Source organism: Rhinoderma darwinii, chromosome 5, assembly GCF_050947455.1.
Source record: "Rhinoderma darwinii isolate aRhiDar2 chromosome 5, aRhiDar2.hap1, whole genome shotgun sequence".
Taxonomy (NCBI): Eukaryota; Metazoa; Chordata; class Amphibia; order Anura; family Rhinodermatidae; genus Rhinoderma; species Rhinoderma darwinii.
Window position 1 is genome coordinate 330,772,654 of NC_134691.1, and position 144,179 is coordinate 330,916,832.

The window sequence follows — 144,179 nt, forward strand, 5'->3', positions numbered from 1 at the left end:
TTTTTTTATTTTATTTTTTAAATCCTGTGCAACCTTAGGCCCTGTTCACACTGAGCTTTTTTGCAGGCTGGAATTTTGAGGCAGATTTTGACTTGCTTGCACTCTCTTGCAGCGTTTTCAGCGTTTTCCGGCTGTGGCCATTGAGCTCCGCGGGCAAAAAACGCAGAGAAATACGCTTTCCCTGCCACTAACGGGATAAAAAACGCCTCCGCCTCCCATTGAAATCAATGGGAAGTGATTTTGTCCGCTTTTTGGTGCGGGTTCCGCGTCAAAAACAGCGCCAAAAAACTTTGTGTGAACTAGCTGTTAGTGTTAAAGTGCACACGTCAAGCCTATTCATTAATTCTCCGAGCCAACAAAATACAATCGACTTTTATTCTCTTTACGTTGCCGAATCACCAAATGTATCTCAGTGGGGGGTGAATTGGTAATTTATTTAGTGGATCGATGGCTGCAAATGACAAAGCTCCAGCATCATCCCAACTCTATAGATGGAGATTGGACTTCAAAATCTCTCAGTAGTGCAGCCTCAGGCTTTGGGCCTGTAACTTCCAGCGCTCATATCTCAGCCTAGAAGTAAGATATTAAAAAATGGTTTTCACACTTTTGTTTTGCACTTAAAAGTCTTTTATAAATCTCACCTGGTAGGTTTCCTTTAAGAGGAAGAAATATAAAGCTATTAGAGGGGAAATGTAGATTTAATGGTTCTTGTACCTGTTGAGAAGTTCGTGTTTAACTGATTTCAGATGGATAAGAGCGTTTTCTTCCTCTACAAATCGAAATATCTCAATAATGGATTGTAACTGAGGATGATTCACCACAAAGAGATAAACCGAGTCATCTGAAAATGAAGGGGGAGACACAGAGAATTTACAAACATAAGAATAACAGCTTAAAGGGGCACATGGGGTTTGTGTTGATATATACGCAGTATGCTGAAGTGAAAAACATCCAATAAATAAATCCATAAAATAGCCAAGATCGGGACGTTTTAAGCCCTCCCACCATTCTGCCATTAATGCCCAGAAACGCCCCTTTTTCGTATGAATTTGCATAAACTCCGCCCTTTATTGTCCAGCTTGCAGAATTGATCAACCAAAATCGGGACTGTTGGCAAGTGGGCCATGGTGACATGTATCTTGTGATCATGGCGTCTAATGACAATGATGTCGCCCCACAGCGGGTTGTGATTGGCTGTTCCAATCACTTGAAGTGATGTCATCATACGCATCACTCCTACATACTAACACAATAGGACTGACCACCGAGGAAAAGAGCTGTAGAGGGTGCAGAGGTATAGGCAAACCCGGCTCTGGTGCCGAGGGGACCCATAGGCCCCTCAGTGACATAGGGAGACACCAGTATTATAAATAACATGTAGGTGGGGGACAAGTTACTGATTTTGCAGTGGGCGCAGGAGCTTCATCTCTGCCGAGGAAAACCTCTTTAATTTAGACTTTCCAGAAGGAATTTATGCAAAAAAACATTAAAATAATGAAAAGCCATTTCCTTTAAACGTTACACTAGGATAAGATAAGATCACATGAAATTCCAGGCCTAAAGCCTGAGGCTGCACTACTGAGAGAATCTGATGACAACATGTTCCCTTCTGATTTCTGTCAGGTGAAGTGTTGCCATGGACACCTTGGACCTCATTTTTAAAAACGGTCTAGAGGAAAAACTGGCCCATAGCAACCAATCACAGTGTAGCTTTCATTTTTCTTGAGCAGTTTCAGAACCTAAAACTGAGCTCTGATTGGATCATGCTTTGATAAACGTGTGGCCACATATCACTGAATGCAACAATATCTATGTATATATGTATTTATATACTGTATGTGCAAATAGATGTGGAGGATGATTTGCGTTCAAGGATCCCCATGACAACACCTGATGGAGATCAGAAGGGGGCACTAAAGGGACTTTATACATTTCTTCTGGTAGGACGCAGACCTGGGAGCAAATAAAATTAGCAACCGACCATGTCTAATATATAAAATTAAGCAATTTTGCAAATAGTTTTGATTAAAAATATGGTTGTTTTATTTTATTCAGTTCCTATGCAGATCTATGTGTCTCCATGGTTACAGACTACAAATAGACTCTGTGTAGTCTGATCCTGCAGTCATCTATTCTCTTTCATCTGCTTCCTCTTCAACTGTCTGTAGGTTCGCAACAAAAAGAACATATTTCTAATGAAGACTATTTTCAAAATTGTTTTCGTTTTTGTTATTTTAAATGCACTGGAGCAATGGAAAAATGGTTGCAAAAGTATACACACCCTTTAATTTTTTTTTCCCCCCAGCGCTGGATAGAACATTTAAGCTGTAAAACTGGTTGCTGTTGGCAGCTGCTCCACTTTTTGTCTGCACTAGTTTTTTTACATGAGGCCCTCAGTTTTTCCCCTCAGCTTAACTTTACCCTGGCTAGTTTCCAGTATTTGATTGGCCGCCTTAAGATATGGGACATCAATATGTGGCCTATGGTATAATGATTAAAATTCTTGTACTCGCCTTTATATGCGTGACCTTTAAAATGTGTTTAACAGCTGGAGCAGACAGTGTGATATCTTTCTATAGGGGCTCCGGCCTGCAGAATATCTCTTCTCTACACATATGTACGTGATTACATTTGCAATTTTGAACATATTAAAGTAGATCTATGAGTTTTCCTGGCATGTCTATTGTAGTAAGTACAGTACTTGTACGCCCCATGAACTAACAAGTTTGAAGCATCCTTTCTTAGAAATCTTTGTTGTGTCGATCCTCAGTTGTTCCTCCTGGAAATGTATGAATAAATTAACAATAGCGTTACCATTTTCCTTGTCCAATCAGTGCTGACCCTGTCACACTGTAGAGACACACCCTATTGACCAGAGGAATGGTAATACTCAATTCATATATTTCCAGGAGAGATAACAGAGGAATGACACAACGCAACATTGCTCCAGAATTGTTATTTTATGGGAAATGCAAGTATTTACTAAAACGGACATGTCAGGAGAGCTGATTGATCCTCTAAATCATGAAGGTAAAGTGATTGATTGTCCAGTTTGGACAACCATGTCACTGAAGGATGTTAAAGGGGTTCTCCGCTTTGGACAATTCATTTTTGTAAGAAAAGTCCCTCATAATAAGCTGATTACAGGGTGTCCTGCTGGTAAGACCCTCGGTATTCAGCTGTAATCTGTGGAGGAACCTAACAGCAAGCGTTCAATTTCCCTGCAGTGCCCCCACAGGAGAAATAAAGCATTACACAGTTCTAATTGAAATCTATAGCTTGTCCATGCAATGCACATAGGTGTTGGGTCCTCCAGACTGAGAAACGCTCTTTGTAGCCGCTCTCTGTTCTGGGTCAGGATCCTGACACGGAAAAAGCCCTTAAATCCCATTATATTATAATACATTTATTCATAGCGGACTACTGGGTCTAACAGAGAGAGGCTGCAAAGAGTGGCTCATTTTTCTGGAGGAACGCAGCCAGTTGTATATTACATACATTAATTCAGTGGGCGCTGTGTAACGCGTTTCGCTTGATGAAGCTAAGCCCCCCCCCCCCTGGCAATGGCAGTGTATCTCAGCAATGCAGGAAGGAAGCGGTTCTTAACGCCTTACCCTTCTCATCAATGTACGTGCTTATTCCATGAGGGTTGAAGGAAGACGAATCAAACCCTTTGCTGATGCGGAGGGGAGATGGACTGAGGCTGTCGTCTTTCAGGTCTAAAATGAGTATTTGTCCCGGTTCATCAGGTGCAAAGTTCACAAGCATTGGATACTTCAGACCCTTAAAAAAAATGTGCAAGTAATCAGTAAAATATATATTTCATAAAGTGCCCCTCCCCCGCCACCCACAACGGTGACTTTAAGGGGATGTTCACATGCGGCAGATTTTTAGCAAACTTTTCTGCAACTGAGAATATGTCCCGTACATGTGAATGCGGTTGTTTCTGCAGCATGTGCATGGATTTATGCAAACCTCACCCAGATGAATGCGACAGTCACAGACATTTCTGCAAGACGTCTGCAGCGTGTGAATATACCCTTAAGGGGTTGTCTCATTTCGCCAATACTTTTTTTAATTGAGGTCGGTCTGGTGGTCAGCAGGTTGCCACAGGTCCGGCTCGAGTATCTCCCAGCACTTTACCGCCAAGGAACGTTGCCATCAGTTTTATATTGTTCCTCACAGCGGCCACTACAGGGTAAATGTGGAATTACATGCCGGCCATTCAAATGAATAGGTGACCATGTAATTTGCGGGTTATTTTTGTGTAAATAAAGTTTATTCATAATACATTAAAAGTTCAGCAACTTTCACATACTTTGTGTTTCAAATTCACTATTTTGAAAGATTGCTGCTTGCTGTCAGTGAATAGAAACATTCTTGCTTACATCTGGAGGCTGAAAACCTATATAGTCCTATTATTTTTTATAACCAAGTTTCTAGACAATGCTTTGTGGGCTAAATACATCAGCAGCACAAACGTCTGTCCTGTCCTGAGTTGTTACACAATATCAGTGCAGGTAAAATGAGTCCAGGCTATTTAATTCACAGAGGATTTTATTGACTAGATAGAATTGTAACAAACCCTCAGCTGTGAGTAGTATTATGTCTGTGCAGGTTTACAGCTTCTAGATGTAAAAAACAAATGTTTCCAATTACATGGAGCAAGCAGAGATCTTGAAAATAATGAATATTTTAATATTTTAAAATCCCATATTCTCTAAATTGGTTTGGATTTGCAAATCAGGGACAATTACGCCACGTCTGAACATACCCTAAGTACAGGTGGGAGGGGGTTACTTTTGCAAAGTGTAACATAAAAATATTTTAAAGTTCATCTGGGATACGTCTAAATTACAAGGCAATAATTTTTTTCATTGTTTTTTTTTTCATTGTTACATTGCATCTAATAAAAAATAAAGTAACTTTGCAAACAGGCTTGATTAAAAAATCTCTGACCGTTTCGTGTCTACAGCTACTATACACACCTATGTGTCTCCATGGTAACAGACTGCAAACAAAGCCTGTGTAGTCTGATCCTGCAGTCACACTAACTTTCATCTACCCCCTACTTCTCGCTAACATACATTTTGTTGATTAACTAGAAGTACGGGACAGATGGAAGGGAGTATGACTGCAGGATCACACTACACAGGATTTGTTTGTAGTCTGTTACCATGAAGACACATAGGTCTGCATTGGAGCTGTATACACAAAACGGTAGGACATTTTTAATCCAGACTTTTTGCAAAGTTGCTTCATTTTTTATTTTAAAGGCATTGAAGCAATCTTAAAAAAATGCATTGCCAAGGTGGACATAGGTTTTAAGATGATTAGGGCATTTTCGTGCACTTTTCACTATATTCTAAATATTCAAAGGTTATAGATAAGACATATATAAATAATCTGACATAGCTGAGCTCTTATCAGTATGAGCCTCATCCGGGTGTGACTGCAGTTAGCACCCATGAGGGGGGGATGGGGCTAGTGAGGGATCGTATGATCAGAAAATGACATACAGAATTTTTTAAAGTCAATGGGAGATAGGGAAACTGTCAATTCGGCAGGCGCCCATCCTATTGTCGGGATCATACTTTTCTGTTTGATATGCGTACCTCCTAAACTGTGAATAATGGGACAAGGGACATTTTGAGCCCGATCCACCCAGGAACTCCCACAAAACCTCCCAGAAATGCCCACTTGGAGACATATTTTAATTAGATTCGACCCCTTTTGAGGTCCGTTGTCTGTGACAATCTCGTGAAAAATGAGAAAACGTTTCGGCAGTTGCAGTTGACTTCACTGGAACTCCATGCCCCCCACCACCACTGCACTGCGCTCTTATCTGTACTGGTATTTCCCCAGTCCTGAGGGCAGAAGTAACCAGGAGGTCTGTGTACCACAGGGTAAGATGCGCGCTAGTCTCCATCACTCGAGCGTGGATTATTAGGTGGGTTTTCTCAACTATAGAATTTTATATATATATGGATTAATAATTTCACGCTGACATCATTCCTTTACTTGCTGACATCATTCCTTTACTTGCTGACATCATTTCCTGTGACGTCGATCAAAAAAATGTAAATAATGGTAAATACCCACAGTACTTATAAAGGCCAAACCATTTGGAAGAATCTCGATATCTTCAGAACCGGCCTCTGCGAAGGAAAAGAATAGAACATGGGGTTAGCGTGAATTCCATAATTTACAACATATAGATCCCTATTATACTCCAGAGCTGAATTTACAATACTGCAGGCTTCAGAGCTGAAATCTCCCAGTTGTCCCTGCTGGATATCTGCATTTTGGGAAGTGTGCCATTTATACTAAGCACTTTACTGTCATCTAATGTAGGAAAACGAGCCCCCCCATCCACCCCGCATTATAGGAGCTCAGCCAATACGTTAGGAGGTATGTCAAACAACAAGCTTGCTTACCGATCCCTTTCAAGAGTTGACAATTCGGGAGGTCTACAGGCTTTACCTCGTTGAAGATTTTGGATCTATGACTGCAAAAATTAAAGCAAAAAATCAAATTTCTAATTTTAGTATCTACACAAAAATTGGCAAATTCAGTCCATCTATTCTGTTCCACTTCTTTATGTTTCATCAAAAATGTTGCAGCAGGGTGACCCAAAAATATCTGATACCATCACAACAATGCTGCCCAACTGACAAAATCACCCACCATGTTTTGGGGGTCAACCCATCCGAAGGCCACTGTGTAGTAAATGATTACTTGTTTTAGGGGTCAAATAGTATAACATATATCATGTTGTTGTATTGTGACATAGTATAATAAGAGAAGAAAATAATGAAGAAGGCAACTAAGTATATAAATAATAGTAATAATAATAGTAATAAAAATAATAATAACATTATAATTATTATTACTATTATTATCCACCTATTATGGGCTGGTTACTGCTGAGTTGTGTTGCCCCCAGTATTTACAATGCCGAGCAGCTGTATGTGGGTGGGACTTAAGTCTGATTTACAGCTCTGCATTCATTTCCTGTGTTGTCACAGATCTTTGATATATATGTATATATGTTATTTCATTCTGGCTTCATATTCTACTGCGGACAGTTACCGGCATTGACAAAAATGATATATATATATATATATATATATATATATATATATATATGTATTTATTAGTTCCATGTGGGTCTGATCACTGGGACCCCATTCATTGACCCTCATGTTGGAAGGGGGCCAAGTGGTAGAAGCCCCACCGATGTGACCAATATTACATTTATCACCAGTTAATTTACAGGGTTTATTCGGCAATGGATTGGATCGGTCACAGATGGGATATTGGGCACAGGTCAGGGCTGGTGGAGGTCAATAGCAAGGTCTGAAATAGACTGTGTCGGCACCGGTTCACAACCCGATTACGCTACTGCATCCCGCCTAAACACACAGGGACTCAAATTGTTTATGAGCAGTAATGTCCCGATCCAGGCTACACACGGGTGGTCCCTGAATATCATTGGCCCATGCATCAGGAATTCCAGTATGATGGCCCTCTAAATGTAATGACCCTGTGCGTCTATGACCATCCACCATTGATTTTCTTCTCACAACTATCTTATGCAATATTAGAGAAACCTTTACACCAGGCCCGGACGTCCTTGACCAGAGTTCTGTGTAGACATTTGTACACATTTCACAATGTCATCTCTCAATATTGTATGAAGCCTCAGGACTGAGATGTCCTGAAGTTGAGTTCAACAACTATGTGGAAAGAGGAGGATTTAGTATTTCTCATATATTGCGCCCCTGGGCCGGGTATTATCCATCCCTACATAAATCTTCTTTTAGTCTGTACACAGAAGGCCCATTGGTTCCAATGGGCTCACCGACGACTTCAACCACTGATCATCTCATTGTTGAGGGTGTCATTGCCAAACTCTGTGCTAGCTAAAATGTCCCAGGTGTAAACAAGAGTATCCCCAGTGCCAGGTGCAGTGCCCACAGGGCCTGCTACTGTGACCTGTGCTGTTCAGGATCCTCATCTCTTGACCAGAGTGGAGAACGGTTACAAAGAGCGTCTCTCGCTCTGGAGGACCAGTCCTGTCTCGTATTACACACACAACACATTGATATGAATGGACACAGTGTAATGCTTAATTTCCCCTGTGGTGGCGCTGCAGGGAAATTGAACACTTACTGCTAGGTTTTACCCACAGATTGCAGCTGATCGCTGCGGTCCCAGCAGGGGTACAATATGAGATCAGCTTATCGTCAAGGGATCCTTTTAATAAGTAGGTATTGTCCAACAAAATCACAGACATTCCCTTAAAGTGAACTTCCAGTTGAATTTCTTTTTTTTTTAAAAACTTGATATATGTCACAAGTTTACATAGGTAAGATCCGTGAGCTGGGACCTTCTGAGTGTTATGTCCCTTACTTTGAGCTGTTGGCTGTTGTTGGCAACGTGGCTCTGGCTGTTACTAGGTGGGCACAGTAGCTAAAACCGGGGGTATTGTGGATGACTTTGTTAGTGGGAGAAAACTCCGCACAATTCTTACCTGTGGTACATGTGCTCCAACAAGACGTGCCAACATTAAATTACATGGACCCTGTGCATGAGGTGTGTGTGGGCCCCTCTACTGCACCATTCACATACTGACCACATTGTACACATGATGCACATGTGGCACTCACACATAGAATACATGCCACATGCCTACACTGATACACTGTAACAAACTGCAGTTGTATAACTAGATCTGTGATTGTTTTCTGATTCTGAATGTAAAGAAAACATTTTTCATTCACTGACAACAAGCAAAAATATTTCAAATAGTGCAGAATTGAAACAAACGTATTACTTATTGTTATTAGAAAGTTGCAGAATTTTATATTTACAATGAATAATACTGGACAATCTCTTTAACTGATTGCCAAATATAGTGCCCACCATCTGGCCCTCCAAGGTATCACAGTGATAAATCAAAGTCCAGAGGGAAATCTTTTATGTTCGGCCAATTTATCACAACCCGAGCTCAGTCAAACTAACATTCAATTAATTCAAACATTCATTGATTTAAAGTAAAGCTCCATTTTTTTTTACACTATATTATTTTAGGTCTAAGATTCTGTGCTAAATAATTTCATAATATTACTTTATAACAGTTGGAATTTTGTTTCTCTAATACTGAGCTACAAATCCTGTGTATAAGAATACGGGTAAGGGTATGTTCACACGGCCAAATTTCAGACGTATACGAGGCGTATTATGCCTCGTTTTACGTCTGAAAATACGGCTCCAATATGTCGGCAAACATCTGCCCATTCATTTGAATGGGTTTGCCGACGTACTGTGCAGACGACCTGTTATTTACGCGTCGTCGTTTGACAGCTGTCAAACGACGACGCGTAAAAATACAGCCTCGTCAAAAGAAGTGCAGGACACTTCTTTGGACGTTTTTGGAGCTGTTTTCTCATAGACTCCAATGAAAACAGCTCCAAAAACGAGTTGGTAAAAAAACGAGTTGGTAAAAATGCGAGTTGGTAAAAAAACGTCTGAAAAGCAGGGTCTGTTTTCCCTTGAAAACAGCTCTGGATTTTCAGACGTTTTGGTTGACTACGTGTGAACATACCCTAAAAGATAAAATTTGAGCTACCTGTACCCACCACTAGAGGGAGCTTAAGAGTTTACTGCATACGACTTATGTATTGAACTCAGTAATAACACAGTATGCAGTAAGCTCCTCCCCTTACGGAAACAGACGATCTCGCTGTAATATGTTGTTTCCGTAAGCCCGGCCACCCCTCCACTTAGTCTCTGTCTTTATGCGACAGTCAGCATCAGCCTCACCAGACGGGGTTGGGAGACACGCATGCTCGAGAAAGGTACTGGTCCTAGCGCTGGGATCTCCATCTATCAGACATGAATGACATATCTGTGAATATGTTTTAGATGGGGATACTTCTTTAAAGAGGCTACCCAGAGAGATAAAATTGATGGCGTATCCTTAGGTTAGGCTATTAATATCTGATCGGTGGGGGTCCGATTCTCGGCACCCCCACGATCAGCTATTTTTAAGGGGCCGCGACTTTCCCTTTATCGCTCACGCTGCTCCATAATGTAAAGTGCTGACATATTTGTTGAGGCGGTTCGCAGTATTACAGCCTTCTCGCGCTACAAGTGTGTCGGCGTTTGACAGTATGGAGCAGTGTTAGGCTTCGTTCACATCTGCGTCGGAGCTTTCCGTCGGGGGAACCCATGAACGGAATCCAAACGGAAACCATAGGTTTCCATTTGCATCACCATTTATTGCAATGGTGACGGATCCGGTGCAAATGGTTTACGTTTGTCACCGTTGTTTAAGGGTTCCGTCGTTTTGATGGAATTAATACCATAGTCGACTGCGCTATTCATTCCGACAAAATAACTGAACCCTTGCACAATGGTGACAAATGGAAACCATTTGCATCGGATCCGTCACCATTGGTATCAATGTTGATGCAAACGGAAACCTATGGTTTCCGTTTGTTGCAGTTTGGATTCCGTTGAGGGGTTCCCCTGACGGAAAGCTCCGACGGAACCCATGAACGAAGCCCCGACGCAGATGTGAACGAAGCCTAAAGAGTGAAGTCACACCCCCACTGATCAAATATTGATGGCCTATTCTGAGGATGGACATCAAATTTTTGTCTCCGTAAAACCCCTTTCATATGAGACCCCAGACCAGTCCTCTAAATATATTTCAGACCCTATAACTTAATTCATTCCCGAGATTAGACAAAAGCAAAAAAATATTCACACCCCTGACCAGATTATATACTCATCCTCCTCCCTCCCAGATCTTGTTCAGCTGCAGCACCGCTACACTTGGTCCTGACACTGAACGGGGAACAGGAGCCGGGAGCAAAGAGGGCAAGTATACAGGCCAAATTTTTTTAAGCCTCCCCGGGTGCGTGTGTTTGGTGCGACTTTCTAATTACTTTTTATTAAAAATTATTTTCAGTTTTTGAGATACAGTTGCTTTGTATTCTGTATCTAGCACTAAGACCTGAATCCGTCAGCGGGACTGACGGTTTCAGTGTCAGCGGGTCCTGCTTGTCTCTGACACGCAAGATCCACCTGTTATGAACTTAGATGTGATAAATTACAGGTGGATCCTGCGTGTCAGAGACAAGCAGGACCCGCTGACACTGAACCCGTCAGTGCTGCTGACATGACGGATTCAGGTCTCAGCGCTAGATTCAGCTGCTCTATATACAGGATACAAAGCAGCTGTATCTCAAAAAGTCAAAATAATGTTTAATAAAACGTAATTAGAAAGTTGCACCAAACACACAGATACATTTTTATTTTAAAAAAAACCACAACATTTTCAAAGGTTTACATAGCCGTTAAAAAAGTGGGACTCCCAGTAGAATCGGGAGAGTTGACATGCCTGGGAAAGTAAAGTTCTTCTGGATTTCGCCAGTCTTGACATAAACAATAGTGCCCGGGGCAGGTGACGACCGTGGAGGCTGCGAGAGGGGAGGTAATAGCTGCAGGTCAGGGTGGCACTTGACTTGTGTAGATCATTGCTGCTTAGAAACCTGTTTATGTTCCTTCCCCAGGTGGATTCTTCTGATCTAAGATATGAACCTATCACCTGCTCAGAGGCATTGGACATCCCGGGAAGCCTGCCAATGTCAGCATGAGAATTTTAGCTGCGGTTATAATTGCCTTCAGCTTCGCCGCTTTCCTCATTTGACTCCCGGGCTGGCAGCTGATTGTCCGTCAAGGAGAGAAAACCTCCACCAGGTCTAAAAGAGACCATGATCGTCCATCACCAGAAAGCAGCAAAGGTATTGAACAAATACCACTGCTACCTGTGCACTGCTACCTCTGCACCTGCTGCGATGAGACTACATGACGTCCCAGCCAAGATCCTGCAGTACAATGGGTGACGGATGCCACTGCAATGTATACGTTATGGGCTTCTCAAAAGCTTTTCATGACTAGAAGTTGAATGGATGTTATGTTAGGGTTTGTCCACACGTAACGGATTTGCTGCAGAAAATGGTGCGGATTTTGCTGCGTTTTTCTCTATGTTGGGGGATGGTGACGTCTCCTCTGAAATACTCAGCAAGGCAGTTCACATTCTGCAACAAGAATTGACCTAAAAATACGCAACGCAGGTGAATTTCTGCTCGGAAATTTTACGCAGCGTCTGGATGAGATTTGTTAAATCTCACCAACTTGGCTGCTACTGTATTCTGCTGCGCAATTCCGGATGGAAAATACACAGCAATACCGTTACCTGTGGACAAGCCCTTAGTCTATGGCTGACGGATGCTTATGTTCACACATGGCGTATACTCTGCATAAAAGTACATAGCGTATCCGCCCTGGACCCCGCAGGGAATTCCAGCTGGAAAAAACAAACCAAATTGTGATGCAGTTTTTTGGGCAAAATGTCCACTGCGGAAAAAAACATCAGATAAAAAAAAAATAAAAAAATTTGCTTATACTTACCCGTCATCGCGACGCGTCCCTCTGATGACTGTGCAGCCCGGGCTCCTGGGATCATGCGGTCACATGGGATAAAAAGATTTGCTCAAATCTCATCCACTTTGCTGCTACCCTATTACGCTGCAGATTTTCCGCAATTAAATCCGCAGTGTTTACGCTACGTGTGAACTTACTCTGACAGCGGCATCTTTCACTATAGACTATAATGGTGTACGTTTAACGGATACGTCAAGAAAAGTACAGAAAAGGATTTGTTCGGACGGAATCCTTGATACCGAACCAAGTGATTATTTTCTACTATAAAGGAACTATCAGAAGTGAAGGACTATAACCCCCAGCAGGAGTTTTTCTGCTGACCGTGGTGCAGCTTTGATGACCGTCGCTCATCCGGGATTGGAGCCAAGTTCAGTCATTTGCTGTTTCACCGATGCTTTCTTTATACTTTATCTTGTTTATCTTTTTACCTTGTCTTTTTTTCTTTTCCTGCAATAAACTATTCATTTATCTAGTGACTAACTGGGCTGCGAGTTTTATTAAAGGGGTTCTCCACTTTGGACTGTCCCTACTTGTTAGAAGGATCCCTTAACGATAACCTGATCACAAAGTCTTCCCCGGCTGGGACACCCGGCGATCAGCTGTAATCTGTGGGGAAACCTGGCAGTAAGTGTTTAATTTCTCTGCAGCGCCACCACAGGGGAAATGAAGAAATTACAGTGTCCATTCATATCAATGTGTTGTCTGTGTAATACAGGACAGGATAGGTCCTCCAGAGACGCTCTATGTAACCGCTCTCCACTCCACTCAGTCCTTGATACATTCTTACATATTTGCCAAGTGTCTCTAATGCCTATACACAGTCCTATATACTGTCCGGTCATGTATATAACTCATATAATATTGATGTAGGGAACACCACGCTCAAAATCAGGACACCGAACACTATATACTGCAAAGAAATCACACAAAGTTACACAACTGCTAGTGAAGAACTGCAAAGCCAATAACTTACCAGAAATTCATTATCCGTTCCCCCAGCAGGGCCAGGAGCGCCCCAACAAGGGCTAATTTGAGCAGCGTCCCCATGTCTGCAGTGCTGTCCCTGGTTTCCCGACTGAACTTTATAACACGAGAACTAGAGGAGACGATGAGGGAGGATCTCTGATCACAGCAGCACAAGAACCGGGAGCTACAACTTGTGTAAACAGGTTTCTGTCAATCACTAAAGATAATTGCCTGTCCCGACTGGTGCAGCACCCAACGAGAGGGGCAACTCTTTTGTACTTAACCCCTTAATGACCAGCCTATTTTAGACCTTAATGATCAAGCCATTTTTTACGTTCTTCCATCGTCGCATTCCAAGAGCTATAACTTTTTTATTTTTGCGTCGACATAGCTGTATAAGGTCTTGTTTTTTGCGGGACAAGTTGTACTTTTTAATAGCACCATTTTGAGGTACATATTATTTATTGATTAACTTTTATTAACTTTTTTTTTGGGGGGGGGGGGGGAATAGAAAAAAACCTGAAATTTCGCCACTCTTTTTCGCATCTTAAATTTTCGCTGTTTACCGTGTTGTATAAATAACACAATAACTTTATTCAACGGGTTGTTACGATTGCAACGATACCAAATTTGTATAGTTTTTGTATGTTTTACTACTTTTACACAGGAAAAACGCTTTTTTTTCAAAATGATTTGTTTTTGTGTCTCCATATTTGAAGAGCCGTAACTTTTTTATTGCTCCGCCGATGCAGTTGTATGAGGGCTTTTTTTTGTGGGAAGACTTGTAGTTTTTATTGGTACCATTTTGGAGTAGATGCGACTTTTTGATCACTTTTTATCACATTTTTTCTAAGTCAGGATTCACATAAACAGCAATTTTTCCATAGGTTTTTATTACATTTTTTACAGCGTTCACCTTGCGGGTTAAATAATGTAATAGATTTATAGTCGGGGTCGTTACGGACGCGGCGATACCAAATATGTGTAACTTTTTTACTTTGTTTTGGTTTTTTAATAGTAAAGCAGTTTGTAAGGGGAAAAGCTGGGTTTTTCATTTTTTTTCAAATTTTTTTTTTATTAACTTTATGAAACTTTTTTTTTACTAGTCCCACTAGGGGACTTTAATATGCGATTCTCCGATCGCTATTATAATACACTGTAATACTTCTGTATTGCAGTGTATTACTGCCTGTCCGTTTAACACGGACAGGCACCTGCTAGGTCATGCCTCTGGCAGCTGAGAGCAGGGAGATTTGACAGCTCCCTGCTCTGTTTATTTTATAAAAAGGCATATGCATCAGAATAAAGGCCATTAGTGGCCGCCGTTAAAAGGCGTATTGGCGGTCACTAACGGGGTTGTCCGGGTTTTCAAAATATTGGGGTTATGGCTGCAAATGAGAAAAAAAAAAGGAAAAAAAAAGCAATACTTACCTTTCCTTTCCCCCAGCGATAACGCTCCGGCGATACTCCCGGTCATTGTTTATATGCACGTAGCATGTGACTGCTACAGCCAATCAGAGGGCTCAGTGTTTATGTGTTGTATTTCTGCCATTATGCTAGAAATATGATTCGTCACGGCTGAGCTCCTTCCTCTGGATCAACAATGCAGAATAATAGGATGAACTGGATGGACGTATCTCTTATGTCGGCCTTGCAAACTATGTGACTATGCAACCTGCTGTGCCTTCATCTACACTTTTCTGTATCCGCTGTTATTTTATTGCAGGTTTCATAAGGTCGTAATATAGCCGCAATATTCTGAACTTGTTATATTATTTGTTTATTATATTAGTAGTTATTAATGTTATTAGCAGAATCCTCGCCTTTGCATTACTAATAATAACAGAGTTCTAATTTTCTCACTTGATAAATGATAAAATTCTGGCTCCATGCAGCCACCACTAGGGGGAGCTCTCTGCATATTAATCTTACAACATGTAATGAACTCATTGGGAGCTGTATCAATCTGTTTGCAGTGAGCTCCCCCTAGTGGTGGCTGAAAATAACAATGTGTCAAGGCAAGCAGGGAAAGCAGTCCATTCCCACCAAATTCCCACCCCACCATGGACCCCATAGGAATCACAGTCTGCTTCTATAGTAGGCAGGTACGACACTAATAATGTTATATTAGGCAATTGTAATCATGTAATTACCTTATATAATAAATTGACTACAATATGTACAATATGTCAATGTTTCCGATATTTAGTATAAAGTTGCATGCTGAAACGTTGTTTACAGTTGGTACTGAATAGACAAGGTTTGTGCGTACACCCTAAAAAGTGTCCTCCTATATACTTACTGTATGTCCCATAAGTTTATATTACAGATATATAAATTTGCCCAGGGGCTGCAGGATGGCGATGTTATTATTAATGATGGGCCCTCTGGTGACCACATTATGAAAGGTATCAGTGACAATCGATCCTGAAACCCTTTTTACTTCTTTGAATAAGTATTCACACCTTCTACGTGACAATTCATGGAATGTGGGAGAATCCCTGGTTTACGGATTCTCATAATCCCACATGTATTTCCTCTTTGTGAAACTTGTTTTGCAGAACAGAAGTGACGACCAGTCAGACAGATCCGGTCACTCTGCTCAGTGTTGAAGTGCGGCTTCTGTTTCAGGATCAGATGTCAGAGTCTGGTTTAACCCCTTCCCGACACGGCCAGTTTTTGTTTTTTCATCCATCATCTTCTAAGAGCCATAGGTTTTAAATTTTTCCGTCGACATGGCTTACTTTTTGCGGGACGGATTGTAGTTTTAAATGCCATCATTTAGTGAACCATATAATGTATTGAAAAAGTTTTTTTTAAATTGTGGGAGGGAATATAAAAAAAAAAATAGCAATTACATCCTCTTGCATGCCACACCCCTATTTGCATGCTACGCAATTGAATTAATATTTATCCCCCCTGAGCCTGCTGTATATAATATACCCCCTGACACCACACAGTAGAATGCCCTCCACAAAGTATAATGCCCCCCATATCAGCCCTCCACACATTATAATGCCCCCATAGCTGCATCTACATATTATAATGCCCCTATAACCGACTTCCATGCAGTATAATGCCACCATAACTGCACCCACATACGCAACTTACACTGTATGAAGTCCCCGAGTTGCCCCCACGCTGTATAATGCCCCCTCAGCTGCCCTCAATAGTGCCTGATAGAAATAATAAACATACTCACCTAACCCCATTCCAAGTGGAGGAGATCCTTTGGTCTATGCGGCGCGGCGCAGACAGACGCGATGACGTCACTGCCTCGTGTCCAGCTATACATAGTGAACGGTAGAGCAGGGACCTTACAGTCCCTGCTCTACCATTGGATTCAACTGTATCTGCGTCCTGAAGATGCAGATACAGTTTAAACAGGGAGAAATTCATTGATAAAACCAAAATTTGCAAGATGACGTCGATTAATTTAGCTGAATTTCGATTTCAATAAATTTCCCAGCCCTAGTTGACACCCACTTCATACATCCCTCTGTCGTGTGCGCGTGTGTGTGTATATATATATATATATATATATATATGGCAGATGCTTATAAGGAGTAAAGGCATAATCCAAAAAATGAATCCCATCATTTCCTCCTTTAATAGCCTTCTTTCCTTACCGTCATATACTGCAATCAACACTACGGGAAACACGTAAAAAATTCTTTCACATGGACCCCTGGAGATCAGCCATTTCCTTCCCTCCTTCTCCCAAGCCCATCCCCATCTGTAAGGCAACTGGCTGCAGTAGGAGCCCTCCCCCACTGCTGTGTTTATAATAGGACAGTTATGTTTAGTGTCAGAGTAATAAATCTAATACCTGTAGATTTATATATTGTATTATTATCAAAATGACTGCATTATATTGTTTGAGATATGTTTTTAATCTCCTCTTAAATGAATGTATTGCCTATCATCTAAGATAGGGTAAAGATGACATCATCGGGCATTCCAAACTGATGGATACTAGAAAGAAAGTCATTACCTTATATGGAAGTATTTTTGGGTGTAGGCCTATATGTACTTGGCATCATCTGATTGGTTAATGTGTGTTAAGTGAAAGCATGAACCTATAAATAAAGGCTCCGTCCACAGCCATTTTAGATTTCTGTACATCAAACCATTGTATGTGCAATCTCTCCCGATCGGTCATTATTTGTGAATATGAATGAATCCTGGACAAATTCTGTTATGGAGAAAAAGAACTCAAGAGTGATGGGGATTAATCTCACATTAGCCACACCCAGCCAGTGGACTTTATCTGCCATTCTGTAGTGTCGTGTGTGCGGCGCGAAACCAAGATGTTGCTAGTCTAATAGTCTTGTTTGTTAACGGGCGTGATATAACTATTCTTTCAGAAGGCAGCGGCCCGTGGAGCGGTCAGGGGGCAGGGAACAAATATTGGATTTGTCAGTAATTACATTTTAAGGTCAGTGAGCTGCAGCTTATGTGCATGTTACATTATGTCTATTAGGCCTTATTCACACGAGCGCTGTGCATCTCGGACTTGAAAAACTACAGTTTTTCACGTCCGAGGTGCATCCGTGCTCAGCACTGCAGGACGCGATGTCACGCATCCCCCATAGTTGAGAGTCTATGGAGGGATGCGTGAAAAAAACGGACATGTCCTATTTTCACACGGTCCGTTGAAACAACCGCTGTGTGAACAGCCACATTGAATTATATAGGTCCGTGGGACGGCCGTTTAACATGTTCTTGTAAATAAGGCCTTAGAGACAGACAGACATATGAGAGAGCAACATGAGAATGAGAGAGACGTGACACAGAGACATGAGACCGACAGACAGGATGATTACAATCACAGTTTATTTCAAAATCCATTCATCCAAAATATTACTAGTCACTTAATTTGGTTCAGTTAACAGAAAAATAAGTCATTTTTTAGAAAGATACAAAATACCAGATACAAAAAGCCCAAAATTATCAAAAACACCAATGATTTAAACGTCCCATCTGAAAGCGATCAATAATAAACTAAACAATGTGGGGCAGAGAATTCAAAGTGTCAGAACAGCAAAACCGGAGTCAAGGGGTTGTCATATTTTTAATGGAAACATTGAAGATGCGGCACGATCGTATTTACCCCATGATGTTAGACTCGTGAGCGACACCGTAGCCTGAGAGACACTTTAATACCAAATATCATTCAAAATGGCCCTGCAACAGGATTATTAAATCTGCCCCACAAGTGGCCCGCCAATGGAAAACACATTGTAGCCATCAATATATAAAATCATAAGGTTTGCTGGATGCAGTCTAAGGCTTCGTTCACATCTGCGCCAGGGTCCATTTCCGTCGGAGCTTTTAGTGTAGTCGACGACGCAATTGATGCCGTCAAAACGACGGGTCTGGTGCACAACTGAGACAAACGGAAACCATTGGCACCGGATCCGTGTGAAATCAATGGTAATGGAAACCTTTGGTTTCCGTTTGTGTCAGTCAGGGTCCCGTTCCGACGGAAAGCTCAGACAGAAAGTCTGAACAGGACCCTGTAGCAGATATGAATGAAGCCTAAGAAAGACAGTTTGTTGTTGCTAGACACAATGAAATAATAAATTGCAGATCTTGAACTATTACAAATTGTTAAAGTGTATTTGTCATCCAGACATTGCGATTGGAAAGCGATATGGTAATAAAAGGAAGGCGAAAAAGTAATAATGTTACACATTAAAACGCATGATAATTGTGCTTGCAGTACCACATCGGACCACGGGGAGTGCTGTTACAAAGAAATGTCTTTATGAGCAGCATGCATCACATTCATACAGGCACATGTAGTACAATATTCTGCCACCTAGTGGCAGAATTATGTAATGCAAGACACAAAATACATAAAGTTTTTCTTTTGAAGGATTTCTCCAATTTTTGACAGACATTATACTACAAAGTATCAGCATGACATGTGTCCACCCTATTTATTATCATCATATCAGAACCCCTTTAATTTGCCTGAAAGTAAACAATGATGCCCTGTGTTAGATCATGGCAATTTGGGTGGACACCAATCTAGCAGAAGCATTAGCAGCTGGCAGCAATGCTCTGTCTTCACACCACTGGTGACATCAGTATGGAGAGGAAGTGCTGGTAGTGGGTAAGTGCTCCATGTACATCACAGGGAAAGATGGCTGCCAATCTCCAGTGCATTTGAGAAGACTGTTGGCAAGCGTGGCCGACCCCTTTTAATATTAATGCCAATTAGGTGCTACCAGACCAAACGTGGTCCTTCATCCTGTGGGGCAGCATTCGAGTGTCCAAGTCCTTTGTTACAACTGACAGTACAAGGCTTTGTGAAATACTGTACCCACGAGAAGTTTGTTGTCATACACGACCGCGCAGGTTGACGCTTGTATGACTGAGCCGTTGTTGGCATATACGGTGGTCACTATGGGGTTATCCGAGTGAATGTTCTGTATGCGGATAATCTGCAATAGATTAAAAAAAAAAAAAAATTGTTAAAAAAGGCACAGAACATGGAAAACCAGGAAAATAGTAATACATTCTGCAGCCAAGCCTCTCCGGGTCAAGAAGTGGATTCTCACATAATCATAGGAGCAGGTGTCATTTCATTTAGGATTTAAACCGGTGGTCTCCAACCTGTGGGTCCTCAGCTGTTGAGACTACAACTCTCAGCATGCAATAACGCTTCTATGAATTTGTACGCAGGAGACTTCCCTTTCTTATGGGAACCAAAAAAATGCAAAGGCACGAACTACTTGTGGGGTGGGCACTGAAGGAGCAGCCATGTGCCAGCGTCTCGTCTGAAAGTCTTACGGGCACTCCCTCATGTTGGAGCCAACGGGCAGTTAGTTTTCAACATGCCACGATAAGGAGCCGGAGAAGCTCTGCACTCCCAGCATGGACTCAGCTTGAGGGTCTGTATTAATTTTTGGAGTTTGACGTCCTGAAGTGGTACGGAGGCCGCGTCACTATTATAATGTAAAGTAGAGAGGGGTTATTTTCCTTCAAGCCGCTTGCCATTGGCTGACGAGTTGACCAGTAGTTGATTAGTTTTGTGTCGGGTTTGGACTGTAGCTTGTGAGAAAATGGTCCAGCCTCATGGGACTACGATTCTCGGGAAATGCGAATTCCAAGAATGCATCTGTGCGTGAGGAAGGAGGCAAAGTGAAAAAGGTCTATGTGATGCAGAGACTGCTCTGGGTGGCAGCAATATCTATACACCTCTGATTGTAAGGTGGAGAAAATGCCATCAGCCATATTACAGCATAACTACCACTTCCAAAAGAATACCTTCTCAGGAATCTGTAGATGTATATTAGATGTAGTGGAGCCAGAAATGTTGTGTGTAATCCAAAGATTTTGGGTCTTTTTCCTTCCGTCATGGTTTCTGTAACTGCACATTTTTTTCTCTCCACGCTTGTTGAGTGGATGGGTTCTTCCTGCTGTGCTGAATTCACTGAGCCAATTAAGTGTCTCCCCATGTTGCTCCTTCTCCCCTCTCACAGCATTAGTCTCACAGACACAGCGAGGGAGGGATACTGCAGCCGCATCCCCTTCTTCCTAGTTTTCTATGTACAGTTTTATACTAGATGGATTTTATGGTGACTAAGGAGGCTTCTGAACATTTGTTTTTACTTATCCACCTTGTTGTTTTGTCAATATATAAAATAACAATAATATTTAATAATAAATAATATTCTCAATTAATAATAATAATAATAATAATTCTTATATACACTGACCTCTGACCAAGGAACATCTTTAGTGTTGTAATTTACCAATTTAAAGCCATTTGGATGTGCTCCTGTCCAGACGTCTCCTGTAACTGGGTCCACGGAGAGGTTATCTAGAAGGGTCTCTAACTGCACCACCTGGTAGAGAAATCACATAGAAAACAACAATAATGACTCCATTCATACATAAGGACATCCTTCTATAGGTGGTCATAGCCCCTACTAGGGCACAAGAGTATAAGACGAGGTGTAGGGTGATAACGGCATCAGACTAGAATTTCTAATATTCCTACCTAGTGTATGGAGGGTGTATGGTAGAACTCAGGAATTCCCATTCAACATTTTACTAACATTCCTAACTGTGAGGACCCCAATAAGCAGCTCCTCATACCTCAGCTTTCTGGACCCATTGAGTGTAATATAGAGGGAAATTTGATAAGGTTAAATGTAATCACACCTGAATTTTCTGACTTCAGTTCTGCCCATCTTTGATGACCGTCCAAAATACTGTGCTGATTAAGGAAATAATATATCTTGATAACGGTCAGAGCTCCTTTTTCCGATACAAAGCTCCAAATCTCCTGAACAGACATTGACGTGATAAAACTCTAGCTGTCTGCAGCCACCACTAGAGGGAGCTAAGGAGGTAACTGCATACAGATTATGGAGTTCAAGGGAAGCTGTATGAATACACAGAGCTCCCCCTAGAGGTGGCTGAAGCAGAAATAGAGAGAAGACCCCACCTCATACTCTGTATTACCTTTACTGGAGACAGAGACCAGTTTGCGTGCTTTTCAAAAACGTTAACCGTGTGACCAGTGACGTCGGCGACATAGATGTACCTACAAGGTGAAAAACATGACGGTTAACTGGTGTTTGAGAGAACAACATTTCTGCATATATATATTTAAAAAAAAGCCTCAATTTGTACATCATAGATGAAGCCCTTTAAAAAAGGTAACGGGCACAACCTCCCGGCTTCTTAAAAAGGCAGGAAAAAAAAAAAATTAACAAAATGGTTTGGGCATCTTTGGTTTCTAAATCTAAAAATGTTGGAGCCAAATTATATTTTCTGGTTGCCAAATTAAAGATCAACGTTACATATAAAATAAAAGAAAGCATTTACACTAGACTGTGGACGGACTAGCGTTTGCAGAAAACACTGGCTTCCTGCAGCCACCACTAGGGGGAGCTTATTGCACATTGTTATACATTAAACTCAATAATAAAGCAGTTTGCATTTATTCCCTAAACTCCCCCTAGTGGCGGCTGCAGAAAGCCAGAGTGTTATGGTCTACACACCATCTTGTCAATCCTTTCTTTACATAAGGTCCAGCAGCTGCTGCCAGCCTCTGCTGGAGAAATGTGGCATTACACGGTCCCTATTTAAATGAATGGGTGGCATGAGTCCCATAGAATGGAGAATAGCAGAATTTCTCCACTTTGACTGAGCTGGGATCCTCTCTATGACCTTTAAGAGTGTATTCAGTTGCGGTTGTGGTACGATTGAAACTGCCTAAAAAATGTGCACGCAGATTTACTGTATTTTACAGAGTTATTGCGTTTTTTTTTTTACAGGTGAAACGCGTTTAAAAAACAGAATGTTGTTATAGGGGGCATCCAGACTACACAGCCAGACTGCTGCTATTATAGGGGGAGGTCCAGACTACAACACCGCCAGACTGCAGTTATTGGGGGCGCTCAAGACTACACAACCAAACTGCTGGTATAGGGGGCGCTCTAGATTACATTGTCTTGTTTTATCCAAGCAGAGAAAGGAAGACATAAAACCGATGACAGATCAGTAATAAAGGGATACTTTTGATCACTTGACATGGCGATCCCATTGGCGCTGTAGAATCCAGTTGCGACTTGTCTGACCTCTCCTGGACTGTAATACACCACGTTTGTCCATGTTAATCCGATGAATAATTCTACATATCTCATGATGAAGTCCGTGAAGTAATAGTCATTAGTGGCATAAAAGCTCTCAGGTCCAACAGCAACAACGTCATTGACACTGGAAGACACAAAAGTCAATGTTACTCTCAATCTCAAGCTTCTTTTTTCCTCCACATTTTCCTTAACCCTTTAGTAAATCGCCAATGCGCCATTTCACGGGGGTCACTAAGGGGCCTTATACTGATGCGTCTGCCTTTTCACGGTGCATCAGACTAAGCCCGGCTTCGGTGTCCCGTACCGGGAGGAGCGAATGCTCAACTGGCTGAGGACAGGCGGGTACAATTACAGACGTTTAACCCTTAGATGCCGCGATCTATAGCGATCGGGGGCCGCCGATCGGTTGCTATGGCAGCCTAGTAAACGCCCCCCAGGCCTGCCACGGCTATATGCCTATAGGCCGTGCCAAAGGCATGGCCTAATGGATTGCCTGACAGTTTTACTAATTTTTACAAAGTATACCAAAGCATTAAGAAGTCCCATTTACCAATGAAAACTACATCTCATCCCACAATAAACAAGCCCCCATACAGCGATCTGGACAAAATGAAAAAAAAAAATTGCTTGCTCATTATGAGCCAAAATAGGCCGGTCATGAAACGGTTAAGGTTTTTGTACACCTCGCAATATTTACCCGCAGTCCTGGGTAAAACCACAGATAACCTTCAATATTGTGAAACGTAAAACACGGTTCTGCTGTGTCTGAAACTCCGATCACACACACTATATAAAGGGTAACTAAACTTTCAGAAAACTTCTGACGTGTCATAGTGACATGTCAGAAGTTTTGATTGGTGGGGGTCCGAGCACTGAGACCCCCACCAATCATTAAAACAAAGCAGCAGAACCACTTGGGCGAGTGCTGAGCCGCTTACTTTCTGATTGGCTTTTCTCGGAAAGCCGTTGGAACGCTGTAAGGACTCAATAGAAAGTCTATGGGCCCGCACACCAAGTGCTCGGCTTTCAGAGAAAAGTCGATCAGAAACCAAGAGGCTCAGCGATCACCCAAGCGCTTCTGCCGCTTCGTTTTAACGATCGGTGGGGGTCTCAGTGCTCGGACCCCCACCGATCAAAACTTCTGACATGTCACTATGACACGTCAGAAGTGTTCTGAAAGTTTAGTTACCCTTTAAGGAATTATGGTGCCAGATTCGAAAGAACATTTCGAATAGTGATGCAAATTATTTTTTTTTAAAAATGATGAACTTTGTAGATAAACTTCAAATCCCCTGCTTCCCTTTAGCCTTGGAGTTACATGATAATGTATACGTACATTAGTCACCACTAGGGGGAGTCTACCGTAAACGTTTGTTATTGGGTTTAGTGTATAAAGAGTAAACGGATAAGCTCCCCCTGGTGGTGGCTGGATGCAGACAGAGTTTTATAATTTTACGCTTATGTCTATGCAGGGGATTTGGAGTACGGCATTAAAAAAAAAATTAAAAAAAAAAAAATGTATAAATATTTTCCTGTTATTTTTAAAGTATTTTGCACTTAATAAATTAGGGGAAATTCTTTTAAAAATTCTGGTGTATTTGGAATTGTCTGAATGATAAGCAGCTTTTATAATTTAGGCTAAAAGTACATGTACAGAGTAGACAAATCTTGCAAATTCTGGCGCAATTTTAACCTGTGCAGTTTCCCTCAAAATAAACAGTAATAAATGTGGGCCATATTATGAAACTAATAAGCACAGAATTTTAGAACGATTTAAAAATGAATATTTCTGTTCCCTATAAAGGGTAGACATTCAATTTAAGAATGGGTGTAATCTGGCAGTAAGTGTTGAATTCCCCTGCAGCGCCACCACAGGAGAAATAAAGCATTACACGGTTATCAATGACATCAATGGCCTGTACATGTAATGCACAGACGTTCCGGGTCCTCCAGGGAGAGAGAGACGCCCTTTGTAACTGTTCTTCACTCTGGATAATAGATGAGGGTCTTGAATGGGGGACCCCCTCTATTTATGAAAAAATGTCTTAGTACAGCAAGAACATGGGTTTTCTAAACCAGACAATTCATAATTTTAATATCTGGAGCGCCGGAGTGATTCTCGTACCTGTGCAGTGCTGGGTGTTTGATGGTTTTCAGGTACACAAGAACATTTTCCTCCTCCGCAAATCTAAATATCTCAACCGTAGACTTGTGATGAGGATGATTCACCACGAAGAGATAGACCGAGTCATCTGAAAACAGAGGGGGAGACAAATCTCATAGACCAACATAATCATTGGGTAAGTTCACACAGAGTCTTTTCGCGCCGATTTTGATGCGGCTACCACGAATCAGAACCAAAAAACGGCCGAAATAATCTCCCATTGATTTCAAGCGTTGTTTTTTTTCCTATGCGGCTTTTAGTCACTCGCAGGAAAATGAAAAAGGAGGCCGAAAAAAAACAGCGGTGCTCGTCTTTTGAGCATTTTTGACTGTTTTTTTTGCCTGCAGTCCTTGCATTAGCTTCAATGGCCACGGGCGAAAGATGCCACACAAAAAGAGTCAGATTTGTTCTGTCTGCAAAAAACTCAGTGTGAACAGGGCCTTAAAGTGCACCTCCTACCAAAGTGAAAATGGTTGGAGTTCAGCTGGTTTCAATCACAGACGCCCAGGAAGCAGAGATATGGGCTGCTGTATGCAAGGTTCTCACACTGCAATTTGCAGTGGTTCAAGATTAGAGAAAAAAAAAACAACTATTTTTTTCTAAGAACAGCGACACCATTGTCCAATGGCTGTGCATGGTATTGCAGTTTCTCTCCATTTTAATGAATTCTGCAATACCAGATACATCCTATAGACTATAGTGGCGCAGTTCCTAGAAAACAAATCAGACCTCCTTTTAATCTCACATAACCAATCTCTTTTAATCTCTACTTGCCAACAGTTTTCTTTTCCACGAGACTATCCTACAAACCAGGTGGCAAAAGCAGCAAAGCTATTCATGTATTTGCACAATAAGGGGCGATTCCGGATAATTTTGGATGGGCTTATAATGTCCCATAATTTGGGATTCAAATATTGGTAAACATGGTGCAAGTCAGCTCTCTGCCTGCAGAAGGGATTCTAATCTTACAAGCCTCTAGACTATCAGAATTTCAGGACAGAGATTAAAATACATTTCCTCTATATAGTCCTGATTTAAAGCGGTTGTCTGAGATTAGAAAATACAGTTTGCCAGTAACAGCGCCACTCTTGTCCACAGGCAGTCTCTGGTATTGCATTCATTTGACTGGGGCTGAGCTGCAACACCAGGAACAGCCTTAGGATGGACGTGGCGCTGTTTGTGGAAATAAAAACTTGGACAACCCCATTAAGAACTGGGCTTAGCTTAGGGCGGAGATGGCAACGCATGTATGTATGGTGTCAAGAGGAACCAACAAGAAACTCTGCCTTGGTTAGGACATTTAGATACAAGGCCATAGCAGAACACTGATTATTTGCCTCAGATGACGGAGTGCTGGTCTTACAGCTAATAAAACTTCCTCACAGTTTATTTTCCTTTATCTGCCGGATCTAAAAATCGATTTGGTTATTTGTGTGAAGGAACAGGATCTACAGGTTCCACAACAAAAGCCAACGGCATGAGCTGGAGACGGAGGCCTGAGATACGCCGCCCCAGGGCAATTCACCTTTAATGCCAATTTACATTATATATATATATATACATACACACACACACGAGTCCCATTATTATGACCACCAGCCAATATCCAGAGTAACCGGCGTGTGCGGCACGGACAGCAGTAGACGGGTTGGCAGTGATCAATAAGGTGCTGGTCGGTTGTCTCCGGTATCTGGGCCATGTTGACTGCAGAACATCCCACATTTGCTGGAGGGTGCGCGGGGGAGGGTCCAGAGCGAACAAGACGATCGAGGTCCCACAGATGCTCAATTGGGTTCAAGTCTGGGTAATTAGGGGGCCAGGGAAGTACTTGGAGGTCTTGGTCGAGCTCTTCCAACCACTGCCGGACATTTCTAGCCGTGTGACGCGTCGCATTGTCTTGCTGGAAGATTCCATCTGCCCCAGGGAAGACAAACAGCGTGTAGGGAGGGACGTGATCTGCAACCATGGATTCATACCCACATTGGTTCAGAGCCTTCCACATGGATGAGTGGCCCAGAGAATGGCAGGAAAACATCCCCCATAATGCCGCCACCGGCTTGTGTTCGTCCAGCAATGGTTGCCGGGTGTTTGTTCTCTGATGTTTCTCGCCTCACACGCCAACGTCCATCCGTTCCATGAAGTAGAAAACGTGACTCATCGGAGAAGACAACCCTTTGCCAATCATCGGTGGTCCAATTCCGATACTGCCGGGCAAAATGAAGCCTTTTTTTCCGATGCCCCTTTGTTACATAGGAGCAGTGAGTATCCGTCTGCTCGGAGCCCCATACACAGTAGGCTTCGCTGAACTGTTGTATTAGACACACGTCTGGTCGCCCCCTGGATGATATTCACGGTTAGCTGCTCCACTGTAGAGAGTGTTGTTCGGCCCTTGTGCACCTTCGTAGCCGACGTTCACCTCTCACATCAATGGCACGTGGTGCTCCGCAGTTTCCCTGTCGGTGATTCCCAATGGTACCATTTGGCCACTCACGATACACCGTCACCACAGCAGCACGAGAACAGTTCACAAACTGCGCTGTGTGAGAAATACCGCCACCCTGGGCCCGGAAGCCAATAATCATCCCTTATTACAACTCTGATAAATCGCCCCTTTTACCCATGACAATGAGTGATATGTGATCAGACAGCCGACCGCACACCTCATATACCCACCGAACCGGCCCACCACACATCACTTCCTTCATGGGCTATGCGCTGCCGACTTCGAAAGTAGGAAGTGGTCATAATAATGGGACTTGACTGTGTAGAATTAATCCACATAAAAAAACGTGCTGTGTTCACAATTATTCTGCGCTCATGAAAGTCCACATTGAACACAAGTGACGAATTATCAGACTTTCTGAATTATCAGATGCTGTAGATATCATCTGTATTATGGTTCTGAAAAGTGGACATACCCTTTCCTAATGTTCTGCCAATGTAAGTGTCAGTCTGCACTGCAGTACTAGCATTCTATTCATGAACCAGAAGGGTTAGAACCAACAGTACTCTAAGTCCCTACTAGAAGTGCTGCAGTGTATGGAATATAAATGGTGAATGCATTTTGCTTTAATAAAACCTGCGATTGTTGCCAGTAATCTGCGTCTATAGGGGTCTCCTGGAATAAATTTACCCTTCTCATCAATGTACGTGCTGATTCCATGAGGGTTAAACGTTGACAAGTCAAATCCTTTACTGATCCGCAGAGAGGATGGACGAAGCTTCTCATCGTTCAGATCGAGGAGGAATATTTCTCCAGGCTTTTCCGGCGCAAAGGCCACGAGTCCAGGATATTTCAGACCCTGAAAGAACATATAACGGATTAGTATGTTCGGCTACGTTCATACGCTTAACAAAAAACTGAGCTGTTTTCAAAGGACAACAGCCTCTGATTTTCAGCCGTTTTTTTAAGCAACTCGCGTTTTTTACGGCCGTTTTTGGAGCGGTTTTTCTATAGAGTCAATGAAAAACAGCTCAAGAACTGACATGCACTTCTTCTTACGGGGCATCTTTTTATGCGCCGTTATTTGAAAATGAGGCGTAAAATAACGCCCCGTCGGAACAGAATGCCGTATTTCCCATTGAAATCAATGGGCAGATGTTTGTAGACTTTCTTCTTACGATTATGTAGAAATTCGACACACTCACCATTGGTGGCAATAAAGAGGTCTATTGAAAGTGATCTCTGTCTGTCTGATGTGGAAAAGCCTACAACCGTTTCGCACTGCAAGCACTTTTTCAAGGCCTGCAGCGCGAATCGGTCGTAGGCTTTTCCACATCAGACAGACAGAGATCACTTTCAATAAACCTCTTTATTGCCACCAACGGTGAGCGCCTCGAATTTCTACATCAAGTTTTCTACGTGCGGCTTGCAATCGATGAGCATCCCGTGGGCAACAACTTGACAGCTGACTCCACGTGTTTAAGCCAGTAAGGATCTTTATGCAGAGATTGTATTGTGCCTGAATCAGGGCAGTGCCAGCCTTCTTTCTCTTCATTCATTTATCCTTCTTACGATTATTCAGCCATTTTTCGTGAAGTTTACAGCCCGAAAAACAGCTGAAAAAATTAGCCTGTGTGAACATACCCTAAGAGGCAATATTTAAATTAATTAAAGAGGTATTCCCATGGGTCAGATCAGTGGAGTCCAGCTATTTGGGTCATGCATTCATCTCTGTTAAACATCAGTGCCAGGACCTGTTCATTCTCAACATTGGTGGAGGTCCCAATTACTGGACTGACCTCACTGATGGGACCCGAATGACATTTCTAATGAATATACTATTTTTATATAAATCAGAAGTTCATTTAAGAAATCTTAGTAGGGAGAAGTGGCATCTTTCTCACCTCCCATCAACCTATAATTCCCTTACCCTGCCTGCAGGGTCGCTTAAAATGCTCAAAAACCTTCTCAGTCACCCAAAAATACATCTAGTGTAAAACTGTAAATGCTAGAGGGGGAGGAGGGGGATGCAGCTGCAGGTTCAGATTCAGGGTTTTAGTGAAATAGCAAGTTGGTAGAGCAGCATGATGGGGAGACATCTGATTGGCTCAGAGTATGGCTCTGTCATCAAACCAGGAAGACTCCGCCCACACAAACATGTTTTACAGAAACCAGCAAAGAGAAGGAGGAGGAGGAGGAGAACGTCCCAAAATCTGCTGTCACACACAACATTGCTGGCTGCACCACATCTTCTATATATAAAGGAGGGATTGTTATAGGAGTATTCCCATCTTTGAGATTTATGGTATATCCACATGATGCAGGTCCCCTAAACGGGCTGCATCATCCAACCGGGGAAACGGATGGAGTGGTGGCCGGGATTACGGAAACAGCTGAGCTCGCTGTGCTACGATGTTTGCGTAGCTCCTATAGAAATACATTGGAGTTACAGAAACAGCCGAGCTTGCTCCATTCCTAAACAACCACCTCTTCATTTGTTCTCCATCTGGATGTGGCAGCCAGCGGCCACAGCAGGTAGGACGCAGTCAGGGGACCTCCGTTCTTGAGATAGGTGGGACTTACATCTATCAAACGTTTTTTTTATCCTGCTGTAAATTACAGCAAAAAATTGTCTTTTTTGCTGAATTTTGAAAGTATCCCAAATCCAATCATTATATTAATCTGCCCTCATGTCAGGTGCCAGCCAATGATGTGTGGCACCTCTGTTCTCTAAAGAAAGCTCATCGAACGCCATGTATTCAAGACTTGATCCTCTTGGTACTGAAAACAGGAACATTTCAACATTCTTTGTCTTTGGCCATTGCGGTCGGCATATTACAAATTCCTGACTGCACGTTGTTGGAATTCTCCATTCACAGAGTTATCCGTGAAGAACCAACAACAAACTCAACAGCTGCTTAGTGTTATATCATAGCTCTCTTGTAAAAATTTTGCTTTACTTGTGCTGATCTTGAGCTACGTCCTGTAAAATACTCCTGTCACATCCAGAGCTTCATATGTAAAAAAGAAAAATTAACAGTACTCAATGCCAAGCAGCAGCTGCAAAAGCAAATAAGATTTTAGGGTATATAAAAAAAAAAAAAAAAAAAAAAAAAAAAAAAAAAAAAAAAAGAGATAAAAACCTGTGATCCCAGTGTAATATTACCCCTTTATAAATCCCTTATAAGACCACATCTCGAATATGTGATTACGTTTTGGGCTCCAAGGATAAAGGAGAGCTGGAGAGGGTGACTAGATTATTAAATGGGAGGCTAAAAGTATCAGGTTTGTTCAGCTTGGAAAAAAGACGCCTCTAGCAATGAATGACGCATAATTGATGAGAAAGGTTGATCTTAATGGACCTGGGTCTGTTTTCAACCTATGTAACTACCTCTCCGATAATGCTTGGGTCCCCGCTTCCTGGGGGACCCCCAAGAGCAACCAGAGAGTAGAGCTTGATGAAGCATATGGCAGCATTATTTGGATACTATATTGAGGTATTATTTAGCATTGTATGGCCATATTATTTGGACACTAAATAGCAGTACTGTGCGGGAACTGTACGAAAGTATTATTTGGCATCGTCTGGCAGTATTTGGAAATAAACGGACATATGTATGTGTGATATATATATATATATATATATATATATATATATATATATTTTATTTATTTTTTACACACACTAGTACTTCTCAATGAATTAGAATATCATCAAAAAAAAATTATTTCAGTAATTCAAAAAGTTAAACTCCTATATTCTATTGTTCACTGTTCAATGGTAGATAAATCCCAGTGGTTTTCCCTTGGCTGATGTATTGTGCTAGTTTGACAGGAGGGTTTACCTGTCCCAACTTGGAAATCAAAATACGACAGAAAATATATATAAAACTCAAAATAAAAATGTTTTGACTAAAATAAAAATATTAGAGTGTGATGGTATTAACCATTAAAACTTTATAACACATCCTTGCACTATGCGAACCTATTATTTTCTTTTACGTGTCAATGTAAAGTGCGCAAGTACTAGTGAATTATTTGTATAGAGACAACTGTATCATTATTATAAATTGCTGAAGAGTGAAACCAATCTTATATTGAAGGTTACGTTGTAACAAAAATAAATTCCCATTGGTATCCACCCAGTGAATCTCATAATATAGATTCATTACACACAGAGCGATCTATTTCCAGCATTTTTTTTCTTTTAGGCCTCATTCACACGGCAGGGTTTCCCGGCCGGGTGCCGGCCGTTCATAAATCGGCTGGCACCCGGCTGCATTAGGAATAATAGACCCCTAACGGGGCTATTCACACGACCGATTTTTTGACGGCCGGCAAAACCGGCCGTCAAAAAATAGGACATGCTCTATCTTCGCCCGGGTACCCGGCCGCCCGGCTCCCATAGAAGTCTATGGGGACGGGTAATACACGGCCATCACCGGGATGTGTCCCGAGTGATGGCCGGGTTTTCCGGAGCCTGCGCTCTATCTCCTCCTCCTCATAGCGCAGAGTGCATGTGAGGAGGAGGAGTTGATGCCATTCTGACGAATGGCATCTCTGTACACTGTGTGGCAGGGCCGGGGTGTACAGCAGGTGGAGGGAGCGCTGCGCTGGCTCCCTTCCCCTGCTTGAAAAGCACCCTGGCCCGGCGACACCTTTGATGGCGCCGCTAGTAGCAGCAGCTGCTGCGGCTGCTACTACTGCAGCGACGCCACTATAGCAGAGCACGGAGGTATCTCCCCGCTCTGCTATGTGCTAGCCGCACTTTAGCTCCTTGAAGGAGCGAAATTCACGTGTTTTCGGGGATTCCGCTCCTGGACAGAGCGCTTGATGTCTCTGTCCATATCTGGGCAGTGACATCAGGGGAAACTCCTGAAGCGGAATCCCCGAACACATGTGGATTCCCCTTCAGAAGTTGCCGCTGATGTCACTGTCCGAATCTGCCCGGCCCGGCACGGATGCATAACTGAATGCAAACCGGCCGGGCAAAATGGCCGATTTTACCGGCCGACACTCGGGCTCGGGAACGACCCGGTCGTGTGAATCCCACCTTAATGTGGATGATTATGGCTAACAGGCTAGGGAGGTTCTTTGCGCACATTTTGATCAAATTGTGTGAGCCCACCTGCCATGCCAAGGCGTCCGCTATTGCTTCATTTTGTTGGAATCTGCTGTACAAACGTGTGTTGTTTATGTGATCCATATATGTGGGGTTAGTGATTGCCTCCATTTTTGATCTTGCACTCCTCCCATTCTGCCCTGGGTGATTTTAATTAATTTAATGCTGGTTCCTACCATCTCCAGATATATATGTAGGCTTAGTCCCAGTTCTGGGTTTATGAGCAGCGTAGGTTCCCACCTCATAGAGGTCGCCTTGTCCTGGCAGGTGGGCTCAGACAATTTGATCAATTAAGCAGTAATGCATATTTATTTATATTTAGTGGCTTAGGTGGTGCTGTCGCCATTTTCTTGTGTGCTATATTTTTGTTTTTTTAAATGACAAAAGCAGTTGTCTAAAAATTTTGAAAGCAGAGAGGGGGGGGGGGGGGTCCGTCTTTACTTGTTGCCCAGGGCCTCATTTTCTCTGACTCTGGCATTGCACCAGAGTGAGATGTGATCTCAGTAAAGACACCAAGGGTTTGTCTCAATGCAGAACTCAGAGATTCCAGGGAGCAGCCGGCAGAATTCTGACTGCAGCTCTGGATGTGACTGGAGTATAAGGCCCTGTTCACACAGAGTTTGACGTGGAAACTGTGCCAAAAAACCTCCTCAAAAACTGCCTGAAAATGCCTCCCATTGATTTCAATGGGAGTTGGACGAGTTTTTTTACCGCGAGTGAAAAAACTGCGTCGCGGTAAAAAGAAGCGTCATGACCCATCTTCAGGCGGTTTCCGCCTCCAAAACCCCATTTCAAATCAGTCAGAAAGAGGAAAAAAAAAACCTTGACGAGTGTTTTGACGAGTTTTTGTCAAACCACTGTGCAAAAACCTACTGGAGCAGTTTTTGCAGGAGGAATTTTCCTCCTGCAAAAAACTCAGTGTGAACACAGCCAAAGGCCTCATGCACACGACCGTATTTTTTCCCACCCGTAAATACTGGCGTAAATACGGGTCCGGTGTCACACGTATTCCACCCGTATTTACGAGCACGTTTTTGGCGGCAAAATAGCACTGCACTAATCGGCAGCCCCTTCTCTCTATCAGTGCAGGATAGAGAGAAGGGACAGCCTTTTCTGTAATAAAAGTTAAAGAAATTCATACTTACCCGGCCGTTGTCTTGGTGACGCGTCCCTCTCTTCACATCCAGCCCGACATCCCTGGATGACGCGGCAGTCCATGTGACCGCTGCAGCCTGTGATTGACCTGTGATTGGCTGCAGCGGTCACATGGCCTGAAACGTCATCCAGGACGTCGGCCCGGATGTCGAGAGGGACGCGTCACCAAGGCAACGGGCGGGAGACCGGACTGGAGGAAGCAGGAAGTTCTCGGTAAGTATGAACGTCTTTTATTTTTTACAGGTTTATACTGATCGGTAGTCACTGTCCAGGGTGCTGAAAGAGTTACTGCCGATCAGTTAACTCTTTCAGCTCCCTGGACAGTGACTATTTACTGACGTCGCTTAGCAACGCTGCCGTAATGACGGGTGCACACATGTAGCCACCCGTCATTACGAGAGCTCCATAGACTTCTATGGACTGTCCGTGCCGTTATTACGGTCTGAAATAGGACATGTTCTATCTTTTTCAACGGCACGGGCACCTTCCCGTAAGAAAACGGGAAGGCACCCGTCGCCAATAGAAGTCTATGAGCCCGTTATTAGGGGTCGTAATTACGACCCGTAATAACGGGAGTTTTTACGGTCGTGTGCATGAGGCCTAAGATGATGTAACTACAGATCCCATTGTACCTGATGTCAATATTTATTAGGGATTCCTTTAGTATTTAATATGCAGGAAATTAGGGGGCAGTCATTAGGTCATTTTTTTAAATGAAAGCACGATGTATGATTTTTCTTTCATTGGCTGCAACGAAAGAAAAACACATAATAAAAATCTGCATGTGAAACCCAGATGATGGTACTTTGATTTCTGTTTACCGTATGGGCAGTTCTAGAAACATTTCTTGGAACGGTTTCTTTAAGAAAAATACCAAACCTCCATGATCCTTACGGCCCGGTGATGCAAACTGAAGATCAGTCACCAGCAACCGCATTCAATGTCATAAGTTCATGTCAATACAGGAATACAAACATTCTTGAATATTGGATATTTACAGGGATTAACTGTTCTCCCGTCTGATGAGAGTCGGAATAAAATCCCATTGAAATACAACATAGAGGAGGTTTTATTACTGGAACTAAAACCGACCAAACCTTAAAGGAACAGTGTCGCCCAAAAAAAAATTTTTCTATCAGTTTCAGGTTAGTGTTTTATAAAAACGTTTGTATTTGTGTGTTACTTTTTTTTTTTTTACTTTTTCTTCCCTATGGGGGCTGCCATTTTTTTTTCCATTTCTGTATGTGTCGATTAACGACACATACAGACATGGAATACAGCAGCTCCAGTCCCATAGTGAATGCGAACGGGGCCCATTCCATCCACTATGGTGTACGCCGTCTGTGTGGGAACGGCGCATGCGCCGCTCCCACACAGTCCAAGTTGAACTGAGCGCCGTCCGGCGCCATTTTCCTGTAGACCGGAAGTCGCGGCCGGACAGTAAGATTACTACTTCCGGTCGCGGCTTCCGGACTTGTGCACTTGGAGCAGCGGCAGCAGACGGAGCGGACGGACCGGAGGGAGCGGCGGCGACTGGAGCAGGTAAGTGATTTCTATGTATGTTCGTGTTTTAGTGTGTGTTTACTACTGTATGTTAACCTACTACACTGTGTGTTAGCTCAAAAAATGGCGACACACAGTGTAGGAGGTTAGACCGTTCAATCCCCTCCTTTCTCCCGGCACTAGCCAGGATAAAGGAGGGGGGGGATTCTGAGAGCTCACTAGAGCGAGGGATTTTTTTCCAATTTTGCAGCATAAAGCAATGAGGTTGCTTTACCACATGCAATGCTGCAATTTTGGGAATTGCTCCATCTAGTGACCAGTGCTGGGAAATATTATAAATTAGAATCTAATTTATAATATTTCCTGACTCGTGAAAAAAAAATAAAAAAAATTAGAACAATGTTTAATCACCTACACACTAATTGTTTAACTAAAAAAAAAAAAAATGCATTTTTTGCTAGCAACACATGCCCTTTAAAGGATCCGCTGTCGAAAAGCTGATGACAGGATGTTCTGTGGCTAGGACCTCCAGCAATCAGCTGTAATCTGTGAAGAATCTGGCAGCAACTGCTCAATTCCCCTGCAGCGCCACCACAGGTGAAATGAAGCATTACACAGTATCCATTGAAATCAATGGGCTGTGTATGTGAAACACGGACCTGCCAGGTCCTCCAGAGTGAGAGACAATCTTTGTAGCCCCTCTGTTCTCTGGATAATACATGAGGATCCTGATCGTGGAAACACCCTCTATTACCTCCCTAATAGTGTATTTTGAAATGGGGTTTTCTAAACCAGACATCCTCTTTAAGGAATTTAATATGTCGGAAAATATATTGGTTGCGTGTACTTACAGAGCTGATAAAGGCCAGACCGTTCGGAAGAATTTCGATATCTTCAGAGCCATATTCTGCAACGGTATTAATGAAATAAAGAGGCATCAGTTACATTTTAATTTAATGATGGTTAAAACACTATAGATCGTAGTACAAGGGGTTGTCTATTTTGTTTAAGGTAACACTCCACCTTTGATTAACATTGGTTAATCATCACCAAGAATAAAGGCCAGCTTTTATTAATATATCTCCATTAGGTTTTATTTTAGGATGGAAACCATCAACAAGTAGGTACGCCAACATTTCTTATTATGGCTAAATGCTTAGGAGTTAAGCTTCAGGGTGTTATAAAAAAGCTATAACTAAAATAAAATGCATAAGGGAAATAAAATATAGTCCTAGTATCCAATATTTGCACCTCCAATCCAAACTTTGTATTCCCGTGTGCTCCGGCCTGCAGCAGGTAGTTAGGAATTAATCAGATCCACAGCAGGACACCATTAGGACTTCAAATACTAAATAGTATTTCATAAACTCAAAACTTATAGGGACACATAATAAGAATGTCAAATCTGTCAACGACAGGCAGCAGCTTGTTGACAGTTTCCAGGTGGCAACAGAGAGAAAACGGAAGAATAAGTAAAAACAGCAAAAAAGGTAATTACGATATACGACAAAGATGCTGGAATGTACATTTGCTGATTATAGAGCATAGATGCGGCTATCCAACTGTTTATGCATTATATCAGTCCTGAATGTCAAATTTATCAAGTTGTACAAGTTATGGGTGGCCATTCATTTGAATGGGTGCCTTGTAATACCACATTTGCCCTGCAGTGGCCGCCGCAGAAGAAATGTGCGACCACCCGCAGCTTTATCAGATCGCCAATCGCCAGGGAAGCTGCTGGAGCCGAAGCAATCAGTTTCTTGCAAATGGGTCCTCCTTTAAGGGGTTATCAAGGTGCACATACAATGCAAACCCATATAGTTAAAAGAGGTAAATTCAGCTCTGCTACATCTGTATATTGAGCTTTATATATTTGTAACCATTCATTTCATAAATGCCATAAAACAATAGTTCCTGTAGGAGGTCAACATGAATTTTAATGCTACATACCGATCCCTTTCAAGAGCTGGCAATTAGGAAGGTCGACGGGCTCGATCTCCCTGAAGAGGTTGGCCCGATGACTAAAATAAGAGAATATAATGAGAAAAATTTATTCCATTTTCACAATATTTACAAATTCTCCGTCAGGTTGTTACTTTGCATTGGCCCTTTAAGTAAATTGCAGCAGTCATATGTTGAAGTGCCCATAGATAGATTTCAGTGGAAGCGGACAACATTCTGATGTTTATGGGGGTAACCCAACTTTCAGACAATGGCAGGTGTCGTGGGATTTCAACATACCCGATCCTTTGTTCCCACAAGAGATAAGCCGACCCTACGGACCCTTAGAGTGACGAGGACCTACATATTATTTTCCCTGTATAGCGAAGCTCCTGGTCACCCACTGTGCAGAGAACTACAGCACAGCCCCATTCACTTAAATGGGGCTGTGTTGCAGTTCCCTGCATAGTGGGTGCCTTAAAGCGTCACTATGCCGGAGAAATGATTGAAGGGACATCGGTCTCTTCATTTACAGGATCGGTGGGGGTCCTAAAGGTCAGATCCGCACCAATCATTATGTTATGGTTCATCCTAGAGATATTCTATAACATTACAAGATGCTACTACCCCTTTAAGTATTGTAAGTTCCAGGAAGGGCTACCCATTAGTTTGCACTAGTAGTACATCTTAGGCTTCGTTCACATCTGCGTCAGGGTTCCGTTCTGGCGTTCCGTCTGAGTATTCCGTCAAAACGGAACCTTGACTGAAACAAATTGATTTTAATGGTGACGGATCTTGTGCAAATGGTTTCCGTTTGTCAACGTTGCGCGAGGGTGTAGTAGTTTTGACGGAATGAATGGCGCAGTCAACTGTGGTATTGATTCAGTCAGGGTCCCGTTCTAACGGAAAGCTCCGACGGAACGCCCAGACGAAGAAGTGAACGAAGCCTTATAGATGCCCTATTATAAAGAGTTGCAAAAATGTTGCAAATTTATTTCAATTAATGTTAAATCATGTATCGCTACTGACACTTTTCCGTAGTCGCGCTCTCTCTCCCTCTCTCAAGCAGAGAGATGTAGCAACCTTTAACTTGGGCCTTAGCGCGTTAAATACACTGGGGCAATAATCTTTAACCCCTTCCAGTCACAGCCATTTTCTGGATTTTCTTTTTCTCCTCCCCACCTTCCAAAAGCCATAAATTCTTTATTTTTCCGTCGATAGAGCCGTATGAAGGCTTGTTTTTTTTGTGGGATGAGCTGTAGTTTTTCACAGCTCCATTTATTGTACCATATAATGTATTGGGGAACTGGAAAAATAATGATTTGTAGTGGAATAGGGAAAAAACGGATTCCTAAATTTGTGGGGTTTCGTTTTTATGGCTTTCACCGTAAGGTAAAAAAGGCATATTAACGTCATTCTACTGGTCAATAAGATTATGGCAATACCGAACTTATATACTTTTTTTTTTATGTTTTACAGGGAAGAAACTAAGTGTTCAAAATAAAATGTGCGTTTTGTCGCCAAATTCTGAGAGCCAGAACTTTTTTATTTTTCTGGCGATTGAGCGGTATGAGGAATTATATTTTTCGGGGCGAGCTGTAGTTTCCATTGAACCATTTTGGGCTACATGAGACTTTTTGAACACTTTTTCTTTCATTTTTTGTGGGGTATGAAGTGACCAAAAATCAGCGATTCTGGTCTTTTAATTTTTAGTTTTTTTTACACTACTAACAACTTTATTAAACCTATTTTTACACATTTTATTAGTCCCCCTAGGGGACCTGATCTAGCATTGGGTCACTGGTACAATACTAATGTATTGCAGTATATTGTCAGTTTTACAGGCTCTAGTTAAGCCGTGCCAGAAACAGGGCTTAACAGGGGATTAATAAAAACAGTCATTTATCAGGCCCCTGGCCTGCCTTGACAACCATCAAGGCACCCCTGATCGCATAGAGGAGGTCTCCCCCCTCTAGACAACTTAGATGCTGCGGTTGTGATTGATCACAGAATCTAAGGGGTTAGATGGTCAGGAACAGCGCAATCGCTGTTCCTAGATAAAAGTCCCGGGTGTCAGCTGTAAAAGTGATTAAAATAATGTTTAAACGAATCCATTTTGCGCAGCGGCCATCTTGCCTGGAGTCTCCATCTGGTTTCTTTTGTAGTGAATAAGAAAGTCATTGCTCCTTTAAGATAAGTTTGTATCTTTGACCTTGGTTCCCATGTGAAGCTTGGAAAGAAGGAAAGGGGAGAGTGCGAGATGGAAGAGGGAGACACATTCACATATGCATGTGACTAGGACCCACGCCCTCCCATCTTAAAAGAACGATCTATTATATTCTTGCTAAGAGAGATACGGCTCCTGCAAACCTGATGTGTGAAGAATTATAATGATGTATCTGAAATGTATCTTATGCCTGTAATTGGCGGAATTTGAAATATTGTCACATTGCCTCTGATTGGTCAGCCTCAAGGCCGCACCCCTTTGGAATGATATTATTGTAATTGAGTTTGGCAATAAACCTCAGGAGTATTTTGAGCATATTAGCAGCGTCTGTGTGTTATTCCTCTCCGATATATCGATAAAGCATGATTTGGACATGGATAAAAATCACTGGAGAGCGGGTATCGGTTGACAATATATTTTGGCTCAGTTGTTGCGTCAACACCCACTTCGTACGCGAGTGAGCCCGCTCCACACATCACCCCACCACCACCACACAATAGTACGTCGTGGTGCAGATAGGGGTTAAAAGTGTAACTAAGCTTTCAAAAAACGTCTGATATGTCATAGTGACATGTCAGAAGTTTTGATCAGTGGCGGTCCGAGCACTGAGACCCCCCACCAATCTCTAAAATGAAGTGGTAGAAGCGCTCAGGTGAGCGCTGAGACGCTTCGTTTCTGATCGGCTCTTCTCGGAACGGTGTACGTGCTCAGTAGAAAGTTTATGAGACTGTTCACCGCCCCGATGAAAGTCGAGAAGTAACAAAGCGGCTCAAAACCCTGGCGATCAAAATTCTGACATGTCACGATGAGATGTCAGAAGTTTTTTGAAAGTTTAGTAACTTAAACTTTTTAAATAACCTATCACTTCACTCAACAAAAGTTATAAGGCTACAAGTTATTAGAGTAAAGTTAAAGTTTGCAGGTTGTCAAGAAGCAGGGAACAGATGCAAGAGAGAGTCAAGGTCCTATCAAACAGCCCGTTATGGGCCGTGAAAACTCGCGCCGATCAACGAGGCGGCTTCGATCAGCGCTTGTTTGCTCCTTTCACAAGGAGCAATGATCGGTACATTTCCATCATGTCAGCAGCTCATCCGCCAGTTTTACACAGGGAGATGTACTGCCGACAACGATAATATTTACCGCTGCATAAAGAGCAGATCAGCTGATGAACAAGCGTTTGATCATTCATTGGCTGATCGTTGCCATTTGCTTTATCGTTCATATGAACGCTCATTTGCCAGATCATTGGCCCATGGAAAAGGGCCTTAAAGGCTATGTACACCTTCAGCATTTTTTTTTTATTAAAACAGTATCCGTGTGATTGGTGCAACTTCCTAAATACATTTTATTAAAAAATATTTTTGCTTTGAGATACAGCCGCTTTGAATACTCTATAAATAGCAGCTGCATCTTGCACGGAATCCTGTATCCGTCAGGTCAGCGGGACTGACGGTTTCAGAGTCAGTGGGTCCCGCGTGTCTCTGAGAGCTCATAACTTAGATGTGATCGATAGCCAGTGGATCATGTCAGAGACACGCAGGACCCGCTGACACTGAACCCATCAGTGCCGCTAGCCTGACGGATTCAGGTCTAAGCGCACGATACAGCTACTCGATATACAGGATACAAAGCAGCTGTATCTCTAAAAGTAAAAATAATTTTTAATAAAATGTAGTTAGGAAGTTGCACCAAACACACTAATACATATATAAAAAATGGATTTCAAAAGGTGTACATAGCCTTTAAAACATTTCCGCAGAATCAGACTACAAAGGGTTTATTTGGTTGAAATCAGTTACCATGGAGGCAAATTGGTTTGCATAGGAGCTGTAAACACATAACGGTAGAAGATTTTTTAAGGATGACGAGATTTACAAAGTTGATTTTTTTTTTAGGAAAAAAAAAAAATATTAAAAAAAATGCAAAAGTCTACAGACCCATTAAGTTTTATGCACATATGACCGGAATACCTATTTACACAACCCGCTCACTAAATATTCTAACTGTGTTTTTTAGGTTAGGGGGCTGTTTTAGAGGAAGAACAGAAACTGACTGCAAGCTCCTGGTGCAGGTGTGTATGATCTTTGTTTTGCAAACACTCTGCTTCCTGTTGACGTGCTGCCAGTACAGAGATTTCACAATTGGTAACAAACTGGCAGAGGAGCCTTGATCGTCCTGCATCAGGCTGAGACTTGCGCCAAAAGTGTGTATTCATTCCACAACTCGGTCTGCGATTTCACACTTGTCTCAATTCTCCTCATGCAAGTGGACAGGTCATTGCCTCCCACAAAATCAGCACACCCATCTGCTGAAATACTCTGTGCTGCTATGAGACTGCATCTTCCATTTTCAGTCTGTGACCACTGACTTGCCTATCCCCTTGCTCGCATCATAGGAGTGGACAGATTACTTTATTTTGCCTCGTTAGAAGACTCCATCTGAAATACTCTGTACTGCTGTCCACAGCGTAGCTTCTACATTGTCCCATTAACCTGCTGCAAATGACTAACAATATCAAACACAGTAACATACTGTGCAGCCCTTGGGGGCCACACGAGGGCCCCAGAAATTTTCATTGCCCCTCTGTGCGTTTTCTATACACTGCAGGAGATTAGAGAGGAAACTATTTCCTGATCTGCAAAAGAAATTAGTGACCTCAGTGCGGATTTCCAGGGGGGAATTTTCCCTCCTCTGAACTTTAGACAAAGGGAACTAAAATAATAACTCCCACTAGATTCTCCCTCCACTATGTAGTATTTAATGGGGAGCTGCGGGGGAAAAGATGGGGGACAATAAGACCCAGCATACCGTGCAAGACCTGCAGACACAGTTGCCTTTGCTACATAATCAGGAAAATAAATACTAATAAACTGCAACACAACAGATACAATGTATCATAATAGCAGTCACCCCTCCCCTCCCCCTCCCCTCCAGCATTTCTAGGACTTGGGAATATTAATTACTTCATCAGCCACAAGTGAAGTCCTGAACCAGGAGAAGAAACAACTACTTACCTGAACTGCAGAAGTCTCTCCCCCAGAGCTGCCAGGAGCACCCCAATAATGGTCAGTTTGAGCAGAGCCCCCATGTCTGCAGAGCTCTCAGTGCCAGGTCCCTGTGCTGGACTGGTGGAGCAATGATCGGCGATCTCTGAGCACACAGACACGAAGTGGGAGCTGGCCGAGGGCGTCCGGGCTGTGTTATCTGCGCATGTCTCGCATGCTGCTGCTTTACCACAAGCCTGCGACTCAACAGGCTCATGTGCTGGAAGTGTTATTATACAGATGTAGCCAAGTTTATCTTGACTCTGATATCACACAACAAAAGCCATTGAAAAGTCATTTAATAAGTCAAGTTAAAGACATAAGGAGATCGGCGCTGTAATGTAGGTAACAGAAGTGCTTTTTATTTAATAAAATAATCTGTTTTCACCACTTTATTAGTGATTTTAGATTTATGCTAATGAGTTGCTTAATGCCCAACTGGGCGTGTTTTTACTTTAGACCAAGTGGGCGTTGTACAGAGGAGTGTATGACGCTGACCAATCAGCATCATGCACTCCTCTCCATTCATTACCACAGCACATAGGGATCCTTTTAGATCACTATGTGCTGTTTTATACTTAGGCTGGGTTCACACGACCTATTTATGGACGTAAATCGGGCGTTTTAACCTAGAATTACGTCCGAAAATACGGCTCCAAAGCGTCGGTCATTTGTTTTACACACCGCTGTCAAAAGACGGCGCGTAAAAAAGACGCCCGCGTCACAGAAGTGCATGTCACTTCTTGGGACGTAATTGGAGCCGTTTTCCATAGACTCCATAGAAAAACAGCTGCAATTACGTCCGTAATGGACGCTGCGAATAACGCGAGTATGAGCAGTTACGTCTGAAATTCAGGAGCTGTTTTCGCCTGAAAACAGCTCCGTAATTTCAGCCGTAACGGACGTGCATGTATGAACCCAGCCTAACACATTAACGATACTGAAGTGTTTAGGCAGTGAATAGACATTCCACGGGATGTCTATTCACAATCCCTGCACTTCGTTACTCTGTCTGTGGTAGTTACTGCTGAGGAAGCGTAATCTTGCGAGATTACGCTGTAGATGACAGGTTACAACGAGATTACGCTTCCTCTGCTGTAACTACCACAGAGTAACGAAGTGCAGAGATTGTGAATAGACATCCCGTGGAATGTCTATTCACTGTCTAAACACTTCAGTATCGTTAATGTGTTAGTATAAGGGGAGATTCACACGAACGTTGCGTTTTTGCGCACGCAAACAACGCGGCGTTTTGCGAGCGCAAAAACCATTTGACAGCTGCGTGTGTCATGCGTGTCTGATGCGCGGCTGCGTGATTTTCGCGCAGCCGGCATCATAGAGATGAGGCTTGTCGATGCCCGTCACTGTCCAAGGTGCTGAAAGAGCTAAATCTTTCAGCACCCTCGACAGTGAATGCCGAACACAACAGCGAAAAACATGTAAAAAAAAATATAAAGTTCCTACTTACCGAGAACTTCCCGGCCGTTGCCTTGGTGACGCGTCCTTGGTGACGCGTCCATGGTGACGCGCCTCTCTTGACATCGGGCCCCACCTCCCTGGATGACGCGGCAGTCCAAGTGACCGCTGCAGCCTGTGATTGGCTGCAGCCTGTGCTTGGCCTGTGATTGGCTGGAGCTGTCACTTGAACTGAAGTGTCATCCCGGGAGGTCGGACTGCAGGAAGGAGACAGGAGTAATCGGTAAGTTAGAACTTCGTTTTTTTTTTACAGGTTCATGTATTTTGGGATCACAAGTCACTGTCCATGGTGCTGAAACAGTTTAACTCTTTCAGCACCATGCACAGTGAATGTCTCCCGACGTCGCGGACCGGAAATTTTTTGGCCGGGTTCGGCCAAAACGAGTTTGGCCGAACCCGGTGAAGTTAGCTTCGGTTGTCGGGGTTCGCTCCTCGCAAAGACACTCCGTTTGGATGCTTGGAAACAGAAAAGCACGTGGTGCTTTTCGGTTTTCATTCATCCTTTTCACTGCTGTTGCGCGAATCACGCTCGTCCCACGGAAGTGCTTCCGTGTGGTGCGCGTGATTTTCACGCACCCATTGACTTCAATGGGTGCGTGATGCGCGAAATACGCAGAGTTATTGAACCTGTCGCGCTTTTTGCGCAGCAGACAAACGCTGCGCAAAAAGCACGGACTGTGTGTACTGCCCCATAGACTTGTATTGGTCCATGCGTGCCGCGTGAAAACCACGCGGCCCGCACGGACCGAATACACGCTCGTGTGAATCCCCCCTAAGACAGCACATAAGGATCTAGCAGGATCCCTATGCGCTGAGTAAATGAATGGGGAGGAGTGCATGAGGCTGATTGGTCACTGATTGGTCAGCGTCATGCACTCCTCTGTACAACGCCCACTTGCTCATATAGTAAAAACACGCCCACTTGGGCATTAAGCAACTCATTAGCATAAATCTAAAATCGCTAATAAAGTGGTGAAAACAGATAGTTTTTTTTAAATAAAAAGCATTACTGTCATCTACATTATAGCGCCGATCTCCTTATGTAGGAGACAGGGCACTTATAATGTGGTGACAGAGCCTCTTTAAAGGACCTTGCCACTGTGTATTTAATGTGTTAAAGGTCAAGATAAAGACGGCTACATCTCTACTATAGATCAGGGGTCCTCAACTGGTTGACTGCGGATGCCAGTTGTCCAGACCAGTGGCGCCGCTAGCAGGGGCATAGCTAAAGGCTCTTGGGCCCTGGTGCAAAAGTTCAGCTTGGGCCCCCCGTGCACCCGTAATTTTCAGCGGCATTGCTGGGTCTCTTAAGAGACCGATTAATGAAGCACAAGTAGCCAGGGGCGTTGCTGGGGTCCAAAAAGCTCATGGGCCCAAACCCCAAGACATATGTTTTGTACCGCCCCCCTTCCACCATACTTCTAAATAATGCAGAACCCAATAATGGTAACAGTTCTACACAGTGAAAAATGAATACAGTACAGCTACATCTAATGACTTACAGGTAACGTCTTTTCTTTCCCTTCTTGACTTCTTCCAAGTTCCAGCCATGACTCGTATTTTCAAACAAACGTCCTATGCTGTTGCTACCTCCAGTGCCCCTACAGAGTAATAGTTACAGTACCCCAAAGTAATAATCCCCCTGAGCCTCCGAAGTTAATAATACCTCTTGCAGTCTGCTGAGACAGACTGTGGATTGTCTCATGATAAGTCTTCATGGACAAAGTGTCTATATTGCTAATATATCCAAATGTCAAGTTTTTGTTTTTTTTTTAAATAACTTACAGGGACCCTTTATGATTTTATCCCTCCAGTTCCTTGTATGTTTCCATTTGTTAGGCGGACAATCACCCTTTTCTCCCAACAGCAGGACTTGTAGGTCACTACACCTGTGGACTGGCACTATTTTACAACATCCTCAAAGGCTTTGTAAACCTTTGAAAGCGATTTTTCTTCTTTCCTAATAAAAAGGTCAGTGTGTTTTGTGCAACTTTATAATTAGTCTTTATTAAAAATTATTTTTACTTTTTGAGATACAACTGCTCTGTATCCTGTATATAGAGCAGCTGTATCTTACGCTAAATCCTGTACCAGTCAGGTCAGCGGGACTGACGGGTTCAGTGACAGCAGGTCCTGCCTGTCTCTGACATGCAGGATCCTCCTGTTATCTATCACATCTAAGTTCATAACAGGTGATCCTGCGTGTCTCCCGCTGTCACTGAACCTGTCAGTCCCGCGGACCTAACAGATTCAGGTCTTACATCTTTTGCACACGACCGCAACTGGACCGACCACGATACATGTGAATGTCCCGTTCTCTACCTCCTCACGGAACTGCTGTTCTTTACTGAACGAAATGATACATTACGGAACAGCAGTTCTGTGGGGACGCAGAGACTCCTAGAATCATAAATGTCTATGCTGCCAGGAGTCCCGTTCACATGTACCGTGGTCAGGTCGGGAAATCCGGCCACACACAGACCGTTTTTCACTGCCCGGTTCTCAAATGATACATCTGCTCTGTATAGAGAATACTGAGCAGCTGTATCTCTAAAAATTAAAAATTATTTTTAATAAAAACAAATGATAAAATTGCACACTGACTGACCTTTTTATAAAAAAAAAATATAGATTTCGAAGGTTTACATAGCCTTTAAAGCCCATGTGCACCTTTTGGAGGGCAATTTCTTTTTTTTATAAAGCGGTCAGTCAGTGTGATTAGTACACCTTCTTTTTACTTTCTGAGATACAGCTGCTCTGTATTCTCTAAACAGAGTAGCTGTATTGTTCGCTAAGACCTGAATCCGTCAGTAAGGTGGACCTGATGGGTTCAGTGTCAGCGGGTTCTGCGTTTCTCTGACACGCAGGATCCACCTGTAAGTTATTAAGGTAGATATGAGGGATAACAGGTGGATCCTGCGAGTCTCTGAACCAGTCTAAAAACTATTTAGAAAGTTGCACTAATCACAATGTCTGAGCGTTTTATTAACAAAAAATAATAATAAATTGCCCTCCAAATATTTACATAGGCTTTAAACTATTCCTCATTACAACCCATACCATATATTTGTATCTTTCATGGGCAGTGAACCATGAAGTGGTACAGTATACTTAAAGCGTCTCTGTCACCAGGTTATAAGTGCCCGATCTCCTACATAATCTGATCGGCGCTGTAATGTAGAGAACAGCAGTGGTTTTTATTTTGAAAAACGATCATTTTTGAGCAAGTTATGAGCTAGTTTAGATTTAGTTTCTTAACCCCTTCCCGACATTTGACGTATCCATACGCCAAAGTCGGGTAGGGGAAGTATGGACGGTGACGGTATATGTTACAGCCGACACTTCAGAGCTTGAGCGCGATCCCGCTAGTTTAACTCGTTAAATGCCGCGGTCAATACTGACCGCATCATTTAAATTGTCAGAAAGAGGAGGGTGACCCCCTCTAACAGCTCATCGCGCCCCCCGCAACGCAATCGTTCGTCATGGGAACAATGCTAAGTGTGTATAAGTTTATAATTTGTTTGAGGGGCACCATCTACAAGGGGGGCTATGTTGTACCATGGGGGGGGGGGGGTGGCACTATCTACAAGGGGGGCTGTGTGTGGCACTACTTACAAGGGGCTGTGTGTGGCTCTACCTACAAGGGGGACTGTGTGGCACTATCTACAAGGAGGGCTGTGTGGCACTACTTACAAGGGGCTGAGTGAGGCCCAACCTACAGGGGGGCTTTGTGTGGTACTATCTACAGGGGGTCTGTGTGTGGCACTATATACAGTGAGGCTGTGTGACGCGCTGTCTATAAGGGGAGCTGTGTGGCGCTATACACAATGGGGTGCAACTAAACTTCCGGTCCCGCTATAAAATCTCAGGATCAGCGCGGCCGGGGACCGGAATGTATATTAGTGAGTGTATCACATACTGCAGTGACTGCACTGATAATAATTTTTGGCCCCCACATAACTAAGGGATCTGCCGAGTGACTCACTAAGTAACTATAAGTATATATCATGTTACTTTTATAAATATTTCAAATATTTAAAGGGCTTTACCAGGAATACCATTGATTACTTATGATTAAGATAGACCGTCATTGTGTGATTATTGGAGGTCTGACCCCTGGGACCCTACCAATCAGTGCCATGGGCCCTTCTATGTTTTTCTAGACTTAGTGGCCCACCTGTACTTGGTACTGCAGTTTAGCCCCATTGAAGTATATACTAGTGATATACACGGTGCTGCCTTCAGGAACATGTCTTCATCCCGGCCACTACTCACATGGACACCTGCGAAAACCTTCATGGATCCTGTAGAATGACGACCACAGTTTAGTGTCATCTAAAATTAGTTCTTCCAAAGTTTGCAAACAGCAGAGTATAAATAGTGGGGCCGTCCATGGCCGGGTGATAGAGTTACTCAATCTTGGCCATGTCTGGCATTCGGCTTCTCATAGGTAGTGGTGTGAGGTAGAGGACATGTTTACTGCCACTCACCCAGAAGTCTGCAGACATGGACAATGAGGCCGGACGGAGATGTACCCGCTCCCTGGCAAACCAGCTGCTGAAAGAGACGCTTCTCGAGGCTCTCCAAGCCAATGACTATGTAACGGTGGAAAATATACTGAACGAGGGGAAGATAGATGTGGACACCGTGTTTGAGGTGGAGGATGAAGGGCTGGTTCTGGCTTCCTACAAATCAGGTATGAATCAGCAAAATCCCCCCCAAAAAAATTCAAGAAAATTCATGAGGTAACCATATGGTCAAAGCGGTGGGCACCGGGTCAATATAACGGCACAAAAGTCTTTGGACTTTATGATTGAGGTGTAACTTGAAGTTCCTGGACCCCAATGTAAAATCTGTACTAGCCCCCCCCCCCCCCCATGTACCATGCAATAATGATAATACTGGTGTCTTCTTATGTGGCAGAGGGGACTTTGTACCCCCTCAGGCACCAATGTTGGGTGCAACTGCTTCCTCTGCACCCTCTATAGCTGCACCCCCTGGGGATAAAGTATTCAGAATGACGAGGCAGATATATAATTATTACACATGTATTATATTACACCGTCCGCTCCTATTCGCCTTCCTACTGGAACACTGCCAGGGGTTGCATCATCTGATACTGCTAGTAAAGCCAAGTGGAACATGCCCAACACATGGAAGTAAACAGGCAAGAATAGAATATTTTTTTCCCCCTAAAAAAGTGACGCTCCATCTTCGCTGTATAGTGTGTAGATTCTGCAGATTACATATAAATAGCTGAGTTACTTGGTAAATACCTTACTTATCCTGAGTTATAGCCTGTATTATACTCCAGAGCTGCACTCACTATTCTGCTGGTGGAGTCACTGTGCACATACATTACATTACTTATCCTGAGTTATAGCTTGTATTATACTCTAGAGCTGCACTCACTATTCTGCTGGTGGAGTCACTATGTACATACATTACATTACTTATCCTCTACTGATCCTGAGTTATAGCCTGTATTATCTTCCAGAGCTGCACTCACTATTCTGCTGGTGGAGTCACTGTGTACATACATTACATTACTTATCCTGTACTGATCCTGAGTTACATCCTGTATTATACTCCAGAGCTGCACTCACTATTCTACTGGTGGAGTCACTGTGTACATACATTACATTACTTATCCTATACTGATCCTGACTTACATCCTGTATTATACTCCAGAGCTGCACTCACTATTCTGCTGGTGGAGTCACTGTGTACATACATTACATTACTTATCCTGTACTGATCCTGAGTTACATCCTGTATTATATTCCAGAGCTGCACTCACTATTCTGCTGGTGGAGTCACTGTGTACATACATTACATTACATATCTTGTACTGATCCTGAGTTACACCCTGTATTATACTCCAGAGCTGCACTCACTATTCTGCTGGTGGAGTCACTGTGTACAGACATTAAATTACTTATCCTGTACTGATCCTGAGTTATAGCCTGTATTATACTCCAGAGCTGCACTCACTATTCTGCTGGTGGAGTCACTGTGTACATACATTACATTACTTATCCTGAGTTATAGCTTGTATTATACTCTAGAGCTGCACTCACTATTCTGCTGGTGGAGTCACTATGTACATACATTACATTACTTATCCTGTACTGATCCTGAGTTATAGCCTGTATTATCTTCCAGAGCTGCACTCACTATTCTGCTGGTGGAGTCACTGTGTACATACATTACATTACTTATCCTGTACTGATCCTGAGTTACATCCTGTATTATATTCCAGAGCTGCACTCACTATTCTGCTGGTGGAGTCACTGTGTACATACATTACATTACATATCTTGTACTGATCCTGAGTTACACCCTGTATTATACTCCAGAGCTGCACTCACTATTCTGCTGGTGGAGTCACTGTGTACAGACATTAAATTACTTATCCTGTACTGATCCTGAGATACATCCTATATTATACTCCAGAGCTGCACTCACTATTCTGCTGGTGGAGTCACCGTGTACATACATTGCATTACTTATCCTGAGTTATAGCCTGTATTATACTCCAGAGCTCTGGAGTATCTTTCCACAGAATGTCAGATAAGTCTGCAGTAATGCAATCAATGCTTTATTCCCTGCTGCACATCTGGTGTCAGTCTTCACTATAGTCCTGACATTCTATTCATGAACTCATGGACAAACAAACGAAAAGTGCTATAGTCTGCATTCGTGGCTGAGCTGCATTCCCATAAGAGTGGCACTGTTTCTGGAAAAAGTAGACCCTGAAAAACCCCCATAAGAAATATGTTAAGATTCTTATTAACCCTTTAGGTCACTGGTTGCCTAGTTTTAAACTGGCCGCCTCATGGGCGACGGGACTGCACATTACTGTTATGCTGGGACATCTGGAAAGCCTGCTGGTGCTTCTGGAGCACAACGCCTCTATCAACAGCAGACCCAATGGAAAGACCCCGTTACATGTCGCCTGTGAAGTAGCCAACCTGGACTGTGTCAAGATCCTGATCAGCCACGGTGCAAAGCTTAACTTCTTCTCAGTCAGTGGACAGGCACCAATACATTACTGTAAAACCAAGGAGTCTGTCAAGTGCGCCAAAGAGCTCGTCTGGTGCGGTAAGCGATCCATATTATATTAGTCGGCTACAGATGGAAACATTTAGCCAGCATGATATATTTATCTGTCGGGGGGAGGGGGGTGCTAGAAAACTAAACATAAAGCTCAAACATTGGATAGTAAAAAGTACTGCAACTTTCTAATATGCTTTCTGTATCAATGTTTCACCATTTTCAAGATCTCTGCTTGCAGTCAGTGAATGAAAACATTCTTATTCACACCCAGAGGCTGAAAACTTCTGCAGACCTAAAACTTCTCACAGCGGATAGTTTATTACAATTGTATTCAGTCTAGACAATCCTCTGAAAGCTAAACAGGCAGAACTCCGGACTGATACATGTTACCTGCACTGATACATTGTTGCAATCTATCAGAACAGGAGAGTGATTTGTACTGCCAATGTGTTTCGTTTAGCTCACAGAGGATTGTCTAGACCCGGGGGAAGGGGCTAAACTTTTTGAGCGATTGTGCCCAAGTTTGCAGTTGTTTTTTTTTTTAATGATAGCAAAAAGGCCTGGGCGACACGGTGACAGTAAGACTAGGGCTGCACGGCACGGCAACTTTTGCCGCAACACAGGTCGGACGGCTAAAGATCGCTGTCTTATACTGCATCACAGGCAATGATAGCGAGTGCGGTTTATTTGCAAACCGTAAATTGCCACAGCTGGGATTACACAGACGCAAGGAATCCAAACCCACTGGACTTCTTGCGACCGTGTCAAATTATAAGTTGCAAAGCGACCCCATTCAGTTTTATTACCTGTCATGCAGCTCGACACAGCGATCTTTGGCCATGCAACTTGTGTTGCAGCTAAAGTTGCCATGTGGCCCTAGCGTAAATCGTGACATAATCGTGATAGTGGATTATATTGTGACAGTAGGTCATGACATAATCCTGGTCACAATGTATCTGCAATTATTCCCTATAACAGTGATAGCCACAGACCCCCAAAATCAGTGACAGCCTCCATCCCCTAATAGTAGCAGTAGCATTCTCCCTCCTATCCATCGATAGTAACAGCAGGGTCCCCTCCTTTCCACCTGTAGTGGTAGTAGTCCTTGCAGCCGTAGTAGTGTCCCTCTTTTTCTCTAGTAATAGCATAATTCCACCACCCTATACCCCAGTAGTAGTATCATCGGCAGCAACCAGAAAAAAAAGTTTCTAGTATAAAACCGTAAGGGCTCATTCAGACGAGCGTAAAACTTGTCCGTGTGCTGCGCATGGAAATCACGAGCAGCACACGGACCCGTTGATTTCAATGGGGCCCCGTTCACACATGCGTGAGTTTTCACGCAGCGGGAGTCCATTGCGTGAAACTCACTGCATGTCCTATATTGGTGCGTTTTCACGCACCTACACACCCATTGAAGTTAATGGGTGCGCGAAAACCACGCACAGGACACGGATGCACATTTGTGTGCTGTGCGTGATTTGCGCATCCTTTCCATTGAAAAAAAAAGGGGTTTGCGAGTGCGTGAAGAACACATGCCACTCGTAAAGAGCAGATTCAATAACGCAACACACAAGGACCAGATTTACGCGCGTAAATCTGTCACGCTCGTGTGAATGTAGCCTGAATTGAAGACTGGGAGGAGGGAGAGGAGGGGGCTGCAGCTGCAACTTCTCACTCATTCCTTCAGTGAAACAGCATGAGAAGGAAAGGAGGAGGAGGAGTATCAGGGGAGACCTCTGATTGGCTCAGAACATAGCACAGCTCTCCAAAGAACCCGCCCACTCATCAGCAAAGAGACAGGTGCATTTACAGAAACCATCAGATTGAAGGAAAAAGACCCAAAATCTGTAAGTTACACGCAACATTTCTGGCTCTGCTACATCTAATACACATCTACAGCCGCGTAATTTATTTCTTTTTGTAGGCGCAGATGTAAATTTGCACAGTAACAATCACACCCAGGAGACCCCTCTACACACCGCTGCCCGGATAGGAATACCAGAACTTGTGGCTTTCTATGTCAACCACGGGGCGATCGTTGACAGTGTGAACTCAACCCTGGAAACGCCTCTTGCAACCGCCGCCTACTGGGCACTAAATATCAAGGAACAGAAATACAGCACCAAGCACCACCTCATCTGCAGGATGCTGCTGGACTACAGTGCCAATGTCCGCTCCCGAGATATTGACCGTAAGTCGCCCCTCCACAAGGCGGCATGGAACTGTGACCACATCCTAATGGATATGATGCTGGAGGCTGGCGCCGAAGCCACCTCTATGGACGTTAATGGTTGTGCCCCCCAGCAATATGTCCTGAAAGTCACATCTGTCCGTGCTGCTGGTCAACCAGAAATCTGCTACCAACTACTACTGAACCATGGAGCGGCGAGGATATACCCCCCACAGTTCCATAAGGTGAATTATCGGGATCCATATAGATCATATTTACATATTTTCATCTCAATTTACAACTTTCTAATCTACTTTGTATATTAATTACTAACAATTTTTCATATATTTGCTTGCTGTCAGTGAATAGGAATCATTGCTTGCTTTCAGTGGATGAAAACCTGTCCTGATCACGTGATAACACAAGTGCGGGACTCGCTACACAAGAGAGCGCTGATAACTGCACTCCATACATCTATGTCTTCATCGCATGACCAGGACAGATTGTAATCCCAGGGAAGTAAATAGATGAAAATTACTCTTACTGGTAATTGGATTTTCCATAAACCTCCACAACGGCACTTATAGGAGGAATAACAGAGGATTGTAAATTTAGGGCGGGACAACTGCCGGAAGGACTTTACGCCCAAAGGACAAGTCCCTGTCTGACAATACGTCTAATTTGTAATGTGTAAAGAAGGTTATAGGATTAGCCGAGGTGGCTGCCCGACAAATCTGGTCAATAGAAGTGGAAGCCCCTTCAGCCCATGAAGTGGAAACTGCTCGGGTAGAATGCGCCTTTAGACCTACTGGGGGTGAAACGTTCTTGCTTTGGTAACAAGTGGAAATGGTCCTCTTAATCCCCCGGGCGATAGTGGCTTTACTTGCTGCCGTCCCTTTGTTCCTCCCCTGGAATTGGACAAGTAGATGGTTGATCTTCCGAAAGTCAGCGACTCTTTCTAGGTCACCCAGAACACATCTTCTGGCATCTAAGTCATGGTATTCCTGCTCTTCGCTGGAGGATGGATTGGGAAAAAAGGAAGGTAATCAAACCTACAGTTGGCAGTGGTCTCATGCAGACGAATGTTGTGCCACTCAGGCCGTTTTTGACGGCATCCGAGTGGCACCCGATAGTCTTCATGGACCCATTCACTTTAGCGGGTGAATCGGTTCGAGAAAAATGGTCCGAGTCTCCGATCCGAGGAAAGATAGAACATGTCCGATCTTTCCTCGGATCACTGACGGGACTCGGACGGCGCATTCGGTTGTGTGCATGAGACCGTAAGAAGGCATTCAGGGTTGATATATGCACTCTTAGGCCTTATTCACACGAACATGCCCATTTTGCGCGCGTAAAAAAATGCAGCGTTTTTCCTGCGTTGCAGTTCCGTGTGACATCAGTGTACGGTGCGTGTCTGCGTTTTCTACGCGCGTATGTCATCAGTATGTCCCGCGTATCACGTCAGCAAAATAAACGGAAGGAGGTGTTTTTCAATTTTTTTTATAATTTCTTTAGCAACTGTTGCGTGAATCACGCACAGCACATGGATGTGCGTCCGCGTGCCGTCCGTGATTTTCACGCACCCATTGACTTCAATGGGTGCGTGATGCGCGAAAAACGCACAAGTATAGGACATGCAGTGACTTTCACACAGCGGACACACGCTGCGTGAAAAACACAATGTCTGAATGGCCCCATTGACTTGCATAGGTCCGTGCGACACGCGTGATTTTCACGCGCGTATCACGGACGTGAAACACGCTCGTGTAAATCCGCCCTTAGAGTGCTTGTTTTTAGGTAATTTTCTAGACCCTTTTGTAAAAAGTCTAATATCAATGCGATGCTAGGTCTGGACGAACTGTCCCATATGTGCTGAGAAAAGAGGATGACTGTTCTATAAGAGCCGTTGTGGAAGTGGCAGGAAAAATGAAGCTTCACATGTACTGACAGCAAGCAGAGATATTGAAAACCATCAGGAATTGGTATACAAAGTATATCAGAAAGTTTTATATTTTATGAATATGCTTTTATTTGCTAAAACGAATTTACCAGAGGATCCTCAGGGGCCCCAGTTTCTTGTACAGTAATGAGACCACGTCATGACAGGAACCATGGGGATAAGAAGTCCCATTTGTGGATTACCTTCTATTGGGATTTACTAGTTTTTTGGTCTGTAAGGGGCGTGTATACTGTTACAAACATTTTTTGTTACTTCAGATCATCAGCAAAAAAAAGAAGAAGCTACTTTGCAAATAGTTTTGATTAAAAATCTATTACCATATTGTGTCTACATCTTCTATGCACACCTATGTGTCTCCGTGGTTACAGACTACAAACAACCCCTGTGTAGTCTGATCCAGCAGTTATTGTATGTGTTGGTCGCTTCTCTCTGCCTCCTCTTTTATGTTCTGTAGATGTGCAAGAAGGGGAAACAGCAGTGGAGTAACGCTGGGGATACTCAGGGGGCACTCCGCAGGCAGGGTTTATCAGGGGACACACTTCTGGCACTGTTTATAGAGGGGAACTCTGTCAGCACTGTTTGTCAGGGTTCCCACTGCTGGCACCGTTTGTCATAGGACACATTGCTGGCACGGTTTATTAGGGGGCACACTGCTGGCACAGTTTATTAGGGGGCACACTGCTGGCACATTTGTCAGGGGGCACACTGCTGGCACAGTTTATTAGAGGACACATTGCTGGCACAGTTTATTAGGGGCACACTGCTGGCACAGTTTATTAGGTGGCACACTGCTGGCACAGTTTATTAGGTGGCACACTGCTGGCACATTTGTCAGGGGGCACACTGCTGGCACAGTTTATTAGGGGGCACACTGCTGGCACAGTTTATTAGGGGCACACTGCTGGCACAGTTTATTAGGGGGCACACTGCTGGCACATTTGTCAGGGGGCACACTGCTGGCACAGTTTATTAGAGGACACATTGCTGGCACAGTTTATTAGGGGCACACTGCTGGCACAGTTTATTAGGTGGCACACTGCTGGCACATTTGTCAGGGGGCACACTGCTGGCACAGTTTATTAGAGGACACATTGCTGGCACAGTTTATTAGGGGGCACACTGCTGGCACAGTTTATTAGGGGGCACACTGCTGGCACAGTTTATTAGGGGGCACACTGCTGGCACAGTTTATTAGGTGGCACACTGCTGGCACATTTGTCAGGGGGCACACTGCTGGCACAGTTTATTAGAGGACACATTGCTGGCACAGTTTATTAGGGGGCACACTGCTGGCACAGTTTATTAGGTGGCACACTGCTGGCACATTTGTCAGGGGGCACACTGCTGGCACAGTTTATTAGAGGACACATTGCTGCCACAGTTTATTAGGGGGCACACTGCTGGCACAGTTTATTAGGGGGCACACTGCTGGCACATTTGTCAGGGGGCACACTATGGACGCTGTTAATGGAGACACTTTGGACGTTGTTATTTATGTGTGGCCTTTACTTGTGGTCAGAGTTTAAAAGAAATACCCCACATATCACTTCTCCCATAAAACTGACGATCACCCTGTTGTGGTCGGGCTTCATTCTCATGTCAGGACCCGGGCCGGTCGGAGGATCGTCTGGTCACTCACATACTGGTGACTATTTCTTGTGTAGTTTTTATTTTGAAATGACACAATTTTCATGTATATTGACCGGAGGGTGAATCTTCAGGTCTTACAGGAATGTCACTCATACCCGAGAGCTGTGGAAGTCATGGTCAACGCCTATGAACACATCAAGGCGACATACCGATGGGATAAAGCCATTCCGGAAGACGATCTGGAGGTAATGGGAAAGAAAAATACGGTTAATATCTGACTGGTTTTAAAGGAAATGGGTTGATGGATCGGTAACGTTCACACCTTCACACGCATGGGTGCGACTGTTAAGGCTGGGTTCACACGAGCACATTAACGTCCGTAATGGACGGACGTATTTCGGGCGGAAGTCCCGGACCGAACACAGTGCAGGGAGCCGGGCTCCGAGCATCATAGTTAATGGATTCCATTATGACCGCAATTCACAATCATGGACACTAGGTGGCGCTCATCACATCTTGCTCACACTGAACCACATAGAATTTGTATTTGAAAATGATTGGACCGATCATTTCACTAATAAAGAAGAACTGATTTTTTTTTTCCAGAAACAGCGCCACTCTTGTCCATGGGTTGTGTCTGGTATTGCAGCTCCTTCCCCGTTACTTGGATACTAGACACATCCCATAGACCAGGGTGGCACAGACCATACTTTTCTATCTCAGTCATCCTTATAAGTCTATGGGAGCGCTAACAACAATTAGTTTGGGGATTTATGGGGATGCAAAGACCCCTTTGTGGTGCTGACTATAGGGGCCCAGATCACAGATCCCCCACTAATGAACTCCGCTGACGTGTCGCTATAATTATCAAAAGTTGTATGAAACTGGAGGAAAAGCATTCTAATATAATACACTTTGTCCCTCATTTATTAATGTAATTACCCCAGTATTTGTCGTAAACTGTGCTATAAATTGTTGCAAATCATCCAAAACTGTGCACAAATTGCCCTTTTAATGCCGTACTCGCCAAACGTTAAATATGTGGGCGTGGTCACAAAGGAGCAGTGGGAGGTCTCCCAGGTTTAGGAAAAATATATTACGGTGAAAGCCAGAGAATGCCGCAATTTTTGGCGCAAATCTACGTCTGCATTTTTTTTTACTTTGAATGAGTCCAAAATGCGCAAATTTTATTAGGAGCTGAGTACCTTTTAATAAATACGGCGCAATTCACTCCAATGCACTTTTTTTAGACTGGCAAATGACACGCTATTCTTTATAAATCTGCTCCTTTGTGTTTCCATTCATCACCATTGTCAAGATCTCTGTCTACTGTCGGTGAATGGAAACATTTCTATTTACATCCAGAGGCTGAAAACTTGTCTAGACCTAATTCTTCTGAGAATTTGCTACAATTGTATCCAGTCTACACAATTTTCGCGATTGATACTTTATCCACACTGATACATTGTAACATTCAGGACAGGAGGGGGATGCTGATGTGTGTAGGGTTGTCTAGATCCAATTGCAGCAAAAACTCAGCTGTGAGAAATATCCAGTCTGTAGGTTTTGCAGGCTGGGTGTAGAATATGGACTTTAACTGCGGCCACGTGAACCCGGTTTAACAGTCTGTCTTGTTACAAAATTAGCAAATGTTGGCGCACGCAATATTTACACTGAAATTTGCAACCTTTTTTTCGCCTCCGGACACTTTTGAAAAGTGGGCGGGGTTAGCCGGGAGGAGCGGGGCGGCCAACGGAACAGCGTATTTAATATTAAATATGCCAAAAATGTACGCAAATTATAGCGCAAATCTAGATTCAAATTTCTGGAGTTAGGACAGTCCAAGATGCGCCAAACTTATTAAGAGGTTTGTGTCTCTTAATAGATTTGGCGCAATTCACGTACTTTAGTTTAAGACTGTCCTGGACCACAGAGCAGAAAATAAATGGTAGCCTTCAGGGTCACATGACAATCTGATGCCCGCTGTATCTGTATATCTGGTGCCTGGTAGAGTGGGCATCATTAGAAATCTTCTCCTTTACGTGCCGCGCTCAGTGCTACCCTGACTCTTGTGTTTTCCAGAGACACCACGTCTTTTATGAATCCCTGTTTGAGGTTTGCAGTAACTCCCCGAGGTCACTCATGCACCTGGCCAGGTGTGCCATCCGTGCGGTCTTATGGAAGAGGTGTCACCGCGTCATCCCTCAGCTGCCCCTGCCCAACACCCTGAAGAAATATCTCCTGCTCGAGCCACAGGGACGACTCTATTAACCTCATGTATTACTCCGCAGAGTGGCGCTTGTTGCATTGCATTCTGGGAATTGTAGCTTCATACTTGACGAAGTGCCACTGACTGTCGGTGCCAATGCCTCTAAAGAAGTGTCTGAATATATAATGTAACATTCTGATAATCCAGGATGCTCAGATCATTGAGGCGCCAGATAATTGGAAGTATACACTGTATATGATCACAACATATTCTTTTAGTAACATGCTGGATTAGACCATTGGGTGCTGGAATGATGGCATTTTAATGTAGTAGTATTGGGGGTCAGGTTGGCCCACTGGGCATATAGGGGGTGCAGTGATCCCAGGGTCAACCAGATCCCCATAGTCCTGGATGCCACATGGCCCAATGATTTATATATTTCTAGTCGATATGTTATAATGCTGCTGTGTTAGATGATAATGTTGGAAATGAATAAACGGAATCTTCTGCAGCTATACGCGTGATATTATAAGTGAGAACTCCGTCCACGCCCCGCACCCCTATCTATCTGTGGTCGGGGGAGGTGGTAATATCAGGGCTACACATGCAGTATATTTGTGGGCCAAACCGGTATTCATTATGTTAAGTACAGATGTAGCAGAGCTGAGTTTGTCATCTTTAGGGCATTGTTGGTGTATTTTGATAATGATTATGCAGTAGATTTACCTGCAGTCCTATGTAAAACCACAGATAACACGTCATGATGTGACTCATCAATGCTTTACCTGTGATCAGATACAGCTGAGACATGTGAGCGGTCGGTGACCAGCTGCCTGTATGTGTATGTGGGAGCACGGGGTGGGTACGATTTTATGTAGCTCCATGAATGGTCATATGGGGGCGCTGCAGCTGCTATTATGCATGCACCATGGCACATATCATGTAATCACTACGGTTGGCACTGATATGTGTACTGTGACTTGCATTAATGTATGGCACTATTATATATTTCCTTTGTCTGGAGCTGTTATATATGCCTTATAGCTGGCTTTTTTAAATATGCCTGACACTATTATATATGCCCTAGGACTGGCATTATTATATGCGTACAATGACTGGCGCTGTTATATACCTCTGAATGGCAATATTATTATAGCTGCCACTAATACATGTGTAGTATGGCTGGCACTAATATATGTTCCCTATGACTGGCACATTTATATATCCCTTATGACTGGTGCTATTTTTTGTGTATTATGGCTGGCACTATTATATATGCTCTAACTGGCGCTATTATATGGGTACAATAACTGGCACTTTTAAATACCTCTGACTTGTAATATTTTATAGCCTTATTTTGGTTGCCACTTAGATGTGTAGTATGACTGGCTCTATTATATGTGTACTATGACTGGCACTATTATATGTGTACTATGACTGGCACTATTATATGTGTACTATGACTGGCACTATTATATGTGTACTATGACTGGCACTATTATATGTGTACTATGACTGGCTCTATTATATTTGCACCATGACTGGCACTATTATATGTGTACTATGACTGGCACTATTATATGTGTACTATGACTGGCACTATTATATGTGTACTATGACTGGCACTATTATATGTGTACTATGACTGGCACTATTATATGTGTACTATGACTGGCACTATTATATGTGTACTATGACTGCCACTATTATATGTGTACTATGACTGGCACTATTATATGTGTACTATGGCTGGCACTATTATATATACTCTACAGATTACACTTCTACACATGTATTACATGTAGCAGCCACAATCTAGGCTGCCCCGGTTTCAATTTGATATTGTTCCCTTACTGCACAGTGTATACCCCTGAACCAAGCTCTGCTACATCTGTATGAAATGACAAGGACACCTTTTAATTAGTGCCTGACTAGTCCCCAGTGAGTGGTCATCACATGTCCATCACTAGTATGCATAAATTGCGCTGCCAGAACCGTTTCTTCCTGTGACGCTGATCATATAACTTTTGGAATAGAATATATTTTTGTTTGCTTTATTTTACAATGAATCAATTTATTTACAAAGCCCGAAATCCCAGCCAAGCGTCTCAACCCTGCGCAGCCTTCAACAAACACTCCCATAATCCCGTCTGTAGAGGCGTGCAGGACCCCGTGACTTTCCATTATTGAATTTCATTGTGCAGCAATTCTACCTGGTTATCAATGTGTCTGTAAGATATGGCGCCTGCTTCTATAACACTATGAAGATATATCATTTAATTTTGTTGCATCACTTTAATTAACTTATCCTGTACTAATCCTGAGTTATATCCTGTATTATACTCCAGAGCTGCACTCACTATTCTGCTGGTGGAGTCGCTGTGTACATACATTACATTACTTATCCTGTACTAATCCTGAGTTATATCCTGTATTATACTCCAGAGCTGCACTCACTATCCTGCTGGTGGAGTCACTGTGTACATACATTACATTACTTATCCTGTACTGATCCTGAGTTACATCCTGTATTATACTCCAGAGCTGCACTCACTATTCTGCTGGTGGAGTTACTGTGTACATAGATTACATTACTGATCCTGTACTGATCCTGAGTTACATCCTGTATTAGGGTATGTGCACACACACTAATTACGTCCGTAATTTACGGACGTATTTCGGCCGCAAGTACCGGACCGAACACAGTGCAGGGAGCCGGGCTCCTAGCCTCATAGTTATATACGATGCTAGGAGTCCCTGCCTCTCTGCAGGACAACTGTCCCGTACTGTAATCATGTTTTCAGTACGGGACAGTAGTTCCACGGAGAGGCAGGGACTCCTAGCATCGTACATATGTATGATGCTAGGAGCCCGGCTCCCTGCACTGAGTTCGGTCCACTACTTGCGGCCGAAATACGTCCGTCAATTACGGACGTAATTAGTGTGTGTGCACATACCCTTATACTCCAGAGCTGCACTCACTATTCTGCTGGTGGAGTCACTGTGTACATACATTACATTACTGATCCTGTACTGATCCTGAGTTACATCCTGTATTATACTCCAGAGCTGCACTCACTATTCTGCTGGTGGAGTCACTGTGTACATACATTACATTACTTATCCTGTACTGATCCTGAGTTATATCCTGTATTATACTCCAGAGCTGCAGTCACTATTCTGCTGGTGGAGTCACTGTGTAAATACATTATATTACTTATCCTGTACTGGTCCTGAGTTATATCCTGTATTATACTCCAGAGCTGCACTCACTATTCTGCTGGTGGAGTCAGTGTGTACATACATTACATTACTTATCCTGTACTGATTCTGAGTTACATCCTGTATTATACTCCAGAGCTGCACTCACTATTCTGCTGGTGGAGTCAATGTGTACATACATTACATTACTTATCCTGTACTGATCCTGAGTTACATCCTGTATTATACTCCAGAGCTGCACTCACTATTCTGCTGGTGGAGTCACTGTGTACATACATTACATTACTTATCCTGTACTGATCCTGAGTTATATCCTGTATTATACTCCAGAGCTGCAGTCACTATTCTGCTGGTGGAGTCACTGTGTACATACATTACATTACTTTTCCTGTACTGATCCTGAGTTACATCCTGTATTATACTCCAGAGCTGCACTCACTATTCTGCTGGTGGAGTCACTGTGTACATACATTACATTACTTATCCTGTACTGATCCTGAGTTACATCCTGTATTATACTCCAGAGCTACACTCACTATTCTGCTGGTGGAGTCACTGGGTACATACATTACATTACTTATCCTGTACTGATCCTGAGTTACATCCTGTATTATACTCCAGAGCGGCACTCACTATTCTGCTGCTGGAGTCACTGTGTACATACATTACATTACTTATCCTGTACTGATCCTGAGTTATATCCTGTATTATACTCCAGAGCTGTACTCACTATTCTGCTGGTGGAGTCACTGTGTAAATACATTATATTACTTATCCTGTACTGATCCTGCATTACTCACTATTCTTCCAGTGCAATCAACAATATAGCTGTCAGACACATACCCTAAGGCCCTGATGACACTGTGTTTTTTGCAGGTGGACAAATCTGGTTTTTGACCTGGCCGCATTCTCTTTTTGGCGCATTTTTGGCGGTGGTTTTTCAGCTATGGGCAAAAAACGCAGCAAAAAATGCTTTCTCTGCCTCCCATTGATGTCAATGGGAGGTCAGAGACAGAAATGCCTTAAAAAAGGGACATGACGCTCCTTTTTACCGCAAGCTTTTTTTCCCGCTTACAGGACAAAAAGCCTCAGCCTCCCATTGAAATCAATGGGAGGCGTTTTTTGGCGCGGTTTCCGACGCAGTTTCTGTGTTAAAAACAGCGCCAAAAAACTCAGTGTGAACAGGGCCTAACAGCTAAGCTGAGCTTCTACAATGCAGGGAGGCAGATACTTGTTCTTACGTCAGATGACTGTACAGTCCCTAGTCTAAAGAGGACACTTCCCAGAATGCAAATTAAGAGAAACCTCTTTACAGACACTGAACAAGCAGGGAATGCCGGGAGTTTTGAGCTCTGAAACTGCAGAAGAGTGAGTTCAGCTCTGGAGTGTAATACAGAGCTCTGTTCCAACTGCCGTCAGAGGCTCTGTTCACATGCGGTGCTATTTTTCACGTCAAGACGACAGCCATTACAAAGCAACCCAAAGGACCGCATTGCAAGTCAAGGGAGTACATTGCGCACCATTATTATGCGTTGTACTTCGGAACAAGCAATATATCGTGGTTTCCGTTATAAACATCAACCACGACACAAGTGTAACCATAGACTGATATGTATATAAAAAACTGGTGTTCATAGATATAAATATGTGTCGCAGCATAAGCGCTGAGAGCGTCATCGTGCAATATATATAGAAAATAGTTCAGACACTTGACTTTTTTCTTTCAACAGGCTGGGGCTGCGGTGTGTGGATTTTAGGAAAGTTTACAGACTTGAGTTACAATAGCACCTCTCCAATTAAGCATCAATGTTACAGCGCAAAACAAAATCTGCAATACAGAAAATGTTGGTGCTTCACTGTTACCACCAGAGGGCGATCTTGTCTATTGATATTTACTACTGAACTGCCTCTTTTGCATTGCAACATTTTTGCCCTACACCAGATACAGATGATTTTGTTTCTTAGAAAAAACCCAAAAAGATGCACAAATTGAAAAGATAAAAAAGATGTTATAATGCTGTATAATACTGTTAATAATCCATCAAAAAAAGCTTCACATTTGAACAGTATTTCTATTTGAGAATCGGGTTGTTTTGTTTTTTTTTGGACAATTTATTTTTCCTTTTTTTCTACATACAGATGAATGTTGTATTTAAGAATAAAAATATTGAATAACAATATGAAGTAAAAATGAATGGCACCATACTATATAAGCATGGTGCTTCCAGGGGCCAGGGCACGAGAGGGTAAACTGGAGAAAAGGCAAAGAAGGCCCCCACGCTATTGTCAAATGTCCTCTCCCCAGTGGCCTAAAATCTTCTATTGGCCTCTTTTGGTGCCAAGCGCCAGGTTTAGAGCATTGGTTGGGGCTCCTGGTTTATTACATATCTTAAAGGAACACTCCAGGAAGATCTGACACAATGTATTATGCTTAGGGCAGAGTATAAGGGGGCGGGGACTTTTGTGTTCTTGTAATCTTTGTCATGCCCCGCCCACTGAGCCCCTGCACTAGGTATAACATAATATATCTTTTTTCCCTGAAGTGTTCCTCTAATTAATTCATAAAAGCTGATCCTGAGCCTACCCCGTACCCATAAAAGACAGACTTGGTACCGGTGTCTGTTATTCAGGCATTAGATGGGCCTTTTCAGGCGTTACTTTAGGTTCTTGATTTTGGCTTGGCTCCCTTGACATTGTGTAGCACCGCTATTACAAGGGGTTTTCAACCCTCAACTTATTTCAATTAATTGGTTTTGAGATAAAAAAAAAATTACAAGGAATTAAACCAAATTATTAGATGCTTCAAAAAAGAAACAAAAATACCTGAAAGGGCCAATAAAACTAAAAAGAGTAAGTATGGGGAGGAGAACCTAGAATACTGGTCACCGGGACCACCAACGCACAACATTTTATACATATTGTTCTCATTTATAAAAAGTTACAAAAAGTGTCGGCGTTACCAATAGCAACCATTCAGATTACAGTACACAAAGAAGTGACTAGATTGGTTCCTACAGGCACAGATTTCACTTTTTCTTTATAAATAATTTCTGATGTTGTTGAAACTTTCATTTTAAAAACGCAAAATAGAAAAGTGTAAGACCAGCAGCTGTGGTGGAGGTGGTGGGCGTTCAAAAAGTGTGACGAGATAATTGTGATTATATAGGAGGATCCAATCTATCCGAGTGATTCTGACACCTCTCACTGCTGCACCCCATCCCATCCCCCAACATGGGTGATTTATTCCCAGACATCTGGCATGAATAACTATGAGAACATAAAATTAATATTGTAAATAAAAACTCAGGGTTGTATCGGAGGGTGAACTAAAACATTACTACATCGTCCCCTCTGTCAAGGCGCTACTTTATACCTGGCTTGCAACTTCATTTATTTCTATAGAAATCCAAGTAGAAGGAGAAGTTAGCTACTTCCTCCCTCACTGATATCACCATTCATCTACACTTCCTAGTATCCTTTATTTTTTTAAATTTGTTTATATAAATAACAACAAAAAAAAAAAACTTGCACCCTTTATAGACTATAAATAAGGATGAAGAGCCGAGAGTGAGAGGAGGAGCCTCTGGGTGACCGGCTGACCAAAAAGGCAAATACTTGAGCGCTTATATGGTTGACAACAGTCACTGTCAGACAGCTACTTCCTGTAGCATTAACTGAGGGTGCGAAATGTCTGTAGCACACACAGTTAACCCCTTTCTGCCCCATGATTTAGTAGTACATCATGTCAAGGAGGTCGTTCCCATTAATCAATGTTCTATTATGTCCCGATAATGGTGCTGTAACGGCCAGGATTGGAGATAATTCCGATCCTGACCGTTTAACCCCTTAGATGCTGCAACCAATAGCGACAACCACATCCAGTAGTACGACAAAGGGAAAAGAATAACAAAGGCCCCCGCGTCTGCCATGTGTATTTGACTATTAGGCGGACCATTGGCAGAATAGCTGTTTTTTCCCATTAACACCTTCTAAAAAAATAAAAAAAGTTCATCAATGAGTTCTATGTACCCCAAAATTATCCTATTTAAAAATAGATCTCATCCAGCAAAAAAAAAAAAAAGCCCTCAAACATAAACGGAGAAACAAAAAAGGTATGAAAAATTGCTACGTCTTGAAGGTTAAAACAGGCTGCGCCCTTAAGGGGTCAATAGAGTTGTCTCATGTAAAAGACAACCCCTGTCCATATGGCCTAGTCGAGACCCCCCTCTTTACGCCAGAACCAAGAGTCATCTGAATGGCCACCATGTTAAATTGTCCCCACTGCGGCCGCTGCGGGGGGGGGGGGGGGGGGGGCAAATTAAAGTTATTGTCTGTGATGAGGCAACCTCTTTAATAATAATAAAAAATAAAAATTATCATAATATAATAATAATAAAATGATTATTATCATGAAGAATGACACAAAAATTACCCAAATGTAAAATTTACATTTTTTATCAACTGCCTTTCGTTGACAGGCGAATTTCCCTCATTGACAGGGCCGTATTTCTCATATTTCCCTCGTATTAAACAATCTAGGCTGAAATACTATAAGGGTATGTTCCCACACACTAATTACGAACGGAATTCGGGCGTTTTTACCCCGAATTACGTCCGAAAAATGCGCCTCAATAGCGTTGACAAACATCTGCCCATTGAAAGCAATGGGCAGACGTTTGTCTGTTCACACGAGGCGTATATTTACGCGCCGATGTCAAATGACGGCGCGTAAATAGACGCCCGCGCCAAAGAAGTGACCTGTCACTTCTTGGGGCGTAATTGGAGCCGTTATTCATTGACTCCAATGAAAAGCAGCGCCAATTACATCCGTAATGGACGCGGCGTTCAAGCGCCTGCACATGCCGGTACGGCTGAAATTACGGGGATGTTTCCTCCTGAAAACATCCCCGTAATTTCAGCCGTTACGAACGCTGCCGTGTGAACATACCCTATGGGCATGACCACACGTGGCGGATTTCCTCCGCAACTGTCCGCATCAATGCCGCACAGAATCTGCGTTGCAGATTCTGCTGCGGATCTGCACAAAATGTGCAGTAAATTGATGCGGACTAGCTGCTGCGGACTGCGGGAAAAGTGCTTCCCTTCTCCCTATCAGTGCAGGATAGAGAGAAGGGACAGCACTTTCCCTAGTGAAAGTAAACGAATTTCATACTTACCGGCCGTTGTCTTGGTGACGCGTCCCTCTTTCGGCATCCAGCCCGACCTCCCTGGATGACGCGGCAGCCGTCACTTAGACTGAAACGTCATCCTGGGAAGCCGGACTGGAGACAGAAGCAGGGAGTTCTCGGTAAGTATGAACTTATATTTTTTTACAGGTTGCTGTATATTGGGATCGGTAGTCACTGTCCAGGGTGCAGAAACAGTTACTGCCGATCGCTTAACTCTTTCAGCACCCTGGACAGTGACTATTTACTGACGTCGCCTAGCAACGCTCCCGTCATTACGGGAGCCCCATTGACTTCCTCAGTCTGGCTGTAGACCTAGAAATACATAGGTCCAGCCAGAATGAAGAAATGTCAAGTTAAAAAAGCAAGACGGATCCGCAGCACACATAACATGTGCATGACAGCTGCGGACTTCATTGCGGAAATTAGAATCTCCATTGAAGTCAATGGAGAAATTCCGCCATGAGTCCGCCACTGCTCCGCAACAGACAGAGCATGCTGCGGACACCAAATTCCGCTCCGCAGCCTATGCTCCGCAGCGGAATTTTACGCCTCGTCTAAACGAACACTGCTAAATTAAAGTGTAAGTCAATGGACAAACGGCTCCGCTGCGGATTAACGCTGCGGAGTGTCCGCAGCGGAATTTTAGTGAAATTCCGCCACGTGTGAACCCAGCCTAACAGGAAATTTGTCTTCTGGGACAGCTAATTTTTTTTGGACTTGCTCATCTCTTGCAACATAATTTTTTGCTATTACATTTCTCCCATAGTAGGCTCTTGTTATAAAAATGACGTGGATTTGCCGACATTAGCAAAGGAATAAACTTGAGTCTTTTAAAAATTCTGCCCAAAGCCCCAGATACTAAATGGCCACATGTCATATATGACCATGATCTTGTACAGCGCTGGAACCTTTGGATTGCGGTCATGTGACCGTTGGATGGACGTCATCGCTTTTTAGCCCTGGTAGAGAATTTTTCAATGAGACCCAACAGGTAGGTATATACACTCAAAAACTCTTTTTTACAGTAGAATTTTTAAAAATGTTTGGGGTAAATGCCCTCAAAAATTTAGTGATGTTATTTTTCAAGCATAAGAGTCTACAATGAGCAACAATCATGTCTCGACTGGCATGAACGTTCCAATTGGCATAGGTATCAATGTTTTATATGTCAGTATAGATTGTGATCCACCTTCGAACCCTGCAAGATGCCGCCTCTACAGGAACGCCTAATATATATGTGAGCAAGAACAGGGACCAGTGCCCAGTAGGGCAAAAGTAACTGGCACAGTCAGACAGGAGCCAGGGTACACGTATATTAGATCTGGCCGTACACAACAGCTGCTGCAGTCATGAGCCATTATAGTAATGACTATTATAGGTCGACGTTCTCTTAATGGAATAACATGTTCAGGGAAGATTTGCTGAGCTCGGCTTGAAGCAATTCTAGGAAAAACTTTGTTCTTCCTGGTAAAAGCTACAGTGCCCTGGAAAGGGGCAATTAGCCCAGGTACATGGCCCGTGATGAATTGACGGGTCACGTCGTTTCCAGGAATTGGGGAAGAAAGTCAGGACAAGCAAACAACAACCTGTGCTGACCAGGCTGATAAACCATTAGGATCCAGGCCAATAACCACTGGGGGGTTAGGAAGAAATTTTTAGACTTTTGGGGTAAATTAGACCATGTCTTGTAAGGGTTTTCTCAGAGTTAAAGGGGAGCTAGAGATTTCCTTGTGAATTCTTATCTCATTTCTTCTATTTCTTTGCTTGATAAGATATTGGCTGGAATTTGCCCGGGTTGTTGCTTAGCAACAGCGCACGCGTGTTTTGGGTGACAACAGCAGAACTCCATCCAACTGTGTACAGAGGTGCCGACCTAAGATGAATGGTGATAGGGTGATTGCGCAGCGTTCGTAGAATGCAGTGAGAATGATGAGTGGGTCGTGTTTAAAGGAAAGGTTCTGTTCTCTGTGATCCCCTCCGATCGTTGCGCCAAAGGGGCCACAGTGTCTCAAATGTAATATATGGTCGCCATGAGCCTTCCAGAGTGGGAGCATCTCTTTTCAGCATACAGCAGAGATCCCCTTACAGTCACTCCCTCCTTAATGGTGCCAGATGGGGACGTCAGGAGCGGGATGGCAATGAAACGGCGACAGAGGAGGGTATAAAGTTGGGGGCAGCAGGCACAGAATGTGAGGGCACAGCAAGTGCAAGACAGAGGAGCACAGCAGAAGAGGGCACAGTACAAGAAAGTGGCAGACACAATACATGGGTGGCAACAGGCACAATTGGGGGCACAGCTAGCACAATACACGGGAGAACATTACAAGGAGGCATAGCAGGCAAATAACAATGGGGCATAGTATAAGGGGGGCAAAGCATGCATAGACAAGGGGGCACAGTATTAGAAGGCAACTGGGGCAGCACACACACAATACTGGGGTCTGTAGCCGCGGGCGTAGCTCGAATCAAACGACTACCTACATTCAGTTGATGGACTGACTTTTGTTATGGGATTCTGTGGTTCCTATGTACGCCCCTGGTGTTGTCCTAATGGGGCAACCCCTTTGAGCCCTTGGTCTTCTTACCATCAACGTGATGTCAAATATATGGCAACCACAATGTGACCTCAGCAGGCAGGTTTTTTTTATGTAATAGTACTAAATACTACAGAGATTTCTCTCCTAAATTCAGGTTTAGGGCTCGTCCGCACGTAACAGAAATGCCGCGTTTTTTCCGTCTGGAATTTCGGCTGGAAAAAACGCAGAACAAAGTAGCAGCAAAGTGGGTGAGATTTAACAAATCTCATCCACACGCTGCATAAAAAAATTCCGAGCCGAAATTGACCTGCGGTGCATATTTTTCTGACCGCAGCATGTCAATTCCTGCTGCGGGAAGTGGACAGAATTGCTGCGTTTCTCATAGATGTCATCATCTCCCAACATTGGGAAAAACGCAGCAATTTATGCACCATTTTCTGCAGCAAAAAACGCAGCAAATGGGTGCGTTTTTGGCACAGTGGAAAGCCTTAGACTTTCAACAGAATTGCTGCAGAAATTTTCTGCAGCAATTCCGTTGTGTGTGGACAAGCCCTTACACAAGTTCGATAGATAAACCAGTAAGAGATGAACAGAGTGTGGTCTGAGTACGGAAAAGACTTTGTGCCCATTCTCTTTTACACTATCCTGATAATAGAGAATGGGAATGGCAGCAGCCATGCCATGATATTGCCATCTCAAGCCGTGTTAAGGGTATGTGCACACACACTAATTACGTCCGTACACAGTGCAGGGAGCCGGGCTCCCAGCATCATAGTTATATACGATATAGGAGTCCCTGCCTCGCTGCCGGACAACTGTCCCGTACTGTAATCATGTTTTCAGTACGGGACAGTAGTTCCACGTAGAGGCAGGGACTCCTAGCATCGTACATAACTATGATGCTAGGAGCCCGGCTCCCTGCACTGTGTTCGGTCCACTACTTGCGGCCGAAATACGTCCGTCAATTACGGATGTAATTAGTGTGTGTGCACATACCCTAACACTCCCAGATTTCCTACCAGTCAGACCTGTTTTAATATCTGAGCGAGCAGTTGGTCTGTGTAATACTTCATTTCTCCTGTGGAGGTGCTGTAGTGGAACTGAACACCTCACAGATTACAGCTGATCACTGGGGATTCCAGCAAAGTGACGTCCTATGATAATCCTATCATTTGGGAACCCCTCTAATAAAAAGGGGATGTCAAAAGTGGAGAACTCCTTTAACTAGTGGGCGTCTGTCTCATGCGTTACTTACCCCTTTCTCCAATGTAAAGATCGGTGGAGATTTAGAAAGGTTCTTGATCCTTTGACATGACATTAAGATGGTTGAAGAGAGCATTAATGGGGCCTGTGAGATGCGAGCCCCACTGATTGCTAGAATGGAGGGGTTGCTGCATTTAAAGGGCCCGTTTGGTTTTTCACATGGCGATGTTTCTCACTAATTTTTATAGGACTGTAACGTGCCATGGTGTCAACTGTTCTCTTGAAGTAAATGAAGCTGCCTTCAACATACACAGCATATATGGAAATCTCCAAGCTACTCACAGGGGACCCTTAAATCAATTTAAAGCAATTAGTGGGTTTTTGCGATCACTGAACCCCACAAATACTTTCCAAACTCCAATGACATGTCAGACGGATAAAGGTGAAGGTAACCTTTAAGGGTATGTGCACACACACTAATTACGTCCGTGCTTGACGGACGTATTTCGGCCGCAAGTACCGGACCGAACACAGTGCAGGGAGCCGGGCTCCTAGCATCATAGTTATATACGATGCTAGGAGTCCCTGCCTCTCTGCAGGACAACTGTCCCGTATTGTAATCATGTTTTCAGTACGGGACAGTAGTTCCACGGAGAGGCAGGGACTCCTAGCATCGTACATAAGTATGATGCTAGGAGCCCGGCTCCCTGCACTGTGTTCGGTCCGGTACTTGCGGCCGAAATTCGTCCGTAATTTACGGACGTAATTAGTGTGTGTGCACATACCCTAAGAGATTCATGGTACCACGCAGTGCTTCTTGCACCATGCCTTTATTTTTATTTATTTTTCAAAATGAATTTTCAGCCTTTGGATGCGAGCAGGAATATTCCATTCACTGACAACAAACAGAGTCCTCTTTAAATAATAATGAATCAAATACAAAGTCTAAAAATAAAGTTTTAGAACTTTTCCTTATTAACAGATAATTAAACTAAAATAAAAATGTTTATTTTTTTTGCAAAAAATTGATTGGAAGGCGCGGTCTCACGAGGACAACCCCTTTCTATACGCCCTATTAGGGTATATCAATGTCATAGAGGGAGGTCCTCTGCTAACAAAGAGCAGAGAATACTGATGCCCCTATATATCCCACCCATGCATTACAATTTGAATGGCCGACCTGTAATACTACATTTCATCAGTAGTGGCTGCTGCAGGGCAAATCTTGGCCAGGTGCAAATCCAGGAAGATCTGTGGTGATCATCTGATTGTTGCGCTGGCTTTTTTAGGAAAAAGTGAAAACCCCTCGAAGATAAGGCTGGGTTCACACACACTATTTACGGACGTAATTCGGGCGTTTTAGCCCCGAATTACGTCCGAAAACGAGGCTTAATAGCGTCGGCAAACATCTGCCCATTCATTTGAATGGGTCTTACGATGTTCTGTTCCGATGGTCATTTTTTTTACGTAAAAAAGACGCCCGCGTCAAAGAAGTGCCTGTCACTTCTTCAGATGTAAATGGAGCCGTTTTCCATTGACTCCATGGAAAAACAGCTCCATTTAACGTCCGTAATGGACGCAGTGAAAAGTGCCTCAACATGCCATTACGGCTGAAATTACGGAGCTGTTTTCTCCTGAAACCAGCCCCGTAATTTCAGCCGTAACGGACGCTGCCGTGTGAACACACCCTAAGAAACACGTCTCAGTAGAAATTGCTGAACAATCCCTTTAAGACAATAGATTTATTAGGTTTGTCATTTTTTAAAATTCATTTTCGTACGTATGTGAACAAAACAATGCGTGCCAAATCGGAGCGATACCTTACCATGACTCATATTACTGGGTCTTTATCCAACTTTCTATGGAGACATACAATATACAAGGCTTAGGATAGGTTTGTTACTTGGCCTAGTTAAGATAATGAATGCGTAATTATATATCACACGCCATTGTTACGTGTTCGTTTATACCCGCTTTATCGACAGGCGGGATTATATGGCACTGGAACGTTTGTTTAGTGATATTTTTTGCATTATCCATCGATCACGTCACTACCGTGAATTGTTAGCGGATACCATGCGGGTTTCCAAGGCCGAGTTATAAAATATCATTTCGTTTAGGAAATCCCCAGTAAATATAAATCCCGAGTCATCCGGATCTGTAAAGAGGTTAAAAATTCTTCTCAGCCGTTTCATGGTTATATCGGTTTCTAGAAAAGCGGGATGACCTCTAATACGGTCGCCATTACATCTACTGCAGGGGGTTGTCACCCAGAAGCTTATATTATGATACTGCCCCCTATGGAGAAGAATGTGAATTAAAACCAGTAGGAAATCTTTTCTATGTGGCTTTGAGCATACTGGCTAGCATGAAGCTTGACTTTTCACAAATAAAAGTATTTGCCCTCCTTTCAGATCTCTCTTTATAGCATAATTAGATATCAATCTTTTAGATTATTGAGGAATTTTTGCCCACAGAACTGCTGTAATTCGGACACATTGGTAGGTTTTCATACTCATTTCAGGTACGGTCACTGCATCTCGGTTGAGTTCAGGTTAGGACTTTGATTTGGCCAATCCAAAACTTTAAATAGGTTTCTCAGACATTTAGAGGAATTCGTGCTTTTCGATCATGGTCTTGCACAGGGGTATAACTAACTATAGGTGGTACTTAGGTTAGAGACAACCTAGGGCTTGAGGTAGACCAATGGTCATTCTGCGTTTATTACTGTACTGTGACATCACCGTTTACTAGTCCTGTACTGTGACATCACTGTGTTAGTCCTGTACTGTGACATCACCGTTAGTCCTGTACTGTGACATCACCGTTAGTCCTGTACTGTGACATCACCGTTAGTCCTGTACTGTGACATCACCGTTAGTCCTGTACTGTGACATCACCGTTAGTCCTGTACTGTGACATCACCGTTAGTCCTGTACTGTGACATCACCGTTAGTCCTGTACTGTGACATCACCGTTAGTCCTGTACTGTGACATCACCGTTAGTCCTGTACTGTGACATCACCGTTAGTCCTGTACCGTGACATCAGTGTTTATCACGGTTATTATCCCTCTACTGTGACATCACTGTTTACTATGCCGATAAGTATTCCTGAGACATAATTTTTTCAGGGAAGTATATGAAATGCAGAAGTTGCAGTCGCACCTGGGAACCAGTACGTGAAGTGGCGCATTGGTTTCTCTGCCACTTAAGTGGATACCAGTACCACAAACTTCAATTTAAGTTCATAGTCCCATTTACAGATTTTTCAGGGAAGTCTCAGGACCTAAAGTTAAACTTGTGGTCTTATTACATAGCCAAATTACACGAGATGACTGGACATTCTCTCAACAGGACAGTGATGAATTAATATCTAGATCCTAAGGGTATGTTCACACGCAGTAGCAAAATAAGTCTGAAATTACGGAGCTGTTTTCGCCTGAAAACAGCTCCTGATTTTCAGACGTTTTTGCAGCAACTCATGTTTTTCGCGGTGTTCTTTACGGACGTTATTGAAGCTGTTTATCAATGGAGTCAATGAAAAACGGCTCCAAAAACGTCCCAAGAAGTGACATGCACTTGACGCGGGCGTCTTTTTACGCACCGTCTTGAAAGCGACACGTAAAATTACACCTCGTGGGAACAGAACATCGTAAAACCCATTGAAAGCAATGGGCAGATGTTTGTAGGCGTAATGGGAGCAGTTTTTTCAGGCGTAACTCGAGGCGTAAAACGCCCGAATTACGTCTGAAAACTGCGTGTGAACATACCCTCAAAAGGTACAGACTCAGAGGAAAACAGGTAGTCTCTGTCTTATATACAGAATGCCCATCAGCTGCAGCAGTGAAAAGCATAAGGCCTCATTCACATCACTGTAGGTTTTTCTATGGCGCTATTCACACCTAGATTTCCCTACAGCCATATATTTTGTTCCCATGCATTCTGTATTTATCAAGTGTCAATATGGCGTAATGCAGCAACCGGCTAGTTTACATTGGATCTACACAGCAACACAACAGCCATGATTACTGCACGAATACAATCGTATTAAATCCCAGGGCAGTACCGCGGCGCATGTATTCCTTTCGAGCCATGCACTATATATATATATATATATATTCCAACTTCTGCTGCCTCCACTAGGGGAGCTCACTGCACATGGCCCCCATACAGCTCCCACTAAAGTCAATTAAAAAAAAACCTGTATGTGAGCTCCCCCTAGAGGCGGCTGAAGGTAGCCAGAATGTTATGGTTTAACTCTATACTAGAAGTTGGATATTTGGATTTCCAGAACATTATAGCAAAATTTTTTACAATGAACTACATTTATTAAAAATAAGAGACAAACAATTAAGAACTATGTCATTTCAAGTATTTTATTTCTAAGAAACCGCATGACACAAGACAAAGATATTTTACAACACCTGAAGCTTATCATGCAAAATAATGTTATGTCCAGAGCGGAGGCGCAGCACATGAATGAAATAATAAATTAACAAGGGTTTACACACATTTTTATCTTAAAACAATAAAAAGCTCAACAATATATCGGTTGAATAATAAAAAAAAAAATTACATGGCTTTTTTTGTATTTTAGGTTGAGATAAATTGCTCAAACATGAATGGGTTAATGTATATTTAAAGGACATCTCCATTTACTAGTGTCTTCCTCTACCCTCCCTCTCAGGCCGGAAATAGCATGTGACCTACAACCTTTCTTATAACTGCACTTATCCTGCCTGTCTTGATTGTGTTTTTTATCCTGAAGCTACAGGATTTCTAATGCTCTTTGGCTTCCTGGTGTCTGAGTGGGAGGAGTCTAAAACAAGTCTGTGCAGGATCAATAGGTAGTTTGTTGTATAGCAGACATAACGTCCAGTGACCACTTCTCTACAGGTTCTACAGCTACACAAATGGTGGTCACCCAGATAGAGAGTTGAGTGGTTGCTGGGCAACCACGACTAAGAAAGGCTACTAAAGAGTGGTTGGGGGGGGGGGAGGGAGTAGAAGTAACCGTACATTCTGCAAAGTTAACACTATGTGGTTACTGCAGTAGTTAGGCTTGAAACCATGGCCAATAAATCAGTTACTCTATTATTTAAAAAAAAAAAAAAAAAAAAAAAAAGAAGGGGTGTCATTCTCCACGGTTATCAGCCACTCATCTGATTTTTTTTTTTTTTCTTTCAAAGCTGGATTTTTATACATAAAATGAACCTGAAATATAAGATACATAACACCTACATCGTTACCTGATGGGAGACAAAAGTTTATAGCAATAAAAACAAGGAAAAAAATATATATAAAAAAAACTTGTGCTTTTTGAATCTTGTGAAGGACACACAAATGAATTGTGATCAAACCCAATGCGTTTCGCAGTCTAACTTTCCATTGAATGTAGCATGTCTATAAAGTACACGTAACATTCAGTATATACTGTATACGGACTCGCACCATCCAGAAGTGTTACGTGGCTGTAGATGCACCACACGCGTTTTGACATTCAGGAGGTCATTGTTGACAAGATCTACAGCTCCATAATCTAAAATATACTTGAAATATGACTTAAAAAAAACAAAAAACATACAGATCCCATTGGATCGCTCCACACATTTGGTGTTACATTCTCAGGTTTAATATCACCATACTGTGGTGACCAAAATGCGTCAGCCGTCAGTAATACGGCATCAAAGGAACATTTTGGTCGGTTTTGGCAAAAACAGAAAACTCCTTGGTTTTTGTGCTTTTTTTTTTTTTGGTAAATTGGAATTAACAATATACTAAGTAGAATAAGAGGGGTTTATTAAAGAAGGTCTCTTTCCTAATATACAGTATTATGGATGGGAAGAGACGACGGCAATACGGAAGGGGGGGGGGGGTGGGTTTGCTTTTCAACATGCAGTGTGTCCATACAGATTGCTCTATGGATGGGATATGTCCATAGGGACCATATGGGTAAAAGTTCTGGAAAAACGGTGGTCTTCTCAACTGATCCAAATGGATCCTGGTGAAATCTTCACTTTTATAGTTGGGATCTGCAGTGCTCTCTTTGCTTCTTCCATTGAGATCATGAAGGTTCAGTGACACACGTTGATTTTCTGATTTTGACAATGAGGCACCAGAAATGGGAAGGTTTGAAGATCGGTGAAGATATAGAACTACTAGCTACAGAGTTTGGATCAGTGACTGGCTCTCCTTGTTGCGTCCGCCGCCAGCTCCAGCACAGTTCTCCTCTTTCCTCCGGGCAACGTAACACTTGCAGGGTAATAGTCCGGTGCAATTAAGTGCTTGATCCCTTTATTCCTATCTCCTCTGTAAAGTTTCAGAAACTGGCGAGGTTCTTTGGTTCACTGCTGGGAATGCACCAGTCGTCGGCCTCTGTGCATAGCTTATAATGCTTCCAGGCGGACTTGTTGAAGACCGGTAGTCTCTCTATAGATTCTGATGATAGCGCCTACGACAACACAAAGAAATGACATAAAACACGGTTCCTGGAAGGCACTTAAAGGGTATGTTCATCTTTAGAAAACATTTTACAAAGTTAAAATATCGAATTAACCTACATACGTAATGTGTTTACAAAATGTCTCAACTTTTTGTCTTGTACTGAGCCTGTATTATACTCCAGAGCGGCATTCATTATTCTGCTGGTGGAGTCACTGTGTACATACATTACATTATAGATCTAGTACGGATCCTGAGTTACATCCTGTATTATACTCCAGAGCTGCACTCACTATTCTGCTGGTGGAGTCACTGTGTACATACATTACATTACTTATCCTGTACTGATCCCGAGTTACATCCTGTATTATACTCCAGAGCTGCACTCACTATTCTGCTGGTGGAGTCACTGTGCTCATACATTACTTTTCCTGTAATGATCTCAAGCTACAGCCTATATCATATTTCAGAGCTGTATTCACAATTCTGCAGGCTTCAGTGCAGGAATCTCCAAGCATTCCCTTCTGACTCAATGTCTGTACAGAGCTCGCTCTGGTCATCTGCATTGCAGGAAGTCTTGTCACTGTCCAATAATCTTTTGTAGGAGAAACTAATTGTCCCACTGAATTATAAGGGCTCAGCTAAGCTGTAAGGCCTCTTGCACACGACTGTATTTTCGTAATTGCGGATAAAAATACTGATCCATTAATTTTATGGCCCACAGACACCTTCCCATATATTTACGGGAAGGTGTCCAGATCATAGACATGACCCGCAAAAAAATAGGACATGCCCTTTTTTTTTTTTTTAATTTACCGACCGTGCTCCCATAATAGGAGCACGGCCCGCAAAATGCGGGTGACATGGCTACGGCCTTGCGCATGAGGCCTAAGGGAGATGTCGGACAACAAGCTTGCTGACGGTTTCCAATAACAACCAGCACAATTGTGAATGCAGCTCTGGAGTACAATACCCAGGATTAGTACACAATAAGTTAGTAATTCAATGTCACACCACTGTGGGGAAGGGGGGAGCACATTTGACTTACTTTGGATTAAAACCCCCCAAAAAAACGCCAGAATCGCTGTTTATTGGTCACGTCATCTCCCACAAAAAATGGAATAAAAAAAAAAAAAAAAAAAAAAAGTCTCATGTACCCCAAAAAGGCACCAATATAAACTTGCCCCACAAAAAAATAAGCCCTCACACCGCTCAATCGACGGAAAATTAAAATAGTTATGGCTCTCAGAATGTTCCTTGTAAAACAAAGAAAACGTTATAAATTTGGTATCGCTGTAATCGTATTTTCCCGCAGAATAAAGTTAACGCTGTTTTTCCCCACACGGTGAACGCCTTAAAAACAAATATTTTTTTTTTCCGTTTCCCACTACATTATATGGTACAATAAGTGATGCCGTGAAAATCTACAACTCGTCCCGCAAAAATCAAGCCCTCATATGGCAATTTTGATAGAAAAATAAAAAAGCTATGGCTTTACACCCACCGCTATCTAAACGGTGCAGCGATCATCTGATGATTAGTATAGTTTTAAAAAAAGTAAAATATTATGGTTGTCGGCAGCACATCTTGGTGTGTAAACAGGGAGACGCTCTGCCGACATGATGATAACGTGCCGAAGTAACGACCGCTCGTCCCCATCCATAGCTCTGTGTGGCAGGAGCAAACCAGCGCCGATCAATGATGTCTCGTTGATCGGCGCTCGCCGCACCGGCCGATTAAGGGCCGGTGTAAAAGGGCCTTAAGTGGCCAGATACCGGCTGAATCAGGATCAGTTTAGTTTGTTCTTCTTCTCGGCTTGGGTCTTGCATTGTTTTTCTCATATCAGATCCTACAACTGCCAAAGGAAGCAAAGCTAAAGCCGCCGAGTCTGTTCTTCCTCCCTGTGGAGTACATTGTGTTTCATTATATGTGACCGCAAGTACACGGTTAACCCCGAGTGACTTTCACACCACGAGACTGCTGGTCTCTCACAAGATACACGCTTCATTAGCTGTATAAGCCGTACTGGCTACAGAGAGGGCAGGAGAAACATTAAAAGGGATTGTCAAACTTCTAAATCCCATTTCTATACACCCTATAAGGGAATGCTGAGTTAATAGAGGGGGGTCCCCTGTTCATGATCCTCATCTCTTGGTCGGAGTGGAGAGCGGTTACAAAGAGCGTCTCTAGCTCTGGAGGACCTGTCCTGTCCTACATGGCACAGACGACATATTGATATGAATGGACACTGTAGAACTTAATTTCACCTGTGGTGGCGCTGCAGGGAAATCTAACACTTACTGCTAGGTTTCAAAAAGATTTCAGGTGATCGCTAGAGGTCCGAGCCGGGGGCACTTTGTGATCTTCCAATTGCCAAGAGACACACCCTTCTAGGGATTGTCCAAAGCGGAGAACCCCTTTAATGATTATTTTAGCGAATTGCAAAAAAAACAAACAACTTACAATTCCCTAATATACGGCCATGATTGAAATCTCGCCTTTAAACATTGGAGTTAAGCAATTCCCTGATACAATCATTGGAATGGCTCCAAAAGGCAATTTTTGACTTTATTGTACACAAATCTCCGTGAGGTCACAACCAATAAAATGTATTTTATGAATAATAAAATCAATGCGTTACCTTCAGATAAATGACAGCGTCGGTCCCAAAACCCTCCATCGAATGCAGCATTAGATCCCCTTGAAAGTATTTGGCATAAAGTCGAGAAATTGGCAAACCGTATCCAAAACCAGCCTGAAAAAAAAAAATTAATAAAAGATTCAGTTGTATCATTAATGAGATGTAACACACGTTTAGCAGAGCTGAATTTGTTATTTGTTCTTTGGGACTAATTTGTAAAAAAAACGTTATTACCGAACTATTAGAGGATTCAGAGTTAGTAGAGGGGGACCCCACGCTCAGGACCTCTATTTATTAGCCAGAGCATAGTGTCTGGAGAATCCTGGCATGTCCGTGATTTAAATGGAAAGCCTATTGATTTTATTTAGAGCGGTGTAATTCTTCATGTCTCCTTTGGCGGCGCTGCATGGAAATTAAACACTTGTGTCAAGTTCCCTCAAAGATTGGAGCGGATTGTTAGAGGACACTCCTAACAAAAAGGGTTTATCCAAAGTAGACAACTCCTTCAATATACGGATGTGCAGAGCTGAATTTGTCATTAACTTCATTGTTTCTGCGCGGTGATAACTTAAAGGGGTATTCCCACAATACAGTATATGCCATAAATGTGTGATCGATGTGGCTCCCAGCTCTGGGACACGCACTTATTTAGTTATTTTTTTAAATATAAAAAAATAGCTTTATTTAAAAATCAGTTGTCAAATAAAAATATACAATGTACTGTGACAAAGTACAATTAACACCAAACATATTTAGTACCACAGGAGCTTAATGTAAATCAAAGGCTATGACCCTACACTATACACTGCACTACACCAAGATTTCAATAGAGCTATAAGTCATTCATCAGACAGGCAATATGGGGGGGGGGGGTGTTATCTGGTGCAAAAGCGGGAATCGCTTGTACAGAGGTTCTGATTGGCTGTATGATATGCTTCGAAGCAGCTATTAGAAAGTAATTATATTCCTTGTGGAGAGCCAGCTGGTAGGAAGTCTTAAGGGCAATGCTCTCTGGGAAAAAAATATGTAAAATAGCTCTCCTCCAGCTCTTCACTTTACTAAAGAGAAGCAACAATTTAAAAACAGTTCTGTCTACAGGTGGGTGTCTCTGGTTTGACGATCATCCCTAGTCCTGTCAAGGCTCTATAAATATAATTTGACATTGACTTACAGAGTAGCTACCCTTATTTTTATAGCAGAGCTTATTTGCATACTTTTTCCCCCATGAAGCATTGCCCTTAAGACTTTCTATCAGCTGGATCTCCGCAAGGAGAAGCAGTACCTTCCAAGAGCTCAGTTTATCTAATGCTACGTGAGCAGCCGCTTACCAGTGGAGCATTGCGCGAGTTGTCCATCATCGGTCGGGGAGCCGTGGAATACATGTAACTGAATAGACGCTCTATTTTTCTTAAAGGCACACCTCCCCCGTTATCGGAGATCTAAAAAAAAAAAAAAAAAAAAAAAAAAAAAAAAAAAAAAAAAGATGGAGACAAACAATAATATAAGACACATTCCTGCTTAGGGCGGATTCACACGAACGTGAATTGCGTCCGTGCAGGCCGCCTGGTTTTCACGCGGCTCGCATGGACCAATAGAAGTCTATGGGGCAGTACAGACAGTCCGTGCTTTTTGCGCAGCGTTTGTCCACTGCGTAAAAAGCGCGACATATTTAATATCTCAGCGTTTTTCACGCATCACGCACCCATTGAAGTCAATGGGTGCGTGAAAACCACGCATGCTACACGGAAGCACTTCCGTGCGAACTGGCTGTTTCGTGCAACAGCTGTCAAAAGGATGAATGTAAACAGAAAAGCACCACGTGCTTCTGTTTACAAACATCCAAATGGCGTGTCATAATGATGGCGGCTGCGCAAAAACCACGCGGCCGTGCATCATATACTGCAGCCACACGGAGCTGTTAAGTGGCTTTTGTGCAGGCAAAACGCCGCGTGTTTTGCGTGTGCAAAAACGCCACATTCGTCTGAATCAGCCCTTAACCCCTTAATGACCGCCGATACGTCTTTTTACGGCGGTCATTAGTGGGCTTTATTCTAGAGCGCCGCTATTCTACGTCGCTGCTGTAGAATAAAGTAAACAGAGCAGGGAGCCGTGAAATCTCCCTGCTCTCAGAGGCAGCTGAGGGCTGGGGGCGTCCCTGCTCTGCCGGGTGAGATCGATATTAGTATCGATCTCACCCGTTTAACCCTTCAGATGCGGTGCACAATAGCGAGCACCGCATCTGAGTGGTTTTGGAGAGAGGGAGGGAGGGAGCTCCCTCTCATCTCACTGACACCCGGCGATAAAATCGCCGAGTGTCTGTGTCTTCTATGGCAGCCGGGGGTCTAATAAAGACCCCCAGGTCTGCCTGGAGCGAATGCCTGCTAGATCATGCCGCAGGCATGACCTAGCAGATGCCTGTCCGTTTTAAACGGACAGGCAGTAATACACTGCAATACAAAAGTATTGCAGTGTATTATAATAGCGATCGGAGGATAGGGAAGTCCCCTAGTGGGACTAGTAAAAAAGTAAAAAAAGTTTAATAAAGTTAATTAAAAAAAAAAAGTGAAAAAAAAATAAATGAAAAACCCAGCTTTTCCCCTTACAAAATGCTTTACTATTAAAAAAAACTACAATAAAAGCAAAGAAGTTACACATATTTGGTATCGCCGCGTCCGTAACGACCCCGACTATAAAGCTATTACATTATTTAACCCGCACTGTGAACGCCGTAAAAAATAAAATAAAAAACAATGGAAAAATTGCTGTTTTCTGTTAATCCTGACTTTAAAAAAATGTGATAAAAAGTGAACAAAAAGTCGCATCTACTCTCAAATGGTACCAATAAAAACTGCAAGTCGTCCCGCAAAAAACAAGACCTTATACAGCTATGCCGACGCAAAAATAAAAAAAAGTTACAGCTCTTCGAATGTGACAATGGAAAAATGTAAAAAATGGCTTGGACATTAGGGCCCAGAATGCCAGCAGGGGGAAGGGGTTAAAGTGCAGCTAAACGTTTGACAAACTTCTGACATGTCATAAGTTTGGATTGGTGAGGGTCCGAGCACTGAGACCCCCACCAATCGCTAGAACGAAGCAGATGAAGCACTCGTGTGAGCGCTCAGCCGCTTCGTGTCTATTCGGCTTTTTCCGGTAAGCCGATGTATCGGAGTACAGGCCCATAGACTTGGTATTGAGTTCGTACACCGATACATTTATTTCCGGAAAAAGCCGAATAGACACGAAGCGGCTGAGCGATCACACAAAGGCTTCAGCAGCTTCGTTCTAGCGATTGGTGGGGGTCTCACTGCTCGTACCCCCACCAATCCAAACTTCTGACATGTCACTATGACATGTAAGATGTTTGTCAAACGTTTCTCTAAACTTTAAAGAGGACCTGTCACCTCCCCAGACATGTATGTTTTAGTAAATAATTGTATTTCCCATGAAATAACTATTCTATAACCTCTTTTCATCGATCCTCTGTTATTCCTCCTAGACATGAATGAATTGATAACTGGGTGTTACCAGTTGGGGGGGGGGGTGTCTATAAAGACTGACACAGTCCAATCAGGCTGACGGAGTGAGACTATATAAGAACACGCCCCTTTAACAAGTAGAATGGTCACACCCAGTTGTCAATTTATTCATACATTTCTAGGATGAATAACAGAGGATCGATGAAGAGGTTACAGAATTGTTATTTCATTGCAAATACAATTATTTACTAAAACATACATGTCCGGAGTGGTGACAAGTTCTCTAAATTGATGAAAGATTTTTTTAAAGTGCAAGTTACAGACAGACTGATATTTGTGTCTACATTTTCCAGTTTCATACAAGTAAATCTCATTGTATAATAAAAATGATTAGCAATTTTCCAATATGCTCACCATTTCGGATCAATTTCAAGATCTCTGCTTGCCATCAGTAAATACTTGTTTACATTTTGGGGACAATCATGTGCTGCACACACAGGTTTGTGGCTTGTTACAGTGCGTCAGAGCCACCCCTTCTAATAGGTCATTGTAGCGGGAGCAAGTCTGTGTGGGTTTTTAGCATCGTCACGTAGCCAAGAATGTTTTCATTCACTGACAGCAAGATGATATCTTGAAAATCGTTAAGAATAGTCCCGGGTAACGACCGATATAGCTTTGATTACAGCTCCCACAGAGATCAGACAACTTTCCTAGAGTCCTGATTGGTATATCTGCCATTCAGAAGCCTGGGAAAGCTGGATGACCTGTGGTCTGCTTGCCTATGCTATGCCTGCTTGTATCCGGAAATACTGACACTACATCCATCAACATTCATTCTAGACCAGCAGGATCTGGTTACCACATTTATCTCAAATACAAGATATTAGTTCCGGAGATTGCCTCCATCTCCGTTCATTAGTTAAATTGCCCTGATAGATACGCGGTTGTGCAGAGATGCGGGCGAGAGCAGCAGATGGGGTTTGCAATGCGTCATTCTTCCAGGTAGTTACCTTAATAGTCAGGTCCTCATGCCCTAGGACAACATTCACTTTAATGGGTGGCAGAGTAGGACTGGTCTCATGGCTCTCCACGGTGGCGCGCATGGCGTTCTACAGCGAGAAGAAACAAACAGGGAACAACATTGATACAAACGGATTTGTAAGGAAATATATATACACACACACACACACACACACACACACACACACACACACACTATTTTACTCATTTTATCATGATTGATTATCCCACAGACACACATTATTTTAACTCCTTAATGACCGCCCACCGTCTTTTGGCGTCGCTGTAGATCAGGCTGATGAGCGCTCGACCTCTAAGCAGGAGCTGTAACTAACAGCTCCTAATCCTAGAGCAGCCTCCTGAATACAGCTGGAGTCGGAAAACAGTCGGACCCCAGCTGTTTAACCCTTTGATTACCACGGTCCGTGACCGCAGCATGATCAAAAGGGAATTCTCCTCTTTGATCGCATCACCGGGATTCCAGTGATGCGATCAAACACCGGGGAATCCCTCTGTAGTCAGCCCTGGGGACCTACAAAAGGACCCCAGGGCTGTCTGTTCCGTTTGCCGGCTGTTGTGCTGCCCGATCAGCAGCCTGTGTCATAGTGATGCTAGTATATGCTAATACATTACAAGTAAAAAATAAAGTTATAAATAAAGTTATCCCTTAATGGGATTTGAAAAAAAAAAAAAAAAAAAAAAAGGATTATTTTGCATAAAATATATATTTTCTGCCCCTACACTAAATAAAAACAAAAAACCTACACATATTAGGTATCTGCACGACTGTAATAACCTGAAAACTAATCTAAACGGGGTTATTTAGCAGGAAACGTGAATGGGATAAAAAACAAACAAGAAAAACAATGCCAAGAATCGCTTTTTCCTATATTCACGCCAAATTATTTTTTTTTTTACCCCCAAACTGTGGGGAAAAAAAAAAAATACTATTTCTCTCGGATAAAAACAAGGCCTCATATAGCCAGGTCAATGAAAAAATAAAAAAAATTGTCATGGCTGCTCAAAAACAGAGAGGCAAAAACAGAAAAATTAGCTGGTCATTAAGGCCTTTTAAAGGAACAGTGTCACAAAAAAAATTTTTTTTACATCAGTTTGATTTTAGTGTTTTATTAAAAACTTTTATATTTGTGTGTTTGTGCTTTACTTTTTTTTTTTTTTTTCACTTTTTCTTCTCTATGGGGGCTGCCATTTTTTTTTCCATTTCTGTATGTGTCGATTAACGACACAGAGATGGAATACGGCACATACAGTCCCATAGTGAATGCGAACGGGGCCCGTTCCATCCACTATGCTGTACGCCGTCTGTGTGGGAACGGCGCATGCGCCGCTCCCACACAGTCCAAGTTGAACTGTGCGCCGTCCGGCGCCATTTTCCTGTAGACCGGAAGCCGCGGCCGGACAGTAAGATTACTACTTCCGGACTTGTGCACTTGGAGCAGCGGCAGCAGGCGGAGCGGACGGACCGGCGGCGACTGGAGCAGGTAAGTTATTTCTGTGTATGTAAGTGTTTGTGTGTGTTTACTAGTGTATGTTAACCTACTACACGGTGTGTTAGCTCAAAAAATGGCGACACACAGTGTAGGAGGTTTGACCGTTCAATCCCCTCGTTTCTCCCGGCACTAGCCAGGATAAAGGAGGGGGGGATTCTGAGAGCTCACTAGAGCGAGTGAGTTTTCTCAAATTTTGCAGCATAAAGCAATGTGGTTGCTTTACCACATGCAATGCTGCAATTTTGGGAATGGCTCCATCTAGTGACCAGCGCTGGGAAATATTATAAATTAGAATCTAATTTATAATATTTCCTGACTCGTGAAAAAAATTAAAAAAAATTAGAACAATGTTTAATCACCTACACACTAATTGTTTAACTAAAAAAAAAATACATTTTTTTCTAGCGTCACATTCCGTTTAAAGCCCAGTCATTAAGGGGTTAATATGAGAGAAGTGTCTACCAACGCCCCTGTTGTGCCCCTCATCCTAGAGGAATCCAAAAAGTATCCAATACGTGTGATTGCAGAATTAGGGGCACAGTTTGGAAGCCGTAATAGACATTAGATCCGGTTTGTAGAATATATTCTGGATGAAGAGTAGGACAAACATCAGAAAATAATAGTTGAAAGCCTCACTCCACTCACTACAGAGAGCAGAGATCTGGGCAGCGGTAACTGGGGGTCTCCGAAGATTTGTTCCCAATAAATCCGCCCTGTGCGGACCCGGCCTGAGACTTGTAATAAAACCACCAGGGGCATTTCTATTTCTTTGATATGAGATGACCTGAGCTGATCCGTCATTACAAGAAGGAAATGTGCGCGGCGATGCTCTAATTTTAGCCAGCAGCAGCCAATAGAACGAGAGGACAATCTGCTATTAAAAAGGGACGATACACGATACGGGGCGGCCTGTGAAAAATCCCCGGCAGCTGACCGCGTTATCCGAAGCAGCAAGAAATCACATTCATTTACACTGGGGGGGGGTGCACGTCTTAAAAAGGGCCTTCAGACACCGCCTGCTAGGGCTTACGGAGTTGGTGATGGGGGTGACTGGGATTTCCATTTGTACGCAAGAGAACAGAGTTGCTTCAGGATTCAATGGACTTCGTGAAATGTCGCATTTCCCCAAAGCGTTTGGTTCCAATTTTTCGTTTTGAACTTTCTATTAATTTCTATGGAGCAATAATCGTGCCCGAATGCATCCCGCGAAGACGACTCAATGCGCGACTATGGCACGGGGCAGAGACAGAGGTAGCCGTCACCTCCAGCGATACGATGGTCATAGACGCCGCTCCTTCTATAGCTACGGGAGTTGTCTCTTGGTCCGTAACCAGATTAAAAGGGTAACAAAACTTTTAAAAGAAACTTTGGATATTTCATAGTGACATGTTTGAAGTTTTGACCGGTGGGGGTCCGAGCACTGAGCCCCCCACCAATGGCTAAAACGAAGTGACAAAAGCGCTCGGGTGAGCGCGGTGCGGCCTCGTTTCCGATTGGCTTTCCTCGGAGCGGTGTATGGGCTCAATAGAAAGTCTACAAGTCCGTACACCGCTCGCTCAGCTCCATCAGGAACGAAGCGGCTCAGAGCTCACCCCAGCGCTTCTGGCTCTTTGTTTTAGCGATCGGTGGGGGTCTCAGTGCTCGGACCCCCACCGATCAAAACTTCTGACATGTCACTAGGACAGCAAAAGTTTTTGAAATGTTTAGCTTCCCTTTAAGATCCCCATGTTTGCTCTAAGAAATCCCTATACAAAAGTTGGTTCATACACATTCATTCATCATCACCTGTAAGGAACATACCTTAAACAGCTCGAACAGCATATGGTAGAGATGGGAAGGAACGTAGACAATATTTAAGGGCTGCCCAAGAGATTTACCTAAAGGAAGAAAATATTTTCAAAAAAATTATTTAGAGGTAGGACATGTCATGTATATTTATTTTTTATCCTATATTTCTGATACAAAGCTCCAAATACTCTGCACAGAAATTACATTCTAGCTGCCTGCCACTAGAGGGAGTTTACTGCATAATGCGTGATTATGGAGTTTTATGTATAAACAGTATGCAGAGAGCTCCCTCTAGTGGTGGCTGCAGGAACCATGTTATCTTTGAACGATCTCAATGCAGAGGACTTGGAGCTCTGTATTATAAAAACTGAGCCCTGACCACTATAAAGATATACTAAGAAATGTATCAGCACAGAATTTCTTATTGAGTGCAATGTCACCGTTTACATTGTCGTAATAATTATTGTTACTACTATACAGACACACAAAAATAAATGTGTATTTTATAACTTACCGTTCGTCTGTTTGATTATAACTTCAGGGGAAGCTAAATAATACTGGTCACACAGCATCTTGGCGCTCTCAAAGGCGTCTGAAACAGATTCATATTTATTCATTTATTAACATTATTTATATTATCTTTTTTTTTTACATTATTTTGGATGGAATTTGATCCCTGCTCTGAATGATTGTAAAATCTGTATTGGAAACAATTGGCCATTACCCATAACAGAGTCGGGGCAAATATAGCGCTTTGTTATGATGGACCATCCGCCTCCAATCAAATGAATGGCCGCCTAACGCTGTATTTTCCCCTCCTCCACACAATCTGATCTGGGCTCGCGGTTTAAGAATCCAACGTCTTGTCACTTACCGTGTACGACTTCCACGACATCACAGTTTGGGTCGATGCTTCCGATGTGTTTGGGGTGTGCGGGGTTAGTGCCGCCGTCAAACAAAAGAGCTAAAATAAAAAGGGAAACGACGAGAGTTCTCAGCCACAGATACAATCGACTACATATAAAACAGATCAACGACTTCTAGACATGGAGTCGGCAACTTCAACACTCGGTTCCTAATCTCGGAGAAGATTCGTGGAAATGTAAAGGAAGGCAATGGCCTGGATTTCCCGGAAAGCTCAGGGATAGAAAGTGCAAATCAGCCGATTTCGATCACCAGATATAAACTGCGTTGCACTCGGCTCATCCGCATGGAATGCCAACCGGACAAAGTTGTTTTCCTGAACTTTGTTCCCAGCCGCATTGTAAAGTTCAAACGTTTCATGTTTGGTTTAGTTATCCCGAGGCTGCACCGCCACATACCGGCCATATCATCAGGACATATTTAAAGAGCCTTTCCCTTTAAATATAACCCCCTGAATCTTATCGATGGGTGCCAACCAATATTGTCACCATTATGACTCCTGCAGGGGGCGGTCACGCGGCTTTCTCAGTCTCCAGAATGGCAAATCTGCCTAGTTATGCGCCAATACTCTACGCCAGGGATCAGCGACTTTCAGCACTTCCAGCTGTTGTGAAACTACAACTCCCAGCATGCCCTGACAGCCAAAGACTTTATTATTCCCTCCAAAGGCTGTCAGGGAATGCTGGGAATTGTAGTTTTACAGCAGCTGGAGTGCTAAAGGTTGCGAACCCCTGCTCCTTTACTAGATAGGACTGTCGTTCAGGATCCTAGGAAAGCTGGGTGACAACTGCTTTGGGAGCAGTGACGGCAGCAATGTGGGCTGTCACCCAGCTTTCCCGGGAACAGATAACGGCAAAATAGTATCTTGCACAGAAACAAACTGAAAAATAGATTCGTCATACAGGTCGTGGCTCCTTTAAGAACAGAAGCCACGAGTGTAGTGTGAACAGAGCCTTAGGGAATTCCAAGATGGCTGAAAAGTAAGATGAATATCAGCGGTCTATAAATAGAATGCGCCACATTGACCCGATAATTGGACGCCGCGCAGCTTTGACAGATCATTGGTCAATATTTTCCAGCAAAGAAAACATTGAGCGATAGTTTCCATGTATAAAGTAGGTCAGTGGTGACCGAACAGAACGAGCGGATCCTTACTGTGCTGGTTTATCAGCATCCTGATGGAAATGCGGCTCATGTAGAAACGGTCCAGGAAGTACTGGACATTCTGATTGGTCACGGGATCCACTCCGAAGGCCTCCTTGTATTCAATGACTCCCTGGGCCATGGTTGGCACCACGTTGTTGTGGCGATTCCGGATGTTCACCAGCGTCTCTGTAAAACTGAAGGACAAGTCTGTTATATAATAATCTGTAATAATGTATAATCCACGTGTTATTATAGACGGGATAATGTCCCGACTACTGGAAGCTAGAAGAATATTACAAAGCAGGAGCGCTGCAGAACATTTATATCGATCACAAAACGAGGGGACTCCTAATAATGAGGAGAACAATATTCTGCATAACACACCTCAGCTGCTGCAGAACCTCTTTTTAAAAAGTGGGAGATTCAGGTCGACCATCGATTGATATAAAACTCCTTAATCTTTTTCAAAAAGGTCTGCAGCATTGGAGGGGTTTATTATGAGATTCTGCAGCAGCTGAGGCTTCTACCATGAGGTTCTGCAGCAGCTGAGGCATACATCATGAGGTTCTGCAGCAGCTGAGGCATGTACATCATGAGGTTCTGCAGCAGCTGAGGCATGTACATCATGAGGTTCTGCAGCAGCTGAGGCATGTACATCATGAGGTTCTGCAGCAGCTGAGGCATGTACATCATGAGGTTCTGCAGCAGCTGAGGCATGTACATCATGAGGTTCTGCAGCAGCTGAGGCGTACATTGTGAGGTTCTGCAGCAGCGGAGGTGTACATCATGAGGTTCTGCAGCAGCTGAGGCGAACATTGTGAGGTTCTGCAGCAGCTGAGGCGTACATCACGAGGTTCTGCAGCAGCTGAGGCGTACATCATGAGGTTCTGCAGCAGCGGAGGCATGTATTATAATGTTTTGCAGCAGCTGAGACTACTGAATTTCACACATTGCAGCTGCTGAAGAACCTCTTTCTTTACTACACTACAGGTCAGTTAATCAGTGGATGGCACAGAAAGAACTTCCTATAAAAGTGACCTGTGATTTACGGCAAATTCAGTCTGAGATGAGCAGCGTTTGTGTAGCACCGCTTATCTCTGTATAATCGTCAGGTTCAGACAGCAGAATGTGATGTTTGTACAATTATTATTTACAGACAAGTCAATAGAAAATGTCCAGTGTCCTGTATTATAAATATGATTAGAATGGATATCGCGGCACACTGTAACGGTAGAACAGTCGTGGGTAGAACGTTCCGCACATCTCTCCAGGAATACAACGGGTGTTGTTGTATAAACAAGGACTGAGCGCTCCTGGAGGTCACGCACGTATCTGGGACAATCCCTGTCCTCCGGCTACAACCACAGCGAGAGACAAGCGGAGAAACTTACTCAGATAAAACCCGCTGATCTTCCGCGTTCTTTTCCACAAATTCTATTAATTCCATCAAACTCTGAATATACCTGAAGAAACAAAGGAAATAATAACCAGAGCATCGGAAAACAAACATTTATGTTCAGTAATGCTACGGTCCAGCTATCTATCTCTCATAATTATCTATGTCATGTCTGTCCATTCATCCATCTATCTATCTATCTATCTATCTATCTATCTCATATCTATCTATCTATCTATCTATCTCATATCTATCTATCAATCTCATATCTATCTATCTATCTATCTATCAATCTCATATCTATCTATCTATCTATCTATCTCATATCTATCTATCTATCTATCTATCTCATATCTATCTATCTATCTATCTATCTCATATCTATCTATCTATCTATCTATCTCATATCTATCTATCTATCTCATATCTATCTATCTATCTATCTCATATCTATCTATCTATCTATCATCTCATATCTATCTATCTATCTATCTATCTATCTATCTCATATCTATCTATCTATCTCATATCTATCTATCTATCTCATATCTATCTATCTCATATCTATCTCATATCTATCTATCTAATATCTATCAATCTATCTATCTCATATCTATCTATCTATCTATCTCATATCTATCTATCAATCTCATATCTATCTATCTATCTCATATCTATCTATCTATCTATCAATCTCATATCTATCTATCTAATCTCTCATATCTATCTATCAATCTCATATCTATCTATCTCATATCTATCTATCTATCTATCTATCTCATATCTATCAATCTATCTATCTATCTCATATCTATCTATCAATCTCATATCTATCTATCTCATATCTATCTATCTATCTATCTATCTATCTCTCATATCTATCTCTCATATCTATCTATCTATCTACCTCATATCTATCTATCTAATATCTATCTATCTCATATCTCAGATCTATCTCTCGTGCACTTTTTCTGACATCCCCTTAATACAAGTTCCTGATAAATCTAGTTACACATGGCAGAGCATTTATCATCAATAACAATGTTTTATCTTCTGGTACATTGATAATAGTTGTGCCCCCCTGGGTATAATGGCATCACCCGCTCCTTCCTTGTATTATACCAGTTCTTTCATTTAAAAAAAAAAACAGATATCCGGCATGAGACACTATTAGCTTTCACAGAGTCCCTAGAAACGACCCAACTAAGTTCACAAACTGAAGATAAGGAAATGGGAACAAACTGTTCTGTACCAACGGTGCCCGGGGAGGCGCAGCCCGTACCACACAAGTAGGTTTTTTCCTATAAGATGAGCTCCATATCTGGCTGTGACCCCTCTTTACGATTCTGTGCGTCATGGAACAAGTGTTGTAATGCAATGCTTGGAGGGCACGGTGTAATGGGCACATATAATGGGTACACATACAGTGCCATGTTTTCTCCGTATCGAAATGTAGCTTTTCAATGGTTTTTTAACATGATGTCTAAAGGTGCCCACACACATTAGATGAAAGTCAGGTGAACACGACGATTTCCGTGGTATCCAATGTGTAAATTGCTGATCTTATTCCAATGAGGCGGAATACACCGGCTGCGTTACGTTTCTCAGCACAGGACGGTACTTACCAGCTTTGGACGAGTTGTACTGACGGAGTTCCCAGTAAAGGATCCGGGAGGATGTAGATCTCTCTCATGATATTTGCCAGCCTGACAGGAAGCTCCTGACGCAGGAAAACAAAAGAGGTCTTCTCACAGCCATTGGCGGACCCTAAAAAAAAAAAAAAAAAAAAAAAAAATTGTTACAATTTTTCGAATATATAATAAAATGTATAAAGTTCTGCTTTACAAAAAAATAAGAAAAATCTGAACAAGCCGTGGACCAGCAGTGGCCGCTGCAAAAAACGCTAAATGTGTCGGGTCCGACAGAGCGACTCTCAGTTCTGGTACATGGAGAGGGGTCCGGAGCGGAAGATCCCCTCCCCCTTTATGACGTCCATAAGGAAATTGTAAAAAGTGCAACTCCATAACATATTAGAGTGGAACTGCCCTAAAAATACAAGTAATGGAAGAAATGATGCGATTCCTGACCCCAGAGAAACGCGGCAGCATCTGACCTCCGCTTGGTTAGGTAGCGCCCTTCCCCCGCCCTTCGCTACGCCGGTTCTGTGGAGTTATAAATCCCGGTATTACTAAATAACGGAGAATACAAACATATTTTGCATCTTCCAAATCCATGGTCAGTCGGAGATCAGCAGATAACGGCTCCTGACGGCACAGTGACGATCTGATAAGCGGCTGCCAATACATTTGCACCGCACTTGAACTGTGCTCTCCGTTATCGGAGGTCGGTCCTTGCACTATTGAACCCCAACCGCTGACAAACAGTAGAAGGAGCATTGACTGTATCTGCGGACATTACTACTGTATGACATTAAACATAACCCAAAATCACTGGTCACCAAACTAGGAAACTACAACTCCCAGCAATAACTTATGGCCGCCATCACCACCCAGCTTTCCATAGACACTGAATACATCTGCATGGTTACCCTCCTTCCGGCTCCTTCTTTTCTTAGTGTGTCAGTCTTCACCGTAGCTCTGGAATTCTATTCATGAACCGATCTATAGGATTCATATCATGGCACCCTTCCTTGAAAACGTATTTGGACAATGGGAACCGGAGATCCCTGATGCTTAAACAGTTTTCAACCAGCTGCTGTAATACTACAACTCCCAGCATGCCTTGACAGTCTGTGGTATGCTGCGAGTTGTACTTTTATAAAAGTTGGAGAGACACACAGGTTGCAGACCACTGATCGTGAAGATGCTTTAGGCATAAAAGTCGCCGATAAGCAGCTAATCCAGTAACTACAACTCCCAGCAAGCCCAAAGCCGCAGGTAGACCACGTTCCCATTGAGCAAAAAAACCTAGTGAGTTGTATAATTAAGAATAGAACTAGTGGGAGCAGCCGGCGGTCAGGGCAATCTAGGACCTGTGGGCTGGAGGTTGAGGATGGCTATCAGAGCCTGTTGAGAGTTATAGTTTCCCCCGCAGTTAGAAAGACTCAGGCTGCAGACCGCTGCCCAAAATAAAGGAGCAAACAGGACTAAATATACAACGAAAAACACATCAATCTGAAAAGTTCAGCAGCTGCCAAGTACATCGGCTGCGCTCCCTCCAAGAACCCTGGAAAACTGCTGGAGCAACGTCAAGTCATTCCCCAGACACGAGGCTTCGAAGAAACTGGAAAACAACAACATCTAGAACGGACCGGCCATTTACGCCAAAGAAAAATCGCCACCGGCAAAAAGTCCTTGAGTCCGGAAGATCTGTGTCTGGGAAAGCTGGGTGACGACCAACATAGTGGCCATCACAAGGAGTCGTCACCTGAACGGCAAACCTTCCCAGTGATATATTATCAACACATTGCATCAGCGGTAATGATGGCCACGTGCGTTGTCACCCAGCTTTCCCAGAATCAGAACAACTAAAGGACGACTCAAGGACTTTATCTTTACCTGCCGTTCTCGGATTGGTGGGGCAAATAATCCACGTCCATGATGACTGCGACATCGACGACCCTTTTTTCAATATGTAAATACAAGATATTTACACGAGAACCGGAACCAGACTCCGAAAAAGAAACCCGGAGGCGGCTGCACAACACGGGGCGGCTCATGATCGCTTACATAAAGAACGGAGATGGTTGATTTGGCCAATCCATACGCTTCATTTACCCCCCCTGGGGGCGCAGGAAGGAGAAGAGAATGGCCTGTGGGTGACCGCACAAAATCTAAGACATCAGGAAGCCGTCGCCCCTACAATTAACCGAAATCAATGGCCATCTGTGCTGTCCAGCTGTTGTGAAACTACAACCCCCAGCGTGCCCTGAACCCAAATGAAGACTCCTTTATGTTTCCATCAAATAGTACAGTGCTCTGCAACAAGCTGTAAAAAAAAATAAAAAATGGTTGTGCGTCTACTGCAATTTTGATGAGATCAATTGTCAAAGTTGCATGAAGACGCACAAATGACTACGCAAAAGACGTATAGAGCCAGGTGTGCCAAGCTAGTCATCGCATAGCCCGGGCTAGACTAGAAATTGAGTTGTGTGATCCCAGCCAGAGGTGGTAAACCCCCGTAAACAAAAAAAAAAAAAAAAAAAAAAATCGGCAGCAGAACGCCTCCAAACATCTGCCCATTGATTTCAATGGGAAAAAAAAACGGCGTTTCATCCCGACGGGTCGTTTTTTTACGCGGCAGTTTAAAAAAACGGCCCGTAAAAAAACGCCCCATAAAAAACAGTGCAGGTCACTTCTTAAGCAGTTTTTCATTGGGTCAATAGAAAAACAGCTCCAAAAACAGCAGCAAAAAAACACTTGTGATTTTTAAATACGGCTGAAAATTAGAGGCGGTTTTCCCTTGAAAACCGCTCCATATTGTACAGCTGTTTTTAGTTTAGCGTGTGAACATAACCCAAGGGGACAATAAAGGAGAAATATTTACGGATGACCCCAGAGTATTATGAGGTCATTTCCGTTTTCTTGTAGTAAATTGCAAGAAAAACAACAACCCAGGAAAGGTCTAGTTGTATTTGCAGCCGCCCGTGTGTACACAGTGAAGGTATGCACAGATAGCAGAGGTAGAACAACATGTTTACTCCACAAGAAGTGGAAAAAAAAAAAAAAAAAGGGAGAGCAGAGGACGAATCTGGTGGAAAACAACTGGAAAGCTGACACAGCGACAATGAGATCCTCCAGTCCACCCGCCCCGCCCCAAAGAGATACATCATTATATACTAGTATAAAAGTACGGTCTTATAGTGCAGCGGAGAAATATTAAAAAAAAAAAAAAAAAAAAAGGAAAAATCGCTCACATGGCAATTCCATAATATAATACAACTACTCCAATCCCGCAAGATTCCAAGTACATCCCCCCCCCCAGACTATAGAAATTATATTATGGGATTGCTATTTCAGGAAAACCAAGCCGAAATTTGACAACTTATAATAGGGCTGCAGAGTTATCAGAGGAGCGGCCGATATCAGATGGACGGAAATGTTCAGAACCCGGAGATATGAGAGGAAGTAGTGATCGTGGCGGAGAAGGAAGATTTTGATACTTGCATGGAGTGAATTCATGGTAGAACATCCCCTCGCCCCACATTAGAATGGCTGATAACAGGGAGCAATAGTGTTTTTTTGGTAACGGCTAGTAGACATAGGATAGACTTTAGTTTCACCGTTTAGCGAGCGTCAGCAAAGATCTTCGCCAGGACGCGCTCCGTTGAGAGTTTATTTAGGGTCGTGGTTAAGTCGTAGTAAATGATGTGTTACACACGGAGGAAACGTGAAGTGCTATTTAAAGGGAAACTCTGCTACACTGAAACGCTGATCTCGGCAACCACAAGTCACGGGACAGACCAACCCTGCTATATACATACTGGCCAACTCTCTGTATAAGGGGGTAGTAGTCTGGTCCGGTGTCTATATAAGGGGGTAGTAGTCTGGTCTGGGGTCTGTATAAGGGGATAGTAGTCCGGTCTGGGGTCTGTATAAGGGGATAGTAGTCCGGTCTGGGGTCTGTATAAGGGGATAGTAGTCTGGCCTGGACTGGGGTCTGTATAAGGGGATAGTAGTCTGGTCTGGGGTCTGTATAAGGGGATAGTAGTCTGGTCTGGGGTCTGTATAAGGGGATTGTAGTCTGGTCCGGGGTCTGTATAAGGGGATTGTAGTCTGGTCTGGGGTCTGTATAAGGGGATAGTAGTCTGGTCTGGGGTCTGTATAAGGGGATAGTAGTCTGGTCTGGGGTCTGTATAAGGGGATAGTAGTCTGGTCTGGGGTCTGTATAAGGGGATAGTAGTCTGGTCTGGGGTCTGTATAAGGGGATAGTAGTCCGGTCTGGGGTCTGTATAAGGGGATAGTTGCCTGGTCTGGGGTCTGTATGTCTGAAGAGGCCTGCAGAACAGCTCCATTAGTCGCGGGAACGGGGCCAGCGGAGTACAAGTTTTTGATTTGTTTGGGGGACACCATCTACAATGGGGGCACGGTATGTGTGGCTCGATCTACAGGGGGGGGCACGGTGTGTGTAGCACGGTCTACAGGGGGGCACGGTGTGTGTGGCACGGTCTACAGGGGGGCACGGTGTGTGTGGCACGGTCTACAGGGGAGCATGGTGTGTGTGTGGCACGGTCTACAGGGGAGCACTGTCTATAGGGGAGCACGGTGTGTGTGGCACTGTCTATAGGGGAGCACGGTGTGTGTGGCACTGTCTACAGGGGAGCACGGTGTGTGTGGCACGGTCTACAGGGGAGCACGGTGTGTGTGGCACGGTCTACAGGGGAGCATGGTGTGTGTGGCACGGTGTGTGTAGCACTGTCTATAGGGGAGCACGGTGTGTGTGGCACTGTCTATAGGGGAGCACGGTGTGTGTGGCACGGTCTACAGGGGAGCACGGTGTGTGTGGCACGGTCTACAAATCTTTACTACTGGTGTTCAGCTCGGACCTTCACCTGACGACAGACCCCGGTATGTGGACCTTTTCCTTAAAGAGACAGTTGAAGGGAATTGCTTCTACATTCAGCAATTGTGTTAATGAATGTAAAAATTGTAATTCCCAAATAACCCTGTTAGCCATATGGGGAATGCTGGCACATGTAGTCCCACACACCTCTGGAAACCCAAGCGCGCCTATTACTAGAGAGAGTCAAGAAAGCACTTACCAAAGTCAATGAACTGCTTCATGGAGAGAGGCGATGGCGAGTAGCGGCTGAACCTCTCAATCTGTTTAGGGGCATTGGCCAATGCGGCATTTTTCAGCAGGAACCTGGCAAACTTCATGTTGGCGCAGGGAGACGAGCGTCTTTACCTAGATCGGAGAACAACATCATAAGTAACTGCGTCAAGAACAAACAGCCGCATTGAGATTCATCCAGATCAGATGCAAATTGGGGCCATGTTCCTTTAATTGATGCCAGGGTGGTAAACAAACTTTGTGCCCCTTCATGGCAACCGGATGGGCAATACTCAAAAGTTAATAGGGTGCGACGTCCCACGTCATATTTGTTCTGGTACCGGATTCCAGCTCACCGCAGATAATAATTAATGGCACATTGGGGCATGTCCTCATGCTGGCATCAGCGGGTGATTGAGAAAGTGTCAATTAATGCTCCACAACTAGAAGTTATGTAATACAGCAAGTCAAACACAGAACAGGGCAAAGTATAAAAACCAACAGGCAAATAGTGCCAGTCAGGGATAGACTGGGTAAACAAGGGGGACGAGGTGGGCAGTGCCAGGGACTATGAAAACTTTATAGGACTGCATCCTGGTATATATGGCATGACTAGCTGGTCAGTTCTAGGTGACCATGAATGATGGGCATCTGTCCCCCTGTACCACCATGGGTAATGCGGGATGTCAACCAGTCAAACCCCAAACGATCTACTGGGTACTGCCACTCTATACTGGGGTGGTTGGCATATAACTGGCACACTGCAGGATAATAAAGGGGTTTTCTTGTATTATGAAAGGTTCTGCCCCTTTCTAATATTCCTTGTGTTTCCATTTCTCATTATTTTCAAGATCTCTGTTTGCCATCAGTGAATATAAACGTTATTTACATCCAGAGACTAGAAAGTCACCCCTCCAGACCTAATACATCTCACAGCTGAAGGTTTGTTACCATTGTATCCAGTCTACATAACCTTGGTCTAGACTCTAAGCCGATACATTTTACCTGCATCGATACATTGTAACAAACTATTGTTGCTGATGTGTTAGGATTGTACAGACTGGATACAATAGTAACAAACCCTCAGCTGTTTTAAGCAGGACTAACTCAGGACTTTTTTTAGGCTCTGGATCGAAACAAGCATATTCCTAGTCGCTGACAGCAAGCAGAGATCTCGAAAACGATGCGGAATTAAAACACAAAGTATATTAAAAAGTTGCTGAACTTTTCATTACACTTCTTTATGGTGACAGAACTACAAGTTCCCAAATGCCCAGTCAGGCTTACAGGGCAGGAAGGTACTTGTAGTTCCACACGATGAGGCAACTGGGTAAAGGGGTGCCCAATCCGCAATATCTTGACCCCAAATAGGGCACTCAGCACTTAGGGGGTCCATTGAATATTGGGGTGCTCGGCACTTTAGCAGTGGCATGGTGTCTTGTGTTGCATCATGCAGCCCTGGAGGGTGTTGCGGGGTCACCTCTGACCTGGGGGTGTTGCGGGGTCACCTCTGACCTGGGGGTGTTACGGGGTCACCTCTGACCTGGGGAACATAAGCATTTAACCATGCAGAGACCTGATGACCAGATCAGTGGGCACAATGTGATTCATCATGTAGTCAGCCCTTTCTTGGGTCACTTACCTCTTACAATGCCCTGCAGCCCTCTGTCACTGCAGCAGATGAATGGAGGGTCAGTGTCCAGATATTGCAGCAGGTTTCACTGCTAGAGTGTCAGCTCTGCGGGCTCCGGACCTCCCTGCAGGTCACAATGCAGCTGATCCTCAGTATGACGCAACCTGATGGCAGGATTAGCACTTAAAGGGATGTTCCGCTGCTCAATGCGCAAGCCGAAATTATAATGTCCGCCCTTTAGTGCCACCTAATGCACCAGTCTACGGCTCCGATTGGCACCACTGCCCGATTGCCATCCACTTCTCACTGAGGACTCCTTTGCAGCCACTCGCTCTTATCATTCAGCTCAGAAAGGCGGAGCCGGCAGAACAGAATCCAGCCCACTCCAGTGACTGACAGCTTATCCCTCCAATCAGTGACAGACCTTGTTTACACTCATTCGGTTCCTAGAGGCGGATCTCTTGGAAACACCCCGCCCCTCAAAAGCGGGACGTCCAATCAGAGGGAGACAGTGAGAAAACCGTTCTTGGGACTGAAGAACGGAACAAACAAGTACAAGACGTGGGGGTCGCCAGGAGTGGGCGGGGCTGAAAGGAGATGTTGCCAGGCACAGTACAAGCATCGAGGCATCTGATTGGGTCATGAGTTAACCCCGTCAGTGCCATGAGCAGGGTGTGCTGCTGTTGTTGCTGCGTCAAGTAGTGACTGCAGTGCGCCCCCCTATAGTACAGACTGTGCCCTTCACTGCAGTGCGCCCCCCTATAGTACAGACTGCAGTGACCCCCAACACCCGCTCATTATTTCATTCTTCCACTTTCATTGTTGGTGACATCATTAATATAAGTGCACTTCACGATGAGGTTTTAGTGTCCGCCATAATGCGACCAGTCAGTTGTGCAAATGATACGACCATGGGTTTAAAAAGTTTAGTAAAAAAAAAACGTGCTTGCGCAAAATGGCGAGTGATCGAGCATAATTCGTGGATCACGCATACGCGCATAGATTTACCTCAGTCGTCGACCATCGCAAATTTTAAAATGATCGACCAAAATGGTCTAAGATTCCCTTCACGTTGCGGTTAGAACCGTATCCAAAAACCGTATTCGTTTTTACCGCGATTCGGTGCATTTTTCGTTGCAATTGCGTTTTCTCACAACCGCATTGAAAAACGCAACCGCAACGTGTGAATGGAGCCTAAGGGTATGTTCACACAGAGTTCTTTGGCGCTGATTTTGATGCAGAAACCGCGTGGGAATCAGTGCAAAAAAAGTCAGAAATCGCCACCCATTGATTTCATTTGGACGTTTTTTTTTTGCCCGGGAGGCTTTTGCCATGTTCATTCTTGCCGCGGTTTCTGCCTCTAGCCGCCCATTGAAATCAATTGGAAGCAAAAAAAACCTGCGTCTCTCGTTTCTGAGCGTTTTTTGCTGCGTTTTTTGCTTGCGGTCCTTGCATTAGATTCAATGGTCATGTACAAAAAACACCACCAAAACCCTGTAAGGCTGAGTTCACACAGAGTTTTTTGCAGGCAGAAATTCAGTTTGGAATTTTGAGGCAGATTTTCCTCTCCCTGCATGCCGATTTTCGTGGCGTTTTTTGCCTGCGGCCATTGAGCGCCGCGGGCAAAAAAACTCAGCAAAATACGCTTTCTCTGCCTCCCATTGATGTCAATACGAGGTCAGACACGTAAACGCCCGAAGATTGGATATGTCGCTTCTTTTTCCCGCGAGACAGTTTCCGCTCACAGGGAAAAAACGCTTCCACCTCCCATTGAAATCAATGGGAGACATTTTCGGCCGTTTTTTGGCGCATTTTCCAACGCGGTTTTCGCGTCAAAAAACATGTAAAAAAAACTCAGTGTGAACGGTCTGTTATTTGTCAATCAGAAAAAAATCTGCCCCAACGTTCCTACAGGATTTGTGATGCAGATTTTGATATGCACATCTTTTTTTACCGCTTTTTTTGACACATTTTTTTGAGGCGTTTTTTATTATTAACCCCTTCCCGCCGCAGCCATTTTTCGGATTTTCACTTTTGTTTTTTCCTCCCCACCTTCCAAAAGCCGTAACTTTTTTATTTCTTCATCAATAAAGCCGTATGAGGGCTTGTTTTTTGCGGGACGAGATGTCGATTTTCACAGCACCATTTATTGTACCATATAATATAGTGCGAAACTGGGAAAATAATATTTGTGAGGTGGAATAGGAGAAAAACAGCGATTCCTCAATCTTTTGGGTGGTTTTGTTTTTACGGCGTTCACCGTGCGGTAAAAACGGCGTTAACTTTATTCTGCGGGTCAATACGATTACAGCGATACTAATGTATTTCAGTATATCGTGATTCTGACAGTCTCCTATGAAGCGGAATTTAATGGGTTAAACGAGAGGGATCGCACTCGAGCTCGTTACCCGGAAGTGTCGATTGTAAGATACAGCCGACACGCTCGTCCTATGGAGCGGGCTCAGCCCGTGAGCCCGCTCCATACTCCCCCACCCAACGTGCGCCGTATATATACGGCGGATGTCGGGAAGGGGTTAAGTAAATACAAACACCGAGTAACAAAAAACGTCACAAACGCGTGGCTCGTTTTTTTTCTGTTTCTCATTGATTTCAATGGAGGTTTAGAGGTGGAAAACGCTCCAAGATAGGGCATGACACTTTTTTCCCCACGAGCGGTCATAATACGCCCTAGAAAATAAAAGCCCCATACTTCCCATTAAATCATAGGAGGTAGATTTGGGGCGTTTTTGACGCTGATTCCTATGTGGAAAAAAACGCAGTGTGAACTGGGCCTAAATTGCCCATTTTATCTGTGTATGATCAGCTCTAAGCCGAAATAAAAGTGGGTCGACCAGCGTTTAAAAAATGATGGTTTGCGATGGCCGACGGCGAATTTCTGTCTGCCGAAAATGTAATCGGCCAGGTTGCAAAAATGTGTATCGCATGATCGGACATAAAACTGACTCCCTGATCGGCCGGTTTAGTCCCTTGCTGGCGGGATCCATCGTACAAACGATCCCACGGACGGTTGATGCTCTTTCGGCCGCTGTATAGGAAAAAAATTCAAAGGAACCGCCGCGCTAAACTACTGTTGTACGCCTTCATTCTTAGAGGATTGGTGGGGGTCCCAGCGGTGGGATAGTATCCCAGTGATGTGCCTTCGCTTATAATAGTGCGTTTACTTTTGTGTTGGAGCCTCCATCACAGATTCTGCCAAAAATTCCGCGCAAAATAGCGTAAAATCACCGACACCATGACGTAACCAAAGTCAATGCGCTCCGCCAGACGCCATTGTTGTCCGTCGTGTGACGGAGCCGGCCCTTCTGTTCACTCAGATGTGAACATCGCCTAAGGCCTCATTCACACGGCAGGGTTTCCCGGCCGGGTGCCGGCCGTTCATAAATCGGCCGGCACCCGGCTGCATTAGGAATAATAGACCCCTAATTGGGCTAGTCACACGACCGATTTTTTGACGGCCGGGAAATCCGGCCGTCAAAAAATAGGACATGCTCTATCTTCGCCCGGGTACCCGGCCGCCCGGCTCCCATAGAAGTCTATGGGGCCGGGTATTACACGGCCATCACCGGAATGTGTTCCGAGTGATGGCCGGGTTTCCCGGCGCCTGCGCTCTATCTCCTCCTCCTCACAGCGCAGAGTGCATGTGAGGAGGAGGAGTTGATGCCATTCGGACGAATGGCATCGCTGTACACTGTGTGGCAGGGCCGGGGTGTACAGCAGGTGGAAGGGAGCGCTGCGCTGGCTCCCGTCCCCTGCTTGTTTTCCTGGCCCGGCGACACCTTCGATGGCGCCGCTAGTAGCAGCAGCTGCTGCTGCTGCGGCTGCTACTACTGTAGCGACGCCACTATAGCAGAGCAGGGAGGTATCTCCCCGCTCTGCTATGTGCTAGTCGCGGAATCCCCGTGTTTTCGGGGATTCCGCTCCTGGACAGAGCGCTTGATGTATCTGTCCATATCTGGGCAGTGACATCAGGGGAAACTCCTGAAGCGGAATCCCCGAACACATGGGGATTCCCCTTCAAGAGTTGCCGCTGATGTCACTGTCCGGATCTGCCCGGCCCGGCACGGATGCAAAACTTTATGCAAGCCGGCCGGGCAGAATGGCCAATTTTACCGGCCGGTACTCGGGCTCGGGAACGACCCGTTCGTGTGAATCCCGCCTTACCCCCTTCATTATTCCTGAGGTAAATTTTACCTCCATTGCGGTCAGTATATCCCAAGATCCGAAAATAATGACGTGAACATCTAGGGGTGTATTTATTTGAGCCGTTTTTTTCCGATTTTCAAAAAAAATAAATTGTAAAAACCTCCAAACTGCTAAAAAAAACAACTCATGTAAACACATTCAATGACAACAACAAAATCTGGGAGTTCTGAGAGGAATCCAAAATGGCCGCCAGTAATCCTCTCACATAAATTGTCACCCGGCTTTCCCTGGGTCCTGAGAGACAAATCTGCCTAGTTATGCGGCAAAAGGGGTCACTGAATTCCATACATTCATGTTCCACTTTATAAATGATATACTTTTATATATATACAGAGTAAAATCCCTTTACTCCAGCATCAATAGGACCTGATAGGTCCCGGATTGTAAAATATTCTGGATTATCAGATGGTGATTGTAATGTATAGAGAAATCCAGATTTTCTGGATTATTGGACAGTGGATTTACGGAATTACATTGTTTAATGAAAACCATGACTGTATTTGGTGCGTGAATTTGGATTTTTCGGCAGGTATTTGTACGCTGCAGTTTTCCCTCCACATTTTCGCCCTATAGCACAGACATGTACGGACTTGCACCCCTGTGTAGCTTTGGTTGGGTTTTGTCCATTTGATCTATATGTAAATGCCTCCCATTCAGATGCGCTGAGACTCCACATCCCTCACAGAAAAGTTTCGGGATTAATTTGCATTGCGAAATCGAATTCAGTGTCAGATTACGGAAACGCATGACAATGCATGGGGTTATAATGCCATGGAGCTCTGGCCTAAAAACTGGAGTCCTAGGATTCAGACAGAGTATTTTGCTGTATTTTGTGCCTTTATCGTGGCGTTTTTAGCAGCGTTTTTTAGTGCCGCCAGATGTTACTTTAAAGTCTCAAATGCACCACACACAACTGCGTTTTGGTTTGTGACGTTTTTGAGGCAATTTTGTGGTCAGTGGCGTTTTTTTTCCAAATGCAGCATGCTCTGGGTACGGCGTTTTTGTCAGGTGTTTTCTCAAAAACGCCGGAAAAAAAAGCACGTACAAAATGACACTGAATGAAACACGTTTCCGAAAACGGCGCTAAAAACGCCTTAAAAAACCGCATGTTACATAAACGGAACTCAGAAAACAAAAAAATATATAAACTTACCTAGGAGTCTGTGTTTCATCCTCCTGGGATGACGCTTCATCCGATGTGACCGGCACTGCAGCCAATCACAGGTTGCGGCGGTCTCCTGGGATGAGACGTCCTCTCAGGTGGCCGGCTTTAGTGCTGCAGTTTTTCGCAGCGGACGTTCCGGGTGGAAAACTGTACCAGTTTGTTGCGCTTTTTCGCCCGGAATTCCATGCGGCAGACAGGGCGGATACGCTACGTGTGAACTCCTAAGTGGGTGAGATGTAATAAATTTCATCCACACGCTGCTGAGGTGCGTATTTTTCGGAACGCAGCATGTCAATTCCTGCTGCGTAGAGTGGACAGAATTGCTGCGTTTTTTCAGTGGAGACGTCACCATCCCCCAACATTGAGAAAAACGCAGCAAAATACGCACCATTTTCTGCTACTTTCAACGGAATTGCTGCATAAATTATCTGCAGCAATTCCGTTACGTGTGGACAAGCCCTAAATCTATTGAGAGAAAACGTCTCCCGGCGCGCCCTCACAGCCTCACACGTTGCAGCCAGAAAGCGATTTTCACAAAATTGTGGCAAGAGCCACAATAGGACAGCAACTAACTGGTTATTTTACATCAGAACTGGTTATTTACATCATTGTCCTGGTGCACCTTGCACGACAGATGTAATAATTAGTCGTCATTGTGTAAAGAGCATCTGACTCTCCGGTCCCCTGAGGAGCCACAGCAGGAGCCCCAGAGAACAGCAGGGTTCCTCCATAACAATATACTGTAAATTAATTCCTTTCATCCGGTATCAATGAGACGTGGGAGGAGCCAGGTTCTTTGTATTATCAGGCAGTCACTGTATATAAATTCACTTGTCCCTTCAGACGTTACGGTTAAAGTGCAATTAAAACTGCATTGAAAAAACACATTTGAAAACTGCATGCGTTTTAGGCCTTATTTACACGAACGTATTAAACGACCTATGTAATTCAATGTGGCCGTTCACACAGCTGTTGTTTCAATGGTCCGTTCGAAAATAAGACATGTCCGTTCTTTTCACGCATCGCGCATCCCTCCATAGACTCTCAACTATGGGGGATGCGTGACATCGCGTCCCGCAGCGCTGAGCACGGATGCACATCGGATGTGAAAAACGGCAGTTTTTCACCTCCGAGATGCGCAGCGTTAGTGTAAATAAGGCCTTACTGCGATTTGGTGCAGTAGAAAAAAGCAACCGCACAATGTCCCAAATCGCAGTAAAAACGCATGCGGTTTACAGATGCCGCAACATCTGGACCCTCAGGTTGGATTTATATGAGTTGTTTTTGTTGTAGTTTTGCAGTGATTACAAATATTGCAGCAAAAACCACAATAAAAACGACTCCCTAAGGCCTCATTCACACGACTGTGCCCGTAATTACGGACACGGGCAGCCAGCCGTTTTTATGGACCGTGCTCCCACTATAAAGTATAGTAGCACGGCCCGTAAAATAAAAAAATAGGACATGTTCTATATTTTTCAACGGCATGGGCACCTTCCCGTAAGCAAACAGGAAGGTACCCGTGGCCAATAGAAGTCTATGGGCCCGTAATTATGGGCATTTTTACGTTCGTGTGCATGGGGCCTAAGGCCCTGTGTTCACACTGAGTTTTTTGCAGGCACGCCGTTTGCCGTGTTTTTTTCAGAATGATTCCTGCAACAAAAGCAGCGCCAAAATACTCTGTGTGAACTAGCCCTGTAAGGCTGAGTTCACACGTCACAGTCAGAATGCATTTTTTTCCCCAAAATAGCGTGGTTTTGCTGCAGAAAAAAATCCATTGTGACTGTGACGTGTGAACCCAGCCTTGGGCCTTATTCACACGAACGTTGAATACGTCCGCGTGACGCCCGTTAAAACAACAACCGTCACACAGACCTATGCAATACAATGGTTCCATTCACACATGCAGTTTTTCACGCAGCGTGTTTCCGTTGTATTAAACTCACCGCGTGTTCTATTCTTGTGCGTTTTTTGCGCATCACGCAACCATTGAAGTCAATGGGTGCGTGAAAATCACAGACAGCACATGGACCCACATCCGTGTGCTGTCCGTGATTCACACACAAGTTCATAAGAAATGAAGAGTAAAAAAAAAATAAAAAATACATAAATGTGCATACAAACAGACATCACCAACTGATGCCACATGGAACACACACGGATGCCACACGGAACACACACGGATGCCACACGGAACACACACGGATACCACACGGAACACACACGGATGCCACACGGAACACACACGGATGCCACACGGAACACACACGGATACCACATGGAACACACACGGATGCCACATGGAACACACACGGATGCCACATGGAACACACACGGATGCCACATGGAACTGCCATGCATGACAAATGAGTCCGTTTTTTGCGGACGCAAAACAGACAGGTTCGTGTGAATAAGGCCTTACACGAGTCCTTTTTATGGTGGTATTTTCCCCAATTTTGAGAATCCTCAGGAAGACGGCTCAAAATAAAATATTAAAATAAAATCTGCTACTATAAATTTGCTTTTTAATAAAAAATAATTCAGTAATTTGTTTTCTCTGCTTCTGGTCTTGTAAATCTCCACAATATATTGCAGTTCCATGCTGGAAACAATTGCCGGATTATCAGATTTCTGGACTATCAGATGCAGGGTACTGCCTGTACGAAATGGAGCGTAGCTAATGCATCTATTAGGACATTCCTATAAAGCAGTTTCCTAATACAGTAAAATTCCATTAATCTGGCACCGATAATGCAGAATGTCTGATAAACCGGAACTTGTTACTGGCACAGGACTGCAACACAATGTGAGATTTCACAAGAACAGGGGCAGACGACTGAGCAGAGAACAACAATTGATATTCCCGTTGATGCCGGATTAAAGGAATTTTACTGCATATAGTGAAAGGAGTAGCCCGTTTTTGTACGGCTCTCAGGCTATTTGTACTGAAAGAACAGACCTATAGTATTGCTTGTGTATTTACCGGTAATACAATAGTGACCTACCTACAGGAACCAACACAGGTCAGTGGACCAGACATGGTGCTTTATAGTGAAGCTTCACTTTCTTAACTCCCTAATATACTTCCATTCTCCAAATTCCTTTATGAATTGGAATGATCTATTAATAGAGTAGGGGAGACTCTATTCACCTCGGTTTCCTCGTAGACCCCCAGCAGACACAAGCTGGACATATCCGCTGTGCAAGAGGCAGGATACAGGCTCCTGTATATGGCAGCCTGCGTTCTGCTACAGGAACTCACGGGGCATTTGATTCATTAAGATAGCGTAATGTTGGTGGGCCAACTTCTGGGACCCCCATCAAGGATGCACCCATTAAATGTCTTTCCATCAAGAGCGGCATATCTGTACATGCACCTGTACCTGGTACAGCAGCTCAGCCCCATTCAATTGATTCTGCTGAGCGTTACGGATCCCAGGGGTCACGTTTCACATTGATGGCCTGTACTAAAATGACTTTTTGTCACACCAGAATCGTCGTATAATGTTTCACTACGGGAGAAAAGTCACGTAACAATCCCAACAATTCTACAATCCGCATTATCAAATGCCGGATTATTAGAATTTCACTGTTTGTATCAGACTTTACGGCAGGTAGCAATCTGCATCTGATAATCCAGAAATCTGCTAAACCAGCATTTTGCTCAAGCACAGAACGGCAACATATTGTGAATCATTGTCTTTGGTTTCCTTTGAGGTTGCAGGGTTTATCACTTAATGCAAACGTGGCACGTGTGAATATGACCTGATCCATTCATCATCTCCGGTGTATAATCCTCATCATCTGCTGCATACAGACAAGTAGTACATATATTGTATATAGGATCGGAACGTGTCCACCCCAGGATGACCTGAAGCTTGTAAACGAGAGGCATGCAACACACACGATCACCCAGGCTCAGCCACCCACCACCCCCCCTCCTGACTTTTCTCTTTTGACATTTCCAGGAACACAAAGTAACATTGTGTACAGATTCGTCCAGCGCTCCAGAGGAGCCAGTAAACAAGGATGAGAGCGTGGCCGCCCGCATCACAGCCCACGTGCCCACAGAGGCCAATGAAGAGCAAGGTGGCATAGAGAGTGGGAGTAGGTGCAAAAACATCCTCTGGATCACACCCCTTTCGGGGGGTTTCGGGGCGATTACTTCAATGAATGTGTAAAGTGGAAATACACACTTGTTTTTTTTTTTTTGTTTTTTTTTTGCTGATTCGGTTTTGGAGACATATGTTCTGTTATCATTTTTCTGTATTTATTCATGTGCTAATAATCTGTTCACGTCTGTCATTCTTTTAGCCAGAGGAGCTTACAATCTAATTTTCCAGTGCCATGGAGTACATATCTGAGATGGGAACATTATTTAAAGGGTAACTAAACTTTCAACAAACTTCTGACATGTCAGAAGTTTTGATCGCTGGGGGTCAGAGCACTGAGACCCTCACCGATCCCTAAAACGAAGCTGCAGAAGCGATCGGGTGAGCTCTAAGCCGCTTGGTTTCTCATCGGCTTTCCTCTGAAAGCCTATGCAGCGGTGTATGGACTCAATGGAAAGTCTATGGGCCTGTACACCACTACATCGGGTTTTCCGAGAAAAGCCGATCAAAAACGGAGCAGCTCAGAGCTCACCCTTTGTTTTTGCGATCGGTGGGGGTCTCAGTGCTCTCAAAGTGAATGTCTGGCATTGAACATAATTTTATTTTTTTATATCTAAATAGGTCCAATCTTATGCGGTGAGTTTTTACATACACAGTCGTGTCATATTATTTATGACCACCTCCTACTTTCGACGTCGGCAGCACGTAGCCCATGCAGGAAGTGATGTGTCGGGGTCTGTGCTTGGTGGGTATATAAGGTGTGCGGTCGGCTGTCTGATCACATATCACTCGTTGTCATGGGTAAAAGGGGCGATTTATCAGAGTTGCAAAAAGGGATGATTATTTGCTTTCGGGCCAAGGGTGTTGGTATTTCTCACATAACGCAGTTTGCGAACGGTTCGCGTGCTGCTGTAGTGAAAGTGTATCGTGAGTGGCCAAATGGTACCATTGGGAATAACCAACATGGAACCTGCCGATCACCACGTGCCATTGATGTGAGAGGTGAACGTCGGCTACGAAGGTGCGCGAGGGCCGAACGACATTCTACGTTGGAGCAGCTCACCGTGAAAATCAACCAGGGGTTACCAGATGTGTGTCTAATACAAGAGTTCAGCGAACTGACTGCGTATGGGGCTCCGGAGCAGACGGATGGTCACTGCTCCTATGTAACAAAGGGGCATAGGAAAAAAAGGCTTCAATTTGCCCAGCACTATCGGAATTGGAACACGATGATTGGTAAAGGGTTGTTTTCTCCGATGAGTCACGTTTTCTGCTTCATGGAACGAATGGGCGTTGGCGTGTCAGACGAGAAACATCAGAGAACAAACACCCGGCAACCATTGCTGGAAGAACACAAGCCGGTGGCGGCAGCGTTATGGTCTGGGGAATTTTTTCATGCCATTCTCTGGGCCACTCATCCATGTGGAAGGCTCTGAGCCTATTTGGGTATGAATCCATCCTTACAGATCACGACCCCCCATACATGCTGTTTGTCCTCCCTTGGGCAGATGGAATCTTCCAGCAAGACAATGCGACACGTCACACGGCTAGAAATGTCTGGCAGTGGTTGGAAGAGCTCGACCAAGACTTCCAAGTACTTCCCTGGCCCCCTAATTCGCCAGACCTGAACCCAATTCCGCAACTGTGGGACCTCGATTGTCTTGTTCGCTCTATGGATCCTCCTCCATGTACCCTCCCAGCAAATGTGGGATGCCCTGCAGTCAGCACGGCGCCAGATACCTGAGACCACCGACCAGCATCTTATTGAGTCACTCCCAGCCCGTCTAGCTGCTGTCCGTGCCGCACACAGTGGTTACTCTGAATATTACTTGTTGTTCATAACAATGTCCCTTGACTTATACTCAGTTTTTCTAAGGCCTCATTCACACGACAGGGTCCGAGTGTCGGCCGGGAAAATCGGCCGTTTTTGGCCGATTTTCCAGGCCGGTTTGCATCCGTTTTGCATCCGATTCCGTTTCGGGCCGAGTTGCCGTTTTTACCGGCCGATTTGGACCCGATTTGAATCGGTTTTTTTTCCCTGTCCGTTTTAAAATCAGATGAATTTGTTGCCACACACAGCCCTTTGTAGATAATGCCACAGCCCCCCTGGTAGGTAATGCCACCCAGCCCCCTGTAGGTAATGCCACCCAGCCCCCTGTAGGTGATGCCACACAGCCCCCTGTAGGTGATGCCACACAGCCCCCTGTAGGTGATGCCACACAGCCCCCTGCAGGCGATGCCACACAGCCCCCTGCAGGTGATGCCACACTGCCCCCTGCAGGCGATTCCACACAGCCCCCTGCAGGCGATGCCACCCTGTCCCCTGTAGGTGATGCCACCCAGCTCCCTGTAGGTAATGCCACCCAGCCCCCTGTAGGTAATGCCACCAAGTCCCCTGTAGGTAATGCCACCAAGTCCCCTGTAGGTAATGCCACCAAGCCCCCTGTAGGTAATGCCACCAAGCCCCCTGTAGGTGATGCAACCAAGCCCCCTGTAGGAGATGCCACACAGCCACCTGTAGGCGATGCCACACAGCCACCTGTAGGCGATGCCACACAGCCACCTGTAGGCGATACCACACAGCCCCCTGTAGGCGATGCCACCCTGCCCCCTGTAGGTGATGCCACCCACCCTGCCCCCTGTAGGTGATGCCACCAACCCTGCCCCCTGTAGGTGATGCCACCCACCCTGCCCCCTGTAGGTGATGCCACACAGTCCCCTGTAGGTTGCACCCATCCCCCCCCCCCCCTTTCCTGGAGAAGTCACTGACTTCAATGACCATATATGGACAGTGTAGTCACTGACTTCTCCTGAAGAGGAATTCCCTGCCACAGGTCGGGAATTCCGCTTCAGAAGTGAGTGACGTCACTGTGTCCATATATGGACAGTGTAGTCACTCACTTCTCCTGTAGTGGAATCCCCAGCCATAGAGTCGGGGATTCCGCTGCAGAAGTGCGTGACTTCGCTGTGTCCATATATGGACAGTGTAGTCACTCACTTCTCCTGTAGCGGCATCCCCGGCCATAGAGTCGGGGATTCCGCTGCAGAAGTGCGTGACTTCGCTGTGTCCATATATGGACAGTGTAGTCACTCACTTCTCCTGTAGCGGCATCCCCGGCCATAGAGTCGGGGATTCCGCTGCAGAAGTGCGTGACTTCGCTGTGTCCATATATGGACAGTGTAGTCATGCACTTCTCCTGTAGCGGCATCCCCGGCCATAGAGTCGGGGATTCCGCTGCAGAAGTGCGTGATTTCGCTGTGTCCATATATGGACAGTGTAGTCACGCACTTCTCCTGTAGCGGAATCCCCAATCCCCAGCCGGGGATTGGGGATTCCGACTCCTACAGCGAGCAATAAAAGATCCTCCTCCTCACATGCACTCTGCACTGTGAGGAGGAGGAGAGAGAGTGCGCGAGCGACGGTAGACACGGCCATCACTCGGGACACATTCCGGTGATGGCCGTGTATTACCCGGCCCCATAGACTTCTATGGTAGCCGGGCGGCCGGGCACCCTGCTGAAAATAGAGCATGTCCTATTTTTTGACGGGCGGTTTTCCCGGCCGTCAAAAAATCGGTCGTGTGAATAGCCCCATTAGGGGTCTATTATTCCTAATGCAGCCGGGTGCCGGCCGATTTATGAACGGCCGGCACCCGGCCGGGAATCCCTGTCGTGTGAATCCCGCCTAACTCCAAATCCCCTGCATAGACACAGAGATAATTGATACAATTCTGAAAAAAAAAAGAAAAACACTATGCAGTAAGCGCCCCTTAGTGGTGATTGCAGGTAACCATAATTTAATAATTTACCTTTTGATGTAATCCTGCAGGGAACTGGATGAAATGGGAATAAAACAAAGTATCCATAGGAGACCTGCAGTAAATAAGAACGGGGGACAAAGTCTGTACATATGGCGGCCTGCTCAAAATCAAACCATTCACTGCAGCAATTCAGTGCCAATGTGCCACCATGCACACACTTTGCCCATTTATGGTGTTCCCTTAATGTACTGAAATAAAGGGGCATTTTTTATTTATACAATAATCTAGCACAAAACATATTCCGCAGAGCTGTACAGAGATAGTCGTCAATCACATTGGTCCTTGTCCCCATTGGGGCTCACAATCCAAATTCCAAATTAACCTCTTAGATGTTTTTCGAGTGTGGGAAGAAACAAGAGAACCTGGAGGAAACCCACACAAACTCCATGCAGATGTTGTCCTTTGTCAAACTCGAACTCAGACCTCCAGCGCTGCAAGGTAACAGTCAGGGCCGCCATCAGGGCAGCACATCTAGTACTGTCATCAGGAGCCCTGCCATGAAGATAAAAAAAAGGGACCCATCTATCACCATTGCCACCCAAAGATGCATGTTTCTAAGAAACTTTGAGCAGGACCCCAGTAGTAGTTGCTTTGGAGATAGGAACGGGTCCTGCTTTCTCAAAAGAAACTACCGCTGGGACACTGCTCACATGGTTCTGACACTGCTTACAAGGTCCTGAGCTCTAGTTTTAGTGACCTTGGAGAGAGGAACGGGCCCCATTAGATTGCAGGGCCCGTGAAATAACATGCGGCAGGCAGCAGTGGCAAGACGCAGCTGTGGAGCTTGAGGTGGGACCCAGGAGTGCTAATAAGGGGTCTGGGGTCTGATTGCTTTAAGGAGTCGAATCTGGGGTCTGAAAAATTTAGGGGGTCTTACCAGGGGTCTAAATAAATTTTGAGTCTGGTCGGAGGTCTGAATTTAGGTGTGGTGTGGCATCTGATCTGGTTGCAGGTGACGTGAATGCTGCGTGTGAGGCGGAGGTGGAAACTTCATCCAGGCGTTCTATGTTGGCGAGAGAACGTAGAGCCGGCAGGGGCCACAAGTGGCAGCCAGCACTGCATCTTGGTCAGTTACTGCTCTGCACAGTCAGCAGTTTCAGTGCAATTATTTTTCTAATGTTACCCCCCCCCCCACACACACACACATTACACCCTCACAGAGCCCCTGCACACCTACTGTCTTCTCCCTGCCACTCCACAGAGCCTTTGCCGGTTTGCATCTCACCTTCCTCCCTGGTAATGAGGGGTCAAGACTCCTTTTCTGTATGGGTTCCCAGAATTCCTGAAGGCGGCCCTAGAGGATTCCTGCCTCCCATTGACATCAATGGGAAGTTTGGCCGGCATCTGCCAAAAGATCGAGCAAGACGCTTCTTTTTCCCTCTAGCTGAAATAATCAGCTAGCGGAAAAAAGAATCGTACAACTCCCATTGAAATTAATGGGAGGCCGAATTTTGTGGTGGAATCCGGGGCGGATTCCGCCGCAAAATTCCTCCGTGTGAATATACCCTTTCAGTGCTAACCACTGAACCACCGTGCGGCCCACGCAGGCATAGCTTAAAGCTATTGGACCCCAACTTTACCAGGACACCAAACAACCTTCATGCGCATTGACTTCATAGGGGAGGTGTTCATTGTATAGTAAGACTATAGGATTGTTGTCCTCTTATGTAGCAGGGGGGCCCAGGAGCAACTGTGCCCTCTGCACCCGCTACGGCTACCCCACTGTTTAAATACAGAATATCAGACTGTAATAACAAGATATGACAGTCGCAATGTAGGCTCCCCATAGAGGATGGGTCCCGGCTGAGTTCGGCCCCTGCACAGGCTGCTTCTATGGTCTGTATCCAATCGACTGCCAATACCCGGCACAGAATGCTGTTTTCCGGTAATACCTGTTAAATTACCTGTTTTATTTTGGTCATCCCTGTTTGACCGTGTTAAACGTTAGGAAGTTTTACATCAGTATCTAATCTTGCCTGTCACGATACATGTACAGGGATCAGGTCACCTCTCGCAGGGTGTGCCACACTTGTTTACAGGAATATTATTAGGACTTTGCCAGTTGCATTGCCTGATATGCGAAGTGGGATAAAGGTGAAGCAGACAATAAAACTGTACAATGCACCATCCTTCACGTTACGCTCAAGGCCATGGGAAACAATGTCCAGCTTATTTACCGGGACACATTGTTTGTTTTTGTGGCATAAAACAAATGACTACTCTCCCTATTTTCTCCACAATATAGTGATGTACATCTCTGTAACTAGCTGCTGGGTCTGGAAGACCTTTGGAAAGTAGGAGAATTGAGTTAAAATGGCACAAAACTCAAGATAATAACATTATAATAGGACCATTAGTGGTAAAGCTCGGGGCGTTACAGTTGGATGTGAGCCCTGCTGAATGATGTGAGCCCTGCTGAATGATGGGGCCCATAAGCCACCCTGTAACTTAGACAACACAACTATAAATGGCGTGAGACGTCGGTGGGGTGCTAGAACAGATTTTGCATCGGGACCCAGGAACTTTAGGCAACATACAATGCCAAAATACGTAATAGCGCCATAAAGTTGTTTAATGTGTAGGCGCAAAATACAAGTTCCTGCTGCACACCAAGAGCTTTCTTATTTTCTTACTTTAGGTGCAGCAAGAATCTGTAGGCAAAGACAGCGGCAAGAAGCAGCATGACTTGGGGCTCATGCCCACGACCGTACTGGTGTGCATGGCCCGTGATTTGCGGCTCGGACTGCCGCAGAGTGTCACCTGCGGGGCCCGCAAATCATGGGCCGTGCACATTAATTTCAATGAGCCTGGACCGCAAAATGCGGTCGTAATAAGACATGTCCTATCTTTTTGCGGTCTGGGCTCCCGGGCAATGCACGGACAGTGGAAACCACGGTCGTGTGCATGGGCCCATAGAAATGAATGTCACCGCAATTCACCCGCAGGTTTGCGGGTGAATTGCAGCTGCAAAAACACGTTCGAGGCCTTAAACTGTAACTAAACTTTGGCATGTCATAGTGGAATGTCAGAAGTATTGATTAGGAGGGTCCGAGCACTGAGACTCCACCGGCGATAGGTCGGGGCCTCAGTGTTTGGACCCCCACCAATCAAAACTTCTGGCATGTCACTATGACATGTCAAAAGTTTTTTAAAAGTTTAGTTTTACTTTAAGTTTGTGTACCATTAATGAGGGTGGTACTGCTGCTGCTGTGGAAGGTAAGGTTGCTGCTGATTTGGGCACTGCATTGTACTGTTATTATTGGGCACTGTATAGTACTGTTATTATTGGGCACTGTATAGTACTGTCATTATTGGGCACTGTATAGTACTGTTATTATTGGGCACTGTATAGTACTGTCATTATAGGGCACTGTATAGTACTGTCATTATAGGGCACTGTATAGTACTGTTATTATTGGGCACTGTATAGTACTGTTATTATTGGGCACTGTATAGTACTGTCATTATTGGGCACTGTATAGTACTGTTATTATTGGGCACTGTATAGTACTGTTATTATTGGGCACTGTATAGTACTGTCATTATTGGGCACTGTATAGTACTGTTATTATTGGGCACTGTATAGTACTGTTATTATTGGGCACTGTATAGTACTGTTATTATTGGGCACTGTATAGTACTGTTATTATTGGGCACTGTATAGTACTGTTATTATTGGGCACTGTATTGTACTGTTATTATTGGGCACTGTATAGTACTGTTATTATTGGGCACAGTATAGTACTGTTATTATTGGGCACTGTATAGTACTGTCATTATTGGGCACTGTATAGTACTGTCATTATTGGGCACTGTATAGTACTATTATTATTGGGCACTGTATAGTACTGTTATTATTGGGCACTGTATAGTGCTATTATTATTATTGGGCACTGTATAGTACTGTTATTATTGGGCACTGTATAGTACTATTATTATTGGGCACTGTATAGTACTGTTATTATTGGGCACTGTATAGTACTGTTATAATTGGGCACTGTATAGTACTGTCATAATTGGGCACTGTATAGTACTGTTATAATTGGGCACTGTATAGGACTGTCATTATTGGGCACTGTATAGTACTGTTATAATTGGGCACTGTATAGTACTGTTATTATTGGGCACTGTATAGTACTGTTATTATTGGGCACTGTATAGTAATGATATTATTGGGCACTGTATAGTACTTTTATTATTGGGCACTGTATAGTACTGTCATTATTGGGCACTGTATAGTACTGTCATTATTGGGCACTGTATAGTGCTATTATTATTATTGGGCACTGTATAGTACTGTTATAATTGGGCACTGTATAGTACTGTCATTATTGGGCACGGTATAGTACTGTTATAATTGGGCACTGTATAGTACTGTTATTATTGGGCACTGTATAGTACTGTTATTATTGGGCATTGTATAGTACTGTTATTATTGGGCACTGTATAGTACTGTTATTATTGGGCACTGTATTGTACTGTTATTATTGGGCACTGTATAGTGCTATTATTATTATTGGGCACTGTATAGTACTGTTATTATTGGGCACTGTATAGTACTGTTATTATTGGGCACCGTATAGTACTGTTATTATTGGGCACTGTATAGTACTGTTATTATTGGGCACTGTATTGTACTGTTATTATTGGGCACTGTATAGTACTGTTATTATTGGGCACTGTATAGTAATGATATTATTGGGCACTGTATTGTACTGTCATTATTGGGCACTGTATAGTACTGTTATTTTTGGGCACTGTATAGTACTGTTATTATTGGGCACTGTATAGTACTGTTATTATTGGGCACTGTATAGTACTGTCATTATTGGGCACTGTATAGTACTGTTATTATTGGGCACTGTATAGTACTGTCATTATTGGGCACTGTATAGTACTGTCATTATTGGGCACTGTATTGTACTGTTATTATTGGGCACTGTATAGTACTGTTATTATTGGGCACTGTATAGTACTGTCATTATTGGGCACTGTATAGTAATGATATTATTGGGCACTGTATTGTACTGTTATTATTGGGCACTGTATAGTACTGTTATTATTGGGCACTGTATAGTACTGTCATTATAGGGCACTGTATAGTACTGTCATTATAGGGCACTGTATAGTACTGTTATTATTGGGCACTGTATAGTACTGTTATTATTGGGCACTGTATAGTACTGTTATTATTGGGCACTGTATAGTACTGTCATTATTGGGCACTGTATAGTACTGTTATTATTGGGTACTGTATAGTACTGTTATTATTGGGCACTGTATAGTACTGTTATTATTGGGCACTGTATAGTACTGTTATTATTGGGCACTGTATTGTACTGTTATTATTGGGCACTGTATAGTACTGTTATTATTGGGCACTGTATAGTACTGTTATTATTGGGCACTGTATAGTACTGTCATTATTGGGCACTGTATAGTACTGTCATTATTGGGCACTGTATAGTACTGTCATTATTGGGCACTGTATAGTACTATTATTATTGGGCACTGTATAGTACTGTTATTATTGGGCACTGTATAGTACTGTTATAATTGGGCACTGTATAGTACTGTCATAATTGGGCACTGTATAGTACTGTTATAATTGGGCACTGTATAGGACTGTCATTATTGGGCACTGTATAGTACTGTTATAATTGGGCACTGTATAGTACTGTTATTATTGGGCACTGTATAGTACTGTTATTATTGGGCACTGTATAGTAATGATATTATTGGGCACTGTATAGTACTTTTATTATTGGGCACTGTATAGTACTGTCATTATTGGGCACTGTATAGTACTGTCATTATTGGGCACTGTATAGTGCTATTATTATTATTGGGCACTGTATAGTACTGTTATAATTGGGCACTGTATAGTACTGTCATTATTGGGCACGGTATAGTACTGTTATAATTGGGCACTGTATAGTACTGTTATTATTGGGCACTGTATAGTACTGTTATTATTGTGCATTGTATAGTACTGTTATTATTGGGCACTGTATAGTACTGTTATTATTGGGCACTGTATTGTACTGTTATTATTGGGCACCGTATAGTGCTATTATTATTATTGGGCACTGTATAGTACTGTTATTATTGGGCACTGTATAGTACTGTTATTATTGGGCACCGTATAGTACTGTTATTATTGGGCACTGTATAGTACTGTTATTATTGGGCACTGTATTGTACTGTTATTATTGGGCACTGTATAGTACTGTTATTATTGGGCACTGTATAGTAATGATATTATTGGGCACTGTATTGTACTGTCATTATTGGGCACTGTATAGTACTGTTATTTTTGGGCACTGTATAGTACTGTTATTATTGGGCACTGTATAGTACTGTTATTATTGGGCACTGTATAGTACTGTCATTATTGGGCACTGTATAGTGCTATTATTATTATTGGGCACTGTATAGTACTGTTATAATTGGGCACTGTATAGTACTGTCATTATTGGGCACTGTATAGTACTGTTAGAATTGGGCACTGTATAGTACTGTTATTATTGGGCACTGTATAGTACTGTTATTATTGGGCACTGTATAGTAATGATATTATTGGGCACTGTATTGTACTGTCATTATTGGGCACTGTATAGTACTGTTATTTTTGGGCACTGTATAGTACTGTTATTATTGGGCACTGTATAGTACTGTTATTATTGGGCACTGTATAGTACTGTCATTATTGGGCACTGTATAGTACTGTCATTATTGGGCACTGTATAGTACTGTCATTATTGGGCACTGTATAGTACTGTCATTATTGGGCACTGTATTGTACTGTTATTATTGGCACTGTATAGTACTGTCATTATTGGGCACTGTATAGTACTGTCATTATTGGGCACTGTATAGTACTGTTATTATTGGGCACTGTATAGTACTGTCATTATTGGGCACTGTATAGTACTGTCATTATTGGGCACTGTATTGTACTGTCATTATTGGGCACTGTATAGTACTGTTATTATTGGGCACTGTATAGTACTGTCATTATTGGGCACTGTATAGTACTGTCATTATTGGGCACTGTATTGTACTGTTATTATTGGCACTGTATAGTACTGTCATTATTGGCACTGTATAGTACTGTCATTATAGGGCACTGTATAGTACTGTCATTATAGGGCACTGTATTGTACTGTTATTATTGGCACTGTATAGTACTGTCATTATTGGGCACTGTATAGTACTGTCATTATAAAGCACTGTATAGTACTGTCATTATAGGGCACTGTATAGTACTGTTATTATTGGGCACTGTATTGTACTGTTATTATTGGGCACTGTATAGTACTGTTATTATTGGGCACTGTATAGTACTGTTATTATTGGGCACTGTATAGTACTGTCATTATTGGACACTGTATAGTACTGTCATTATTGGGCACTGTATAGTACTGTCATTATTGGGCACTGTATAGTACTATTATTATTGGGCACTGTATAGTACTGTTATTATTGGGCACTGTATAGTACTATTATTATTGGGCACTGTATAGTACTGTTATTATTGGGCACTGTATAGTACTGTTATAATTGGGCACTGTATAGTACTGTTATTATTGGGCACTTTATAGTACTGTTATTATTGGGCACTGTATAGTACTGTTATTATTGGGCACTGTATAGTACTGTTATTATTGGGCACTGTATAGTACTGTTATTATTGGGCACTGTATAGTACTGTTATTATTGGGCACTGTATTGTACTGTAATTATTGGGCACTGTATAGTACTGTTATTATTGGGGGCTGTATAGTAATGATATTATTGGGCACTGTATTGTACTGTCATTATTGGGCACTGTATTGTACTGTTATTATTGGCACTGTATAGTACTGTCATTATTGGGCACTGTATAGTACTGTTATTATTGGCACTGTATAGTACTGTCATTATTGGGCACTGTATAGTACTGTCATTATAGGGCACTGTATAGTACTGTCATTATAGGGCACTGTATAGTACTGTCATTATAGGGCACTGTATTGTACTGTTATTATTGGCACTGTATAGTACTCTCATTATTGGGCACTGTATAGTACTGTCATTATAGGGCACTGTATAGTACTGTCATTATTGGGCACTGTATAGTACTGTTATTATTGGGCACTGTATAGTACTGTTATTATTGGGCACTGTATAGTACTGTCATTATAGGGCACTGTATAGTACTGTTATTATTGGGCACTGTATAGTACTGTCATTATAGGGCACTGTATAGTACTGTCATTATAGGGCACTGTATAGTACTGTTATTATTGGGCACTGTATAGTACTGTTATAATTGGGCACTGTATAGTACTGTTATAATTGGGCACTGTATAATACTGTCATTATTGGGCACTGTATTGTACTGTTATTATTGGGCACTGTATAGTACTGTTATTATTGGGCACTGTATAGTACTGTTATTATTGGGCACTGTATAGTACTGTTATTATTGGGCACTGTATAGTACTGTTATTATTGGGCACTGTATAGTACTGTTATAATTGGGCACTGTATAGTACTGTTATAATTGGGCACTGTATAGTACTGTTATTATTGGGCACTGTATAGTACTGTTATAATTGGGCACTGTATAGTACTGTTATAATTGGGCACTGTATAATACTGTCATTATTGGGCACTGTATTGTACTGTTATTATTGGGCACTGTATAGTACTGTTATTATTGGGCACTGTATAGTACTGTTATTATTGGGCACTGTATAGTACTGTCATTATAGGGCACTGTATAGTACTGTTATTATTGGGCACTGTATAGTACTGTCATTATAGGGCACTGTATAGTACTGTCATTATAGGGCACTGTATAGTACTGTTATTATTGGGCACTGTATAGTACTGTTATAATTGGGCACTGTATAGTACTGTTATAATTGGGCACTGTATAATACTGTCATTATTGGGCACTGTATTGTACTGTTATTATTGGGCACTGTATAGTACTGTTATTATTGGGCACTGTATAGTACTGTTATTATTGGGCACTGTATAGTACTGTTATTATGGTGGGTAAAGGCCTACAGACAGCAGAGACCTGAAGTCCATTGCCCCTCCTGTAATCCAGCTCTGGTGGTTCTGGTTTATCAGATATGAAATACACAGTATACAAAGTTTCGCTCGGCACACAGCAGCATTGCCAGAGGTGTATTTTTCCAGTACTATAGGCAGGCCTAGGTGAAGGAGCTATAGAGTTAGGCTCTGTTTACATCTGTGTTGTGATTTCTGTTAAAAGTGGAAACCACGACGCAATGCTGGATCCGTCGCACCAACACCAAATACGACTTATAAAGTAGTCAGTCGAGTCACGTCGTGGTGTCCCGTGCTTTGTCAGGAAGAATAATGCTGCATGCTGCGCTATTCTTCCTGTTACATACGATGGGATCTGCAAAAGAGGCTCCTGACGCAGATGTGAACAGAGGCTTATATCTATGGGTGTAGGTAGTTTATTTAAATGGGCACTATGATTTTAATGAATTGTCAAAATTGTCAGTCTAAGTAGTCGGGTAAGTGACCATTCAACTGAAAGCTATGAATGGTGTATGGTCAGTTTGACCCGATTTACACCAATGACAACCATAGTGTGCACCGGTAAAAATGCCATTGGGGCAAGGGGGGTCATCTGGTCAGTGGTGTCCATGGGTTGAAGGTAAGAGTACGGTCCGATGTAGCAGTGTCCACATGCAGCTGAAACCCTGCTCACTTACGGTGGCCAATGACGACACGATCTTGCTGAATATTACCGGCACCATAGTGCGGCCATTGGCCACCGCAATTGAGCAGAGTTTGCGAATAAGACTATACCCTAAGGGTTGGATGTTATTCAGATCCATGTTGGAAACAGGAGGGGTGGGGAGTTATCAGAACCAAGGAGCATGCACGGAGTTGGGGGAGGGATACGTTATCATTTTGCAATGGACCCCCCCCCCCCCCCGGCAATAACACGGATTCCTTTATTGAGTAGTCAGTGAGGATTAGATGTGCACTCCTGCCTTTATTCACAGATCAGGAGGCAATTCTGGAGTGTGTCTGTATAATGACGAGGCTGCTGCCGCCTTACAAGGAGCAGAGTACACCCCAGGATATCACAGAGCGCTGCGCCTCACCGCCAACTAGAGGAAAGGTTACACCGAGCTGTTTATGAAGAGACACAATGAGAAAAGTACAGAGTGTGAGCAAACGTCCTGCCACCGAAAACAAAACCCTGCACTATAATCCCCATCAGCCAGGAGCAGATTCCAAACTCTGTGCTGAATCAGACGTAAGAGATGTTCCCGGCTCATCTTAAGGGTATGTTCACACGGCGGGGGTCCGTAACGGCTGAAATTACGGGGATGTTTCCGCCTGAAAACATCCCCGTAATTTCAGCCGTACCGGCATGTGCAGGCGCTTGAACGCCGCGTCAATTACGGCCGTAATTAGCGCTGCTATTCATTGGAGTCAATGAATAGCGGCTCCAATTACGGCCAAAGAAGTGACAGGTCACTTCTTCTACGCGGGCGTCTATTTACGCGCCGTCATTTGACAGCGGCGCGTAAATATACGCCTCGTGTGAACAGACAAACGTCTGCCCATTGCTTTCAATGGGCAGATGTTTGTCAGCGCTATTGAGGCGCTATTTTCGGGCGTAATTCGGGGCAAAAACGCCCGATTTACGTCCGTAAATAGGCCGTGTGAACATACCCTTAAGTGTCTGCACCAGAACTTTCCATTACGATAGGGACCATATGGATAACAAAGCGTCTTTAACAAACACATCAGAGGCACAAAACACACCACCCACATTTTGGATACAGGGAATTCTAGTTGCGGGTTATACACAGCAGCCAATTTGTGAACAAGAAGGGCTGAAGTGTAAAGCATAGGGTAGGGACAAAGCAGAAGATTAAAGGGATTATGCAGTCGCTAAAAATTGATGGCCTATCCTCAGGATAGGCCAACAATAGCTGATCGGTCGGGGTCCGACTCCCGGAACCCCCGCCAATCAACTGCTTTGAAGGGGGTGCAGCGCTCGTACGAGCGCAACTTCCCCTAAGGGTATGTTCACACGCGTAACAAAAAACGTCTGAAAAATACGGAGCCTCTGATTTTCAGGTGTTTTTGAAGCTGAGAATGAGATTTGGAGCTTCTTTTGAGGCTTCTTTTCAGACGTTTTTGAGGCGTTTTTCATAGTTTTCTATGGAAAATCAGCTCCAAAAAACGCCTCAAGAAGTGACATGCTACTTCTTTTTACGAAGCGTCTTTTTACGCTCCGTTTTTTGACAGCGAAGCGTGGGAACAGAACATCGTAATTCCCAGTGAAAGCAATGGGCAGATGTTTGTAGGCGTATTAGGGGCGTTTTTTCAGGCGTAATTCGAGGCGTAAGGGTATGTTCACACGGCGGGGGTCCGTAACGGCTGAAATTATGGGGATGTTTCCGCCTGAAAACATCCCCGTAATTTCAGCCGTACCGGCATGTGCAGGCGCTTGAACGCCGCGTTAATTACGGCCGTAATTAGCGCTGCTATTCATTGGAGTCAATGAATAACGGCTCCAATTACGGCCAAAGAAGTGACAGGTCACTTCTTTGACGCGGGCGTCTATTTACGCGCCGTCATTTGACAGCGGCGCGTAAATATACGCCTCGTGTGAACAGACAAACGTCTGCCCATTGCTTTCAATGGGCAGATGTTTGTCAGCGCTATTGAGGCGCTATTTTCGGGCGTAATTCGGGGCAAAAACGCCAGATTTACGTCCGTAAATAGGCCGTGTGAACATACCCTAAAACGTCCGAATTACATCTGAAACCACTGCATGTGAACATACCCTTCGCCAGGTTGTTATTCACACAATGTGGTCAAATCGTGTTTTTTGCTGAAGTTTTCATAAATATTAATCGTAACAATTTTGTAACGATCGCAGCAAATGCGATTTGACTGCGACATGTGCATAATCCCTACATTAGATCATGAAGAACACAAGTGTTTCCATAGACGACTGTTACTACGGCCAGGGTGGGTCAGCTGCTGTTTTCCTCATGAAACATTTTCTCGGTGTCACGTCTGCAGCCAGAGCTTCAGCTGCAGCGCCCCATCCCCACCTACTTATTAACATGTCACTATTACTATGTTCACACTGAGTTTTTTGATGCGGAAACCGCGCCAAAAAACTCGTCAAAAACGGCCCGAAAATGCCTCCCATTGATTTCAATGGGAGGCGGATGCGTCTTTTTCCCGCGAGCGGTAAAGCCGCCTCGCGGGATAAAGGAGCGACATGCCCTATCTTCGTGCGTTTACGCCTCTAACCTCCCATTGACTTCAATGGGAGGCAGAGAAAGCGTATTTCGCAGCGTTTTATGCCCGCGGTGCTGAACATCCGCGGGTGAAAAACACAGTGAAAAACGCTGCGAAAATCAGCGTGCAGGGAGAGAAAAATCTGCCTCAAACTTCCAAACAGAATTTTGAGGCAGAAATTCCGCCTGCAAAATACTCTGTGTGAACATAGCCTAAGGATGCCTCGAGCGTGGGACAAGTTCATGGTCACCAGAGAACAGAAAAACAAAAAAATATTGTCTCACTGGTCCGTGGCTCTCTAGATACTGTGTAACTACAACTCCCAGCATTATCCTCATTCCAAGACTACTTTATGGCAAATCAACCTAATGATATAGTGATGTTTTGCAGGGAATGTAACAATGTATAACTAAGTACATTTTCCATTCAGAAGTCTGGGAAAGCTGAGGCCATCTTTAGGGCCCATGCACATTTTTGCCTTACATTTATTGGGTACATTGGAAAAGCTCCCGACGTACACGCTAAACGTGTCCATTAGCCCAACGTAGGACAAAATAATGTTTTTTGCTGCTAGTATATGTCAGTATACCTTCTTTTTTTTGGGCGGATGGAATAACGTAGTCAAATGCACTATTCCATCCTGAGGGATCCCACCAAAAAAACGTATACCGCACGGTATACTTTTTTTTTTTTTTAACATGGTTGCCTATGTGTGATGGATGCCACTATATGATATCCGTCAGTGGTATACATTAAATGTATACCTCCGGGAGCTTCCCTAGGACCGCAGTCCCCGGAAAGATCATTAGGTCTTAGCGCTCCACGTTGCGATTCCAGCCCTGGGGAAGCTCCTGATGTCACTGTCCTTATATGGATAGTGATGTCAGCTAAATCAGTAGAGCTCTGGCCGGGGACTCTGAGATTGGAGAAGCCCCTGACATCACTATATCACACATATATGAACAATGACGTTACGATTCCCTAGGACCGAAGTTTCTAGCCAGAGCGTTTGTGATGCTCTGGCCAGGGACTATGGCATTGTAGCTTTTGCCATCAGTGTTTATATATGGACAGTGGCAGCAGGTGCTTTCCCGGGCACAGTGCTTCCAGTAGCGCTCTGCCTGGGGAGTTCGGGCGATGTATCCAAAACGTTTCCACCTTGCGTCGGAGGTATACGTCGGGACTCCTCCAGACATAAACCTCTGACAGAAGGAAGAACGAGATGTGAACCACGCCCTATAGCTGCCGCAGGAGCAAATAGAACTGTGTAAGGGCCTCTGTCGGAGTTATATGTTGTAAGATACTCTAAGCTTCCCCAGCGCGTACACCGAACGGACACTGCAGTGTGAATAGGCCCGAACTAAGCAGATGCCCAATATTTGTTGTTCAGGCACAACTCATGTCATACATGTCTACTCGTCTAGAATGTCCGGGAGATTTCCGAAAGAGTGGGCCTGGAAGAGTAGACCTGGTGATGGTAGCAGGGGTTGGCATTTGTCCCAGCAGCAGTACAGTTGTGGTTCCTTACTTTTGCTTGCAGTGTCCGAGCAGGCAACCGCTACTGTGCATTACTAAATCATCAATGGCATCATGACTCCCCCAGGCAAGAGAAGGAGCATCGTAAGGCTGGGTTCACACGAGCATGTTACGTCCGTAATGGACGGAACGTATTTCGGCCGCAAGTCCCGGACCGAACACACTGCAGGGAGCAGGGCTCCTAGTATCATAGTTATGTTCGTGTGAACCCAGCCTAACTGTCGCTGTTATGGGGGCTCTGAGGCTGACACTGTTATGGTGGCACTGTGTATGTCACTGTTATGGTGGCACTGTGTCTGACACTGTTAAAGGGTCAATCTCACTGTTATTTATTCAAGGGCATTTGGTTGGGGGTGTTTTGAGGACCTGAATTTTAAGGGCATAATTCTAAAAATTTTGTGCTGCATAAAAATAAGAACCATATTGTTGTCTGTTTGTTTGGCCAGGTTTCCCATGACCTGCCTAGGTAGAGTCGTGTGTTAACCTTAAACCATACTATCCCCCACCCCCATTTAGTAACGACACATGACACCGAGGTTGGATGTGAAATGGCCACAGCAGCCGTTTATTAATTTCACAGTTTTATAAAAACAATTTAAATCCGAAACATTCGGATAACTAGTTAGGAATCCACCAGAGAATTCCTCCTAATAATTCACATGACCCAACATGGGTCAGAATCATAATAACCATTAAACGTTAACATTAACCCGAGCAGAGGAAGTCCTTGAAGCCCCTTCAGATGTTCCTTTCAAGAACACACCGAATTAGCCATCTGCAAACCACTAATTACCTCCAGCCGTAAACCAGCTCGGAAGCACCGTTCACCTCTGCAGATGGCTCCACCCACTAGAAGTCCACTTCAAGGGGATAACACCCGTTGAAGCCCTCAAGTGATATACCGACCACTAGAAGTCCACTTCAAAGGGATAACACCCGATGAAGCCTTCAAGTGACATACCTTCTACCAGAAGACCACTTCAAAGGGATAACACCCGATGAAGTCTTCAACCATGTACCTTTTTTGGGGGACGCATACCCCCGATGCGACCCCCCCACCATTTTGTACTGACTGGCCTCAAGGACTCCCCCCGCCAGCTGCCATGACAACAGAACCTACTCCGGAAAAAAGAAAAACATGTTAAATAAACACACAAAATAAAACACAACGCTCATATACGGACGTACAGAAGACCTAAGGAGTAACAAAACAAGGGTGGGAGGGTGGGAGCTTTGCTTCTTGTGTACTACTCCTCCCGCTGCTTCCGGCTCAATGCCGAGAAACAGCGGGAAGCGCAGCAACGGCCCCCCCGTCCCCCCTAGCTCCTCCCCGTCCCTCCTTCAGCTTCTTCACCTTTCCCTCACCTCTTAACATTAACCCTTTCCCTACCAGGACGGTCATGTCGGCTTCCCTCAAGCCTGCAGCTGCGTCCAGCCTCTTCTAGAACAGAAAAAGCAAATACGTTATGGGGAAATTTTCCTTAGGCTATGTTAACACAGGGTTTTATGCAGGCAGAAAATTCTGCCTCAAAATTGTGTCTGGAATTTTGAGTCAGATTTTGATCTGCCCGCACACCATTTGGCGCGTTTTTCGCCCGCTGGCCATTGAGCGCCACGGGCAAAAACGCAGCAAAATACGCTTTCTCTGCCTCCCATTGATGTCAATGGGAGGTCAGAGACGTAAACGCCCTTAAATAGAGCATGTCGCTTCTTTTTCCCACTGGACTTTTTTTCCCATGAAATAATAATTCTGGAGCATCTTTTCTTAGATCTCTACGTTGTGCCGTTCCTCTGTTATTCAAAATGTATAGAGTGCCTACCGGCAAACAGAGCCCTTGTTTCCCAACCACCAAAATTAAAATAAAGTTTTAATTGGTATAGACGACCAATACCCCTGAAGACACTACGTCGGTAGTGAAACATGTCGGGGGGGGGGGGGGGGGGCTCTTTTGAATTTTTAACTCTGGTCCTGCTGGTCTCTTAGTAATTGAACTTACAACGTGGTGCTGCGGTCTGCAGCCGTTAGCACCTTGCTTCTTTGAATAACCACACATTGCACTATGCTGATCTCTATCAGCAATGGACCAGGAATTTTAACTTCTATGTAGTCTGTTGATGGTCGTCTATACCAATTAAAACTTTATTTTAATTTTGGTGGTTGGGAAACAAGGGCTCTGTTTGCCGGTAGGCACTCTATACATTTTGAATCCTTTGCGCCCACCAACTACTGAGGTCCACCCCTTAGTAATTGCTTGTTCCTCTGTTATTCCGCCTAGAAATCTATGAATAAATTGATAACTCAGCGTTACCAGTTGGGGCTGTGTCCCTGCACAGACTGACAATGTCCAATGGGGGCAGACAGAGTGAGACTGTGTAGGGACACGCCCCTTTGACAAGGGGAATGGTGCCACCCAGTTGTCAATTTAGTCTTACATTTCTAGGTGGAATAACAGAGGAACGGCACAATGTAGGGTTCGAAGAAAATATGTTCCAGAATTATTTAATGAAGAATAAAATTATTTACTAAATTACCCGGAGAGGTAACAGTTTCTCATTAAGGCGGCCTTACGACTATTTAGGCTCCATATTTCCGCTATATACATACGTTATGTATGTCAGCTTCTTATCCACATTGTTATACGACTGTCATCTAAACAATTTGTATTCTCTACATGTCATGTTTATTATGAGCGGAGAGCATTGGTTTAGGAGTAGAAGCTTTTTATGTGTAGTCACTTCACAAGTCCCGGGGAGGGTAATGTGTTTTCTAGATTGTGACCTTCAAGTGAGATGTTCCTGTGCGCGACTTCCACACGCTGCAGATATTTGTTGTATGTTTTTAGGAACATAGTAAATGGAGAAGGTCGTAGGGCAAGATCATATTGCATTACACTAAAAGGGAAAATATTACCTATTTTTTTTTTCTAATTACAATCGGAAAGTGAAACATAATCTTTTTTGTTTGTTTGTTTTTATTTTATCATTCTACATTTTTTTATTCTATTTTCTGAACATGATTATGAGGGCAGCCATCCTGCCTAAGCTACTTGTAACAGCATTTATAAATAGGCTATACAGCTGTCAAATGGTCATAGGAAACAACAGTCTGGAGCTGACCCATTGACTTCTATAGGAGAGTGTAGTGGGCATGCTCTGTGACCTGTGCAGAGGTTGTTGTGGAGGGAGGAGGGGAGGTGTGTCCATTACCTATTGTCAATGCTGGAACTTGTGTTATCTATATTGAGGTGTTCCTGCCAGTGTAATCCTGCCTATGATGATAATGAGATGACTGCTGAGAAGTGATCTCTACAGAACAGGAAGGATCAGACTATTATGAATGGTGGATCCTGTGTTATCTATATATAGGTTTTACCTGTCAGGGTATGTTCACATGGCCTATTTACGGACGTAATTCGGGCGTTTTAACCCCCGAATTATGTCCGAAATTACGGCTTGAAAGCGTTGACAAACATCTGCCCATTGAAAGCAATGGGCTGACGTTTGTCTGTTCACACGAGGCGTATATTTACGCGTCGCTGTCAAAAGACGGCGCGTAAATAGACGCCCGCGCTAAAGTGTCATGTCACTTCTTCAGACGTAAATGGAGCCGTTTTCCATGGACTCCACGGAAAACCAGCTCCAGTTACGTCCGTAATGGACGCGGCGTTCAAGCGCCTGCACATGCCGTTACGGCTGAAATGACGGGGCTGTTTTCTCCTGGAAGCAGCCCCATAATTTCGGCCGTTACGGACGCTGCCGTGTGAACATACCCTCAGTGTAATCCTGCTTGGGATGATAATTAGACCACTGCTGAGAAGTGACCTCTACAGAACAGGAAGGGTCAATCTATTATAAATGGTGGATCCTGCGTTATCTATATATAGGTGTTAACTGTCAGTGTAATCCTGCCTGTGATGATGATATGATGCTGAGAAATTATCTCTACAGAACAGGAAGGATCAGGCTTAGTGGCCAAAGTGAAATGACTTCAGGTTCTTACCACCCAACAGTAAAGTGGACGGGACCAACCAGGGCTGGGCTCCCTTTCTCCATGGGCCTCAAGCAACTACATGGCCTGTCTATATGGTGTGTACACACTTGTGTATGAGCCAAACATTATGTGAACAGTGCCTAACATGGATTTCCTGGGCCTGCCCCTATGACATCATAGGACAATGTGTGTAAAGATAACAGCCATATGCAGCGGTCTCTTTCCAGCTATTGCCAAACTATAACTCCCAGCATTCCTTGGCTCTACAGCTGTTGCTGAACTGCCGCTACTAGATTGCCCTGGCAGCTGCAGAATGTCATGGAATGCTGGGAGTTGTAGTCACCAGTCACCCCCAATAGCTGGAGAGCTGCAGAACTACTACTACATAGTATCTACATAATATAGTGAGCTCTAGAAGAGGCTGGACGCAGCTGCAGGCTTAAGGGAAGCCGACATGACCGTCCTGGTAGGGAAAGGGTTAATGTTACGAGGTCAGGGAAAGTTGAAGGAGCTGAAGGAGGGACGGGGAGGAGTTAAGGGGGGCGGGGGGGGCCGTTACTGTGCTTCCCGCTGTTTCTCGGCATTGAGCCGGAAGCAGCGGGAGGAGTAACACACAGTAAGCAAAGCTCCCCGTTGCCTGGCTCTTTAGTAATGGCAGAGGCCCTGATTTTAGAGCGGCTGCGTGCCGCTGCTGTGCACCACGGTCCCGGATGGCTGGAGGAGACCGTGGCTGCATTAACGCGGATCCCGGACGCCGTTTCGCCACGCCGGGCACGGCGTTCGGGGTCTGTTGTAAGGGACAGGCTCCCCTCCCCCGGCCCCCTTACGAGCATGGCTATGGCGGCGGGGGGGGAGTCGGCAACAACCGCTCCTGCGCTGGGCAGGCAGAGAGCGGTGCCAGGGGTGACGGCGATGCGGGCTGTGTCGACCCGTCCCTCTCGGCGGTCCCGACCTCCAGAGCGCCTTAGTCCGGAGGTAGTCCCGCGGACACGGCGTCGCAGAGGGAGCCCGATCCCGGACGCTGCAGGCCAGGCAGCTGGGAGGACCGCCCCTTCCCAGGCCCTGCGTCCTGGCAGGAATCCCAGGCCGCGACGGGGTCCGGCGGTAAGCAGGGAGTCGCAGGCTGGGCTCCCTGTCACCCCTCCCCCATCAGATGGAAGATGTCGAGAGCAAGGTACGGCCGCCCCGCATGGTGATGTTCCGGCCAGGGGGCAGGCTTCGTCAGGATCGTCTAGACGGACGACTAGATCTGCAGCGACGTCGAGGCAACAGGTCCGGTCGGAAGTCTGGGTCCCGGCGGTCGGGCGGCAGGTTGCCGGCCCATCGGTCAGCGCGTCCTCATCCCCTTTCCGAAGATGTCGTTGGGAGGGACAGTCGTCGGCGAGAGAAGAACTGGAGGAAGGTGAACTGGACGTCTATCGTCGAGGTCAGGATGGTCCGGCTGACGGGAACACAGCGACTGTGCAGCCCGGTGAGTGTATAACTCCATTATTGTCTTATCCAGCGATTTTTATGTCGGGTGTCGGCGGGGGGGCTGCTAGCATAGCATCGGGGGCCGGTAGTGGCGCGGGCGGACGCGACGGAGCGGGTTTGGCAGATTTAGTGGGTTGCTTACGGGAGCTGGTGGGGCGCCTTGATAGGGCCGCGGCGCCGGTAGTAACGGAAGTGTCCCCTGCGGTAGTTTGGGAAGGCCCCAGGGACGTGGGATCGTTGCAGGCGCGTCCTGTGGTGGCGGTTAGAGAGGCGGTCGCGGTGTCGGTGCAGACTGAGGCACAGAAGGACGGCGATCGAGTGCGCATGGACGATCGTGCTCGGGGGGAGGTGTATGTTTGTTTTGAGGGTCCGTTGGGGGCGCATTTAAAGCAGGAGGTGCGTGATCGGATCTGGAAAGATGAATACGTTGAAATTTTTTCTCTCTTGCCGCTGGCTAAATTCAATTTGGATAAGAGCAAGCGGGATGAGAGTAAAAAGGACGAGGAGGAACGGCGGCGGTATAGGCTTATCCCGCAGACGTTCGTTAATTGGTCGCAGGCGTTCGCCATATTGGCTAGTGTGATAGGGGAAAAGGCGCCGGAAAATTGTTCGGCGTTATTTTGTTATTTTGATGCTATTGGGGAGGCTCATAGGGCGTATGGGGGTCAGGCGTGGCTGCGATATGATGAGCAATTCCGTCAGCGGAAGGCGGTTCGGCCGGCGATTCGGTGGGACCAGAAGGATATTGCTCTCTGGTTACGGGTTACGGCTCCGGTTAGGCAGCCCGTTCCCGGGAGCGGTGGCCAGGGAGGCCAGTCTAGTCAGAGTGGACCAAGCGGCGGGGGAAAGGCGGGGTTTTGCTGGCAATTCAATGAAGGCCAGTGCAAGTTTGGGGCCACGTGCAAGTTCAAGCACGTGTGCTCCGAGTGTAATGGTGCATCACACGGGGCGGCAAAATGTCTGCGAAAAAAGAGGTCCGGGAACCAGCACGGGGCTGGTCAAGGGGGTGTCGCCGGTGAGGGTGGAAAGGACGGCCCTTTATCTAAATGAGTATCCGGATAGGGCGGCAGCTAGGTTGCTTTATGAAGGGTTTAGTGTTGGTTTTGTTATTCCTCCGCCTCCTTATGAGGTTCCGGTTACGGGGAGAAATTTAAAATCGGCTTACTTGCATGTGGAAGTCGTGTCGGAAAAGTTGTTAAAAGAAGTTTCGTTGGGGCGCATGTCGGGGCCATTTGTGGAGTCGCCGGTGAAAGATTTGGTTGTGTCCTCTTTGGGTATTGTCCCTAAACGCGAGCCCGGAAAGTTTCGTTTGATTCAACATTTATCGTATCCCAAAGGTTCGTCGGTAAATGACGGGATTGATCACGAGTTGTGCTCCGTAGTTTATACCTCATTCGATAAGGCGGTGGGGTTAGTGCGGGCTGCGGGTCCTGGGGCGCTGCTAGCAAAAACTGACATCGAGGCGGCGTTCAGGTTGTTGCCGGTCCATACAGAAAGCAACGGCTGTTGGGTTGTTTTTGGAATGGGGCCTTTTACGTGGATCAGTGCCTTCCGATGGGGTGTTCCCTTTCTTGTGCATACTTCGAGGCGTTTAGTAGCTTCGTGGAGTGGGTAAAGAGGGGAGTATCCGGGGTCGACTCGTTGATCCATTACTTAGATGATTTGTTATGCGTTGGCCCGGGGGGTTCGCCGGTTTGCGGTAATTTGCTTCACGCTCTACAGAAGGTGGCGAGGGATTTTGGGATTCCTTTGGCGCCGAAAAAAAAAACAAAAAAAAAAAAAAAAAAAAAAAAAAAACGTAGGGCCCGGTAGCGACGATTTGTTTTTTGGGAATCGAAATAGACTCGGTGGCAATGGAGTGTCGTCTCCCGGCGGATAAGTTGGGTGCTTTGAGGCTGGAGGTTCAACGGGCTTGTAGAATGAAGAAAGTGACGCTGAGGGAGCTTCAGTCGCTGCTGGGGAAGTTGAATTTCGCCTGCCGGATTATGCCGATGGGGAGGGTGTTTGGTAGGAGGTTGGCGGCGGCAACGGTGGGAGTGCGTGCGCCGCATCATTTTGTGCGGCTCAAGGAGGAGTACCGTGCTGATCTTCAGGTTTGGAATGACTTCTTGGGCCAGCGCAGGATACGAGTGTTTTGAATATTTTCACGGATGCGGCTGGGGCGGGTGGTTTTGGAGCTTACGGGGGAGGTCCGTGGTGCGCAGGTCAATGGCCGGCTAGCTGGGTGTCCAGTGGACTCACGCGGAATCTGGCCCTGCTCGAGCTGTTTCCCATCGGGGTGGCGGCTACCATTTGGGGGACAGGCTCAGGGATAAGAAGGTCCGTTTTTTACTGCGACAACATGGGGGTGGTGCTTGCCATTAATAACATCACGGCGTCCTTTCCTCCGGTAGTTCAATTGTTGCGACATTTAGTGTTGGTATGTTTGTCGTTGAACGCGTGGGTGGTGGCGGTGCATGTCCCGGGTGTACGGAATTGTATCGCTGATGCTCTTTCTCGCTCGCAGTGGGACCGGTTTCGGCAATTGGCACCGGGAGCGGAACGTCTCGGTTTGGCTTGTCCGCAGCATCTTTGGGATCTGGTCTCGGTCCTGTAGAACAATTGGTACAAAGGTCTTTGGCGCGCACGACGTGGAGTGCTTATGCTGCTTGTTGGAGGCAGTGGGAGGAGTGGGTAAGAGAGTTGGGTGACGTCAATACGGATAGAGACAGGTTGGTGGCACTTTTGTACTGGTTAGGGGACGCCTGGGAGGCGGGGTTTTCAGTGGCGAAGGTGAACCGGTTCATGTCTGCGGTGGCGTTTGGGTTTAAGTTGCGGGGCTTTCAGGATGTATCGAAGGAATTTCTGGTATCGCAGGCTTTGAAGGGGTTGCGCCCCGGGGTCGGTTATGTGCCCAGTAGAGTGCATGCGGGGTTTTACGCCAAACAGGGGGTCTCCAGATTTGCCTTTGTTACGTCATGTGGACGGGTCGTTTTTTGTCCAGGTTTCAGTTTGGAGCTGTATTTAAAAAATGTTTGACGGCGGTTGGTGTCGCGGCAGGCTCATATTCATCTCATTCCTTCAGGATTGGCGCAGCAACAGAAGCGGGGCGCTGGGGGTTGGATGATGAGGGGGTGAGGCGTATTGGTCGTTGGGAGTCCAACAGGTTTAAGTCCTATGTCCGCCCCCATATGTTATGAATTTTGCTGTTAACGCTTTACAAATGTTATATGGTGGTGCCTAATTGTTTTTTCAGTTTCAGATTCGCCTCCGTGTTTGGTGTGGTTGATGGGTCATTCTTACGTGCACTGGGGGGCTTTGAGGGCGGACGTCCGCCCGAATGGTCGCCAGTTGCGCATTCCGCGACAGGATGCGGTTGTGCATTGGCTGGGTTTTAGAGGTATGTCGTGGAGCAGGGTGTTGGCGGAATTCCAGACATATGCTCGGCTTGATAGGGTTCCGGAGGTCTTAGTGTTGCACGTGGGTGGGAATGACTTAGGAGTCCGCCCCTTTCGTGAGTTGGTGCGGGATACCAAACATGATATGTTGTGTTTGTGGGTATCTTATCCCAAGTTGGTGATAGTGTGGTCGGACATAGTCCCAAGAAAGCATTGGCGGTTAGCTAGATCTGTGGAGAGAGTCAATAAGGCTCGCATTAAAGTTAATCGGGCGGTGTCCCGTTTTGTGGCAAAAAACGGGGGCATTTGCGTGAGGCATAGGGATTTGGAGTCAGGAGTGGGGAATTTCTGGAGGAGTGACGGGGTTCATCTGACCGAGGTTGGCATTGATCTTTGGAGCTTGGCGATAGCAGAAGGAATAGAAAGGGCGGTGGTGGTGTGGAGGAACTCACAGGCTTAAGGTGGTCAAGGCCTGTTTCGCTGTGGCGGGGGGAGTCCTTGAGGCCAGTCAGTACAAAATGGTGGGGGGGTCGCATCGGGGGTATGCGTCCCCCAAAAAAGGTACATGGTTGAAGACTTCATCGGGTGGTATCCCTTTGAAGTGGTCTTCTGGTAGAAGGTATATCACTTGAAGGCTTCATCGGGTGTTATCCCTTTGAAGTGGACTTCTAGTGGTCGGTATATCACTTGAGGGCTTCATCGGGTGTTATCCCCTTGAAGTGGACTTCTAGTGGTCGGTATATCACTGGAGGGCTTCATCGGGTGTTATCCCCTTGAAGTGGACTTCTAGTGGTTGGAGCCATCTGCAGAGGTGAACGGTGCTTCCGAGCTGGTTTACGGCTGGAGGTAATTGGTGGTTTGCAGATGGCTAATTCGGTGTGTTCTTTAAAAAGGACTATCTGAGGGGGCTTCAAGGACTTCCTCTGCTCGGGTTAATGTTATGACCCATGTTGGGTCATGTGAATTATTAGGAGGAATTCTCTGGTGGATTCCTAACTAGTTATCCGAATGTTTCGGATTTAAATTGTTTTTATAAAACTGTGAAATTAATAAACGGCTGCTGTGGCCATTTCACATCCAACCTCGGTGTCATGTGTCGTTACTAAATGGGGATGGGGGATAGTATGGTTTAAGGTTAACACACGACTCTACCTAGGCAGGTCAAGAAGAGGCTGGACGCAGCTGCAGGCTTAAGGGAAGCCGACATGACCGTCCTGGTAGGGAAAGGGTTAATGTTACGAGGTCAGGGAAAGTTGAAGGAGCTGAAGGAGGGACGGGGAGGAGTTAAGGGGGGCGGGGGGGGCCGTTACTGTGCTTCCCGCTGTTTCTCGGCATTGAGCCGGAAGCAGCGGGAGGAGTAACACACAGTAAGCAAAGCTCCCACCCTCCCACCCTTGTTTTGTTACTCTTTAGGTCTTATGTACGTCTGGCTATGAGCGTTGTGTTTTTATTTTGTGTGCTTATTTAACATGTTTTTCTTTTTTCCGGAGTAGGTTCTGTTGTCATGGCAGCTGGCGGGGGGAGTCCTTGAGGCCAGTCAGTACAAAATGGTGGGGGGGTCGCATCGGGGGTATGCGTCCCCCAAAAAAGGTACATGGTTGAAGACTTCATCGGGTGGTATCCCTTTGAAGTGGTCTTCTGGTAGAAGGTATATCACTTGAAGGCTTCATCGGGTGTTATCCCTTTGAAGTGGACTTCTAGTGGTCGGTATATCACTTGAGGGCTTCATCGGGTGTTATCCCCTTGAAGTGGACTTCTAGTGGTCGGTATATCACTGGAGGGCTTCATCGGGTGTTATCCCCTTGAAGTGGACTTCTAGTGGTTGGAGCCATCTGCAGAGGTGAACGGTGCTTCCGAGCTGGTTTACGGCTGGAGGTAATTGGTGGTTTGCAGATGGCTAATTCGGTGTGTTCTTTAAAAAGGACTATCTGAGGGGGCTTCAAGGACTTCCTCTGCTCGGGTTAATGTTATGACCCATGTTGGGTCATGTGAATTATTAGGAGGAATTCTCTGGTGGATTCCTAACTAGTTATCCGAATGTTTCGGATTTAAATTGTTTTTATAAAACTGTGAAATTAATAAACGGCTGCTGTGGCCATTTCACATCCAACCTCGGTGTCATGTGTCGTTACTAAATGGGGATGGGGGATAGTATGGTTTAAGGTTAACACACGACTCTACCTAGGCAGGTCAAGTATGATCACATTACTGCGGATTTAGTTCTTGCACAAGCTTCTTCGTTATGTGGCCTGGTGGACTATGGACCCCCAAGGCGCTGGGTCCTGGCTGCCATTGTCACCTCTGCCAGCTATATACAGGGTACTCGCACTCCACCCTTGACTACTTGTATCATTTCCGCTACACCCTGCTGATCTATTCCTTATCCCCCCTCACTTCTCACATACAATATCCTTATTTATGCAGCCGCACGATACAAAGTAACAGCACTGCAGAACGACTGCACAATTATAAGGAAGTTCTGTTCTCACAGATGATCTTGTGGTTTAGATCAGACTTGTGGCCAGAAAAGCAAAGTAGGTGAGAGGTCGTGAGGCTGACTGCGAGTATAAATAGATCAGGAATTATACTTTAGTTCTGGAATGTGTCCAGCAGGTGGCGCCACTGTGTAACTCCTGCTCTGCCGTCAGCCTCACGACCTCTCACCTACTTATATCTTTGTCCTCTTTTTATTTTTTTTATTAACATTTTATAACACGACAATATATAAAAGACATAAAATGCTGCACCGGTCAATACAGACGGACGTCACACTATACAGAATACAAGGAAACAGCAATTAAACAAACACCATATGGACACAAGTATTGGGACACCTACACATTTCACCTACTGGAGCTTTTAGGCCCTGTTCACACAGAATTTTTTTGCAGGTAGAAAATTCTGCCTCAAAATTCCGCAGATTTTGATCTGCCTGCACGCCGTTTGCCGCGTTTTTCGCCTGGGGCCATTGAGCGCCGCAGGCAAAAACGCCACGACAAATGCTTTCTCTACCTCCCACTGATGTCAATGGGAGGTCAGAGACGTAAATGCCCGAAGATAGGGCATGTCGCTTCCTTTGAAATCAATGGGAGGCGTTTTCGGCCATTTTTTGGCACGTTTTCAGACGCGGTTTCCGCGTAAAAAAAACTCTGGGTGAAAAGGGCCTTAGTTATTTCACCGGAATTAAGGGGCCTAGACCGACCCCTGAACCCCCCCCCCCCCCATAGCATTACCCCTCCTCCAGCAAACTTTACAGCTGGCAATGCAGTCAGGCGGGTAACAATCTTCCGGCATTCACCAAACCCAGACTCGTCCATCAAACCGCCAGATAGAGAAGCGTCACTCCACAGAACACGTTTCCACTGCTCCAGAGTCCAGTGGCGGCGGCTTTACACCACTCCATCCAACGCTTGGCGTTCTGCTTGGTGATGTAAGGCTGGCATGCAGCTGCTCGGCCCCCATGCCATGAAGCTCCCGGGTACAGTTTTTGTGCGGATGTTACTACCAGAGGAGGTCTGTACTCTGCAGTTATGGAGTCAGCAGAGAGTTGGTGACTTTTATACATTATACGCCTCAGCACCCGGCGCCCCCGCTCTGTAACTTTACGTGGTCTGCACTTCGTGGCTGAGTTGCCACTTTATAATAATATCAGTAACAGGTGATGGTGGAATATCTAGGAGGGAATAAATTTCCAGAACTGACGTGTTAGGGTATGTTCACATGTACACGTCCGATACGCCTGAAATTACGCCTGAATTACGTCCGTAAATGGTGCGTGTGAACCCAGCCCAACACCGGTGGGGTCCTATTACAGGACCGCGCTGGAATTCAGTGATCTCTTTACTACGATCCATTATATGACAGATGTCCATAAAGGCGACTGCAGGGCGAGTGCCGGATTTTATACACCTGGGGGAATGGGACTGAAGAAAACACATGAACTCAGTGGTTGTGTCCCAATATTTGTCAAGTCTTTAGGCTCTGTGTACACACGTCAAGTATTTTTACCATACAAAACTGGAACCCAATCGCCCTCCCACCACAAAACAAAAACTCAAAATAAAGTCAATACGGCAAAACACTCCCCCATAAAAGGGGTAAGAAATTTCAGATGCAACGGCTGAGGCTGCGACCTCGTAAAGAAATGTGTAAAAGGTCTTAAATCTCCCTTTAAATCCAACTCCAGAACCCAAGAAGTGTGTCGAAAAGGTGTCACAATGTCTGACCTGATCAACTCATCCCGTGCACATGTTTACAGTATGAACACACATTATTTCTTAAAGAATGGTTTCGCTCCAGTCTCTCTTGTTTAATATTGTCCACATTCAGAAGATGACTGAAACCGCTTCTGTAGCAGGCATCTCTTGGCCGCCAACAGGACAGCCGCCACTATCTGCGAGAGAGAGGCAGAAGAAGAAGAAGAAGGGTAGAGTATAACGATCAGGGGCTCTAATGGTAGGATAGTACCCAGGGGCGGCCTTAACGGTGTGCGACCTGTGCAGCATCGCTCCTCCTGAGTAAAAGGAGAGCGGCTAGTACCAGGCATCCGAGGCAGAAGCCCTGGATTTTTGGCTCAGTGCCCCGGGCAACTGCCACATTCAATTGTATCTGCATCCTCAGGACGCAGATACAATTCAAAACTTTGGGGAGCAGGGAGCTATCAGCTTATACGATGCCAGGACAGGATCCCTGTGCAAGCCGGCACGATTACATCACTGCGCCGGTCTATGCAAGGGTCCCGTCTTGGCGTTTCATAGGCTGCAGGCCTAATGTGACTGAGGAGGCTGTGCAGCTCCGTTCATCGCAGGATCATGGCTAGGTATTTTTTGGGGGGACACTATTTTTTTAATGGGCGCACTATCTACAGAGGCTTTGTGGCACTATCTACAGGGGGCACTGTGGCACTATCTACAGGGGGCACTGTGGCACTATCTACAAGGGGTTATAGCCACGCCACTAGTAAAAGGTAATATGGGAGGGGGCGCCACAAAAACCTGCACAGGGCACACTTTAGCCTAATTCCGTTCCTGATATATTGTATCACAGATCTCCAGAATTATTCAGTCTGACAATCTATGTGACTATGACTTTCAAAAAGCAGTTACATCCTCCTGATACAGGGGACAGAATCCACATGGTCTTCCCTGCACTGTTTATAGAGGTCAGTGACGAAGCAGTAGGTTTCATGTGAGCGCCCTCTAGTGGCTTATATGTAGACCGTACTTCAGTGACCGAACGTCGTGGGAGCAGGGAGCGTATGAATATACTATGGCATAACTTTCATTGGGGCACTGAGTCTAGTACTATTGTGGAGGGGGCACTGTTGCTGTCACTGTTATGAGGTTTCAGTAGCGGGCAGCGTGATTGCACTGTTATGGGGGAGGGGTGAGTTTACCTTGGCCATAAAAAAAATAAAAATAATTGTCCCGTCCTTTTTAAACAAGTTTATAGCCAACACCGCCCGGGGCAGCAAACACGCCAACATGTAACTTCTTATGTATGAAGGGGACACTGTATTAGTTCGCTATATTGTATATCCTCTTGTCTGTACATATATAATATAATACACCTTTGTAAATAATATTTGTCTAAACATCACATGATGTCACATAATCCGATAAAGATTATACAGAGATGAGCGGTGCTACATAAGCTGCTTATCTCTTTCCGCAGGAGTGGTCTGTCACAAATCACTTTTGCAGTTCCTTCTCCTGTTCCATCTACTGATTGACTGACATGTAGTGATCCCTTTCTATTTAAAAAAGAGGTTCTTCAGCAGCAGCGTATTATACAGTTCTGTGTCCAAGCTGCTGCAAAACCTCATAATACAAACATCAGCTGCTGCAGAACCTCATTATACACACACCTTAGCTGCTGCAGAACCTCATTATACACACACCTTAGCTGCTGCAGCACCTCATTATACACACACCTTAGCTGCTGCTGCACCTCATTATACACACACACCTTAGCTGCTGCAGAACCTCATAATACACACCATCTGCTGAAGAACCTCATTATACACACCTCAGCTGCTGCAGAACCTCCTAATACATACCTCAGCTGCTGCAGAACCTCATTAAACACACCTCCACTGCTGCAGAACAACTTAGATGTGATCGGTATTAGGATGTATTCAGACCGCATCCAAAAAACGCACACGTATTTACCATGATTTTATGCATTTTTGGATGTGGTTTTTAAAGGGGTTTTCCAGCCGATAAAAATTGATGGCCTATCCTCAGCCTAGGCCATCAATAGCCGAGATCGGTCGGGGTCTGACTCCCGCCGGTCAGCTGTTTTGAAGGGGCTGTAGTTCTCGTACGAGCGCTGCTTCCCCTGCATTTCTTCTTGCTCACTGTGAATGTTCGACAAGCAACGATTCACAGGTATTGCAGCCTTCTTCTTCTACCATTGAAGTGAAAGGGAGAAAAGCTGAATACACTAGTCCTTCTCAATGAATTAGAATATCATCAAAAACTGAATTTATTTCATTAATTCAATTCAAAAAGTGTCTCTCGTATATTCTATAGAGTCATTACACACAGAGGGATCTATTTCCAGCATTTTTTCTCTTAATGTTGATGATTTTGGTAACAGTTCATGAAAACCCCAAATTTAGTGTCTCAGAAAATTTGAATATTAAATAATCATATTTTTAATACCGAAATGTTGGCCTACTGGAAAGTATGTCCAGTGTCTGCCCTCAGTACTTGGTCAAGGCTCTTTTTGCATGAATTACTGCATCAATGTGGTGTGGCATGGGGGTGATCAGCCTGTGGCACTGCTGAGGGGTTATCAATGCGGCGTGGCATGGAGGCGATCAGCCTGTGGCACTGCTGAGGTGTTATCAATGCGGCGTGGCATGGAGGCGATCAGCCTGTGGCACTGCTGGGGTGTTATCAATGCGGCGTGGCATGGAGATGATCAGCCTGTGGCACTGCTGAGGTGTTATCAATGCTGCGTGGCATGGGAGCGATCAGCCTGTGGCACTGCTGAGGGGTTATCAATGCGGCGTGGCATGGAGGCGATCAGCCTGTGGCATTGCTGAGGGGTTATCAATGCGGTGTGGCATGGAGGTGATCAGCCTGTGGCACTGCTGAGGTGTTATGGAAGCCCAGGTTGCTTTGATATCGGCCTTCAGCTCGTCTGTATTGTTAGGTCTGGGGTCTCTCATCTTCCTCTTGACAATACGCTATAGATTCTCTATGGGGTTTAGGTCAGGCGAGTTTGCAGGCCAATCAGGTGCAGTGATCCCGTGGTTATTACACCAGGTATTGGTACTTTTGGCAGTGTGGGCAGGTGCCAAGTCCTGCTGGAAAATGAAATCGGCATCTCCATAAAGCTCGTCAGCAGAGGAAAGAAGAGCTGGGAAATGTCCTGCTAGACGCTGCGCTGACTCTGGACTTGATATAACACAATGGACCAACACCAGCAGATGACACGGCCCCCAAACCATCACTGACTGTGGAAACTTCACACTGGAGCGCAAGACACTTGGATTGACGCCTCTCCACTCTTCCTCCAGACTCCGGGACCTGGATTTCTAAATGAAAAGCAAAATTTACTTTCATCTGAAAACACACAGGAGCATGATGAGCGTCTTGGTGCCGTGCTTGAATGCTTAAAGAGTCTCTGTCACCACATTATAAGTGGCCTATCTTGTACATGTGATCGGCCCTGTAATGTAGATTAGGGCCTGTTCACACCACTGTTCGCTTTCCGTTCCGGGGTTCCGTCTGAGGTTTCCGTCGGGTGAATCCCGCAACGGAAAGTGAAACCACAGCTTCCGTTCGTCACCATTCCGGCAGATTTCCGTTTTAACGACGGAATCAATAGCGTAGTCGACTGCGCTATTGATTCAGTCGGAAAACCGGAAACCTGCCGGAATCGTGACGAACGGAAACCATTAGCGATGTTTCCGTCACCATTGCTATCAATGGTGACTGAAACGGAAGCTGTGGTTTCACTTTCCGTTGCGGGGTTCACCCGACGGAAACCTCCGATGGAACCCCGGAACGGAAAGCGAACGGTGATCTGAAAAGGCCCTAATCTACATTACAGTGCCGATCACATCATGTACAAGATAGGCCACTTATAATGTCGTGATAGAGCCTCTTTAAGCATTCAAGCACGGCACAAAGAC

At 44.3% G+C, this 144,179-nt stretch overlaps 4 protein-coding genes across 4 annotated transcripts in view; 1 reads left to right on the top strand and 3 right to left on the bottom strand.

Annotated features, from left to right (window-relative positions):
* The window catches only part of LOC142652179 (serum paraoxonase/arylesterase 2-like), a 20,289-nt gene extending 6,668 nt beyond the window's left edge, over positions 1-13,621 (bottom strand). The window contains exons 1-5 of the mRNA XM_075827735.1: positions 13,493-13,621; positions 6,438-6,508; positions 6,103-6,158; positions 3,615-3,783; positions 715-841 (exon numbers count right to left, since the gene is read on the bottom strand). Coding sequence (XP_075683850.1) covers positions 715-841; positions 3,615-3,783; positions 6,103-6,158; positions 6,438-6,508; positions 13,493-13,566 — 497 coding nt within the window. The 5' untranslated portion in view covers positions 13,567-13,621. The remainder of the gene's footprint in view (positions 1-714; positions 842-3,614; positions 3,784-6,102; positions 6,159-6,437; positions 6,509-13,492) is intronic.
* Positions 13,622-19,549: 5,928 nt separating this feature from the next.
* Positions 19,550-42,852, bottom strand: LOC142653051 (serum paraoxonase/arylesterase 2-like). Its single transcript, XM_075828761.1, has 9 exons — positions 42,672-42,852; positions 37,440-37,510; positions 36,341-36,396; positions 28,400-28,568; positions 25,228-25,354; positions 23,026-23,226; positions 21,967-22,048; positions 21,216-21,344; positions 19,550-19,937 (listed from the first exon to the last, which is right to left on the bottom strand). Exons 1-9 carry the CDS (start codon positions 42,743-42,745, stop codon positions 19,779-19,781), a joined length of 1,068 nt encoding a protein of 355 aa, XP_075684876.1. The 5' UTR covers positions 42,746-42,852; the 3' UTR covers positions 19,550-19,778.
* A 5,831-nt stretch (positions 42,853-48,683) lies between these two features.
* On the top strand, positions 48,684-59,596 carry ASB4 (ankyrin repeat and SOCS box containing 4). Its single transcript, XM_075828762.1, has 5 exons — positions 48,684-48,873; positions 50,982-51,281; positions 53,161-53,651; positions 57,088-57,201; positions 59,039-59,596. The coding sequence occupies exons 1-5, from the start codon at positions 48,684-48,686 to the stop codon at positions 59,225-59,227; spliced, it is 1,284 nt and encodes a 427-aa protein (XP_075684877.1). The 3' UTR covers positions 59,228-59,596.
* A 16,083-nt stretch (positions 59,597-75,679) lies between these two features.
* On the bottom strand, positions 75,680-100,354 carry PDK4 (pyruvate dehydrogenase kinase 4). The gene is made up of 12 exons (XM_075827736.1): positions 100,035-100,354; positions 98,382-98,527; positions 93,286-93,427; positions 91,656-91,727; positions 90,274-90,458; positions 89,069-89,158; positions 88,709-88,786; positions 88,207-88,283; positions 84,886-84,984; positions 81,728-81,838; positions 80,400-80,513; positions 75,680-77,768 (listed from the first exon to the last, which is right to left on the bottom strand). The coding sequence occupies exons 2-12, from the start codon at positions 98,497-98,499 to the stop codon at positions 77,637-77,639; spliced, it is 1,218 nt and encodes a 405-aa protein (XP_075683851.1). The 5' UTR covers positions 98,500-98,527; positions 100,035-100,354; the 3' UTR covers positions 75,680-77,636.
* Between the last annotated feature and the right edge of the window lie 43,825 nt (positions 100,355-144,179).

Coding starts and splice junctions, on each gene's coding strand:
- LOC142653051 (XM_075828761.1), bottom strand. CDS start 42,745: ATGGGGGCTCTGCTCAAACTGACCATTATTGGGGTGCTCCTGGCAGCT. Junction 25,355..28,399: donor CACGTACATTGATGAGAAGG/GTAAATTTATTC, acceptor CTCTGTTTTCAG/ATGACTCGGTCTATCTCTTC. Junction 23,227..25,227: donor AAACACCCAGCACTGCACAG/GTACGAGAATCA, acceptor TGTGTCTTCCAG/TGTCAATGACGTTGTTGCTG.
- ASB4 (XM_075828762.1), top strand. CDS start 48,684: ATGGACAATGAGGCCGGACGGAGATGTACCCGCTCCCTGGCAAACCAG. Junction 51,282..53,160: donor CAAAGAGCTCGTCTGGTGCG/GTAAGCGATCCA, acceptor TTCTTTTTGTAG/GCGCAGATGTAAATTTGCAC. Junction 53,652..57,087: donor ACCCCCCACAGTTCCATAAG/GTGAATTATCGG, acceptor GTGAATCTTCAG/GTCTTACAGGAATGTCACTC.
- PDK4 (XM_075827736.1), bottom strand. CDS start 98,499: ATGAAGTTTGCCAGGTTCCTGCTGAAAAATGCCGCATTGGCCAATGCC. Junction 84,985..88,206: donor TGCTGTTCGAGCTGTTTAAG/GTATGTTCCTTA, acceptor TTCTCGCTGTAG/AACGCCATGCGCGCCACCGT. Junction 81,839..84,885: donor ATGAGGACCTGACTATTAAG/GTAACTACCTGG, acceptor TTTTTTTTTTAG/ATCTCCGATAACGGGGGAGG.